Source organism: Mytilus galloprovincialis, chromosome 1, assembly GCF_965363235.1.
Source record: "Mytilus galloprovincialis chromosome 1, xbMytGall1.hap1.1, whole genome shotgun sequence".
NCBI lineage: Eukaryota > Metazoa > Mollusca > Bivalvia > Mytilida > Mytilidae > Mytilus > Mytilus galloprovincialis.
Genome location: NC_134838.1, coordinates 113,860,636 through 114,004,814, shown reverse-complemented (window position 1 = coordinate 114,004,814; position 144,179 = coordinate 113,860,636). Strand labels below are relative to the sequence as shown.

Here is a 144,179-nt window from a genome sequence, read left to right as displayed (position 1 = left end):
GAAAAACACACTATTTAATATAATAAAATCTATGACAGATGAAGGTCGGTATACAGGGCCGTAAGGTCAATCATAGTGCCCGAAAAACAGGCATTACAACACTAATCAATGCAGGTGTTCAGAACACTTAACACTTAACAACATTCAGGCCATAAAAGCCTTCGTTCTATAAACAATTACTCAAGTGCTTCGTTTCAACAACAAAAAGATATGTCAAAGGTGCTATGTACATTCACTTCAAACCAAGATAGTACTACAGATATTAATGAGAATACTATTCAACCAGGTGATAAAACTGCTAACTTGAATAATGTTGATACAATTCCTGATGGTGATGACGACATGGTTTTAGTAAGAGCGTCGCAAGAAATGATAGAAAACACACTGCTTGACATAGAAAACTTCGAAAATTATGAAGTACTTGATATTTATAATGATATACATGTAGATAATTGCAAGAAATCTAGCAACTATGTCAGAAAAAACACTGATATGTCTGTCCGTATGTCTGAATTATCCCGTGCCGTCCATTTTCCAAGGTGCTACTGTAAAGGGGTATGTTATAATTAACTATGGAAATCCCATTGAAGAAAAAGAAGATTATCAGAGACAAATTCTGAAAAAAGAAAGTGGGTCATTTATGACAGTAGTGATTCTGACTAAATTGTTTAAATTCTATATTCTTGTTATTAAATTGTTCTTGTTATTAAATTGTTGATTTATTGTAGCTTTTTTTATTATTTATTTACAGGTTTTTTCAAAATGTGTTTTATACAGTACAACCATATTACTAAAGGTGGATAAAAAGAACTCATTGAAATACAAATGTAGTATCATACAAAACTCAAACAAATAACAAAAATATACAATAAACAAAATATTTCTATGGGCAACAGGACCTATTAAATTGTAAGGTAACCAATGTGCCTCGGATGGATAAGTAATTCCTATTTATGATAAAGCTTATACAACATGGCAAACAAAAAAAAAAAAAACAAAAAAATCCAAAGTTAATTTCTGTCCAGGTGCTCTGGATCAGTAAGCAATTCCTTTATACTCTCCTGTTTAAACATATGATAAAGCGTATAATACATGGCAAAATCCGTATCACATGCCGTTTCACCCTCGACCAATATCAGCCCTTGGGCACTATGATTGCTCGCCGATTGCTAATCATGAGTTGTTGTTTTGACAAATACAGGAAATAAACAAGATTAATTTTATTAGTCAGTCGAAAGCTTGCTATAAACAATAATATCAAATAAGCTTTTTATGTCCGAAATAATCTAACATAGCCTTCTTTTCTTCGGATGAACTTTATTATTTAAGATGAATCATATGGTTTCGTGAAAATTAGCTTTCGGAGCGGATTTTATAAGACTCGTCTTGATATCAAATCGTATAGTTCATATGTACTTGCTTTTATTATTATGATTTATGTCTAATTGTATAAGTGCATTTGTCACTTTGATTAATAAAATAAGTGTTACAACAAGATAAAGAAAGGTTATTGTATTGTAAACCATTTTCATCAGTCAGATTTGATTTTAACTAAAAGGAATCAATTATTCTAAATTAAGTATATTTACTTTTTTGATACGTGTCTCCAATACAGTTTTTTTTTTATATATATAAGTGTTATGTCGTTATTATATAATGGTTAGCAGGAAAACAACTTATATAATATGAGGCAACATCAGATACAGCTTTCTCCATCTCCTTTTTATACATTTACCTCCAGATTGACAACAGCTGTTCATCTCAGTACCAGACTCTATGACATATGATACGATTTCGATTTAAAAAAAAACAAGAATGTGTCCTCAGTACACGAATGCCCCACTCACACTATCATTTTCTATGTTCAGTGGACCGTGAAATTGGGGTAAAATCTCTAATTTGGCATTAAAATTAGAAAGATCATATCATAGGGAACATGTGTACCAAGTTTGAAGTCGATTGGACTTCAACTTCATCAAAAACTACCTCGACCAAAAACTTTAACCTGAAGCGGGACAGACGGACGAACGAACGGACGCACAGACCAGAAAACATAATGCCCCTCTACTATCGTAGGTGGGGCATAAAAATTAACGTTAGCAGAAATAAACCAAATTCACCCGTGTATGGATTACACATTCCTAACTCATACTATATTCAAGAGATTGCAGTTGCTACTCAAACGTTATCGGTTTAGGAGAGAAAAAAAAACGGGTCAGGATTTTGTCAAATAACGTCACGTCCCTATCCTGAAAAAAACATCATCGGAGAGTACCAAGACCGAATAGATATATATTCTGTGTCTTCTTCATAAATAATACAATATGGCCTTGGATTACAGATTCTAAATTCTAACTAATGCATCTGTTATTTACGTTACTGTTTCCCTTCGTTATTTGTCTCCGTGATTCTTTTGGTCGTATTTGATTCGGTATTTATGCTTTCAAAATGCAAATGTGCCATTTCGATCTGACAACAATTTTTACGAAGCGGTTCTGATTATAATTTACGAGTTGCGTACGTTTGTTAAAGGGGACGACATATATATATACACGAGTCTAAATTGAAAACTACGTTTAAACCTATGATTGCGTTGGATAAAAACCGCAATTTTTATACGTGTGCGTGTAAAACAAATTTCGTTGTAGAAGGGTCTAAAAACAGCACAAACAACATTTTCCAAAAGACCAAAAAAAGTAAAGTATGATGATATTTTTTGTTCAATCATTAATGAAAATGAAATAGTGAATTAATAATTCACCTTTAGCAGCCAGTATGGTTCAATTTTGTCCAATAAACCTAAGAAACATTGATAAGGAATATATTCCAGTGCAATTAAATACTCCGACCTCATTGCATCCGTATTCATGTGAACTTCAATTTAACCTTTTAACTAGAGATAGGTAACGCATGCATTGTGTGTGTTCGGTTATTTAAAGAAAAAAGAATGTCAATATTGAACGTGAAACAAAGGTAAATCACTTGATTGACGGATTTGATCCAAAACAAATTTATTTTTAAACAATGATTAACATTTTTCTTTAATCTACATATATAATATGAAATTGAAATAAACGAAACACGTACGATTTCTATACTAAATTGTTTTAATTGCTTTCGATGCAAATTAAAGAATTACAAAATATATAATCTTCATCATGATAATTCAACAAATTCAGTACGACTTTTGTCATTACAACAGAACATGTCGTCACAGTACTTGACATAGTCATACCATTGTTACTGGACAAACTAAAGGCAGTTTGGCATTTTTAGCCATGGCGTTGTCAGTTTGTTTTAGATTTATGAGTTTGACTGTCCCTTTGGTATCTTTCGTCCCTCTTTTACAACCGCCGTTTAAAAGTTAATAATTGTTAGATCTTACAATATTGCGGTTGCAAATATGTACTTTAATAACACTGACAATGTTGATAAACAAAACATCTCAAAATGTGTAAATGGCATCTTTTTATTCAAAGAGGCAAAAAAAAAAAAAAAAAAAAAAAAAAAAAAAACCACAAAAAACAACCACGAGGTGTAAATAAACCCATCACAGATACTAGGATTAAAATTTGTATTTACGCCAGACGCGCGATTCGTCTACAAAAGACTCATCAGTAATGCCCGAATCCAAACAAGTTTTATAAAGGCCAATTAAAGAAATAAGTTGAAGAGCATTGAGGAAAAAAGACTGGAACAACATATCTGTTTATCTGAGATGAAGTTCTTGTCACAAAACTGAATGGCTGATGGAGATATAATTGATTTGATTAAACGCAAGCTATTAGCAAGTTTGCAAGGCAAAGACTTTGATTGTTGGCCGATGAATCTACTGACATAGCCCACAGCAGCCAGCTGAGCATCATGGCCAGATTTCAGGTGAATGTTGAAGGAGGTTAAGACCCACTTTCCGGGATTTCCCTAATTAAGCAAAATGACTGCAGAAGCCATCATGAATACAATAGAAATATTCTAGCTTGCAAAGGGAGTTGCAATGGAAATAAACCAATCATAAATACCAGAATCAAAATTTTATCTATACGCCAGACGCGCGTTTCGTCTACAAAAGAATCATCAGTGACGCTCGAACTAAAAAATGTTTAAAAGGCTAAATAAAGTACGAAGTTGAAGAGCATTGAGGACCAAAAATTCCTAAACGTTTTGCAAATACAGCTAAGTAATCTATTCCTGAAGTAATAAAAGCCTAAATCATAAAAATTCAAAGTTTTGTTTACAGGTAATTTATTATTATGAAAATATCAATGATAACTCAAGTCAAAACAAACGTGCTGACTACTGGGCTTGTGATACCCTTGGGGAAATAAATCTCCACCAGCAGTGGCATCGACCCAGTGAAGATCCGCGTTATGGGATTTGACGGATGCAATACAATGAGTGGGGGAAAGAACAGAAGGCTTTGTAATGACACGGGTGCCGCGTGTTGAGCTGCATCTGCTAACCCTTCCGGGGCACCTGAGATCACCCACAGTTTTTGGTGGGGTTTGTGTTGCTGTTTGTGACATTTTTGTGTGTTTGTTTTGTTCACACATTGGTGTCAAAATAATTGAATTTGATGCGACTGTCAAACAAGTGAGAGGTTTAGCGCTTTAAACCCAGGTTTAATCCACGATTTTCTACATAAAAAATACCTTTACCAAGTTAGCAATATAATAGGACAGTGGTTAACCATTCGTTTTACGTGTTTGAGCTTTTATTTTGCCATTTGATATATAGGGAGACTGATTAAGATACAAAATAACAAAGCACTGAAAGTCCTGCCAGCCACACATTACATTTATTCTATCCTTTACTTTTGGAATATTTTTTCAAAAACGTACATGATTATGAATGATTATAATATGTTACAAGTCTGCAAAGGAGCATGCGCAATTTCAGCTCTTTTGATGTGTTCATCAACCGGAGGAATCACCGGTTGGCTATATATCTTGCCCATCTCATAAAGCAGTTTGCAATACCTATGTGATTCAGCACTTTTGGCTTATTGTTAGATGTCTAAGCATTCAACTTAGAAGATGCCAATGTTTAAAAACATGATTATTTATGGAAATGAATCTCGTATTGTAGTAAAAGCAGTTGTAATTTGGTGGTTGTCCCATTTGCATGCTTATGCTAGATTTATTATGTAATTTTTATTTAGATATCCTACTTTTGTTATTTTATATTCATATAAGGCTAAGCTGTATAAAGCTAAGGATACTAACTCCTAATCATATGATTGACAATAACACTGCTACCTTTAGGGATCAAAAGAAATTGAATTATATTATTTTTAATGACCATAATGCCATTTTACAAATGATTTAAAAGGCATGTTGTTTACAAAACGGATTCTTGTTCTTTCAGATATGCATGTATTTTGGACATGTAAATATACAAACTAAGGTATGACTACGGTGAATCACAAATAAGGAAGTCATACTGTGATGCTTAAAAAAGGACGAAAGATACCAAAGGGACGGTCAAACTCATAAATCGAAAATAAACTGACAACGCCATGGCTAAAAATGAAAAAGACAAACAGACAAACAATAGTACACATAACACAACATAGAAAACTAAAGAATAAAAAAACACGAATCCCACCAAAAACTAGGGGTGATCTTAAATTGCTCACATGACGGGGGGAAATGTCAGCAATGTTGGTAACAGTTCATGTCCAGAAGACACGAGAAAAGCCGTGGATAAAGGAAAGGATATGCCAGGATTTCACATTGTCCATGTTGAGATTCCTCAACCAGCTGATCAAATCACGCTCCAGCGAAAAGTAAGGGACATAACAGTGTTTTCTAATGTACAATTTGAAAATTATGGTCACCTAAAATAATAAAGAAATTGCAACGTCGTTGATGGTCGTATTAAAGTTGTCAATTTTTCCTATTTTTCTATTAACCTGGAGTCGACCTTAAATATATTTTTAGATTTTAAAGAATATTCAGTCTGATGTTAATCTTACATGTCCTGAACCCAATTTCAGTATAGTATTGCATTCTTTTTCCGAGCCGAATGACCACTGCTTTATTTGTATCCATCACTACATGTCAACATTCGAAAATATCATAATGAAAGGGAAAGACATTTGTTTAGATATTGATTCTACCACATCCAAAATCAAACAAAATATGTTTTCGTCCGGCAGAAATGAAATGTTCCTTGGATGGGCACTGAAAAAGGACAGAAAAAAAATCTCTTTTTTTTAGAAGGTAAAAGTTTACCTTAAAGTTGCGTTTAATGAGGGCGAAGAGTGGCAAAAAAGCCATCTCGGTCTATGTTTCTAAGAACACGAGTGTTTGCCATGATGGTGATGGATCGAAAATGTTTATGAAAAGAAAATTGAGGTTTTGTGTAAAAACTATGTTACGCTTTAAGTATGAACAACACTCACTTTTTTGAAGAAGAGAAGTTATTTTGTTACAATATTTTGTGTTGTCGCTATTCATGCAAATGAAGGTTTGTTTGTCCAAAGCCCTGCTATGTGGTAATGGGACCATACATTTTTACCCTTGTCCATCTGTACAATACGTCCCAACATCATTTGTTTTTTACCGACATTCAGAGGTTATGAAACTTGAAACACAATGCTAAACATGCTTATAACCACCAAACACAGGTCATGTACGAAATTATTGTCATCTATTTTATCCATGATTATCCAGTTATGCCCCTTAATCAATGAAATAGCAGCTCATAAAAAGGACAAAAAAAAAAAAAAAAAAAAAAACCCAAAACAGATAAGACATAAACAAAAGACACTGAAAACAAGGTGAACACGACTAATTCGTATAGTTTTAAGGAGAAAATCTTTAGCTACTTGCTAGTCGAATTGTCAGAACAATTGAAAGCGCTGTTTTGGTTTGTTCATGTGGCCATGACATTACCACTATGAGCAATGATTTGCTTTGGTCTTGACATTTATAGTGGATAGATAAAAGGAATAGATTGAATGACAGGATTACCAAGATCTATATATACTCTGACAGGATTACCAAGATCTATATATACTCTCTGAATTTCAGACCAATTGGATGAACTGATTTTGAGTAATGAGCTCTAAACTGGCATTTTTTTTGTTGTAAATTTTGCAAATACTTCTTAAAGGCAAATTTTGGTCTGTTGGTTACTATGGCATCTGAGGTCCTTACAAATACCGATAAATATAATCGTCATTACATTTCAAAAATAAAGGAATGTTCGAAATTTTAAAATGAACTTTGTTAATTTTAAAGTCATTTTGGGCTCTTGCGGAGTGTTGTCTAATTGGTAATCATACATCATCTTTTTTTTTTATATATTTGATCGGTATTTGATTGTAATGTACAGTAAGAATATTTGCTGATTGGACAAAAATAAAAGAACGCAACAATTAGCTTTTTAAGTATAAAGCCGCCAGTTAAATGCATTCATTAAAATTCTAGTCGTAATTATGCTTGATATCACTGAAATTATTTTTAAATAGTTTATCTTTGTATTTGTTACAGAATAAGGAAACTAATTGAGCGGAATATTATAACAGGATGATGATTTTTTTTTTATTGAAAATACAACTTTTTATAGTTGCCAAACTATTTATACATCCTAGTCATAAGCTGTACACAAACGATTTCAATATTACAAGCACATATAGTCACACTCCATACATACCTTTATTGTATTATAATATGCTATTTATATGGTGGAGGGATTTTAAAGATTTTATTTAATTTCAGAAAGAGGCCATCATCACAAGTGGAGGCGAAGTGCTGGTTATGTCCTATGACATTCAGGATCTGAAGATACCTCATGAAAAATCTGGCAACTGCCCAACACAAACGGCTATCGGTCATATTCCATGATCTAAGGAAAAGACATAGAAATGTGGATCTCAAGGAACACATCATGGCAAACCACCGAAAGAAGATCGGGCTAATGCCATACAGCTTCTTGAGTGAAAATAATGGATTTTGGATGGCAAAATGTCCGTAAACATACGTATACGTCAAAGTAATTTCGCAATCCAATTAAAATTTTCAAGAGGCCACGAAGGCCAGGACTTAAATGGTGTTATTAAAAAATACACATGAATAAGAGGTTGGCCAAGATCCAACCAATAAATCGTCTTGGCCAACAAGACCTGCAATCTATGAGGGACTTGGTTTGCAGCAACTGACCATAGGACTTTGAGACGCTACTGCAATCTACAAATTAGATCTTGAAGTATCAATAAAATACTACCAAATCTTCTTGACAGACAAACATGAAAGGCAATAACACATTAGCGGGATGTATAAATACTGAGAAACGCCAAATGAATGTTGCATCTCTATGAATTAAATTTCCTGCTTTACTTTTTAAACTAGTTCTTCGTTTTTATTACTGCAGCTTAATTAGTAAAGAGCTAACCAAATAAGCAAGGCTCCTAGTTAATTTGCATTTTGTTAATAAACAGACCTGCTTTTCCTTTTCATATTGTTTTCATCCAGAAATTATCATTACAAGGCATTTTCTATTCTTTGTGTTTTTATCCATCCATAGGCTATCATTATTTTCTAAGATTTCCATTCAGTATGCATGAAATTGTCTAAGACGGAGTTTTAAATGCAATAAAGATATTACAATAAACCACGAAAAATTGAAAAAAATAGTTAAAACGTCGATTTTTTAGCCGATTGATTTTGCGGACTTTTTAACGTCACCGACGACTGTTGCTCCACCTTATATATTCCCCTTATTGTTTCGAAGGGCTTGCTTTCCAACTGTAAACTAGACGAACGTGAGTTCACGATTTAAAGTGCTGACGTTGAATGTCAATGCGTTTACTTTACAATGTAACTTATAAACAGTAGTCACGCGATTATAAAACACTTATGACTCTGGAAAGCTTGATTGAGCACTTGAGATCACCCCTAGTTTTTGGTGCGGTTCGTGTTGCTTATTCATCAGTTTTCTGTGTTGTGTAGTGTGTACTATTGTTTGTCTTTTTCATTTTTAGTCATGTCTTTGTCAGTTTATTTTCGATTTATGAGTTTGGCTGTCCCCCTGGTATCTTTCGTTTATTCTTTGACAAACACGAACACTTTTAAGTTTTAGAAAAAATAGTGTCCTATTATATTATTTTTTTTATAACAAAACAGTGCATAAGGACACAACTCTTGAACAATAAACATTATAAATGGAAATATTTAAGTAAAATAATTGCAGCTTTAAATAAGAAAAATATTTAGGCGGCTAATAACGTAGTTCAGAGCTTATTTTAGTTTACGTTGATAGTTTTTAAATGCTTGCAAATAATTTATAATAGAAAAATCAGTATGAACGCAATGCTTTGATAAATTTCTATGATGCCGTCCGAAGTAGAATGTTTGTGTACAAGGATAATTATGGCATTCAAAAGACTTCATTCAGATATAGTGGAACTGTGGATGGAGATGCTTAAATGTCCTGTTTGACGAGGGTACAGAGAAGGAAATAGCATGTGGATAACATTGTATATATATGGCCAGCATTGGTTATGAATATCTCGGAATTGATGGTATTTATCTTGCAACCAACTTATTTATGATGATGGGCAAAAACACCACAGGAAAACAGATTGAGTAATAAATGATATTCCCTTTTGAAAAGATGACAAAAAAATCTGACAATGAGTAAGCTTCAGAAAACGTCGATGCAGAAGGATACTTACCGTACTTAACATACCACACTTAAAAAAATGTTATTGTATAGCCTTCAGTCTGTTACATCTCCAAGGTATTAAAAAAGATAAAAGGCAAAGAAATATTGAACTCCGAGGAAAATTCAAACCGGAAAGTCTCTAATCAGATGGCAAAATCCAAAGCTCAAACGAATGGATGACAACTGTCATGTTCCTAACTAAGTACAGGCATTTTCTTATGTAGAAAATGGTGGATTGAACCTGGTTTTGAAGCTAGCTAAACCCCTCACTTGAATGCGTTAACGAAACAAACAGACATAATAGGTAAAAAAATGTAAAAATTCATCAGTCAACATTGTTTTATAATCTTTATCAATAATAATAATAAAAAAAAGAAATACAACAATGTAACAAAGAAGCTCAAATTGTATATAGGCCAAGCATTATATCAAAAATTGAAGACAAGAATACAGAAATTTACCATAGTACAATAACGGAGTACAGGCATTTTCTTATGTAGAAAATGGTGGATTGAACCTGGTTTTGAAGCTAGCTAAACCCCTCACTTGAATGCGTTAACAAAACAAACAGACATAACAGGTAAAAAAATGTAAAAATACATCAGTCAACATTGTTTTATAATCTTTAGCAATAATAAAAAAAGAAATACAACAATGTAACAATGAAGCTCAAATTGTATATAGGTCAAGCATAGTTTTTTTTATCAAAAATTCAAGACAAGACAAGAATACAGAAATTTACCATAGTACAATAACGGGATGTATAAGTACAGAGCCACGTCATATAATATCAGATTTTAAATTGAACCTTACCATACTTAACATAACACTATTCAAAAAATGCATGATATTATTTTGAAGCCTTCAGTCTGTTAAATCTCCAAGGTATTAAAAAAAGTAAAAATAAAAAAAAAAAATACTCCGAGGAAAATTCCATATTACTTTTTAATTGGTGCTGGCAATAATGTTCAACCCTATTACAGATTTCAATGTGTATAAATTGAAATGAAGCTCTTCTAATTGATTGGATGTTTGAGAAAGTGACTTATTAGAAACTTACCTAGAAAAGCAATTCCTAAAGTGTTTCTCATGATAAATCTGGGAATCCTCTATTGATATTGTTTGATGATCAACGCTCTCATGTGAATAAATTTAAGATTGAGCTGAATCTTACTTTTAACTTCAACCACTAGATACAGGGTGTGTGTGAATACTTAAGACTTGTTACAACAAGGAGATACACATGTTAATGCGTAGAAACCCGGGATGTAAATTGTATTTAATTGGAAATAATGTATGCTCACCATACCAGTAAGGGTTTCTCAGCACAAAATCTGCCGTGTGACTTTTCAGGAAAAGTGAAATATATAATTTGAATGAGTCCCAAAGCTGTTGACACTATTTATCTTGTTCCAGCTACTATATATACTTACCACGCACCGTAATCTAATAGTTTTTTCGTCTTATAGTTGATGTGTTTCACTTGGTTTTAGTTTGTAGCCCGGATTTGTTTTCTCTCAATCGATTTATGACTTTTGAACTGCAGTATACTACTGTTGCCTTTGAAAAAGTCAGGATTATGACAGCTGTTGGCTGATCATATCGGGAATTCGATTTTGTCAGGATTAACGGACATTCCCCTTTTTGTATTAACTTTAGTGTTCAGTATTTTTGTAAAAATGTGTTCTGCCATAAGGGAGGAAACCAGAAATCATTGTATTCCTGTACCAAAGTAACAAATTGAAATATCCTTCCTTACAAGACAACAGTAGTATACCGCTGTTTGAAACTCATTAATCGATAGAGAAAAAAAACCAAACTAAAACTGAGGGAAACGCATCAAATATAAGAGAACAACGAAACAACATTAAAATGTAACACACACAGAAACGAACTATAATATAACAATGGCCATTTTCCTGACTTGGTAAAGGACATTTTCAGAAAAAAAATGGTGGATTGAAACTGGTTCCGTGGCATGCCAAGCCTCCCGCTTTTAAGGCAATGTCAAATATAAATATTAAAATGACAACATCACTTGACAGGACTACATTACATATAAATGGGAGAACATACAGGACAGAGAAACACACGAATAAAAGCTAACAAAATGTACCAGTTTAAAATTTAATACGTGCGTTTCGTCCACACAAGACTAACCAGTGACGCTCAGATGAAAAAAGTTGGAAAGCCAAAACAAGTTCAAATTTGAAGAGCACTTAGGACCAAAAGTTCTAAAAAGTTGTGCCCAATACGGCTAGTGTTTACTTCCTGGGATAAAAACATCCTTATTATTTAGAATAATTCATACTTTTGCAAACAGTAAATTTGATAAAATGACTATATAAAAGATATACATGTCCCAGGTTAGGGGGAGGGTTGGTATCCCGCTAACATGTTTAACCCCGCCACATTATTTATGTATGTGTCTGTCCCAAGTCGGGAGCCTGTAATTCAGTGGTTGTCGTTTGTTTAAGTGTTACTTATTTTTTTTGTTCATTTTTTTTTTACATAAATAAGGCCGTTAGTTTTCTCGTTTGAATTGTTTTACATTATCTTATCGGTGCCTTTTATAGCTCACTATGCGGTATGGGCTTTGCTCATTATTGAAGGCCGTACGGTGACCTATAGTTGTTAATGTCTGTGTCATTTTGGTCTTTCGTGGATAGTTGTCTCATCGGCAATCATACCACATCTTCTTTTTTTATATGAAAAACTACAGAATAAAAACGGATACATTACATAAAACAACCTAATCCAGCACATACAAATACACAGGCGAGTAAGCCAAAGCCTCAACGCACAAATGACGTCACATTTGAATTTTTTTTTAAATGTTTCCCAAACATAAGATAGAATTAGGATTGATTCAAGATTAGGTTTATAATACTGATACTACTTTTATTAATAACAATGAAAATTACAATTCTTATTAATATCAAATTATGGTAGTTATTAGATAATTAATAGTATTATCTAGCTATGTCGGTGTTACTTCTGAATCAAACTGTAAACCTAATGTATCGTATAAATTTCGTTCACCGAACTAAAATCTAATAAATGAAGGGGTGATTAATTATCTTTACCATAACTCACGAATATAACAGAAAAGACGTTAAGACATTTGACAAAATCCGATGAGAATAACAAATATAACATCAAAACTATATACATGAATTTGGGATAGAAAAGTACCGTGACACGTCTTATAGTAATGCGAATGTACACTCAGCAAAACAGTCACAAATAAGTCACGTTCGGTAATTAAAAGACCAGACGACGTAATGACAAACCACAATCTAACACGTGGTAAAAATGTCCTTAGTTAATTTGACACATCATATGGATCAACCAATTCGTAATGGTATCCGTAAAATTATCGAAGTGTAATTTTGAATCCGTCCTCCTCATAACTTTGTTGGAGCAGTTTCTGCGTAAGGAGCACATGTACACTTCTGTACATGAAGTCCGTATAGTGTGAACAAGCACGAGAATAACGTATCAATTGAGATATAAATAAATTTGGTGTATTTACTGTCTTCTGATTGGTTAAAATTATTAGTTTTATTTTCAATGTTGTCAATTTTGATGGTGACACGCCCACTCTGACGGTTGAGTATTCATACGCCAACATGTGTGTACGTTGTTTTTGTTAAAACAAAAAGTTCTTTGAGCCTTATTTTTGATAGAAATTTATTTATAATGAATGGCAATAATTTATTTTGATTTTATTGAACCATAAAACTAATTTTTGACTTCACATTTTACATAATCCGCTTCGCGAATTATTCAATGTGAACAGTTAAAAATTAGTTTTATGGTTCAATAAATTCAAAATAGATAATAGCCATTCATTAAATGTAAACACCATACGAAGGGACAGAGGGTATGTTACTGCTGAGAAGTGATGATTGGGAAGTTGAAAGCGTCCCGTTTATCATACATTTTCGTGTGAAGTCGTCCATCTGTCAATATTGAGGAAAGAATCAAGGTATGAAGCAGTCCTTCTAGTAGTATTCTTAATTTCAAGTTCACTGGAATATATGCGATGTAAGTATTGGCTAACATATGGGTTGTTCAATGATAGAACATCATTAATATATCGGAAAGTAAAATTAAAGACAATTATTTTGCATTTAAAAAATAAGAATTTATAAACTGTGTGGGCTTTGCTCATTGTTTAAGGCCGTACGGTGACCTTTAGTTGTTAATGTCTGTCATTTTGGTCTCTTGTGGACAGTTGTCTCATTGGCAATCATACCATATCTTCTTTTTTATATTTATTACTTCTTGCAAGAAAAAAATTGCCCGAACTGTTCAAATTTAAAAAAGAACTTTGATCGGTATTCGATTGTTCTACACTGTCAGAATATTTGCCGATCGGAAAAAAAATATGAAGGAACGAAACAATAAGCTTTCTAATGATAAAGCCGCGAGTAATACGCATTTATTAAAATTCAAAGCACATGCCTGATATCACTTGAATTATTTTTAAATAGTGCATCATTGTATTTGTTACAGAATAAGAAACTAATCGAGTGTAATGTCATAAGATAATGGTGTGCTAGGCGTTGTCAACACTTTGAACAACGGTTATTTCTAATTCATAAAAACAAATAATTTATTAATAGTAATACGGATGCCCATTACGAATTCAAATGATTGAAACGTGAATGAAATTATCAAGCAGGTGGCATCTATCCTAATATATCTGACAATTGACACAACCAAGGGCAGTTTTGTTTTCATCAAGAATGAATTTTGTAAAAGATGAACAATAATGTTCAGAAATGTTTAGATTAACGTCAATAACTAAGCTAACAACTGTATTTACATCACCGATATCTTTACAATAATCAACGTTTTATTTATTTAAAATTTTGACACCAAAATTTTAAAACTCATTTAGCAAAATCAAGCTGACATTGCTCATTATTCTAAAAATTAACAGGAAACCAAGCAAGTAGTTTTCTAGTTTTTCCGTTGGCTTCTACTGTTTCATTAATATAAAGGTGTTTTGATTTGAAGATAAAATTGTTGTGCATACACTTAATATGGTTACAGAGGCAAATATTTTTATTATCGAGAATTTTTCGAATTTTGTCTAGGAATTAAGTAAATGATAGATCTCAGAGTGCACGAAGGCTTTGGCAAAACCTTTTTGGAATTTTGGATCCTCAATGCTCTCCAACTTTGTACTTGATTGGCTTTATAAATATTTTGATATGAGCGTCACTGATGAGTCTTATGAAGACGAAACGCGCGTCCGGCGTGCTAAATTATAATCCTGGTACCTTTGATAACTATTTCATTAGCGAGAGAAAAAACTGCCCTTGCAATTTCTTGAATATCCATTAACACATAGCTAAATAAAATATTCAAACACATCAAGCAAAAGAAAATTATTATTATAACTGTCATACATTCCTGATTAGGTACGGGCATTTTCTAATGTAGAAAATGGTGGATTAAACCTGGATATATTACTAGCTAAACCACATTATTTATATCGACAACAATGTATAAACAAAATAAAACAAAGAGACATAAAATTGTAATAGGTACAAAATGTATGTCAAAAAATAGGAAACTGCAGTCAACATTCCGTTATAATCTTAATCACTTAAACAAAGTGACATAACACATAGCAAAAATGAAAGACAAGAATACAAACAATGTACATAACCGAATAACACAATGGCGGGATGTATAAGTACTAAACCACGCCAATAGAATATTACCTAAAATGAACTAAATAATTCGGTAAAGGTTTTTTTTTTCACAAGGACACATGAAGAACCCTATAACGATAACCAACGTCACAAGCTATAATCTACAATTCAAAGGGCCAGTTCCTGGATTCGGTTTTCAGACGAATCTGTCATGTAACTTCCATCACCACGTGACAAAAATGCATACATAGAAATTTCCATCACATGTTGAGCCAACGGATCAAAAAGTTTTATTTTATAATGCACAAAATATTTGGGAAATTAAAATCTAAAACGATGGACACCCTCCCTCAGTCATACGGCAATCACGGTTATGTACTTGCGGAACATTAATTATTTTTTTACTACCCTACAGAATGACGATTATGAAAGTACTGGAAACTTTTCATGGAACAGGGGTACAAGCGCGCCTTCCATCTGGTAAATGACGTCATAAAGGCGTGCGAAATTGACGATTTTTTCCAAGGAAAAACATGATTCCAGAAATGACCTTAATATGATAGCTTTTGCATATGTGTATTCAACGGAAGTACAGAAGCCATAAGGCAGCAACCATTTGATTTTCTGGGGGCTATGGATTTTTTTTCCAGATAAACATTTTTTTCGCCTGCGGCGAAATACAATATATTTTTGTGGCGAAAAGTCGAAAATATTTTTTTTCTTTCCTTTTTAGCATTATATAGTGGCAGCTGAGGGTGAATCAAACAGTTTTTTTTCTCAGGGTCAAACTGGAAACTTTTTTTTTCTCCAAAAAATGCATGCTACGCTACCTCCCCCCCCCCCCCCGGAAAATCAAATGGTTGCTGCCTAACTTTCCATCTAGGCTGATAACCTATATCATCAGGGGCGTCACGTGCAAAAAAACCCATAGCAGTGCTTCTCGTGCGTTACTTCCGTTATTTCCGGTATCATCTATACTATTAAACGAGAAGACCTCATTTTGTGTGTCGCTTCTCTTCCTTCCACGATTTATTAATCACCATGCTTCTGTGTTCTATAGGTAACATGGATAGTCGCATTTGTCATCCATTGTTATGATTATTCAGATTGAGTTATTTTTGGAGAAAAACGACAAAAAAGGAGTCCGGATATTGATTCCGTCATCAGACTGACTTTTAGTCATAGATAAGATTTCCGGTTTTAAACAACCAATCGCATGATAGATAACGAAAATCGAAAAATAAATAAGCCAATCAGAGCGTTCTCCATACCATGGTGTTTAGATCGCAAAAACCACAACTATTATACCTCCTTAGAGAGGCCAACTATTTTACGTGTTTTATCTACATGTAAACTACGATTATGCTACTTTAATATATAGATCCTCTCTGTATACTGTCTACTGTTTTCTTTTAAATGTTTACTATTTAAGGGGTCATACTAGTTGCATATATATTAAGGTAAATATGTGGAAACAAGAATGTGTCCATAGTACACTGATGCCACCTCGGCACTATTTTTACTTAGTTTCGAGTTCATTGGACTTCAACTTCATCAAAAACTACCTCGACCAAAAACTTTAACCTGAAGCGGGACAGACGGACGGACGTCACGAACGAACGCACAGATGTACAGACTAGAAAACATAATGCACATAAATGGGGCATACAAATTTATTGTTGAAAGTGAAAGTAGTCATTTTGCAAAAATGAAAGTAGGATAGAGACTAGAGGGAGACAAGACCTTTTTCGGGACTTCGGGATCGGTTGTTTTTAAGCTCGGAATCTTGGGATTGATCAATACGGGATCCGGGAATATATTTTTCGATTTCGGTATCTCGGGATATGAATTTCTTTAAATTCTGCATCTCGGGATTTCATGTTTTTAAGACCCGGATTTCGGGATCAGGACCCCTCCGACCATCCCTCAAATTAGCCTTAGTCGGCCTTAGGTAGCAATAAACAGTTAGGAATAAATACTAAAATTTGCCCTTATGAATTTTACCATCCCCTTTTCATTGCTTTCTTGCAATATCTAGCTTACTGTTTGTGTCATATATGGACATATGTATGTAATCAGAATCTTCCATATATTTTATATCCAGTATATAAAATGGTAAAATATAATTTCTTTTTGGTGTATCCATGGCAACAATCTGCACTTATTTGTTATAAAATATTGCAAAAAGGGGGAAAGATGTCACATATTTCCCCCAAATTTGGCTAAAAGTAGAATTTCAATCGCTTGAAGTAATACCTTTTCTGAAACTGTGTACATATATCATTCAGCAAATCCAATGAAAATCATGTCTTTCGTTTCATTTTTTTTTGTAAAATTGCGTCAAAAACGTGTAGAAAAAGAGTTTTTGTAAACGGTACATTAATTTCTGGACCCATGGCCGGGCTAGCCATGAAAATACGGATTGTCAAACAGAAAACAGCCCATAAAACATGTAAAATGTCATCTTGATGCACTTATAAACCATCTTTGAAGGCTAAATTAGCACTTATCTGTCTAAAAATGAATTTTATTACACAATAACTTTCCTATTTGAAAAATCCAAGGGGCCAAAATGCGAAACTAAACTCCTAACTGTGTATTGCTACCTTAGTCATTTATACAAGATTCGGTATCCTACCATTGGCATGTTAATAAGGCTCTCAAAAGAAAAATCACTGATGGATCCGATCACTGTCCTAGAAGCATATTTTATTAGACTAATAATGGTCTATATATAAGTACAGTGGAGATCACTTCTAACCTCTCATTAGAACTGTCAGAATATTCTGTCATAGAACTGTTCTAACCTGTCCTAGAACAGTTCTACCCTAGAACTGTCAGAATCAGTTCTAGGAAGAACTGATTTATCAGTTCTAGGGCAGAACTGTCTAAATCAGTGGCAGAACTGTCTAAATCAGTTCTAGGTAGAACTGTCCAAATCACTTCTAACCGTAGAACTGTCAGCAGAACTGACCAAATCAGTCAGGACTGTAGAACAGTTCTAAATGACGTCACTGCAGTAAGGGCACTTTAGAATTTAGAAGAAATAAATCACTTCCAATTACTTTGCTATATATTAAACAGCAGATTTTCTGTATTTTTTACTGATCAAACGACTTTTATTACGTTACATGTACAAATATCGAAGTGAATAGAAGGTTATCCAACTCATCGGAGATATTTTTATAAGATTGCATACGGAAACATCATTGTTTACGTTTCTTCGTTCCCCGTTTTTAACAGTCTCTTCCTAAATAAAACTCTACATTTAATTCATGGAATTTTAATCGTAATTTAACTTGTTTGCCTTGGATTTACATTCATATAAGACTCTGTTTTGACAAATGTTCTAACGAAAATTGTACAGTAGATGCATTATGGGATATTAATGAAAAAAGTGTTGTGTAACGTAAAAAAACTATATATACATTTGCACCATCTCGTCAATTTAGCCAGACTTATCCATAACGATTATAAATGATATCTGGGAGTCTGGAACTCAGAAAAATATACTGGATCTGAACATGAATGAAACATTAGCCCCTGGACGTTCGGCTACAAACAAAATCATGCATTTTTCTTTGCCTTCTTCAAATTATATTAACAGTATACTATTCCAAGAAGAGAACTTCCCATACATGTACTTTTTATTTTATTTTTAAAATAAAGTATATGAATCAGTCATGTGTGTGTTGGATGATGCCATTAAATAGTTTTGTTTTAAAAAAAAAACATCACAAAGTCAAACTACTGACTTAAACCTGTTAAAAAGTCACTTTAGCATGTTTAATGACGGTTCATTATTATGGATACAGAGAGGAAATAACGACGCGCTAAATTCTTAGATATGGTATAAATACACCTTGTCGCTATTTGTCTGCCATTACTGGATATCACACAGGTTCCCGTAAAATTTTGACGTCATAAAACAAAATATCTGACGCCACAATGGAAAAGTCATTGTTGTATGCTTCAAAAGTTCAAGAGGCCGGGTCAGCCAGGATTAGCGATAAGGTGTATTGTGTTTCAAAGTTGGTGTCATTTTTATCATACGATCCATAGAAATAATATTGGTTTACCATGTTTACAATGAGGCCATATACATGTATATTTACATGATAAAGTGTAAATAAGTTCAGTATTGGTTGATGCGGTCAAATAATTTTGTTAAAACAACTCTCACTCAGTCTGATATATCGAAACCACTGAAATTTGTTTACAATTCAATATTTTGAATAAAAAGAGGACTTGCTGATATTCTAAATTGATGTGGAAATTTTTTAGTAGCCAATGTGTTCCAATATTCATTGATATTGCTGTCATTTGAATTATAAAATCCATCGTAATATGTATTACTATAAGTGATTTAGTATGCGGCTATATATATATTAAGATTTACATAACAAAGTGTAATTATGGTCAGTTTTGGTTGATGCTGTCACATATGGTCAGTTATGGTTGATGCTGTCAAATATGGTCAGTTTTGGTTGATGCGACAAATAATTTTGTTATATTCATGAGTCAGTCTGAGATATCAAAACTACTGAAATTAGTTTACGATTCAAAATTTTGATGAAAAAGAGGACATGCTGGCACTATAAACTGATGTGAGCATAATTTTATTTTCCAATATTGCTTTCATTTATATTAAACAATCCATCTTGATATAAAAATATATGTGATTTACTTTGCGGCTATTAAGATTGACATCATGTTCATAATAAAGTGCAAATATGGTCAGTTTTGGTTGATGAAGACAAATTATTTTGTTATACCAGTCAGTCTGAGGTATGAAAACTACTGATATTTGTTTATGATGCAATAAAAAGAGTACATGCTGGCATTCTAAATTGATGCAAATGAAATTAGGTAGCATTGTGTTCCCATATTTCTATCATTTGTATTTTCATGATTTTACAATCCATCCTTACATAAAAATATTACAGATTTACTATGCGACTATAAGAGTTCCATAAAAAAGAGCAAATATGGTCAGTTTTGGTTGATGCAGACAAATAATTTTGTTACATGATTACATGTTACTGTCAGTCTGAGGTATGAAAACTACTGACATGACTGATATTTGTTTCTGATGCGATATTTTGAATAAAAATATGAACTGCTGTCACTCGCAATTGATGCGAGAAAAAAAATTGAGGTCATTGATTTCCAATATTGTAGTTATTTATATACTACAGTCCCTTTTGACCTAAAATTATAACTGAATTACTGTGCAGCTATTTTGATTTACATAAAAAAAAAAAGCAAATATGGTAAGTTTCGGTTGATGCGGTCAAAAGGTTTTATTATACGACTCAGTCTGAAGTATGAAAACTACAATGATTCAATATTTTGAATAAAAAGAGGACATGCTCATTGGCTGATCAAGGGGGGGGGGGGGGTTCAGGAGTTGGAACCCCCTTTTTTTTGACGATCAATGCTTTTGAATTTGAACATATAGTTGGAACCCCCCCCCCTCCCTTTTTTAAATGGCTGGATCTGCCCCTGCATGCTGGCACTATAAATTGATGCGAACAAAATTGTTTTCCAATATTGCTGTAACTTGTATGGTACAGTCCCTCTTGACCTAAAATTAAAACTGAAGTACTGTGCAGCTATATAGATTTGCAGAAAGAAAGAGCAAATAATGTCAGTTTAGATTGATGTGGTCAAAAGATTTTTGTTAAACAGGTCCGTCCGAGGTATGAAAACTACTCGTAAACAGATATTACATTTGGTTAATGAGGATAATTTTGTTAAGTGATAACGGGCCATCCTGACTCCCAGAATAACAAATGTAAAACAATTCAAATAATAACCCTCCCCCCATACTACTAATTAACGGCCTAATTTATGTACAAAAAATGAAAGAAAAACAAATATTTTATACTACACATCAACAAAAGAAAATCACTAAATTACGGGCTCCTGACTTGGAATAGGCACTGACATACATGCAGAATATGACGGGTTAAACATGTTCTCTTGACGATTATAAATCTGAAATAAAACCGGCAAAATAGCAAAACTCTATATAATATTAATCGCTATTTTGACGAAGCCTTTATATTAAGACAAATATTTCTTGAAACTTATAAATCAATTCTAGCCGTAGAATTTATAAATCAATTTTAGTCGTAGAATTTATAAATTAATTCTGGCCGTAGAATTTATAAATCAATTCTAGCCGTAGAATTTGAAATCAATTCTAACCGTAGAACTGTTCTAGAAGTAGAACTGACCAAAGATTTGGTCAGTTCTAGCTAGAACTGTCTAAAACTGTTCTAGGGTAGAACTGTCTAAAACTGTTCTAGGGTAGAACTGTCTAAAACTGTTCTAGGGTAGAACTGTCAGGATCAGTTCTAGCTAGAACTGTCCAAATCAGTTCTGGGTAGAACTGACCAAATCAGTTCTAGCTAGAACAGTTCTAACCTAGAACTGACTAAAAGGTGTCAGGCTGACAGTTCTACATACTGTTCTAGAACAGCTCTCCTGACAGATTCTGACAGTATTTATGAGAGGTTAGAACTGATCTCCACTGTAGTTACATTTATTTCATTTTTTACAGCGGTGCAAATTTTTAACTTATTTGACTTTTACCAAAAGATGCATTGTAGCCACAGGCACTTGTTTCTGTCAATGTGGGGTTTACTATCCATACCAGTACAAAAAAACACAAGGTAGCTAACGGAAATTTTCAATGTGTTCGCTTCAACCAATATTTTTTTACTTTCCCTTGATTTTTTCACAAATAAAAGTACACCAGTCTGTCGGTAATTGATTTATCTTTACAATGAAACAACTTTCACGTACCTTGAGAATACCCCTCAAACAGAATAATACACTTCAGATGAGAATTATTGACCTTTTTCCAGACCATTGAATTTGTAAGGACTTAACTTCCGGTTAACTTAGGAAGTTAATATAACTGTGTAATCCCATTGGTTACATTTTTCTGGTTACTGGTAACTAGTATAAATAAATAGGTAACCAGATGAATTAAACCAATGGGATTGCACAGTTATATTAACTTCCTACGTTTACCGGAAGTTAAGTCCTTACAAATTCAATGGTCTGGAAAAAGGTCAATAATTCTCATCTGAAGTGTGTTATTCTGTTTGAGGGGTATTCTCAAGGTACGTGAAAGTTGTTTCATTGTAAAGATAAATCAATTACCGACAGACTGGTGTACTTTTATTTGTGAAAAAATCAAGGGAAATTAAAAAAATATTGGTTGAAGCGAACACATTGAAAATTTCCGTTAGCTACCTTGTGTTTTTTTTGTACTGGTATGGATAGTAAACCCCACATTGACAGAAACAAGTGCCTGTGATTGTAGCAAAGGAGAAGAATAATTTTGGTCTGAGGCCAGAAACGCGAAAATAGTTGAATTTAACAGAAAGGAAACAAATATCGAACTTTGGAAAAAGGGAGAGCGCTTTTGATACCTTTTCTGAAATTCTCCAGTTTACATAATTATCTTTTACAAACATCATCCTACAACAGTTCACAAGCTGTATATGCTCGCGATTTTGCAGGTGTGTTCTAGTATTATTTATCCATTGAGGCGTCGGATATTTTTTATTATGACGTCAAAATTTTACGTGAACTTTTGCGTTGTCCTGTAATTGCGGACTAAAAGCGATATGCTGTATTGGATCCAGTTGTAAATGTGTTTGTACAGAACCAGCTGTTATTAATAAACAGATGTTAACATGGCTAAATTCAATGAAAAAGAGGGACGAAAGATACCAGAGGGACAATCAAAACTCATAAATCGAAAATCAACTGAAAACGCCATGGCTAAAAATGAAAAAGACCAACAGACAAACAATAGTACACATGACATAACATAGAAAACTAAAGAATAAACAACACAAACCCAATCAAAGGCTAGGGGTGATCTCGGGTGTTAATAGTTAAGTACTTGCTAACAAATGTCCTTGACAAATATGAATCATCTCATAGTTCAACATGTAGTAAAAATGATTATAAAACTGTAAATACTTCTATGCTACCAGCTTCCAAAGTTTTAAATTCCTGAATAGGAAATGGTACAATTACTATGTATGTAGGTAGTGGTGCTTTAGTTGGACAATTATAGTGTATTAGTTGGATTCATAAATTAACTTCTTTATGCAGTTTTTGACTATTTAGTTCATTTTTTTAATTGTCGTATACATACAACAATTGTCGGAGTCTATCATAAAGAGATTAATACATGGCATTTTCCATATTTGCTCGGGTTGGTATGGGGGTCTCGGATGATACCCGAGAGCCGATATAGAAAATGCCATCTTTTGATCTCTATGTATTGTTTGTGAGGTTTATACAGACTGTTATCACCAAGGTCTCGGAATCTTTCGATGAACTTTATTTTTAGAAACAGGACGATACGTTCTGTGACATAACCTTGGTTCATCAACAACAATAAAACTCAGCTTACCTGCAGATTATAACAACTGTTTGTGTTGACTACACTTTATTTTAATAAAACACTATTACTTGAATGCTTAGACATTGTTAACCTGTATTTCGTCGGCAGATCTTAAGGATAAACCCTTTGTTTAGAACAGAAACTTAGCGTGATTTTCCCTTCAAGACATTTTTGACATAAAATAAATTGAGTAATAAAAAAAATTAGTCTTTGATGTTTTTAATTATTTTTTTAATCAAGAATTTGTTTATTTCGTTTATGATAATACTGTAGCAATGAGGAAATATGCTACTCATATTTCTATTATTTTCATAAATGCTGGTAACATCTTCTCTTTACAATATACTTTATATAAATTGGTATTTATCCCTCAATGGACCTTTTTTTTTTTAATTTAATACAATGAAGACACAATTAATAGTAGGACATCATAATAGTACCCTATGAAATCAACTGACCCCCGGGTATGTAAATGTAATCTTAGGTAGTAAAAGGATTTCTTGAAAATTTAACCTTGCCAAATTTGGATGGCGTACATGTACATTTTTTAATATGATAGAAATTCTGTGGATTGGATTTAATGCAAGATTACAGATGCGTTTCATAAAGAAGGTTTCTGATATATACATTTTAAGGTGGTACCCAACACTTTGACTAATATTAATTTGGCTCGTTTAATTTTTCATAAAATGTTGACAAAATGTTTACTTTGACCCTTTGACAAAAATATGAAAAATTCTAAAACTTTGAACCAACCACTTTATCAGAAAAAAAATCATTGGTTATATAGCAGTTTGACTAACACTTATTTTGATCTCTGAGGAGCTTAATATTTCTTTAACAATACAACGTAATTAAAACGTGTACCTGAGTTATCTCCTTGTAGTGTAGGTACCACCTTAACAATGTCATTTACATGTACTTGATTTTAGTATCCAGGAGTGTGCTTGCAGCTCCTACTCAAGACTTTGTAAAACGTCACAAGTGTCTGAGCAGGAGGTTGATGAACCAGGGGTATGTCAAAGAACATCTCGTCCATTTTTCTAAAAAAGTTCATCGTAAGGTATCAAGACCTTGTTGATAAATATTCCGTATCAACTTCACAAATAATACATTATGGCCTTGATGTATAGATTCTTCTTGCTGACGTTGTTTATAATCTTAACTATGTGTATATTGTTCTTTCATTTGTCTTATTTCAATTATTATTATTAATTTTACTGTTTTGTCGGTTTTATGTGATATCTATATGACGTGGCTCGGTACTTAAACATCCCGTTAATGTGTTTGTATTATCTTTCATTTGGGCTGGTGTGTTTTGTATTTGCGACTTTTTGTTGTGTTTCCTTGTTTCTTATAACGTGACTCTTTACTTTTTAAAATCCCGCCAATATGTTATTGTTCTTTTAAAAATTTGATAATACTTTGAACGACAAACGACACAATTATTACATTCTCGAAGTAGTATTAACCATATATGGATTCTTAAAAATTCTCAATAACTGCTGGATAATTATTAATCTCGGTCTGTTTCATTTCGTTTTTGTGACGTTTGCATTTTCTGACGCCCAACACGTCAAAAAAGGAATGTGTTTTTCCATTTGATAGATGCTTTTTTGTTTTTTGTATATGTTTGCTTGTCATGAGATTGTAACACTGTGATAACTGCTGTAACCATATTTTGACTATATTACAGATTATGTCTTTTTACACGCATTGTTGTAAAAATAATGGAATTTGATGCGACTGTCATAAAACCGAGAGGTTTAGCGCTTTAAAACCAGGTTCAATCCACCGTTTTCTACATTTAAAAATGTCTGTACTAAGACAGAAATAGGACCGTTGTTCATTCGTTTGATGTGTTTTATCCTTTGATTTTGCTATTTGATTAGGGACGTTCCGTTTTGAATTTTCCTCGGTATATAGTATTTTTGTGATTTTACTTTTTCTTATATTAATCTCAAGTTGCATGAAGTCGACAGCAGTTACATACCCACTGCCTCTTCGTATTGTGTTTACATATTCAGTTGATTAGTTGTGCTCGTGCTTCACACTATACGGACTTCATATACAAGGAGTGTGCTCCCTATGCAGAAACTGCTCCTACAAAGTTATGTTTATGCACACCATCGCAAGTTGGTTGATTCATACATGTGTCTCGGTCTAAACTAATTATTAACGTCGTCTTGTCTTTTAAGTACCAAACCTGACCTGTTTCCGAATTAGACTGTTTTGCTGAGTGTGACTTCGCATTACTTTAAGACGTGGCCGGGTACTTTGCTATCCAAAACTAATGTATTTAGAGATGATGTTGTAATAATATTGTAATTTTGATCGAATATTGTTAAATGTGTTGTTGATTTTTTTTGATTTTTTTTAAATATTCTAATCGTATTTAAAAGTGAAGATAATTAATCACCCAGTTCATTCATAAGATTTTTGTTTCAGGCAACGTTACGTATACGATTGATATGTTTTATAGTTTTATTTATTAGATTAATGCCTGCATAGCTAGATATTACAATTAATTATCTGGATGCTAACAATTCTTTATTAATTAAATTGTAATTGTTGTTTTATACATTAGATGCAACAATCACAAAACTTATTTTTGAACTATATCAAACTTTTCGAAAATGATCATGACGTCACGTTTACATTTTTTGTTTTACGTGTATGTGTTTATTCTTCGGCGTTTACTTGACAATCAATTGTATGGTCATTTTTATAATCCTGGTACCTTTGATAACTATTATAAATTTACTGTTTTCAAAATTAAAAATTATTTTATTTAAATACTAAAGATTTTCTTATCCAAGACATAGTTAACCTTTGGGGACGACCATTTGATATTCTAGGGGGGAGGGCAGGAGGATTTTTTTATCGGTTATTTATTTTTGTAAACAAAGAGGACAGATTATTCATTTTCTGTACTATTGAAGCAAGATTTTTCATTTTCATTAAAGCAACAACTATATTCATTATATTCGAAAACACAATTTTTCAATGATTTGTTTATTATAAATAATACATATATAGTCAAGTCATTATGTACCATTTATTCAGAGTTAATCATCATCCTCTACAGAAATGAATCTTTTATATTCCCAACTGCTTTCATACATAGTATTAAAGTTTAATTGTAACTAGCTTGTTTTAAAAGTATTGGCAAAGATATATTGCCGAGCGGAGCGAGGCAAACATTTTTTTTGAAGACACTGAAGGCCCAAGCAGCTATAGAACAAATGATGCAAAATCGTGCTTTCTGGGTGTTCCGAAAAGACCCTTTCTTAATCTGAAAATGCAAGTTTTGTTTTAATAATTTTTTGACAATATTTTGGTCTCAAAGCAGTGTTAGAATTAAGTTTCTAGGGACAACATCAAAAGACCAATGTGCATGATAAAGCAAAAATGGAATTCACATAGTTAAGTCTGTGACTGCTGTTTTTTTTTTTAAACTCATGATCAAGTCAAACAAAATTACTTGATTACAAAAGGAATGCAACACTAACAGAATACAGAAGGGTAATCAAGGAACAAAAGACAAATAAATAAGAAACATTGATCCCGGAAAATCAGGGCTACGTCTGAGGAAAAACTGAACTTGGTTCTTGCATGGTACTCGCCGTGAACACTGTAATTTGATATAGAGACAAGCGTTTAGTTTTGAAATTCCCCCCTCTGAGGCATTTGCTTTTATGTAGATACGGCCCTGCATGTTAAAATAAAAGTGAGGTAAGATTTCCTGAGACATTATACCTAAAGTTAAATGAAACCAATTTTCAGACATTTCAAGTATATTTAAATAATATTTATACTTTTATTATTAAAAAACTTGGGAAGTGTTTCCCGATTTTTTGGGGGAAAAAAGATGAATTTATGAAGAATCTGGTGCCATCTCATACTTTCGATCAGACCTGCTGAGTTATTTATTTTCAATACATTGCAAGTCAAGTGATTTATTTTCAAACCACCACAGAACAAACCCTTTATTTTTGTGATTATCAAGGCTGAGTTATTTATTTTCCCCAGAATATCTAGTGGTCGTCCCCTTATCCTCCTGCACCCCTCCACCAGAATATCAAAATTGTCGTCCCCTTAGGGACCATTAGATATTCTGGAGGGAGGATGATTTTGAAAATAAATAACCTCAGCCTTGATAATCACAATAATAAATGGTTTGTTCTGTGGTAGTTTGAAAATAAATTACCTGACTTGCAATGTATTGAAAATAAATAACACAGCAAGTCTAATCGAAAGTATGAGATGGCACCAGATTCTTCATAAATTCATCTTTTTTCAAAAAAAAAAAAAAAAATAATCGGGAAACACTTACCAAATCTTTTAATAATAAAAAAAATAAATATTATTCAAATAGACTTGGAATGTCTGCAAAATGGTTTCATTTGACTAGAGGTATATATTTTTCAGGAACACTTAGGCAGCAACCATTTGACTTTTTAGGGAGGGGGCTATGGATTTCTTTTCTGGACAAACTATCTATTTTTTTGGCGACAAGTCGAAAACATTTTTTTTTCTTTCAATTTTAGCATTACATATAGTGACAGCTGAGGGTGAAACAAACCAATTTTTTTTTTCTCAGTGTCAAGAACAATTTTTTTCTCCAAAAAATGGAAACAAACTTTTTTTCCAAATTTTATTATAGGGCCGTAACAGCATGTACATTGAGGTAAAAGCCTCAAGTAGGAAATTTTAAAATCAAACGCTTGTCTCCATATCAAATTGTATTCACGGCAAGTGCCTTGAAAAGAAGCAAGTTCTGTTCTCCCTCAGACGATGATTAATTGTCATCAAATGGTGCATAATGACTTGACTATACATGTATTATTTATAATAAACAAATAATTTTAAAATTGTATGTTTTCAAATATTATAAATATAGTTGTGAGAATAATTAATCAGTCCCTTGCTTTAATGAAAATGACTCCCCCACCCCCCCCCCCCCCAGAATATCAAATGGTCGTCCCCTAACCACTTTTTAGAATTTTGGGTCAACAATGATCTTTAAGTGTGTACTTGTTTGGCTTTCTTTACTTTTTTTGATCTGAGCGTCACTGGTGAGTCGTATGTAGACGAAACGCACGTATAATGTATTAAATTTTAAAACTGATATCTTTGATAACTATTAACATGTCGAAATGTCTTATTGTAGTGTGTATTTGTCTGGAATGTTCTTGCATTTATTTAAACTGTATTCCTGTCATGTAATGTTGTGATTTTAATGTTAAATTAGGTATCAACCCTTTGATTTTCGGGGGAGGAGGGTGGCAATGAATTTTTTCCACGGAATTCATAAATCGATTCAGAAAAAAAACCAAATCCGGGTTACAAACTATACCCGAGGGAAATACATCAAATATAAGAGAACTACGACACCACAGAAACACAACACTATAAAGTAACACACACATAAAAGAATCATAATATAACAATGGCCATTTTCCCGACTTGGTACAGGACATTTTAAGAAAAAAAAATGGTGGATTGAATCTGGTTTTTAGGCTAGCCAAACCTCCCGCTTTAATGTCAATGTTAAATATAATTAATTTGACATTACATGACAGGACTACAATGCAATTAAATGGGAGAACATAAAGGACAGAAAAACACACAAATAATAGTTATCAAAAGGTACCAGGTTTATAATTCAATACGCCAGACGCCCGTTTCGTCTATACAAGACTAATCAGTGACGTTCAGATAAAAAACGTTCGAAGGCAAAACAAGTACAAAGTTGAAGAGCATTGAGGACCAAAAGTTTCAAAAAGTTGTGCCAAATATGGCTAAGGTCATCTTCCTGGGATAAGAACATCCTTAGTACTTAGAATAATTCATACTTTTGCAAACAGTAAATTCATACTATACTTATCAAAGGTACCAGGATTATAATTTAGTACGCCAGACGCGCGTTTCATCTACATAAGACTCATCAGTGTCGCTCAAATCAAAATATTCATGAAGCCAAACAAGTACAAAGTTGAAGAGCATTGAGGATACAAAATTTCAAAAAGTTGTGCCAAATACGGCTAAGGTAATCTATGCCTGGGATAAGAAAATCATTAGTTTTTCAAAAAGTTCAAAGTTATGTATACAGGAAATTTATAAAAATGACCACATTATTGATATTCATGTCAACACCGAAGTGTTGACTACTGGACTGGTGATACCCTCGGGGACGAAACCAGCAGTGGCATCGACCCAGTGGTGTAAATACTTATCTAAGGTACCAGGATTATAATTTAGTACGCCAGACGTACAAATGACTATATAATACATAAACATGATAACACCGAACTGGTGATTAACTACAGAATAAATACGTATACATAAAACAATCTAAACCAGCACATAAAAAATCACAGCCGAGTTAGCCGAAGAGATCGCCGCACAAAGTGACGTCACATTTGAATTTCTAAAAATTTCCCCCAAAAAGGATAGAATTTGGATAGAAATGAAGGTTAGGGTTGTAATACTGATATAACTTTTTTTAATAATAAAGAATAATACAATACTTATTAATATAACATTGTCCCTAGTGAGTCGATAATTAATTGTATTATCTAGCTATGTCCGTTTTTCTTCTAAATCAAACTGTAAAATACCCAAACTAAAATCTAATAATTGAACTGGGCGATTAATTATCTTTACCATAACGCACGAATACAACAAATAAAAAAAAAAATAATTTACAAATACAAACGATAAGACATTTCACCGAATCCGATGAGAATTACAAATATTACACTAAAACTAAATGCATGAACTTTGGATAGAAAAGTACCGGGACACGTCTTATAGCAATGCGAAAAACAGTGACAATCGGGAACAAGTCACGTTCGGTAATAAAAAGATCAGAGGTAATGTCAAACCACATTTTGACACGTGGTAAAAATGTCCTCAGCTAGTGTGGACAAAGACACATCGGATGGATTACCTAATTCGTGGTGGTGCGGTGAAATTTACGGAGTGTCATTTTTAATCTGTCCTCCAAATAACTGTTGCAGCGCTTAGCCTTTTTGTGCTTCTTCGTAAAGTATTTTTTTGTGTTATAGTGATTAAGATTATAACAAAAAACCTCTTTTTTTACATTTTAACCTATTATGTCTTTGTTTTGTTCACGCATCGTTGTCAATATAATGGAATTTGATGCTACCGTCATACAAGTGAGAGGTTTAGCTAGCTATAAAACCAGATTTAATCCACCATTTCCGACATAAGAAAATGCATGTACCAAGTCGGGAATACGACCGTTTTCATCCATTCGTTTGATGTGTTTGAGCTTTTCATTTTTACATTTGATTAGGGACTTTCCGTTTTGAATTTTCCTCGAATTAAGTATTTTTGTGATTTCACTTTTCTCGAATGGCCAATTAACCACTACAATTACACGTTAAAAGTACATCTAGTCCCGACGATTTGATGTTATTGTCTCACCGTTTGCTGTAGTATGTACGAGGTGAAGTAGTTATTGGAAAGTTAGCTACACAATGTTCCATCGTACAGATTGACAGTTATGACACTGTATATGACCCTTTCTCTTGAACAGCTACATTGTATGACAAGTATTGAGGAAAATAAGTGCTGTATATGTCAGAAAAAAAAAAATAGAAATGTGGTTTAGACCATTATATTGTAAACATTAAAAGGCAGCCATAAAAATATAACTAATAACAAACAAGTCAGAAAGATGTTAATTAAATGATAGATTTCCCTTAAATCGACGAATATGCTGTAAAAGTACTGATTCGCATCCGATCCAAAAGTACGACCATATTACAACTTTTTAATTGTTTTTTTTTTTTATATTTTTGATTGTGCTACTATACCTTGACTAATTAAACTAGGCTTTACGTAATTCGGTTTGGTTTGACTATCAAAAATACGTGGTATGGGTTAAAATTTGATTTGAACTGACTTTTAATATGTATCATTCAGCGTTGGTACACGTATATTATTTATCTAAATATTGTGTTATCTTATTTGTCGAGTATCATTGCATCATATGATAATTTTATAATTCAAAAGCCACATACAGAGTTGTTTAAGTCTTATTTCTCGTACAGTGGACCAAAAGTTTGGAATCTTCTTCCTTGTATAATTTTAAAAAATCAAATAAAACAGAACTAGAAATCTATGTACTTTTACACTGCCATGATGTTTGTACTTTAAATCTCATAGAATACTTGTTTATCGAATTTAAATTGTATTAAATATGTGATAATCATTACTATTGGATTTTTCTTGTTTAATTTTCAATGTAATTATTATAAATTGTATTTAGAGAGCCTTACTGAAAATTGAAGTACTCCAAGTGAATTACTCTCAGACTGTTATTATTGTTAAAGAATAGAAAACGACCGCACGTGTCATCTTCTGCTATTGTAATATCGTATGGATAGGATCAGTAACACATTAATAAATAACTTTTAATGATTCGAAATATTTTAGAAAAAAGTAAACCAAAACAAAAACCGAACTCGAAAGAAAATTCAAAACTCAAGTCCTTTACCTTCCGGAGCACCTGAGATCACCCCTAGTTTTTTGGTGGGGTTCGTGTTGTTTATTCTTTAGTTTTCTATGTTGTGTCGTGTGTGCTGTTGTTTGTTTGTCTTTTTCATTTTTAGCCATGGCGTTGTCAGTTTGTTTTAGATTTATGAGTTTGACTGTCCCTTTGGTATCTTTCGTCCCTCTTTTACCAAATGGTAAAATCTAAAGATCAAACGATTTGAAAACAACTAGCACATTCATGACTTGGTACAGACATTTAATTATGTAGAAAATGGCGAATTTAACCTGGTTCCACAGGTTGCTAAACCTTACCTTTGTATGACAGTGGTATATAATTTCGTTTAATTGACCACAAATGTTTGAGCAAAACAAACAGATATACTAGGTACAAAGTTAAAAATTAGGGATAAAGCAGTATACATTGTGTTATAATCTTAATCACCTTAAAAACAAACAATTATGTAAAAAGGAAACACAAAAAAGCATATATACAAAGCCCAGTTAAAAAGTAAAATATCAAAAGTACCGAACTCCGAGGAAAATCATCACATAAATTCCCTTATCTTAAAAGAAAATCAAAAGATCCAACACATTAAACAAATGGAATACAACATTGTGTTATAATAATCTTAATTAATCACTCTAAAACAAATAAAAATTTCAACAAGAACAAACAGAATGGCATAAAGATACTCTCTAAACAAAGTACATAATAAGAAAAAAAAAATAAGTATACAAAAAATACATAGCATGCTAACACAATGGCGGGATGTATAAATACCGAGTCACGTCAAAAGCTATTTACCAAATATGCATTATCAACACCAATATATAATAATAAAAATAAACAATTTAACAGAAATTTTGGAATAAACTGAAAACAAATTTTAACAAAGATCTTTGATTTGACGAATATACTTAGGTAAAACTTATTAAAAAGTCATCTCTTCATATCTATAAAAAGAAATAAAAGTGGAGATTATGATTTTTTTTCCATTTATTAATTCCCTCTATTTGATATACAATATCATAAATGTTCACAAGTTGTCCTAAAAAATGCCCATAAACTCGTATAACATGTCACTCAAAAACGTTTTTTTAATATGTAGAGTATTAATATCGCAATTAGTTTATGGTTTATAGTCTGAAAAATTGCACAGCCATTCTAGCTGGTCATTTTAAATATAAAATCAATATCGACTGAATTTTCGTTTTGATACTTGACAATTTCTCTGGAGTAAGAAGTGAAGCAAATTGTATGACGAAAGCAGTCGGACGTGTGTGTGATAGAAGGGTTTTTCGGAGCAATTTTGATCTTCGACTGCAAATAATTGTTACAATAATAGTGTCTTTTGTTTACGCATCTTTGTTTTTCTGTTTAAATTTGTCATTTTCCTGTTGAATTGAAAGCAGGTGCAGATTAATCATGTTGAGAGAAAAACAATGTATGTTATGGAGTGTATCTCACTCCATTTATAGAAGAGGGCACAAGCTAGACTTACTCAATACTTCTCTTGTATTGATATCATATTTTTTTTATTTCCTGACAGTTACTTCCTCGTGTCGATATCTGTATTTAGAAACAAATGAATCTTCCCCGCAAGCGTTGCATCCAACAACAAGTTCTGCTGTTGCACCGTGTTGGATTTCTCCAACAATGTTTTGCAAGATTTCCTTAGAAAGTACAAAACGACTTAGATAGCAAATAAAATCTATGTCTTTTAGTCAAGCACCAACTGTTTTTCCGATCACGTTTTTCTCTATTTCGTTTTTATCTGTTGCCGCGAGGGACCACTTTTGTTTTAACTTTGTACAAAACGTCAATTGAGACGACCCCTGTCAGCCATGATTTCTGAATTTAATTGCACGTGCTCTGCGTTAAAATGTGCACATTGTTTAAGGGCCGAGTCACCTTAAATGAAAAAAAAAAAAAAAAAAACACGAACTGAACTATGTACATAGTAATTAGATCTCTGAATATAGTTTACATTGGCACTAATATCGATTAGCAAATTAAAACATAACTAAATTGTATCTTCTTTTGGGGCGGGATGTATAGAGACACAGACACGTTAATTTTTATCTTTATAGAAGTCGCTCCTCACTATCCTACTACCTGTTTTTACTTTTTTTATTATTATTAATTGTTTTTGGCTTTTAACTAGCTGTCAGTAACTGCGAGTACTCTCAAAGCGTATTTGCTTGCTAATTCGACCTGTTGATACTGTTTATAATGCTTTTTTGTTATTTTATATTTGTATGGATCCTTTGATTATTTGGAATATATTCTAAGTTTCACTTCTTCTTACTACATTTGTATAAACTCAAGATTTACCTGTATTTTTTAAAACCGTTTTATTTTCTAAAGAGAATATTTTCGAAGGGTTAAATATTTCGCAGTGGTGACTTGCCATATCTTTGTTTGGACTTGTTTGGTTGCTTTTTGGTCTTGAATGTTTGTAATTGAATATTTTATTAACTGTGCACTTGCATTCAGATATCGCAGATCAAATCTATTCGTTTATAGTGTATTATTGTACGTTTTTTGATTGAGTTAAGCATGCCAATTGATATTTTACCGTGTGTTTTTCTATGTTGTGATGTTATGCTATTGTTTCAGAAAAAGGGAAAAGGTTTTGATCCATTAAAACGTTTAATCCCGCTGCAAATGTTTGCACCTGTCCTAAGTCAGGAATCTGATGTACAGTAGTTGTCGTTTGTTTATGTAATTTATACGCCTTTCTCGTTTCTCGTTTTTTTTTATTTTATATAGATTAGACCGTTGGTTTTCCAGTTTGAATGGTTTTACACTAGTAATTTTAGGGCCCTTTATAGCTTGTTGTTCGTTGTGAGCCAAGGCTCCGTGTTGAAGGCCGTACATTGACTTATGGTTTACTTTTTTGAGAGTAGTCTCATTGGCACTCCCACCACATCTTCCTATATCTATGTATGTCTATATTTTCATTTCCCATTTTTTGTTATCCTCAATGAACATTGAAGCTGAAATAAAACAACAAATTTAAAATATAAATATTGAAATCTAAATTAATATCAAGAATGAAGAAAATTAAATAAATAAAAAAGTCATTTTACTTATCTTAAGGATGTACTTATGTGAGGTTCAGGAATATGTGTCAAATGTTCGGACTCCTTGGTGTTTTTCCATACAATACAATGTAAAATATTTTGCCCCATAACACCCATTTTTTTTTCATATAAGACTTTTAAATAGTTGATGAAAGGTCATTTACCAAAGATTCTTGATTTTATTTCTTTTGTTTTGAGACCCAAATAATACAATGCAATTATAAGGTAAAAGTCCGAGTCAGCCTTTTCCCGCCATACTTTAAATCTGTGATATCTCGAAGAGGAGGTCCATTTATTAATTTTCACCTAAACTCACCCAAGTACATCCGTAATAGATCAAACTTCTTTAACTTGCCGCATCTGAGATAATTTCCAGATAACCATTTCTGAGGGTCTGGATGGGGGAAAAGGGGGGATCTGTTATTCTGTAAACATTTAATTTTCACACCTATTTTCTCTAATCTTTAAAAAAAATTAACTCCTTTTTTCTCTAATCTTCAATAATTTAACCCCTTTTTTCTCCAATCTTCATTTTTTAAGGGCATTATTCTTTAATCATTTAACCCCATCCAAACCCTCATTTCTATATTAACTAGGTTAAACCAACAATTTGTTTCTTACTATATCCTTTACCAAGTCATAAGGCAGCTGTTATCTAATAGTTCGTTTCTATGTATGTTGCATTTGCGTTTGTTTCTGTTGTTTCGTTGTTTTCCTCTTTTATTTGGTGTGATTCTCTCAGTTTTAGTTTGTAACAAGGATGCGTTTTTCTTAATCGATTTTTTACTTTTGAACAGCGATATACTACAATTGCCTTTATCTTCGTCATATATGATATCATACTGTTAAAGTCAGTCAATCCTTTAACAACACTCACTACTCGACCATTACATTTACGTCTTGAAAAATATGCACAACTCATTTTTCAACAAACAATGGTACATTTTAATATTTTCTTTAAGAACCCACACCTTCACTCTTTTGATGTCTCTTAAACTGGAGCCTCATTCCCCTTTGAGAATATCAAATGGTTGTCCAATAATTCAACTCAGTAATATTAAAAACAAATTAGATCTGCTGTGTGACATGAAATGTTGTCCTTTCCCCTACAATGGTTACATAAAATACAATTATATTAAACAACTTCAAAGATGCAAAATTTATAAGATACAAAGGTGTAGCACCCTCTTTTGCTGTAAAGGTTGAGTTTTACAGGGTGTTTTACATTTGTACATCCTTCCCCTTCTAATATAAAAATAATTTGACTTGTGCATGCTGGTAGAACACCGTCAGTCGTTCTGAATAAGTTAGTTAGATCATCAAACTCTCAGGCACTTGTCTCAATTGCTACGGATGATTCCGACAACAAATGTAGACATGTTATACACAATTGTAAAGATAAATCAATTTAAATTTACGCTATAACAAGTTTTAGTTGGGTTGACAGCCTAGAAAGCGGCATACAACGAAATTTTGTCACCGTCTGACATTTTTCGAAAATGCAAGTTATTAAGTACCTTGTGTTATATTAAGGTATATAGGAATTTGTTTTGCTGAGACAAGTGCCTGTGATCAAACTGCAGACATTTACTTTTTCTTTTCTTTTCACTGTGCCCTACAAACTCACATGGGTAAGTATGGTTCTTATGTGGGATGGAACAAGACAGAGAGGCCTATTTCTTTAGTTTTAGAAGTTGTTAAAATGTGATGAACAAATAGAGTATGTATTAGATAAAACAACTTGTGGTAAAATATCAACTTCAATAAGTGCAACAATATTGTGATCACAGGAAAATGTTTTTAAATGAATTTTTTTTTTATGAACATTATAAATATTGATGTTAGCATTAGCTGTATCTATATAGACAGTTAAATGAATTCAATAAAACAGTTTCATCATCAGTTTGTAAACAAAACAAAAGAAAAAACCGTCTGTTTAAATATGTTGAGTTACATGTACCATGGCAAAACATATTTTTGTTATATATTTTTATCATATTTATAAATTAAATGTTTAATTCTAATAATTTACATTTGAGCAAGGTTTTGACTGAATTTATGACCATTTCCATGTATTTTTATTGTTTTTTCCACCTGTGGTAATGTTTCTTCCCATTCAGAAGACTTGTGAAAATACAAACATGAATAATGCTTTGTTAAAAATCATTGAAAAAATAAGACTCATCATAGATACCAGAATGACATTTTATATAAGCGCCAAACGCGCATTTCGTCTACAAAAGACGCGCTATAAAACAAATGTCAAAAAAAATCTTGTAGTGGCTAAAAAAACTTTCCACTTAGCAGTTGCTCCTTAAATGCCCTTGTCATCATTTGAAGGCCATATGTGCAATAGCACACGCACTTACATTAATGTCATTTTCTGGTTGAATAAGTTTATAAAAAGTGTAGTTCCTTTTCGTGAAATGGTCAGATAATTAATACTCTTTTCTACTGAAATGAAGTTACATCTACTTTACCCATTCTCTCAAAGTTTTCAAGGAGTTCGATAATCAGTTTCAATCTTTTAATAACACTAGTATATATTGAAAGGGGATTTATAAAGGAATCAAAAGAGCACTAAACATATATAGGTCAATGTGATTGTTTTCGAAATATTAGCCATTGAAATTTCGGCGGGAAAATGTTCTCTCTTGACCTTACTTAGCTCTGTCATTGACAAGTTTTATGTTCTTTTAAAAAAATTACTATTAAAATATAATTACACACAATTTTAAAAGACTCTTAAAGATGGCTTATCATCATACACGTGAATGATTTATAGAAAAAATGGGGGGTCAATGGGCAAAAATTGTTTAGGCATTTAAATGGATAAGACCAGAGGATTCCGAAAAAATCCCCCAAAATGACAAGCGAACAACCTTAAAAACTACACAATAGTTTTCATTCCAGTGTAACGCGTTTTCTTTGATGTACCTCAAAAAATCTAGAGGGCACTAAATTTATTAATTTAAAAATAAGTCGCAAAAGTTTGCAGCATGAAATTATGAAAAAATTTTTTTTCTCACAAGTTGCTATGTAAGGTTGTGAAGTTTGTTATTGGCGCCATATACACTTTTGAAAACAAAAACAAATGACCATGATAGTTAAAAAATGGTTATTCGAATTCCATGAAAATCTTCAAACACGACTTTCTCATTTTCGTTCTCGCAACGGTTTGAGAAAGAGCTGTAATACACACCTTTTCATCTACCTCACAGCCAAAACATTGGCCATACAAACGCAATAATCATTGGAGAAAACTTTAATTTCCGATCTCATCTGAAATATTATCTTAGGTTGTATTAGATATAAAGTCCCGAATATTACATGAAACACCATGCCCTGGTGATGTTATAATATGCTGTCTGTTTTGTTCACATATGTCATCAGGTATATTTTGTAATACGTCTAATTTTGTACATTGTACTGGTCGCCTATTTAACCAATAGTTAAAGCGAGCGAGGCTTCAAGACTACTTGGAATGTTTATGGTGATGCACAGTGCCATGGAAGCGATCATTTGAATTAAATTAATTTCATATTGAGACCTACTCTGGTCAAATATTTTTAATGCAGTCTTCATATTTATATTATGATGAGTCCATATGATATCTTAAAACTAAAAAAAAAATAACTACATATGTACATATCCAGTAGGAATGTTTATTTTCCTATCTAGTTCACATAACTGTTACGATGAATAGTATAGGTCATAGTATAACATTAACCATATGATATTGAAGAGCGGTCAATTTGCTGTCCTCAATTGCATTTATCAATTATACCTTGTTTATTTTGTAGGTAAAATAATCAGCAAGATGTTTGGTTATAGTTTGTGTTTTTAATTGAATCTTTCCTGTCTGGTTTAAGTACAATAACAGTTCATTTTACAGATTAAAAAAAATGTTTGGGAAATCGGAGGAAAAATAACTCCAGACATCTCTTGAATCTCTATTTCGTAAAAGGAGTAGGTCCGGTAAAGGCCGATTCAGGCTTCAAATTTCAGGTTCGTCTGATTAAAGATTTTGGACACTTTTTAAACACTAAAATCTCTACTTGAGTCGATTCAATTAGTTTATGTACATGTAATATATTAAGAATGAACACAAATGCGGCCACTTCCATTGAATATGAAACCCGTCTAAAATTTAACGCAAATGCTAAATTAAAACTGTGAAGCTTTCAGTAATTTAGGTTGACTGAATGATGCTTGTAGCCTATATTGTGCATTGTATTGTCGAAAACAACCCATATTTATGTAGCAGAAGTATTCTACTTTCCAATAAATAGCTAAAAGTTTACATTTTAACAAAGGGGTTTTACTGGAAATACTCCATTCTTAATCTATGTTATCAACGAGACTTGCGCTTTACTGAAGATTTGAAAAAAAAACGCGTAATTTAAATCAGACTGATATTCCCATATAATTGCATTTGACTTGTTAAAAAGGGAGTTATACTGTCCAATGCACGTACCTCTTTGTCACACGCACATTTTGCCGGGTTCCACGATTGCGATAAGTTAAAATGTCTACAAACACTTCTGCATAGTTACGTCAACAGATCTTACAAAAATAAGTCTTTTTCACCAGGCACCGCAATATTAAATCGAAAACGAGGCCTAGAAAACGGAAGTTTCCTTGAAGTGGAAAAAATTATCACAAAGACGCAGGACTCGGTCATAATAAATGCATTATTAATAAATATTTTAAAAAGATAAGTATTATTTGCGTAACAGATGAATTTCAACTATTTTAAAACAACAATTTGTTACCCTTAAAATATTGTATTTTTCTTCTTTTCTTTAAGGGGCACTAGCTACGAGACATAAAAAAGTATTTTGTTTGGTTCAACATAAAAAAGTATTTTGTTTGGTTCAATCATGAATATAAGTGAAAAGGTGAAATAATATAATTCGTTTTTAGTAACCAATTTGGTTCAATTTTTTCAAAATAAGCAAAGAAACATTTGAAATGAATTAGTCACTTGAAAGTGGTTTATTCGACCTCAATGAATCGCCAAACCTTCAATTTAACCCAATATAACCCTTGTATAAATCGTGGTCAGCCATCTAAAGGAACCAAAGATGAACCATTTCGTTGACTGATTCGATCCTCAAAATATCATTCTTATAGAGATACATAAAGTCGAACAGAGTTCTTCACTATTTTACGTCGTTTCATACATTGCCTGGCATAATATAGTTTTATTTGCACAGGCATAAAAACAATTAGCCTGTTACTTCATTCGATTGATGTGTGCAATTTCGGGATTGCCCTTACTGTAATCTTAGGCAAAATTTCATTGCAAATCTCCTGTTTTCTAATGAGACAATTTAAATTAATTAATTTTAATAAAGTCTTTCGATTGATTTCCCAAGTGCTTTTTCCTTATTACAATTGATTGCTTAACGTCCAGTGACAAATATTTGTGCATGTTCAGGAAAAAAACCTTAACAATAAATTCAATAGGTAGGTCCTGTAATAGAGGCCGTCTGGGGCAATTTGAACTCCTCTAGAAAATGAGGGTAAACTGGATAGCGAAACAAGTTGTAACAGGCCTACATACCTTTCAAAGTTTTGTTAAAAGGGTTCTCCACATGCAAGAAGCATAATACTCTTCTTTATAAGAGGCATATAATTTAACGTCTCCATTCTGACTGGACGTGACTGCGAACTTGTGTGCATCCCTTACAGCCAAACGGACGGTAAGGGTTTGTTTAAATGTCGATTGTAAGAAGACCACACTGACTATATAACCCCACTTATCATTGAGATGTTGATTTAAGACAGTCATAGTATCGATGACCTTGAAATCTATTGCTAGACTCTTTATTTGTATTGGTGTTTTTCAATAATTGGGGGACCTCGATGTAAAACTGGTTCTTTAAACCTGCGAAAAAAAAGTTTTGGTCTCCACTCAAAATGTTCCTTTAAATCCTTTACATCCAAAAGCGCATATTATATGTTCTTGAGAAATACATTTATCTTACCTCCTATACATTTCAAGGAATATGATTGGTTAAAAGCGTCCGCGTGTAGACCGTGTATATTCAATATTAGGTAAGGTATTAGTGGGGATTATTTCCATACACGGTTATGTATTGAAAGTTCTATTAATGTTGTTATATCAAGGTTGTTGATAATAAATTGTTATTGTTGACATTAATTATTTTTGTGCAGACCAATAGAAGCAGGTTATTAAAATCAAACACTTCTACACTTTTAACATAAAAAAATAAGATGTGATATAATTGCAAATTAGACAACTCTAGTCTAAATTCAACAAACAGAAGAGGGACGAAAAATACCAGAGGGACAGTCAAACTCATAAATCGAAAATAAACTGACAACGCCATGGCTAAACATGAAAAGGACAAACAGACAAACAATAGTAGACATGACACAACATAGAAACCTATAGAATAAACAACACGAACCCCACCACAACCTAGGGGTGATCTCAGGTGCTCCGGAAGGGTATGCAGATCCTGCTCCACATGTGGCACCCGACGTGTTGCTTATGAAATAACAAATCCGGTAAATAGTCTTATTCGGAAGGTCACATTTATGAAAGGGAAGGGGATTGTAGTTACGACGTAAGGAAGATATCCGATATTATTTGTGAAACGGTTATACCATAACGGTCAGCCAACTCGTGATGGCGTCCGTTAAATTTACGAAGAGATGATTTCAACTTCACCTTTTGGAACTCTTGATTTGAGAGCTTCCTTGTGAGCAAAAACCCTCTCTCAAGAAAATCATGATAGGAAATGCAAGCACGGGAATATCGTATCAATTGGGAGATATATACACCGTATGCAGGTGCTGCTGGAATGTTGCTACTTAGAAATGGAAAGTTCACAATTGGAAAGCTGAAATCATCTCTTTTGTCGTAAAGTTTTGTTTTCAATCGACCCTCATTGTCAATTTCTAGATGTAAGTCAAAATATGAGGCCGACTTAACTGTAAGATAGTCAGTAGGATAAATTCGTTACATTGTGTTCGCTCTCACTCCATATGGAATTTACTGACCCCGTGTATATCGTATTAGGTCACTAACAAACTATGTAACTAATAATACACGAACACAATTATTGTGTCGTAGATAGTTAATCAGTGTATGTAAAAAAGACAATAACAATCAAAACCAAGGAGTAAACAAAGACTCACAAAACCAAAGGACATTTACATCAACAGTTATAAATAATAATTAAGAAACAACATGAACTCCTTTAAAAACTGGGAGTGAAATCAGGTGCTCCGGAAGGGTAATCATTTCCTGCACCGTATACGGCACCCGTCGTGTTATTTCTTTGTTCAGTTTGGTAATGATGGAAGGTTATTATAACTGAGGAAGAATATCAGATATGAATTCTGATACACTTTTGTCATAATGGCCAATCAGCTCATGATGGCGACCGTAAAATTTCTTGAGTGATGACCTTAATTTGATTGATTCATAGCCATGTCTTGGCAACTTTTGAGAAAACAGTATTCCTCGTTCAACAAAATCAACTTTAAGCTAGCTTCAGAGTAAAGTATCAATTGAGACACATATACTCCATATGCTGGTGCCGCTGGGATGTTGCTACACAGAAATGGAAAGTTGACTATAGGAAAATTAAAATCATCGCGTTTGTCATAAATTTTGATATTCAACCTACCATCAGTAGTCATTTCGAGAAAAAGGTCTAAATATGAAGCAGATTTATCTGTGTTGGTAATATCTTTAATTTCAAGTTCACTAAATAAATAAATTTGAATTCTATTCTGTTTGAAATACGGGAAAAACGACAACTACTGACCATCAGATTCTTGAATTAGGACAGGTGTTATGCCCGCGTCACACTGTCCCGATTTTTATATACGATGGACACCCGAATGCGAAAATTGTAAGTTCGTATGAAGTTGGTCCCGATCTCGTTAAATACCAAAAAGTGACCGAAGCAAGTACGATGAATAACGAAGTCTATACGAGGGTGCCGAAAGTATATACGATAGCAAAAGATGGACATACGAAGGTTAACCGAAGACGGTATTTAAGCTTCATATCTCAGCCGAAGCCTACAAGATGGATCACGAAGGCTACACGATGGATTACGATGATGGCGCGATGGCCATACGATGTCTGTACAGCTTATGATGCATTAAAATTACATGCCGAAGGCATCACGCGTTTTAAATTGTTTGATCAATATTGAATATATATTATATTGTACATTTAATTTTTGGTTTAATCATAAGACGGAAGACCGTGGGTATTTCCAGTTACTGAATAATTTGGTTGATTTCTAAAAAAATAGTTTATGTATCAAAATGCGTATTCAATTTACCATTTTCTGCATGTGTCATATACAAATATAGTGTCCATATTTGTCCCCAATATGTTACATACGAGGGCATGCCACGCTCGGCATTGCCTTGTTTGAACTGTAAAATGTGTGCACTAGTCTGAATAATCACCCATAATTATGCCCATGTTTACTGATCTATCTTAAAGGTAAGGTAATGGGTTCGTTGATCCCTTTTATTCAAAAAGAGCTCTTTCCAGGAGAATATCATAATAATATAGACTAAAGGAAGGATGTGGGGAAAACAACAAATGCGGCAAAATATGACATATAGAAAACAAAATGTTTATGGAGTAAACATTCGTGTGACAACATCTCAGACGATACATAAAAAATCAGAATAATGAAGAAAAAGTTGGTTTCCCTATATACGTGTACCTGCAGTGTTGGTATACGAGGCGCGTTTATGATTTTCATTATGTTATTTGATATGAAAAATTGACAAAAAATAATATTTTATTTGTAAAAGTAAATCATGAGCCTGTAATACCTGCTCTTCTTGTTCCATTTGAATTAATAGAAACAACGCTGTCGCCTTTCTTGTTCTCATAGAATCATATGATATGGGCTCTATGTTTTGTGAACGTCTTTCTTAAGTGTCGTATTAGACTGACCAGTGCATATCGCTCATGGCACTTTAAATGTATTTAAGCGCGAAAATTAACTTACATTTAGCTGGATTTATTGCCGTCGAAGTTCCATCTTGTCACCTTCGTACTTTTATTCGATGGCATCACGACGGGATTACGAGGTCTTCACGAAGTCGTGTTGCCATCGTAAGACCTTTGGGTAGCTTCGTGATTCATTCGTGTAAACATCATAATGTCAAAACTGCCCGATGGAAACACGAATGCAATACGATGTTCAAAGATGCATTCCCGGTGACATTACGATGGTGAGGATGTTGATACGAACTCAATACGAACCCTCAACATCGGACGCACCTTCGGGGATTTTTTAACATGTTAAAAAATTTAGAACCCTTCCCGAAGTTGTGCCCGAAGGCTAGAAAAAGTGGCCGATGGTTCTACGATGGTGAAAGATGGCACTACGAATAGCCCGATCTGGATACGATCAGTCCCGATTTTGAAAATTTCTATTATCGTGTTGCCATCGGCGTAAAAATCGGGACAGTGTGACGCGGGCATTAAGAATTGCAGCGGGTTTAAACGTTTTACTGTTACAAACCTTCACCTTTCTGAAACCAGGGTATAACACCACAACTTGAAAGGTCTCATTATAAAATATTAGTTGCAAATGGCTTAACTCAATCAAACATATGTACGAATCCACACCCTGCAGATTGACTACACGACAGTACTTGAAAAGTCATTTCAATAACTTTACAACATGCGGTGCTTTACAATTGAAGGAAGACATTTTATCTCATGACGTGTCAGTGATGATTGAATTTAACACATTTTACCGTGGTGCTACTCCCTCTTTCCAAATTTTATAAGGATGGGTTCAAAGAGTACTAAAGAATGTAAGAGAATGAGTTTTATAACCAGCTAGATTTTATTTCAATATAAAAGAATCGACTTAAAACAAAAACCAAAGTTAACATAGAAGTCAACTTAAAAGCCCAGATGTTATACCACATGTCGTCCAATAGTGGTGATACACTGACACTTTATCTACATCTTTAATTTATTTTTGTTCCAGGAAATTTAAATTCAAATATTAAAAAAAAAAAGATTTGTTGATTTTCAGTTCAAAGGTCCCAGTCATAAGTTGACTATGTTAGCATAATTCGAAGACGGATCTGCAAAAAAATAAAATAAAGAAATTTAGGGGAAATACTAATGCAAACGAATGGAACTAGCAAGACTGTTATCATAAGCTTAACACTGTAAGGAGAGTGGGAAAGTCTATTCTTGTTAATCGTTATTTCATAAGAAATCACTAGTCACAATCGATCAACAACAATTATAATTAAAAACCAATTGTTCAGAGAACAATTGAAGGTCTTTCCACTAGTAAAGATCTATTTTGATATTGAAATATGAAAAATCAGTTTAAAATGTTAGTTCCTATGGCTTTATGATGTATTTATATGAATTTAAAGCAAAGGTCAAAATCTAGAACGTCTTATTAACCTATGACCTTGACCTCAATTTCAAGGTCACAAACCAAGGACCTTAAATCAAAAGACCCTAGGTCTTTAATATGTTTGGTTAATAAGTAATACCACTTTACGCGTAATTCTAAATGTAAGATGGACAAAAACTCCCATTTATTGTATGCGCACCCTTTCAACCAAAATATACAAGTAAGGACATGTCGCAACTAACAATTTATGAAAAATTATTTGTCGATATGTCATAAGGTATTTGAAAATAAATGAAAATAAGCCAAAATCAAAATTTAGAATATGACCTTGACCTTTGACCTTGACCTCATTTTTATTTTTTTGGACCAAGGACCTCAAATCTAAAGACCCTATGTCTTTATCACTTATGGTTTACCATTTAGAAATGCATATCACTTAATTAAATGGAAAAGGGGGAATAACTCTCATATGGAGTCTCTGTAAAGCTTCGGTCCAAATAAATATCCTAATCCTGAAGATGTAACAAGCAATTTGGTAAAATAAATTTGTCGTAATCTTTAACGGTTGCGAAGGAGTAGTGGCCACAAGAAAAACAGTGTTTGGGGAGATAACTCTTACAACGTAAAGTATTTTGTTACGCAGTTGTAAATTTTTAAAGCGTATAAACTATACGATATCATATTCCAAATATCTAAGCGACATCTTTTGAAACATCAACAATACGCAAGAAAAAAATTAGGCGGAAGAAAAAAAAAAAAAAAAATAATAATAATTAAAAACCAATTGTTCAGAGAACAATTGTAGGTCTTTCCACTAGAAAAGATCTTTTTTGATATTGAAATATTAAAAATCAGTTTAAAATGTTAGTTTCTATGGCTGTATGATGTATTTATATGAATTTAAAGCAAAGGTCAAAATCTAGAACGTCATATTAACCTATGACCTTGACCTCAATTTCAAGTTCACAAACCAAGGACCTTAAATCAAAAGACCCAAGGTCTTTAATATGTTTGGTTTATTAGTAATATCACTTTACGCGTAATTCTAAATGTAAGATGGGCAAAAACTCCTATTTATTGTCTGCGCACCCTTTCAATCAAAATATACAAGTAAGGACATGTCGCAACTAACAATTTATGAAAAATTATTTGTCGATATGTCATAAGGTATTTGAAAATAAATGAAAATAAGCCAAAATCAAAATTTAGAATATGACCTTGACCTTTGACCTTGACCTCATTTTTATTATTTTCGACCAAGGACCCCAAATCTAAAGACCCTATGTCTTTATCACTTATGGTTTACCATTTAGAAATGCATATCACTTAATTTAAGGGAAAAGGGGGAATAACTCTCATATGGAGTCTCCGTAAAGCTTCGGTCCAAATGAATATCCTAATCCTGAAGATGTAACGAGCAATTTGGTAAAATAAATTTGTCGTAATCTTTAACGGTTGCGAAGGAGTAGTGGCCACAAGAAAAACAGTGTTTGGGGAGATAACTCTTACAACGTAAATATTTTGTTACACAGTTGTAAATTTTTAAAGCGTATAAACTATACGATACCATATTCCAAATATCTAAGCGACATCTTTTGAAACATCAATAATACGCAAGAAAAAAAATTAGGCGGAAGAAAAAAAAAAAAAAAAATAATAATAATAATAATAATAATCAGAACAAATTCAATAGGTCTTTCCACGGAAAGGTGGAAAGACCTAATAATCAGAAGAAAAGCAATAGGTCTTTCCACGGAAAGGTGGAAAGACCTAATTAAACTATATCTACAAAATAGCAACATGTAATAGGAGGTCATCTTAGAAGTTCATAATATAACATTTTTATATTTTTCATTCGGTAAGCAATCTATAATAATGTTTAACTTCTAACTTAACTTGTCCCGTGTTAGTTTTTATTTATTACAAATATTAGAACATTGGATAAATACAACTTGCACGGCAATGCGCCTATTGTTTTATCTAATTAAATACGTGAAGCGATCATCAATAAAAACCAACATCGAAACTGATCAGTTCTGATTCGTCATTGGTTTCTGGATACCGTTTATAATTCATTAAATATAAATATATGGACGAACAGGATCTCCACAGAATATTCAATAATGGATGAAAACAAACACTAACATTTCTAATAATTAATATTTAAACATTATCAGATGTAGAATAGATCTGAAGACTGAACAAAAATGGATAATAATTCAACAGCAAATTATACTGCTCAAAATTTGAGTTCAGAAATAAATTGGTGTTATAATAACTGTAAACTTCAACCATGTGAAGGTGTGGTGCAGGAAGTTTGTAGAAAAGTAATCGCCGACTATATTTTTCCATCTTTGAGTGAATGGTTTTTTATTGTGATAAATTTGGTACTGTTCACGAGTGGACTTGTAGGCAATGCTTTAGTTTGCTTTGTAATATGGCGTAGTCTGCAGATGCACACAGTGGTTAATACATTTATATTTAACTTGGCCTTTTCTGACTTTTTGGTGATTCTGTTCTGTCTTCCTGCTACCTTGTTACAAGATGTGACAGAAACATGGTACCTTGGAGATACAATGTGTAAAATCATACCGTTTATACAGGTAAGAACTACTTCTACACAATTGTATTATTTTGATATTCGGCTAAAACTAGCAAAAATAAGATAAAACGTAACATTTTGATATTCGAATTAAACTAGCAAAATCGAAATAAAACGTTTCATTTTGATATTCGGCTAAAACTAGCAAAATCGAAATAAAAGGCATTTTTTTTTAAATTTGAAATGTACAAAAATGTACTCTATATTTCTCAAATCTTTTAATTTCCGAAATCAACCCTCCTCCCATTTTTTTTGTATATATAAATATGTGTATAAATATATCATAAATTGTAAAAACCTTACGGTTTTATATTAGTTATAACTGCTAACATGCATGAATTACTTGATTTACATTATCTGAATCATGTGCGTCCATTTGTTTTATTAATTAAGTTTTGGTTGCATATATGAACAGTAAAAGCATGAACATGAGATGTTGTGACATGAACTCTTTTAGCGCACAAATGTAGTTTGTTAATGATTGCTAAAATGTGTCATTTACTTTTATAAACGGCATGCAGTAAGATAACTAGCAACAAACATTACTCTAATTCAAATAGAAATCTTTAACACTTGACACATTTCCCAAAGGTCGTTAAAAGGACGATTAAAAGTTAATTTAAGAACACGTTCCGGTAAACAGCAGTAATTAATACGAATACTAACACCGTTCTCATATAATGTAACCATTTTACTCTCAGTATAACAAATGAAGAGCAACATCCTTCTGTTTTGATGATACGTGGGTATATCAGGAAACGAAAATAGTCTGCAAGTGAATGTTTATTTTCTAGATTATACATCCCAAGTCAGGAGCCTCTGGCTTTTGTTAGTCTTGTATGATCTTTAATTTTAGTTTTGAACAAGTATACAAATTTGGTTAGGGGTCAGCTGCAGGACACCTCCGGGTGCGGAAGTTTTCGCTACATTGAATACCTATTCGTGGCCTTCTGCTGTTGTCTTCCCTATGTTCGGGTTGTTTTCTCTTTGAAACATTTCCCATTATCATTCCAATTCTCAATTTTAATAAAGGTAATACTGTTAACTTGTAGCGGATCACGCTTCTTATTACTTTTCTCGATATATAAGTGGTGGTCTGTTCTTCTGTAAACATTTGATTTTCACCCCTTTTTTCTCTAATCTTCAAAACATTAACCCCTTTTTTTCTCTAATCTTCAAAAAATTAGAACACTTTTCTCTAATCTTCATTTTTTTTGTCCGTTGATGTAAATCAAATTGTCTGTTTAGACACATTTGGATTTAACAGTTTTGTTATGCCCTTTGATAATATGACTGTTGTTAGGTTTGCAAATGACAGTTGAGGCATCGCTTCATCAAATCAGTTAAGAAGTATTTATTGTAATGTGTCGTGTAAAAGTAAACGTTAATTTCGTGTTTTGCTGATATGACATTGACAGTTCAAGAGTTATGCTATGAACCGAGGTATCACTGATCACTTGTTCCCCTTATTGTATGTTATTGTAACTACATTAAACAGGAAAGAAAGTTAATGGATTTTGCAGGTCAACAGTAAGAATAATTCGTAACATCTTCTTGATATAACCAGCTGTTTTACTCGATAAATGTTTATTGTTTTCTGTGGTTCTTACATTCTTAATGTTTGAGCGGTGACTAAATACCTCTTACTTTCTTTTCAATAAAAAATGCAACGCTCATAATAAACTTCCATTAGAAAGGCATGATAATATTATAGTTGGCAGTCATTATGCTTCTATCTACATCACAATTGAAATAGGTAAGAATAAAAACATCCTTAGTACTGCAGTTTGTTTATATGTTAGATACATATCTATATTATAATAACATCTTTCCGGGCTAAATACATTGTTATTTGTCTGTCTGTATTATGCCCTGAAACTTTTGCAATTCAATGAAGACGTTAAAATTGTCTTTTTGATATTAAAATTTGGTTTTGTTGAAATTACATTCAAACCAGTATCAATTATTTCATCTTAATTACTCAGAAACGGCTTCCAGTACTACTTTAACTTTCTCATTATTACGTTTGAATTGCCGTTATATGAACGTTCAGCGTTTAGTTAATCAATTATTGTGGTAAATATAAGCTCTGGTGTGTAGATCTTAACTATAAAATCTCAATGGTTGGCTATGGTGTAAAAATGCGGTCACCTTGAAGGGGGACGAACGATACCAGAGGGATAGTCAAACTCATAAATCGAAAATAAACGCCTGGTTAAAAATGAAAGAATACAAACACAACAGAACACATGACACAAAAAGGGTCCTGCCCGACAGTAAGATTCAAGTCAAAAGAGTGCCATTCCCTTTTCTTTTAAAAGTTTTTTGTCTTTCCACATCCATCTTATGAAATATGCAGAAATAGTTTTTCTTGTCTTCAATTTATGTTAATCAAACACTTGCATGTTCTACTGACATGAGTAATAACATGTTCGTGTTGCTTAGTCTTTTGTTTTCTATGGTGTGTATTGTGGACTATTATGTGTCTGTTTGTCCTTTTCCTTTTAAGCCATGGCGTTGTCAGTTTATTTTCGATCTATGAGTTTTACTGTCCTTCTAGTATCTTTTGCCCCTCCTTTACTTAAATTGTTCGTTTGTACATTTAGAAGTAATTAGGAAACTAAGCTTTCAACTCCTTCAGTCAATGTACACCTTATTGGAGATTTGCTATCATTTTTAGGTCCTTCTTGTTTTATAGTTTTTCAGCTGTTTCGGTTCTTAAACATCCTTGGGTTACAAATGATTTGTTCAGAGAGTTCCTAATGAGGTAAATCAAGACAAAAGCTTCGGACGCATTAAATGACATAGTGTTGTTTTCTTTTTTTCTCTCAAACATTTACTATTGAAACAGACTTCCTTTAAGTGTCTTGTTTATTTTAAATATGTTGTTTATAATTAAACACTAGGTTTCAACAAATACTGCACAGCCTAGTGTTTAATCAATTACAACTATAGAAGAACAAACGTTGCAACCAAGCGAAAACCAATAGAACAAAGCTAGTAACATTATTAGACATAAAACAAGTTATTCAGGTACTTCAAAACATAATGCATGGCATATTGTTTAATCACGAACAACTGCAAGTGTTTAAATAAAGGGTACAACAGATACAGTTAAAGCTTCATACTTGACTCCCATTTAGAAATTGAAAATGCGGGGCGGTTGAGAACACAACTATTCTATTAAGTTTTTTGTCTGGATAGAAGAGAGCTGCAACTAACAAGGGAGCTATTAAGCTGGGAGTTACAAGTGGTAAAGTTGAAATTATCCCTTTATGAAAGTTTACGGATTCCATCACTGACCGTTAAATTTCACAGATGACGCCAAAAATGCTCCAATTGTAACTAAATTTTCGTCCTCTTTTAAATCGAATGTAACTTACCGAATAAGACTTATTATCGGATTTGTTCTTACGAGTAACACAACGGGTGCAACTTGTGGAACAGTTAACTGACACATTTTAATGACTTGAGATCACCCCCGGTTGATGATGGGGGTCGTGTTGCTATATGTCTAGGTTTTCGATGTTGTGTTTCGAATATTGTTATTGGTCTGGTTTTTCGAATATAATGCCTACCCATGTTAAAACTAAAATAAAGTGTAGCTTGCATCAATAGACAACTTTCGAGTTCGATGCATTTCCGTCAAAAACTTTGGTTTTAGTGAACGTCACTCGTGCGTTCAAGTGCGTCGTCACTTCCGTTTCCATGTTGAGCGAGTGGTTGAAAAACTATAAAAGCTATATTGCACGAATTTTTCGGCAAATTAAATTCGTATAATTGACAATCTGCACAGCTGTCATTAGGGAATTGTGATTAAGTACCTACTGAACAAACTTTATTTCTAGTTTATCCTGCACAATGACGATCACTAAGACTCTTGATGAACGTTTATAGTGCAGGGATACAGGCGAGCCTCTCTATCTGGTAAATGACGTCACAAAGGCGCGTATAATTGACGAGTTTTTTCCGGTGACGGATGAACTCGAAAGTGGTCTATTATTTCGATTCTGATGAGGACAATTAAGGCAACCTTTATGTCCGATGTGTATAAGTGTAGACTCTTCCATGAACCTCTCTTCTTTGTAGGTAAACAAACAAACGACTGGCAACGTGATTTTTCAGAGGTAGGAGCCTTGAACAGCTAGCGTGAACGGTTGTCGAATCTATGTCAAATATGTCAATTTCGAAATGCAACACATTATAGTCATGATAAATGAATTGGTTACAACAAGTGCATTTAAGAATTTGGAAGTGTTTTAATTTACTGAAATATATTAAATGCATGCCAATTTGATCAAATTCATCATTCTGCAGTAGTCAATATACGCATGTGCAATCAATTTTTATTGGATTTAGAGCATGGGTTTATTCACAAAGCAAAGAAGCACGTCATATAAGAATTTCGATTTATGAGTTTGACTGTCCCTCTGGTCTTTTTCGCCCCTTTTTCATACATGAATTTTGGTATCAGATATTTTTTGCCAAAATTGATAAAGTCTATTTTCCTCCCACACATTAGTTCAATAGCAGTAAATTTCTTGATAAAATTTGGATGATATAAATGTTTTTCAAATTTAAATTGCATATGCATGTACACCCTATGTTTACGTTGATTTTTTGTGTGTGTGTCCCTTTTGAGCATATTGCTCCTAAAATGATTAATTATTTATACATCGTTAGTTTTCAAATGAGTGGGTTTGCACGTTCCTGATGATGGAAAATCCTAAAAAGTGTTCAGACACGAAAACAATTTTTTTAATTTTTTATTCCCTCGACACCATGCAAGATACATCGATCCAGTCTTATTTCAGCAGATTAATATTTTGATACACTTTAAAAAGGAACGCCAACTTGGTGATATGTTCTAATATTTATTTAAATTTGTTTAAATTATAAATAATTACTTGTAGAAATGTACTTGAATTATTTATACGATGTAGAATGATAATATAAATAAATGGAAAACAAGGTATTTGGTCAATTATGTCATCGAAATACACAACAAAATAGTAATCTTTCAAAAAACAAATCTCGATTAAGAAGTAGTTCGATGAACTGGATCCTTTAATGCATTTAGGTGATTTAATGCTGTATCCAACCTCTGACAGACTAAAGTTCAAATGAAGTATGGTATTAAACATGGAAATAATCTTTGTTGGTTAATTGAAATGAATGGGAGTGGTTATTGCAACGGGAGTATTCGATATCAACAATTTACACAGTAAAAGATTTTACATGAAATTTGGCTCTTGGCTGGTGCATTCTGTTAAATGTCAATGAGTTGGTGAAAATATATAAAACTTATTGAGCTATAACATACATTTTATATCTGAGGCTAAAGTTTTAAGTATGAACAACAGCATTCATGTATTCATTGAAGTGCTGTGGAGCTACTTTTTTCCTTCTAAATATTCCCGTTTGATGGAATATTTAAACGATACCATGCATTTCATCAATGGACGCAACGGATTATGTTTTAGGGACGACAACAAAAAATCAATGAAAGAAAAAAAAAAAAAAAAAAAACTTAATTCAAATAGTTTGGGGGTGAGGGTCAAAATTGCTGCAAGTTTTGTTTAATTGACATCGATTATCTATATTCTTGTTGGTCAATCATTTTTCCCAAATTAATGTAAGAAAGGGGGGGGTTAGTGAAAAAACAGTATGAACTTAATTTTTTTTATCTTACATTTAACTTGTCGGGTGATGCTCCCTTAATTACAAAATCTCATCTTAATTGTTTATAACAAATTCAAATGTTACATATGTATTATATTTTAATGGTTTGTAAGAATTCCATTGCTAGGCGAATATTTATTCCCATGGACCATGGAATAGTAGCGTTACTTGGAAAAATTATCTGTATTCATCTGGAGATTGCAATTAAACATGAAATGTAAACCCGGTTGTATTGTTCTGATGACTTTTCATCGTAGGGTTATTTTAAACAGAATATAGTAGTCTGTAAAAGATATGTATATCTATAAACACTCCTATATTGAAGACATTTGCTGAGTTTTGAAACTCATTTTTAATATAAAAGCATATATCTCCGTGATAACTGCGTTACTTGGAAAAATTATCTGTATTCATCTGGAGATTGTAATGAAACATGAAATGTAAACCCGGTTGTATTGTTCTGATGACTTTTCATCGTAGGGTTATTGTAAACAGAATAGAGTAGTCTGTAAAAGATATGTATATCTATAAACACTCCTATATTGAAGACCATTTGCTGAGTTTTGAAACTCATTTTTAATATAAAAGCATATATCTCCGTGATTACTGCATTGGCACGTACTGTTGTAAACAGTAATTTCTAAAGTACCCTGTCTGGTTGAAATTCTACAAAGCAATAAATAGTTCATTGCATACTGAATCCGAAAATATTTGTCTTGTTTGGTACGTTTCAAAATCTGGAAGTAAGATTCCTTTTAGAATTAGGTGACCTTTTTTAAACTAAAAAAGTATCAGGTTTTTCAATGATGGTATGAAATGCTCTATTCTAACCCATCAAATATGGTTGTTGGTAACATCTAGATCTGACAACGGTAGTTGGGTTTATTGTGAATTCAGGAAAGGTATTGTTTCAATTGGTTGGAAAATGTACCGATTGATAGTACATGATATCCCATATGCTGCACATTTTGTTGTGGGGTTATTATGTAAAGAAAATATGTACTTCCATTTAGACAGAAGTGACAGATGGTGAGTAACGGCTTGATTTTGAAAACATTTTACATGATATATTTCCTCACTAAAAGGTTTCTGAGTGCATCCTATAATTCGTTTCACGATGGAACGGTTACTGGAGCAGTGACCGTTTGACTTTTGTGAAGTTCTGGTGTCAAAAGACAGAATGCTGAATGTTGTAGGTCTCGACGACTTACAGTTTTCGAATTAGCGTGTGACGGACTTTGTTACTTCAACACTTCTCTCCAATAACGATGGGTCAAATAATAAAAAAAAAGTTAACCAAGTACCGCCATGGGCCAAAGTTTTTTTTATCCGTTACCTTTTTGTGTATAAACAATAACAAAAGCTTAAGGGCTGATAGTTCGAAAGGAAAAGGATAGATACTTCGGTCTGTCAGAGTATAGATCATGTCTATCCGATACTTTACACCAAAGCTGATTTTGATATATAACGTATTTTATTCTTCAAGTGTTTGCAAAATAAACAATAACACTCACAAGAAACACTGGAAAGGTTTCCCGTTGATAATTAGACATTACTTAACCGTTACACAACCTTAACGATATAAACCTCAATCTGTCAGCTCAATCCGAATTGAGAGCCTATGAAATACAAAAATGAGGTTATATTCCATTCATGTATAAAAATCAGTCAATTAGCTAATTCAAACATTCAAATACATGAAATGCATTTCAACACATTTAGACTCAATTTCAGCGAGAGTTATAAAATTTAGAAATAAGATCTTGGTTAATGAATAGGTTGACGTCATAGGTAGCTTTTTTAACACTTTCCATTTCATTTCCCACTATTACGTTGTCCATTCCAATTAAACATATATTCCTATTGAGGCTGTAGTATCGTTTTTGTTACATATTACACAATGCCGTTTCCATCCGAATTTGTAGCGATTATCCCCCTTTTCAATCCGATTTGCATCTTCTCATCGTCAAAAAAGACCAAATCTATCCCGACAACGGCCAAATTCAACTGATTATGATCCGACAGAGATCAGACAGTGACCAGTCTAAGAACCAAAGCAGACGGAAGATATACGTTAGAAAACTCTCGCCATATTCGTGATGATCAGGTACAGAATCTATCACGACATACTATCGATTGTAATCCGACTAGACAAAATTGGACGAGTTTTCCCGAATGTTTCGGGATGCACTTAACTGTCGGGGGTGCTTGGCCGACCTCTCCGATCCGTAGGAATCTGTTACGAACGTTTACTACAGCGTTCAGTCAATAATAGGACACTCCAGATCATTGAGGATAGTAATCCGACTTTTTTAGTTTTCGTGTCTTAGGGCTGTCTGGTCTCAAACGGGAGCAATTATCGGCACTTTGTGAACCGCGCATTACAAAAGTTTTTTTTCTGGACACAATTGTATTGTATTCTGTAATTGTCGAGTTTCAGACGTGGGTATCATTGCAGAATTTCTTATTAATAACGTAACTGTTCCGGAACGGTTTCGATAAAGATGGTGTTCATTCGGAAAGGAATAGTGCAATCTGGAATCAATCTGCAGAATACAAATTTTTCTAGGTCGTTCCCGTTCTACAGGACACAATTCAGAAAACACAGAACATTGCTGCGATTTTGATCCGATATAGCAGAATCTGTGGACATAGCCGATTTGGTAAGTTCCCCGAATTTTACGGAACGCACCTACATGTAACTGTCAGAGTGTTTGATCGAACTCTCCGGACCACTCTTGATCCATAGGAATCTGTTACGAACGTATTCGGTTGCGTTCAGACAATAATAGGACATTCCAGAACATGCAGTATAAAAATCCGACTTTTTTACTTTTCGTGTCATATAGCAATGTCTGATCTCAAACGGGAGCCATAATCAACATAGATTATAATGTGAAGACTAAGGTGTAATTTCGCTACAGCAAATAAAAATTTCAACGTGTTGTAAAATTTTGCTTTTGAGTTTATTGCATTAATTAAAAATTAGTCTATTCAAGTTTAAAATTAAACAATGAAAGTGAGCAATCGAACTAATTCAGTGACTTTTTCGGCGATCTATTTAAGTATCGTTGATTGAAGAAAAAGTTTTATTTAAAGGCTGACAGCACAGACGACGATGTATATATTGGTTTCAGAGTGAAAGCTAGTATTATCCTCAAATATCACGTTCTGAAAGTAGATATTTTTTTTAATTATTAAAATATAAATAAAATTAAATGAAGGTAATACTTCAATGAGACAACAAACAAGATAACATTAAAAGCCAATAACGCAAAATGATTTGGGATTATGTTCTGGCTTTTAATCTATTAAATGTAGACATTATCATTTTTCCATATATATTTTCAAGTTCCAATAAAAAAGAAACTATTAATAAAGAGATCACTTTGAAGTCTTTTATCTCAACCGAAGGGTATAATACCATTACATTAACGGTACCAATTTTATTGCACTAGATGCAGAATTGTTTAATTAATCTCTCCTCAGTGATGCTCGGTGCCAATATAGAAAAACATTTTTAGTATTAAATGCTTTTTTTTTTATCTTGATGTACATGTATGTTATTATGTATTCAAACGTGCGAGTATTAAGTCATTGCATTGTTTTGTTTTATAACGATGAATTGAATTATTACAATTTCTTACTCTTGTTTGAATAATGTTCTCAGTTTTCCATAGATATTTCAACTGCTGTCTCGGGTAATTGTTTTTATCTTGATCAGCTAATTTTGTTTATACCAAAAAGTAAAATAACAAAAATACCGAACTCACAGGAAGATTCTAAACGGAAGGTCCCTACTCAAATGGTAAAATCAAAAGCTCAAACACACCAAAACGAACGGACAACAACTGTCATACTCCTGACTTGGTTCAGGCATCCTGTTATGTACCCAGAATCTATATTTCAAAAGTTAGACCATCGTGTATTATTTGTGAAGTTGATATGAAATATACAAATGAAATGGCAATGCAAAACAGAAACTCTTATCAGATAAGAGCTATAATGGGCAGATAAGAGCTGTAATGGGCTTCTTTTAAAGATTATCTAAGAAATATCTTGATCCAGTTTGAATAACATTTCTTTTTTAAAAGCAACACACTTCACTGACAAACTAATATTATTGGTTTAATAATGGTTTATTTGAAACAATAACGAAAAGTACAATGAAACAATGTGTTTTTATGTGATTTGCTGAAACATAGATTTTCAGTTCAGTGATATTTAGAAAGAACTGTTAATTAAGTAAGATAAATTGAAGAATTATATTAAATATCTAAAACCCAGCCTTATTTTGATTAAATAATGAAAAAACCTTTTTATAAACAATATTTTGTAGATGAATATCAGTTTTCTACTGTGATCAGTGAACTTTAAACCTTTCCTCAAGACAATCAATTTAACTAATTGATGTCCGCTCTATGGCTCAAAGCTATATAAACACGATGGTAATGAGTAACCTGAAGTTCATATAAAAGTTACTCAATACTAAACATTGATTAAATCGGAAGCATTTGTTTCATTCAGTAATTAACCTACAATTTCAGACAAAATGAGAATTAAATATCTTGAAACAACGCTTACAACTACTGAATTCTTTTTTAAAAGCTTATTAAGGGTAATTGTTCAATCTCACTCACCAATACTGTTTGAGCGTCAATGACCTGTCTTCTATAGACCAACAAACTCATCACAGATACCAGACTTTTAATGTTGTACGCAAAACGACGCCCCTTTTATCTAACAAGAGTCAGCCTTGATGCTCTTATAAAAAGGTTGCAAGGCTGAAAACCACGCACGAAGTTGAAAAGCACTGATGTCCTAGTTTCGAAAGGTCTTGCCTAATACAGAAACGTTAATTTAGGTATAATTCTAGGGTAGAAAACCCTACGATTGTTGGACAACTTTCAGTTTTAGTAACATTTAATTTATAAATATGACCATATCAATGACAATTCATCTCAACAGGCACTGCTGACATGCAGAAATATAAGCCCGGCATCTTCAGCTAGTGTCGTTGTCTATAAACAACGTTTGTATATGTACTTTTTACAATTTTAAAGTACTAAAAATGTTCAAACATATAAAAGTGATGTAATGCCCCCAAACTAGTGATCTACAGTACTGGATGAGTACTAAACATTTGTGTACCTCGGTATTACCAATGTTATTTCAACTGATCGGGCGAAGCTTACGTTTTAATTTGCATTAGGACAGTCTATTTGAAGATGTGTGTGATAAGGATGATTGCCGTTATAATAATTATTGATTTATAATCACCTATCAGTGTCATCAAAGGAATTTACAAAAGAATGACTGGACACTTCTTTGATGAATTTATCCTAAAACACCTATCTATAGATGGACTGGTTTATTATGAGCGAACCGGTTAAACCCCGCCCAGTCAAGTGAAATAAATTGAGTAATAGTGTGGAACTATAAAGGTAATATAAATAATTCTTTTTTACACTAATTTGATAGAAAAATGTACTGAAAGTATATAATAATGGAAGTACTGGACTGGCACGAATTATTTTCAGTAAAAAGAACAATTCACTATTTCTAAACGAATTAGTTAGAACGTACACTATAATGATATTTACGTTTATAGTCTCATGGACAAACAACATACAATTTTACCGCCAATTGATACAAATGTAACCATATGGCAAGCAAGAAAACACGATGCTATGTATTTCAGGATCAGAACAAGCTTATAGTTTATAGTTTATAGATATAGTTTTGAGATTACCATGAATTTAAATTACGTAATTTCTTATGAAGTTCTTGAGAGGAACTTGAGGTTACTCCACTTTGCATTTGACTGTCAAATCTAAGAATTAAATGCTGTCTGTTTGTTTTGTTTACACATCGTTGTCAATATAATGTAATTTGATGCGACTGTCATACAGGTGAGAGGTATGTATGTTGTTTGTCCACGAGACTATCTGATACACAAATTTAATAATACTTTTAGATATTTGGATGATATTTTAGCTTTCAATAATGACGACTTCAGTATGTATACTAAAGAAATTTATCCTGTTGAACTTAAATAAAGCTAATACTAACAATGACCACTGCCCTTTCCTCGATCTTGATATATATATATATATATATATCATAAACGGAAAGCTTAATACTAAAATTTATGATAAAAGAGATGATTTCTCATTTCCTATCGTTAATTATCCATTTTTAGATGGTGACGTTCCCTTGTCACCATCTTACGGAGTTTATATATCTCAACTTGTACGATTCGCTCGTGTATGTAACAATGTTTTAGATTTTAACGAGAGAAATTTATGTATTACTGAAAAATTATTACACCAGGGTTTTCGATATCACAAACTAGTCAAAACATTTACTAAATTTTATCATCGGTATAAGGACATCATTCGTAAATTTAGCTCAACATGCAGACTTCTTATACGTTCAGGTATTTCACATCCAATATTTTATGGAAATATTCTTTATAAAGCACAAAAATGTCAGTATTCACCTCAGAAGCTAACAAAACCTTTAAATAGACTTATTAAGAAGGGATATAGTTACGATACTGTTGTCAGGTAGTTAAAGATTGCATATTTTGGCGTTAATATTGATTCACTTATAGGGTCTTTGCATCGGAACTAAACACATTTATTCTTAATAAACCAGTTGTTGGCATGACACGGGTAATGTTCTTCTCATATATGTTATGGTGGTATGATACTAAACCCCTCACGGGGAGGATTGTGCCTGATATTCATATGATGAAGACATAATTTTTCAATCAGTTTAATTGAGGTCCGGAGCTAGCATGTCAGTTAACTGCTAGTAGTCTGATGTTATTTTTATGTATTATTGTCATTTCGTTTATTTTCTTTGGTTACATCTTTTGACATCAGACTCGGACTTCTCTTGAACTCAATTTTAATGTGCGTATTGTTATGCGTTTACTTTTCTGCATTGGCTAGAGGTATAGGGGGAGGGTTGAGATCTCACAAACATGTTTAACCCCGCCGATTTTTTTCGCCTGTCCTAAGTCAGGAGCCGCCTTTGTTAGTCTTGTATCATTTTAACTTTTAGTTTCTTGTGTACAATTTGGAGTTTAGTATGGTGTTCATTATCACTGAACCAGTATATATTTGTTTAGGGGCCAGCTGAAGGACGCCTCCGGGTGCGAGAATTTCTCGTTGCATTGAAGACCTGTTGGTGACCTTCTGCTGTTGTCTCTTTGGCACATTCCCCATTTCCATTCTCAATTTTATTATTTTTTTTTTAACAAAATTAAGAGTAAAACGCTAAAAACTTTCAATTTTCATTTTGGAATATCTTGTTAGAATAAAAAGTAAAGAATATAATGTCAGTAATGATTCGAAGTCGGTTCAAATCAAATATGAGACAACAGTGATCAGTCTACTGATGTTTAAATCAAGGCAACAGTAGATTGTCGATGTTAAAATCTAAAAACTAGAGGCTCTTAAGAGTCTGTGTCGCTCACCTTGTTCTATGTGCATATTATATTAAGGACACAGATGGATTCATGACAAAATTGTGTTTTGGTGATGGTGATGTGTTTGTTGATCTTACTTTACTGAACATTCTAACTACTTTCAATTTTCTCTATCTATAATAAACTTGGCCCTTTAGTTACAGAGGGAAATATTTTGTAAAAATTTACCAAAAAATTCTTAATTAATGAAAATATTTAAACATTGACTATAAAGGGCAATAACTCCTGAAGTTAAACTGACAATTTTTGTCATGTTGTCTTATTTGTAGATCCTACTTTGCTAAACATTATTGCTGTTTTCAGTTTATCTCTATAATAATAATATTCAAGATAATAACAAAAAAACGGCAAAATTTCCTTAAAATTACCAATTTAGGGGGAGCAACCCAACAACCTGCAGTTGTCCGATTCATCTGAAAATTTCATGGCAGATAGATCTTGACCTGATAAACACTTTTACCCCTAGCAGATTTTCTCTAAATGCTTTGGTTTCAGAGTTATAAGCCAAAACCTACATTTTACCCCTATGTTGGTTGGCCGGATCACCGGACACATTTTATAAACTAGATACCCAAATGATGATTGTGTTGGTTAAATGTTGCCCAGTAATTTCAGAGGAGAAGATTTTGGTAATAGTTAACGACGACGACGGACGCCTAGTGAAGAGAAAAGCTCACGTGGCCCTTAGAACATAACCCGTGTCAACCAACAACTGGTTTTAGAATAAATGTGTTTAATTCCAATGCAAATGAATCAATATTAAAGCCACATATGCAATCTTTAATGACCTGACAACAGTATCGTAACTATGTCCCTTCTTAAGTCTGTTTAAAGGTTTTGTAAGCATTTGAGGTGACTACATGCATGTGTAGGTTTTCCTTTTATGAATTTGAAAGAAACCTTTTCATTCACAATGCACTTTAAACTCCTACATCATTACTAAAAATAGATGTTTTCATGTGATAATGAAATGTAAAAATGTAACACCAGGAGGCTAAATGAATGGCAATGCAGATCATACTCTACAATTCCAAATTAACTGAGAGATGTTTCTATTTAAAATCTCAAAATTATACTCATTCATCAACTTGAATCAAATTTTACGAGAATATATAAAAGTGAGTTCGATTGAATAGCAATATTTGAGCGGTAACACTACAAATTCTAGTGAACGGTCATAATTGTTTTGAAACTGTTTATAACACTTCAAAAAACGTATGATTTTCTACCACAGAAATAAACAACACTGTCAGTATTTGTCAATAAAACATTATAAGATTCTCTCATAGTTTTACAGTAATCCTTCAAAATTAAAAATAAGGCAGACTAAATCCAAAATATGGACGAGAAACACATATCGATATTGCGAGGATTAAATCATATGTTATTGCTTAATCGAGTGACTTGTTTTATCTTAAAATGCCCTGGACCAAGTCAGGAACATGGCCATTGTTATATTAATAAAATTAACAGTACCAATTTTCTTGTACCAGATGCGCATTTCGACAATACATGTCTCTTCAGTGATGCTCGTGGCCAAAATATTTGAAATCCAAAACTTATATAAAAGATGAAGAGCTATAATTCAAAAGGTCCAAAAAGTGTAGCCAAATCCGTGAAAGGAATCAGAGCTTTGCATGAGGGAGATACATTCCTTAATTTATAATAATTTCTATCATTTTGTAACAGCAAATTTTAATAACACAAACAAATCCGTATTTTCATGCCAGTACCGAAGTATTGGCTACTGGGCTTGTGATACCTTCGGGGACAAATAGTCCACCAACAGAGGCATCGACCCAGTGGTAGTAATAAAATTAACGGTACCAATTTTCTTGCACCAGATGCGCATTTCAAGTTCGTTTCTGTGTGTGGTACATTTTAATGTTGTGTTTCTGTTGTGTAGTAGTTCTCTTATATTTAATGCGTTTCCCTGAGTTTTAGTTGGTAACCCGGATTTGTTTTTTTTTTCTCTATCGATTTATGAATTTTTGACAAGCGTTATACTACTGTTGCCTGTATATACCGGGAATCATTTTCGGTTACATGAATGTTAATGTTATGTATCATGCTATAAAAATATCATTGGTTTCATTGTAATTGACATATCGGTACATAAAAGTTACCCTCGGTAATGTAATGTTTGATTCAATCTACCGATTTCAAAGGTAGCCAATCTCTCGATTAAGAAATCATCGTCTATGTATAAGAAGATAATCAGGTCTACTGATTAATTGAAATTATCGTTGATTCCATAATATATGTTATGTTAAATTATCGACAACGTTGCAATGAATGAAATAAGATACAACAGTTTATTTATGTTATTACCAATGTCGTAATGATTTATCAGACAGAGTAAAAAGACAGAACGAACTCAACTTTGGAGATCGTTACATTCTCAATACTGTAAATTCAGAATATATTGCATGCATTTATTATTGCGATTTTGTCAATATATACTAAAATGCGATTTTGATCTTTGCAATATTGAGAAAAATCCTGTTTAATTAATATAAAGAATTTCGAAATGCGAGTTTAAATTATTGCGATTAAAATCCTGTCACAAAATAAAAACCTGGCAAAATTTCTGCAATTACAGTATTTTAACCCTTTTCAAAGATGTTAACTCTGATAAAGAACCCACGCTTCCAGTTTTGTCTTTAATTAGATTCGTATACTATCGGATATGGTCTATATAGCCGGTTGATGAATGCCTATCAGGATACTGTTACTCTGTCCACTTATCTTGTCGCACCTCTTTGGAGTGACTTTTCATTCTTTACTTTAGTATCATTGTGAAAACAAACATTTTGTGTGATTTATAAAGATGGCAGAACACCCTAAAAGTGTCGCACTGATTGCAAACATGTGATTATTTCCTTCCTGAAATAAACGATATTAAAAATCGGTTATAAGAGTTGGGATCCCGCTAACATGCTTAACCCCGCCACATTATTTATGTATGTGCCTGTCCAAAGTCAGGAGCCAGTAATTCAGTGATTGTCGTTTGTTTATGTGTTACATATTTGTTTTTCGTTCATTTTTTTTTTACATACACAAGGCCGTTAGTTTTCTCGTTTAAATTGTTTTACATTGTCTTATCGGGGCTTTTTATAGTTGACTATGCGGTATGGGCTTTGCTCATTGTTGAAGACCGTATAGTGACCTATAGTTGATAATGTCTGTTTCATTTTGGTCTTTTGTGGATAGTTGTCTCATTGGCAATCATACCACATCTTCTTTTTTATATAACGTTTGAGTATATTTGTTTACATTTTGAGGATATATGCTACGGGAGTTTCTCGCTACATTGAAGACCCATTGGTAGCCTTCGGCTGTTGTCTGCTCTATGGCCGGGTTGTTGTCGCTTTGACACATTCCCCATTTCCTTTCTGAATTTTATTTTATTAGATATAATGTATCAATGTGAATTCAGGAAAGGATATTGCATTTTGTCAGCAAGTACTCAAAATGTGTTTAATGCTGTGAAGTATTTCGTCCTTCTTGAATTGAAATGAGTTAACTGCAGTATGACTAAACACATGATACAATAGACTAATGACATACCATATGGATGCAAATGGTATATCTGGTTTAAATGATCTCTGAACATTCTAGACATTGTAGATAAAAACTAATTAACATCTTAGAATTGGCTTCAACTGGGAATAATAACAGCTGTATATTATACATCAGTAACATAAAATGCATGTGAATGAAATGTATATTTCTAAATCAAAACGATAGATGATTATTGTTCAAGTATGGTACTTGTAATTTGTCTTTCTATTAAAAGAAGTTAGTTCTTTATGAAATGCCTATTAATATACATCTAAAAAAAAAAACTTAAATACAAATCATATGTTCAAAAATATCATCACTGATCATGTACATCAATTTTTTGTTTAGCGTAAAATAACCATCAATGAATTGTACATTATATAACGTTTTACCAGTTGTTTAACAAATGTTTGTTCCTATACCTCTTTTGAATAATTCTATTTTCAACTTTTCTCTCAGAGTCCATTCAAATATATCACCATCATACAGATATGCAAGTAAATGTTAAAAGAAGATGATGATTATCTTTTTTCTGAATAAAACAAACGTTTATTGGGCTAGATCTGCTTACCCTTTTGGAGCACCTTATATCTCTCCCAGGTTTCAGTTGGGTTCGTGTTGCTTAGTCTTTAGTTTTGTATGTTGTGTTTTGTGTACTATCATTTGTGTGCTCGTCTTTTATTTTTTAGCCATGGCGTTGTCAGTTTATTTTCAAACTATGAGTTTGATTGTTCCTCTGGTATCTTTCACCCCTCTTTTATTGAGCTGTCCAGTATAAAATATTTGATTATGAAATAATGAAGTAATTGTTTTAGTTATTACTACCACAGTAATAAATAAGATTAAGATGTCACAAGGAAATTGCAGTTTTTAGCATGTGATTGGCATATATTTCATTCACATCTTCATAGATAGAAATGGAAAGTCAATTTAACCCAGTTTTAGATTTCATAAAAGAAATTGCACAAGACTAGTGTAAAATATCAAATATTTGTAGAGTTGCATTTGGTGAAAAACTCATTGAAAAGCAGGATTATGATTAAATATACAAAAGCCGCTACAGTGATCTTTGAACAAGTTCAAGGATAAAAAATTTACAAAGTAGAAGAGTATTGCGGACCCAGAATTCCGAAACGAGTTTGCATGTAAGAGAGACTTTAAAATGCCCATAATATTCCAGAATGACCTTCTGACTTAATTTTTTTAAATTTTCTAACAATGTATCCATCTTCATCATAATCATATAAAGACATGTGGTTCAGAACACACTCTCTATGATACATCTTTATTAGAATTTCTCGATATTCCGAACATTCCCTAATCTAATTAAATAGCAATATTTGAAGTAACTTTTGATCTAACATCTTCTTACTAAAGCCGAATTCACGCAACTAGTAATTTTAGCTCGGCAGGGGGACTACAGATGTCAAAGTCTGGCTTAAGGAAATAAATGCCAGCAATGGAAGAGTTTGAAAGCTTCTATTACACTTCTATTACACTTGTATACGAAAAATATAATTTAGAAAGGTTCATGCATTCCTAGCTAGTTGGTACAAAATAGTCATTCCAACTAAACACTTTACAACAGAACTTCATCAGGTGAGTTACTGAAAAGAATGACCGACTTGCTTTTGAAGCAATTATTTTTGAACAAAATCATTCGAAGTCCAAAGGATTATATTTACCGATTCTGGACATCCTACCTCTCCGAAAAGATTATAAAGCATTTTAACATTTGTACGAAAGAACATATCGGAGACAGTTTTAATTAATGGAGGGTTTGTTTTAATTTTTGAATGCTTGTAATTTAACAGTAAAGGATTAAACGGCATCTCTAACGCTCAAAGAGAAGAGGGAGATTTAGTCAAATTTGCTACCATGCGTTTGTGACATCATGGAAACTGCATGACCAGTGCTTATAGTGACTTCAACAGACTGCAAACTAGGTTTTGTAAAATATAGCTTTCAATCACCGAGTGGTTTTTGTCCATTTATATCATTGTATTCTATACACCTAAATAATTATTTGATATCACACGGTCTACAGTTCATACATACGACAAATCATAAAACCTTCGTGTGAACCCTTTGCGGTTCAGTTGGTTTTGAAAGATCTATCCTTGACATTTATCTAGACGTTCTAGATAGTTATCAATGGTACCAGGATTATAATTCAATAAGCCAGACGCGCGTTTCGTCTACATACGACTCATCAGTGACGTTCAGATCAACATCTAGACCCTCACAAAAACAAACAAATGAGTGCACATTATTTGATAGGAATACTATTATTGAAATTTGTCGGAAGATTCAACGAACGTCGCTAATCTTCTTTCTGAAACATGATACGAAAACTCGTAGTGAGATTAGTCAAGTGATTATTTAAACATCGCTAACTATACTATATGTAAAAGCTTCACGCTGTCAAATGCAAAACTTTCCAGCATGTTATTGTAGTTGTTGAAGATTCGAATAAGGATTAACGCGTCATTAGCAATGAAGTAATTTTAAATTCAATGTTTGATTCTTCATGAATTATAAATTAACTAAGGATTCCCTAATATTTAACACAAGTTGGAAGATTAGATAGAATAAACCTGAATTGTAAACTATCTTGAAAGACTAATGAATAGTAGAACCCAAAATAAATTATTTACATTTGTTTGAAACATCGACTGCAGTCTCAAAAATGCTTCAAATTTGTAAACAGTTTATTACGACTTCCTTATTTGTTAGTTTAATATTTTTATAATTAACCATTTCATAAACAGCAAAACCAACTTGGTAATAGGTTATTAAGTAAATTTTCCGGATGCAAATTATAAAAAAAGAAACGAAGAATTGAGTTCAGATCAATATTTCATAAAATTGTACTGAATGAATTTTTTTAACTATTAAAACAGTGTTAAAAGCAATCTATGATATTTAAATGTTTAAACGAAACAAGATCGTCAGTAATGAGTTTTTATTTAAAACAAGGGTTCACCACGTGTTCTTTCATCTTTACACGTCAATGTGAGTAAACGAATATAAGCAATTTACGGAACTAAACGATTTATAATTTATAATGATACGCGAGAAATATCATATGGAATAGATATTTATTTAAAATCAAATTCATTGATCAGATTTAATTTGTTATTTGAACGAGGTTTAAAGACAAAGATAAAAGCGCGGTTGGGTATCATATATATTCTGGTGCTTGTCATATGCAAAGCATATATGCCTAGCCGGACGGCTACAGTGCAGGCGATTTGGTGTCATGATATCTCAGGAGCATGGGTTCAAATCCCGGCGAGGGAAGAACAAACAATTTGCGAAAGCAAATTTACAGATCTAACATTGTTGGGTCGATGTTTAGACGAGTTGTATATACATAATGTACACAGCCATGTATCACCATCATTGCTGGTGATACGATGGATACATCTGTTGTAGAGTTGTCACTGACTCAGACGTTCTTATAAATATAATTATTTTCTGTGACTGTATCTTGCATTGGTTTGTAGGATCCTTTACTATAGATAATTGAGCTCATCTTTGACAATATATAACATCTCCATGCCTTATATATCATGTACTGTAGTATGACGCTAGATTAAAACTGACGGGGAAAGGTAACACACGGCCACCGAAAGCTTTATTATTTGTGAAGCCCAGGTGGTCGTGTGGTCTAGCGGGACAGCTACAGTACAGGAGATTTGGTGTCATGATATCTCAGTAGCATGGGTTTGAATCCCGGCGAGGGAAGAACAAAAAATGTGCGGAAGCAAATTTACAGATCTAACATTGTTGGGTTGATGTTTAGACGAGTTGTATATATATATTCATATAAATGTGTGTATACAATATTTGTACATTGTAGGAAACTATAAAAATTATTTGTACGAGATTGTGAAACAAGAAATTTTCCCGTAGTGAGTAATATAGTAAAATATTCCTATGCTGTCTCAGATACCAGTTGTATTTCTAAACTGACAGCGAATATGATGGTAGTATACCTAGGTATTTCAAAAATCTTAAAATCATTTCCAACTATTTCGTGGCAATTTAACCCTATCCGAACCCATTAAAAAATTAATTAATCAATGTGTGGTTGCAAATGATCTGAGAAGATGATGTGATGAGTTTAAGAGTCATAACTTTTATCAGCTCACTGAATGAATCTAGTTATACTAACAGGTGTTAATGAAATTGACAATTTTGTAGAATGAGGAAGGTACATAAGACAAAACAGATGATTATTACAAAGGTACCCGTGGATTATCGGATTTATCAAAATTTGATGGTTGATATATCAATTAAGTCCGAGCACCTCGCCGACATATAAAACAAGTCGGTATAACAAGAATAATCACAAAAATACTGAACTCTGCGGAAAATTCAAAACGGAAAGTCCTTAATCAAATGGCAAAATCAAAAGTGCAAAAACATCAAACGTATTCCTGATTTGGTATAGGCATTGTCTCTATGTAGAAAATGGTTGATTGGATTTAGTTTGTTTTATAGCTAGCTTAACCTCTCACTTGTATCACAGTCGCATCAAATTCCGTTATAATGATAACGATGCATCTGTCAGGTATCTCAGGTGTGTTTTATGGCAACCCGAATCGACATTTTAACCATTTCACTTACCTTATAAGCAAATAAAAATTGATTCAAAAGATTAAACAAATACTTGTCTTGCTTATTTCTAAATTTGCTTAACTCATTGAAAGAAATGAAAGCAGTCATAAATATTTAAAAATATATATATCTAGTAGTATTGAAGTATTATACAAGATGCATTTTCTGATCGCATTGTCTTGGAGATAACCGGATATGTTTCATCAACGGATTAATCCTCAGAGTAGCGAGTTTACTGCAGGTTATTGAAAGGGTCCCTATTAATCAATTTAATTTTCTCTGTGGTGTTTTATGTACCGATGCTTGTAAGTCATTACGTTTATTGAAAATACTCAAAATATACCGGACATTATGTTAAGTCATGGATTGCAATCATAATATTATCATACGTAACCCAGCACAAACTTTTATATTTGTTTATAAGCAATAAGCCAATATAGGGGTTCCTTATATATAGTACTAGAGGATATACCTGTTGATTAAAAGAACTACAGGTAGGACAATACCTTTGAAAATATACACTGTGTTTGTACTGTGTCATCTAAAAAATAATAAAGTATAGGCAATATCATATATCTATGGTATTTGTTTTTCTGGCAGTAATGACAATCAATTTGATGTGGTTAATAAATAAGCTTTTATAACTCATATATTATGTTTGCATTGTGTTATTTCTTTTTGGTACACCATTATTATACTGTTATGATTTATCACGTTTTAATATGGCTCGTCATTTATTTTTCGCTTTCAACCGTAAACACAGTATTAACTTTTTGACACTGTCTGGACCGGAATTAAAATGCGGAATATTGGCATCGCTAACGACAAAGCTAATATGATGTATGTTTAGATATATGAAAGCACTGTCTTAGATATAAATTGAGGACGGAACATAAAATAATTGATATAAAAAACAAATAAGAAACAACAAAACAAATAATATAATGGCGGCGTTACGCAAGTGCAATAAATCCACTTTTTGGTTAGACAATACACAGATTACATGGACTTTCTTTAAATTGTTAATTGAGCAATCTAGTAGTCTTGATATATGGTAAAACAAAGAATTCAAAATAGTATTCATATATAAAATCAACACGCGGTATATACACAAGTATGGATATGAAGCATCTGTCATATTTCAGTTTGTTAGTTCTGAAGAGCACAATCAATAATTCTATTTTAGACTATATATATATATATAAAAGAAGATGTGGTATGATTGCCAATGAGACAACTGTCCTCAAGAGACCAAAATGACACAGACATTAACAACTATGGGTCACCGTACGGCCTTAAACAATAAGCAAAGTCCATACCGCATAGTCAGCTATAGAAGGCCCCGATATGACAACGTAAAACAATTCAAACGTGAAAACTAACGGCCTTATTTAAATAAAAATATGACTACAATTTTCATAAGTCAATCGCAGCATCAGTTTGTTGAAATATCCTTACAAACACGTACATCATGTTAAATGTTCAAATTACCGTTTGAACGAAAACACCAAAAATACCACGTTAATTGTGACTATGAAGATAAAAAGTTAATATGCCTTCCACATTTTCTAGTCAAAGTACCTATACACGTATTAAGACAATGCATGTTAGGAAGACAAACAATTAAAAAATAATGAGAAGGGCAATGAAACGCGAAAGAATAAATAAGTTTTAAATCGAAATTTAATCAGAAAAGTGAACTGTGTTTTAATAACGAGAGTTTATAATATTGTTAAAGTACACACCCATCATCAATCTGAAGATAGCTTGAACAAATCAGTCAACTGTGCTACTAATTAGTACTGAAATAAGCTCTGAAATCTGACATTTACATGGAAATGATTGGAATTTATCGACTTAGTCACTACATCACCTTGACCAGGCATTTGAAATTCAAATGCAGATGAGAAAATGTTCCCTTGACATTCAAGTATTATACAACATGTCAAAGTTAGGCAGAGGAGTATTTATATGGTAAACTATCAAGTTGTACTAGCCTAAAACTACTGATCTGAAACATTGGGCTTACACGAATTTATCAACATTGTTTTCCAAATGTCAATCTTGTAAAAAGTCATCTGCCAATCAAAGTATGATTGTTATGGAGAGTTAGCACAACAATTGTGTCTTAAAGCTTAAAATTATTAATTGCGGTTTATATAATTTTTAACATTTATAGAGAAACATTATGGTAAAACAAACTCATCCTTAGGGCATATGATTAGTACGCCTGATGAGTTTCTTCTTCCTAAAACTCACAATTGGCCTTTCATCCAATAGAATATGAAGATAAATGACGACGAGGAAGAGAATTGAAAACCCATAATTTCAAATATGTCCATGTTTCTATCAATTACATTCTTTTTAGATTTGAACTTTTTTCTAATTCATTTTTATACTGTCTATAGGTACGTATCTTGTTACCATTTGGTATGTTGGAATATTGGCTATCAATAATATCATGTACATCAAGTTTATGTGCTATTTCATAACATGTCTTGTCCCACGATCGGAAAATATTCATACTGAACATATGGACTTGTGTGTAATTCTATAGTCATACGTATATCGCACTCTCAAAAATATATTTTACGTTTCTAAAAGTTCGGCTGATTTTGTTGTTTTAAACCCAGATGTTAGCAACTATAGGTAACCAAACTTGTTTTGTCTATGTACTCTTTTCCATAAATATAGAAAACACAGAAGAAATAGTAAACTATGAATGTTGTGGTGCAAGTGGTTTAACTCATTGAAAACTTCGGTGTTGTTGTCAGACTCTATTTTTTGTATAGCTATGTAATATATGTACAAGATTCTGGCGGCCAAATAGTTTGATATTTTTGGAAACTTATCTATCAATGACAACCGATTGCGATACATTGTGTTTTTTTTTTGATTGGCCATTATATGACAAAAGTGTGTCAGAAATCATATCTGATATTCTTCCTCAGTCATAATTACTTTCCATCATTACCGAACTGAACAAAGAAATAACATGACGGGTGCCGTATACGGTGCAGGACATGCTTACCCTTCCGGAGCACCTGATTTCACTCCCAGTTTTTATTGGAGTTCGTGTTGTCTCTTATTATTATTTATAACTGTTGATGTAAATGTCCTTTGGTTTTGTGAGTCTTTGTTTACTCCTTGGTTTTGATTGTTATTGTCTACTGTTCGTCACACATTACACAATAATGGACAATTCTAAAGGGCATGATATACTACAAACTACATCATATGTTGCAAAAGCTGTAATAATAAGTTCTGTTCGTTGGTTATTGATTTTTTAATTCGGATTGTTGTATGATCCGTCTAATTCTTTTTGTGCTCTGGCCACGTGGGTTTTTATTATTAATCTGTTATGTAAGTCGGTTATTTCCTGCATGTATTTACATCCAATTCAATACTAACGAATATTTCCTGATAATAATCAGACAACGCAGGTAAATTGATACAAAAGAAAAAAAATCTTATATGGGTTAATACTATTATAACGTTTGCAATATTGCAGTTTAATCAAAGGTGATCCTCTTAAAGTCATCGATTGTCCGAAGAATTATTTCACGTCTAGATACATTACAAACTTTTTATCATAGCTTGAGGTATTTTTATTTAAAAATAATGATAAGGCAACAATATGTAGGTTATGTACTTTCTGATTTTTTAAATGAAATGCAAATACGGAAATCACTCAAAAAAGTAAAATAAAATAAAAACTCACAAGAAAATAGTAAACAATAAGTCCCTAAGCAAATGGAAACATGAACAAAAAAATTTCATGTTTTTTGTGATCTGCAATTCCTGTGCTATGCCCATAAAGTTAATGATTTATGGAGGTTCGTTTGGGTGCAAACATTGACATATAAGCTAGTCTTAGAGAAACATGTCACATTCTGTTCGCATACCATTTATTCCACGTAGCTGAGAATACTGTGTTACAGTTCTTTTGCGTTAATTACAGCAAAGCATTATCACCATTGTACGTTAGAAGTTGGATCTGGTATGCAGTGGACAAATATCATACCAAACATAACTAGAAATGACCAAACAGTTTATTTTCCTGTCATGGAAATTGATCTTAAAGTTACTTTTTAATGCAGAGAAATGGTATGTTAGCATGTTTACGGTTTAATTTGTTCGGCTCCTGTTAAGTTTCAATGTGCATGTGAAACAAATACGCCATAAATTTAGTAAATAACACAACAAGTAATAAAAATTATATTTCATTAGAATATTTCATAAAATAACATTCATATAAAACTTATTTTATCCGGATACCAAGTGCATACAGTTGACAATGTAATCTTTATTGTCATTCACACTTTAATTTGTTCGGCTCCTGGTAAGTTTCAATATGCATGTGAAACAAATAAGCCATAAATTTAGTAAATAACACAACAAGTAATAAAAATTATATTTCATCAGAATATTTCATAAAATAACATTCATATAAAACTTATTTTATCCAGATACCAAGTGCATACAGTTGACAATGTAATCTTAATTGTCATTCACAACGCTGTATCAAAGATATGGTAATAAGACAAGTATCTACTGCAAAGAATGCTTCAGACTCCTTGTCTGGTATCTTTATTAGGCTAATTCAATTATTTACTTATTAATTATTTCCATAAGACTAATATTACATTGGTATGGAAATTTAATAGACGGAATAAGTTTGCTTTCGTGTTTACAAACCATAATGTCGTTGGACTCTGGTTATTAGAAGCATTATTTTTTTTTCAAATGCAGTGTTTGTTACAAGGAAATTATCAAATTAAAGCCAAATTTTTTCTATATTAGGTAAACAAATATTACGTGTCGCATACCCTAACTATAAAAAGTAAATGTGTTTATTACAAGACTGCCAAGTTAATTACCGGAAAAGATTCAGTTATAGTACAAATGTTTATTACATATAGTTCAGTGACCAAATCAACTGAAGGAAATGTGAACAACTGATGAATGTTCTTGGCCATTAAGTCATTGTTAAGACTACGATAGTTATAAACTACATTTTGACACGACGAGGTTGATAGTTAATTCTAATTACACATGATAGCCATGCTTTTATCAAAAGAGCAAAACGTCCTTTCAAACAGACAGCGAAAAACTTTTTAAATGTACAAAGGCATTGCTCTGTAAGTACGTACAAACGTCAATGTAGAAAGCTATCCCTATGCTTTCCAAAGTTGCAGAAATTGCGCCGAACAGTTGTTATCCATTCATTTGATGTGTTCGAGCTTTGACGTCTGCCATTTTTCCTCTGAAATTAAAATGTCAGCATTTATATTCCAATGTTCAATATCTTTTGTAATGTTGATCCTTGACATGTTCAACCAACAAACCATAAAAACCACATTCTTAGAAGTGCATGAATTACATCGCAATTGTTCTAAGAAACTTTATATTTACCAAAACATTATCTATAATGCATACTTATGGAATTGTTCATTCAAATCGTGTAATGATGTCATTCTTTTTATTGAGGTTGCATTGTAGTTTCGAAAACAAATGTAGCCTAAGAGTGTAACATGAATCGATTATACGAATTCTACGACTTACTCAACCTAATAAAAATGGAACAATTTTTTTCTATATATTTGCAAAAGACAATAACCATGCTCTCGTGGATACACATTTTTTCAATTAGCTTAAACTTGAAGCATAATAGCGTACTTGTCTTTTGATTATTTTAATTTTATTTGTTTATTACTTCCTCATTCTTAGTAATAAGAGCAGTGATATTGGTTGGCTGTTAACAAATGTATTAAGTTTTCTTAATATTTGCAGTACATACAGAGCATTGTTCTCATTAAAAGCGAGAATTATACATTGTCAACTGTTTCATGGCAACTAGTCTATGTGCCGCTTCTCTAGATGTACCTTCATCCGGAACGCTCAAAACCGAATATGTGAAAGCCAGGGATGTATGACTTCAGAAACTTGGAAACAATATACATTTTAAATAATCCTAGTTCAATGTGAAGACTGATTTATTATTCAACCGCAAGAAAGAGGCGAAATGCACAAAATAGACATTTGTTTATTTCTCAGCTTGCCATCATTAAAAAGACATATGTCCTGCCATATGGTTTTGAATATTGATTTACGTGTGTGACCGTATTTCGTTTCATTATTCCCAGATGGTGTTTTGGGATTGTGGTCACATATTCCCGTTTCTTACTTATAATAGTATTTACAATATATAACTACATGTGTACTAAATCTCCCCGGTCAAACAAGGAAGTTAACAAAAAATCTTTAGCTATTATTGCGGTTTTTTTATGGCTTCTAAAATTTGAAAGCTTTTTGTACAGATAATATATATGGCGCTTTTGGAATTAAAACAAACTACCACTCGATGCAAATAAATACGTTTGCCATGATATTAAGCCAATAACGGGAGGGACTGTGTTTGATGTCCTTATGACGACGACTTTACCGTTCGATAAGTTTAATTGATGTCTGTCATGTCAGTATAAACCACTAGTAGTCCTTAGTGAATTTTCGTATAATTTATCATAGTTTCTTCTGTTACCCATTTTATCGCATTGAAATGGTCCTATTTATAAATTTATGGTTTACAAAACTTTAATTTCTAGAAAAACTGAGGCCATTCTTTTCTAAACAATGATTCAATAGATTACTTTTGCTGTGTTTGGCACAAATTCCAGAAATTTTAGTCCTTAAGGCTCTTCACCATCGTGCTTTATTTGCCCTTTTGAACTTTCTTTGTCCAGCGTAAGTTATAAGTCTTTTGTAGACGAAACGTGTCACACGTCTTGGGTACCAATTTTTAAGCCTGGTATCTATGATGAGTTATTCGATCTTTTAACTAGTTTAATAACGATTTTAAAAAGCTTAAATTGTGTTATGGACGTTTTTCCAAAATGATGACCATTTAAATGATCATGTATATTTGGGTTTTTAACAACCTTTCTGTTGAAAGCCACATACACATGTTTATCTTTGTCAAAAGTTATTTTTAGGTAAATGCAGTTTGATAAAAGCAACTCAATTGTTCAATTGTTCTATGCAAATAACAATCTAGAAACGATATTTTTTCGAAATTTATAGCATTTTCACTTGACAGGGTAATCAACTTATTAATATGGTCATGGCACATTAAGGCAAACTTAATTTCTTTTTCTTCACATCAGTCCCAACATAAAAAAAACCCAATATTATGTAACTCCAACATAAAATGAATAACTTCAAATTTACAATACATTTACATGCAACTAATGTGAAACAAATTAGAAACACAAACAATTGTTTATGCATATCTTTGACTGTTTTAGAGCATTGTGAAAATTCGTTGAACTAAATAAAATATTTTTTCTTTTCATAATATTGCATACTTAGGATTTAACATTTTAGCGTTTCTCAGCATACCAAGTTTATTTGATTTGAGTTATTTGGGTGTGGTTTCTTTGACATTTATTGAAACATTACATCTTCATAATACTTTTGAGAAGATAAAAGATTGATTGAGTTGACGTTAGCCTTTTGTACTTTTGTCATAACTATAAGCGGCTACATTCTACATTCAACCAGCTGACAAATTATACCGACTTTAGCATTTAGTCTTTGTCTTGCAAGCGATAGACTGATCAACTGTATTGTTTACCTTTTAACCATATTGTTTCTCAACTGTTCCAAACACAAATCCGAAAAGACCACTAGCGTTTTTAATCATCTGTCGTAAGAAATTTTAATATTATTCTTAGATATTTAGACTCGATTTTTACTATGTTTAATTGTTATCACAATCAGGATAAAAAACTGTTATTTTAAATGAAATTGGCTCAAAGCACTACAACGATTGTATGGCTTCATTGTTATAGACTGTTCACGGTGGAACGAACAAGGTTGTTTTTGACATTTAATCGATGATGATACAAGGCGACACATGCTCTTAAATTCTAAATTTCATCCTTGTATAATGTTTAACATTTCAAACTTAATTTTAGCAGTTAAAAATATGTTGTTGCATTATTTTTTTTATTAAACGATATCGTATTATCACTATAGAATCTGTTGCAACATTTTGACAAGAAGGTTAAAAAACCCAATGTTTTTATTATGGATTTTCGCTTTTAGATTTTCTTCGGAGTTCTGTATTTTTGTTATTTTACTTTTGAATATATATTGGATGGCGAGTCCCGACGGATTTGATCTCGCCATGAAGTCTATTACTCTTGCCCCGTGCACATTACTGATATTTTTTTATTGGTAACATACGTCTTATTAATTGTTTATTTATGCAATTGTTTTGATAAAAATAGAGTATTTTCAGACTGTCAATATCTTTGTTGTTATTTTGATTTAACATTAAATCAGGCTGCCGACATAGTCAGAGTGACTTGTCAATTTTTGAATTAAAAGTTAGGAGTGATTGACAATTGTAAACAGTTTGGTATTAAAAACGAGAAAACTATCTTTCTTATTTTGATTAACTTTGTATTTTCAAATTGTATGAATCTTCTGACGTTAATGAACTTGCTTGTCCTCAATATCAGTCCACTGAAAACAATTTAGTACGATAAAGACTGTTGTCAGAATGTGTCATAAATGTAACTCGTCTATGCCGACAGAGGGAGGTAATCACGTTAGGTTCAGGTGGACGTAAAAGCAAATCTTTTACTTTTTAACCTTACATTTATTTACTGTAACGATTTATAAAATGCGGTGTGGACATCGAATTGCAGTAATGAGCTAACAGAATATTCGTGTTAACTATGTAACGGATTTTGTCTTACACTGTACCACAGTAAAACTACACAAGGGAATAAAGTATCACCAAAATTGGGAAACTAATGAAGTTATTACTACAAGCTTTCCTACTAATAATAAGGCATAACTCATTTATCAGAATAATATCAACAAGTCCATTCCATACAAAATAGGAAATGTCACTTCAATTCTTCCATAATATGTCTTGATTGAATAAAAGTATAAGTAACCAACGATTCATTATATACTGTAAATAATTGAAAAATGTGTCTGATCATAAAAAAACACACATTGTCTATGGTATTATTTTACCTTACGTTTAAAATAAAGGTTAAAAATAAATTAAAGCAAACAACCTTATTAGTCTGAAAAGGAAAATGGATTGGTTCCTTGTTCATAAGTTCAAATTCTGCACGTCGGCTCCGATCTTAATTGACTAGGATTGTAAGTTTTCCTACCAAAGTACGGCGATTCTCGGCTGCATTTCGGCTCCAACCACCATTTAAAGCTGACTTTGTTTTTTCGTAGTGCCCATTGTTTAATGTTTTGTTAAAAGTAAGTCTTGATCGGAAGCTTCAAGTTATATAAATTCTATAAATATGGCTATATTATATAACGGTTGCAGCTAAGGTGACTCTCTATTGCTGGTTTGTAATTTTTCCTACCTTTTTTCTTGTTTATGATCCCTCTTTATCTTGTATGAGTATTTTATTTGTTGATCGGTCATCTTTGAATCTGCCCGTCTCATATTTGCCTCAAATACTAAGACACATGTTTAAAGGACTAGGTCACAAAGGAGAAGGACGATAATAATTCGAAAATAAAAACAAAAGTATTATCAATCTTTGAAAAACTATCATGTATATGTTTACCCGGAACCATGTATAAGTCTCATCTGATTTCAGTTTAAACACTTTCGATTATTTTGAAATATGACCGGTTTTATCTCATCAGTTATTAAAAATATAAATAGTTTATGTTCGTGTTTTTTCTTTGTACCCTAGCAACTATTTCTGAGACAAGAAAATAAAAAAGGTGCCCGAAACAAATTAAATATTTTACTAGAATAATAAAAACTATGCCAACAAAAAACTAGTGCATTTCTGTAATGTCACTTCCATGATTATCAGTGTTATCTATAAGAAGTGTCAATCAAAACTCATTAAACATATGCTTTAATAAAACATATTGTAATCCTAAGTTCTTGTAGTTAACTTTTACATGACATCGATACACCAGTAACAAACACTCCTACAGATCGCATAATGTCCATTTAGCTGAAATAACATAAAGACACTAATATAAAAAAGAAGATGTGGTATGATTGCCAATGAGAAATCTGTTGTACTGATTTGTTTATAATACCTGTTACCACAAATGATTTGTCTGAAGAAAGATTCATTACCGCAGAGTAATTGTTGGTCAAGTAGTTTATTATCATTCGTTCTTGACCGAATCAATACAGATTCTACAGATAACGGTAATTAATGTGTGTAACATATAAAATGCAGACCTAAATCCGAAATTCACTTTCTTCTCGATCACTGTTAGATTACCGTTTCACAAAATATTTTAGTTTACCTATTTACAAATGCATTTTCAATTCTATTTTCCATTCTCAATTTTATTTATAAGAACATAAAGCAAATTGACAATGTTAATATGTTACCCTATATAATTTTATCGACTATCATGTACATTAACATTCATTATTCATACATACAAGATAGTTCTGCGGTTAACAATTGTACTACAGGAGTATGATCTAAAATACATTTAATTTTGTTTAATTGAATTTGAATTCTATATCAACACCTTCATGGATGACATTACTCGATCAACTGAAGATAAGTTTTTATGTATCTATGCTGTCAAATGTGTAAAACAGTTACTCGTACTTTTGTTCAGGCACTGATAGAGTTCCATCCATTATTCAATATTGTAATAAGAGTTGTTACCGTTAAAATTGTTTTTCGTGTAGAGTAAATGTTTCCATTTTAATGACTATTCCTTTATTTATTAATTAATACATGCACTGTTTTATTTCTCATAATTTTTTGCAAGATATCATTTAGTTTGCTAGCACTAAATTGGTGACGTTTTGAAATTATTTGTTATGTTAAACTTAGTTTCAAATTGTATAAACATGGACTATTTGACATACGTACCTTAATGATCGATTATGTTGAGGTAATTTAAAGTTGTTGATTGAAATTTATCTTAATCTCCAAGTTACTTCTTTTTTGTTTTTCTTATCAGAATCAAGAACCCTAATTTATGGTTCGCCAGTTGTAATAAAAATTTTCACTGTTGTGGCCTTCATATACTTAATGTGATAATTATCCTTACAGTTGCCACGGTGTATGAATATACATTGTGAATATACTACATCTGAGTACATGTATCATGACCTATAAATGTCGAATCACTTGCCCTTTAAGCCTCGGTCACACCTTACCGGATAGTTCGAATGGACGCCTAACGGATAACTTTTTTTCAATCCGTTCATGTCCGTTAGACGTACGTTCTTAACCGTTAGACGTCCGTCCATATCCGTTGCATTCCGTTAATATAAAAAAGAAGATGTGGTTTGATTGCCAATGAGAAAACTATCCACAAAAGACCAAAATGACACAGACATTAGCAACTATAGGTCACATTACGGCCTTCAACAATGACCAAAGCCCATAGGCAAAGTCAGCTATAAAAGGCCCCGATAAGACAATGTAAAACAATTCAAACCAGAAAACTAACGGTCTTATTTATATAAAAAAAATGAACGAAAAACAAATATGTAACACATAAACAAACGACAACCAAAGCGTACGTTTTATCCGTCGACGTCCGTTCTGTCCGGTGGAAACTTTTGAGCATGTTCAAAACTTTGAAGGGACGTCAAACGGATTAAATATCCGTTGAACGTCTGTTTTGTACGGTACTCGTCCGTTTAGTATCCGTTTTGTATCCGTAACGTGTCCGTTATAAATCCGTTGAAGGTCTGGAGGATAAATTCACCAACGGACTTCTACCGGACATTTAACGGATAAAACGGATGTTGAACGAATGAGAAACGGACTTCTACCGGACGTATAACGGATAAAACGGATGATGAACGGATTTGAAACGGCTAAATGCTAATTTTGCGTCAGAAATGCCAATTATTGGTATGTCAGATTTCTTAAGGTTCGTGAATTCTTATTATTCATAATCAATCTTATAGAGTAAAAGGCACGTCTTCACAATCAATCAGCTCTTATTCAGGCCAGAAACTGCCCTTTGGTGGCATTTTGAAGAAAGAACCAAACCAGTTACACAGAATCATTTGAATATTTATGCGATTTACATGTATTATTATTGAAACCTTTAATTTTTCCGTATATCTTGTTCATCCGTTTTATCCGGCACTCTTCCGTAAGGTGTCCGTTTTATGCGGTACTCGTCCGTTGGATGTACGTTCGACATCCGTTTTGTCCGGTACGTTTCCGTTTCTCGTACGTCGCATATCTGGTGTGTGTCCGTTGTGCATTCGTTTTATTCGGTCAGTACATCAACGGACTCCCAACGGACAACTTTTATTTTCATCCGTTCGTGCTATCCGGTAAGGTGTGACCGAGGCTTTACATTTTACACTGCATTATTTTTAGATGACTATGCAAATATTGTGTCTGTTTGTTTTGTTCACGCATCGGTGACAATATAATGGAATTTGATGCGACTGTCATACAAGTGAGAGGTTTAGCTAGCTATAAAACCAGGTTCAATTCACCATTTTCTACATTTGAAAATGCCTGTACCAAGTCAGGAATATGACAGTTCCTGTCCTTTCGTTTTTGATGCGTTTTGTTATTTGATTTTGCCATGTGATTATGGACTTTCCGAATTGATTTTCCTCTGAGTTCAGTATTTTTGTTATTTTACTTTTTACATATAATGAAAAGTTTTCAAACTATGTTCCTATAATAACTAACATTATGATTTATTTTATAATTTTCAGACTACATCTGTTTCTGTATCCGTATTAACACTAAGTGCTATATCTGTGGAGAGATACTTCGCTATATGTCAGTTCTGGAAAGTAAAACCTGCTTCAAAGACTATAAGTTGTATCTTAGTTATTATATGGTGTGTAAGTTGTCTGATATCAATACCTCATATTGTATATATGGCCGAATTCATTACATTTCCGGAGTCTTTGACGTCGTTATTGACATATTGTAAAATTGAAATGGACGAGGACCACTATTTGGGCTATAATATGTTGAAGATAACAATGTTATATGTATTACCGGTACTGATCATGACGTTCACATACTCTGTCATTTCCCGACATTTGTGGAAAAATGAATTACCTGGAGTCTCAGAAGAAGGTAATGTTTTATATACTTTAATTAGCAGTATCCAATTTATAAGTTATTACCCCCCTATATGTCCAAATTCTTTTAAATTATTGATTCAATATTACTTTTATAATTGCGCAAAAGCAAATACACGGTTTGGTGGTCACCTGACAGAGGCAAGACGTACAGATAAGGTAACAAATTACACATACTACTGATAATGGTATCGAATTCAACACGGAACTTGGTAGTTATTGGTTATATTAATTATGTGGAAAACAAAGGGGCATGAAATAGTATCATTTCTAAATACACCATTGGTTTATATTAGTTATATATATAAAAACAAAGTTAGATTCTTTAATTCGTCATGCCGGCTAACACATTTGACCTCGTTATTTAAGTAATATAGATGTAACTGATCACTAATTAAAACATTATTGCGGTTCACACATTATTTGTTTATCTTCAAACATATTCCTCATTTAAGCATAAAGTTTTAACACTTAAACATGCAAGATGGAGGCACATTTGAAAAAAAAGTATTTCAAATACAAAAAAATCTACCTTTAATGAAAATATGGATTTAATGAATTCACTTTTCATATTAATGAAAATACAGTTTAGATAGAGGCAACAGTAGTACACTGCTTTTTGAAAGTTATTAATCGATAGAAACAAAACAAATCCAGATCGCAAACTATAAACCAGGTAAACACAAAAACTATAAGAGAAAAACAATGAAACAACAGAAACACTGAAATGAACAAATAGTTATCAAAAGTACCAGGATTATAATTAAGTACCCAAGACGCGCGTTTCGTTTACACAAGACTCATCATTGACGCTCAAATCAAAATAGCAATAAAGCAAAACAAGTACAAGGTTGAAGAGTATTGAGGACCCTAAACTCCAAAATAGTTGTGCCAAATACAGCTAAGGTTATCTTTTCCTGGGATAAAACAATCTTTAGTTTTCCAAAAATTCAAAGTTTTGTTACAGGATATTTATTAAAATGACCATTAAATTGATATTCATGTCAACACGAAAATGGTGACTACTGGGCTGGTGATACCTCGGGGACGAAACGTCCACCAACAGTGACATCGACCAAGTGGTGTAAATTGTTATCAAAAGTGCCTAGACTATAATTTAGTACGCCAGACGCGCGTTTCGTCTACATAAGACTCATCAGTGACGATCAAATCAAAACAAAAAACATTGCAACATACAAAGAAACGAGCAAGGCGATAACAATGCCATTTCCGGACTTGGTACAGGACATTTTAAGGAAAATGGTGGGTTCATGCTGGTTTTGTGGCTAGTCAAATCTTGCGCTTTTATGGCAAGGTTAACAATAACACTAAAATGACAATATTACTTGGCAGGAATACAGTACAAATAAATCCAAGAACATTCAGGATAGAGAAATACACAAATATACAATAGTACATTTCGACATGTATTCTAAAGAAAAAAGTAAAATCACTAAAAAACTTAAAATTCAAAACCGCAAGTCCCTAATCACATGGCGAAATCAAATGATAAAACACATTAAACGAATATACAACTGTCACAATCCTGCACTTGCTAACCACAGAATAAAAACAAACACGTTAAACACCATAGGACAGCACACAAAAATAGCACAACAAAACGTGATCAACTGATGAACGACTGGATCAACGCTACGAAAGTGACGTCATAGGTAAATTTCTAAAAATTTGAAACAGTTAAAGATCAGGTTTGTAACTATGTCATTAGATTATTTTATAACAATTACAAGAATAAGCACATAGAATTCTCTAGCTATATATATATGAAAAAAGTAGATGATGATTGCCAATGAGACAACTTTCTACAAGAGATCATATGACACAGAAATTAACAAATTATAGGTCACCATACGGCCTTCAAAAATTAGCAAAGCCCATACCACTATAGTCAGCTATAAAAGGCCCTAAAATGATAAATGCAAAATAATTCAAACGAGAAAACTATCGACCAAATTTGTTAAAACAATGAACGAAAAACAAATATGTAACACATCTACCAACGACAACCACTGAATAACGGGCTCCCGACTTCGGACAGGAACATACATACACAATGTGGTGGGGTTAAACGATTTAGCGGGATCCAAACTCTCCCCTAACCTAGTTGTAACAATACAACATAAGAAAGAAATATAAAAATCAGTCGAAAAAGGCTCAACTCATTAGATTGATACACATATAAATAGAATTTAGAATTACAACTACACTACTAGACGCGTGGATGAAAGCGGACTACTTTCTATCACCCGCAAAAAGGTATTTCTTATTGACACTAATGTTTAAAAGCTAGTGACATATTCAAATAGGGAAAGCAAATACCGGTTGTCTCACATTTCAATAAAATATTGATGCCATAATGTAACCTTTTGGGAAGTAACAAAATCCATTGTTTGTTGATTCTAATATTACTCTTTATTATTGTTCAGAAATAGGATGGGCATGGGGTATTAATAAAGCATTATAGCATGCGCATTTGCAATCTCTCGTTAGTCTGAAATTCGATACCATAATACCGGTATACTCATGTTTGTGCCTCTCATTGTAATGCTTTTAAATGTATACCCACGTTAGAAATGAATCCACTCATGAATATTTGTCTGGTTTGACTTTACTTTGTGCCATGTATTGAATAAACAGCTGTTCAATATGCTTCGAGTTTGCATATAACTTGTCCCCAACATCTAGGCGGATACACTAGTTGCCGGAAGGTGCATCAGGTGCAGTACCAGTAATGCCAATTCAAACCTAGATCTGTTAATCATAACCGTCAAAACAATATGTTTTACAATTGTATAAAATCAATCATAAATGAATGTATCGTTTATTCATCGACCTAGTTACCGACATTTTAAAGCTTTCGTCATAAAAAATATAATGAATGATAAAAAATACGTGTGTCGCGGAATTAGGTTCTATAATTGATATTCTGATTTATCTTCATCAACTACAATAGAAGTAAAGAGGATGGGAACGCAAAAGAATTGTAAATCTCTTCTACGAATGAAAACATAACATGTTTTATGCGTTTATTTAGTGTATTTTGAATTTTCTCCAAATAGTTGTTTCTGTTTTGACAAACGCGAATGCTTGCACTTTAAAAATGTAATCTTAAATTAGTCTGATAGGCTGGCGTATTTCAGCTCAATATTGCATATCCAATGAACTCTTCATCATTTCACTTTTAATCTTTTCCAACCACACATCAAACAATTTTTAATATTAACATTATCTTTAAAATAATCATTTGGATTGACCTTTTTATAGCCCATTTAAAACGAACATTTACTTTGAACTAAAATAACTGATATTTGATTTCGAACTGTTACAATAAATGATTAAAAAAGTACCGCATATGAAAAGAAACTGAGACATCTTATGGTGCTGAAATGGAAATTAAATCCTCGTCTAATACAGCTATTAACTCAAAATGTCATTAATATGCGATACGTACTTCTGAAGACTGTCAATGTAATTTTGCACAAATAAAGAAAATAAACTTTCATTTTGGATACAGTGACAGTTTAATCTTTTTTCCCCACAATCTTGAATACTGTTAAACCATATTGATTCTAGTTAATGCCAATTTATATATTTATACAGATCAACGACCAGGAAAATTCGCCACAAAATCTGGACCCGAGTCGCAGATGAGGTCGAGAAGAAGAGCAGCCAAAATGTTAATTACCATTGTGGCAGTATTTGTTATCTGCTTCTTTGTTGTTCATCTCATACATGTTTTGAGGTAAGCACATAAACAAAAGCAATAGAAGGACCCTAAAATCTATCACGATCAATACCGTTATAAACTTTAATCGTAACTTGGTATTGTTCCTTAATTGTTTAGTTTTGTTTTGTTTCTTTTATCTAAAATTAGTTTCATTAAATGGAAACTAAAACTATTTCATATATAAAAATTATTGTACTTTTTCTATATTCTGCTAAAACTTGATAATTTCGTGTGCTAAAGCTCTTTTCGGGATTAACTTTCATCAGGAATGCGTCAACGTAAACATTTACAAGCCAGATATGCATAAATACGTAAAAAAAAACTTACGTAGCTTAGTGCTAAAAAAAAGAAATAAACAGAACATCCTAAATCAACTGAGAATATTTTTCAGATGGATTTTAACCATTGGTTTCATATTTTTTGTTAATTCTTTAGCAGGATACAAATCATGTCAGTACTAAAGCCAAAATAACAAATATACATTACAACACGAAAAAAAAAAATGAAAAAATAGTTTTAAAATCGGGAAGATATGTCGATGACAGGGATAAAATATACCATTAGAGACGAAAACTTATACCCACTGAGTCTGACAAAGGATATCAATAAACCAACGTTTTCCTGAACAGACATTATCATATTCCTAGGTAACAATTACGCCCATCCACTCCTTCAGAAGATGCAATTATAGATACTAACCATAGACCCATTTATCACTAATCATATGCTTCCATTCTGCGACAAGTTAATTTTGTTCATTTATCAACCTGACATTTCTCTCATTGTGTCTCTTTGAGAGACAGAACAAGAATGAAACTTATTTCATTCATGCAAACAAGTGGAAATGCAAGGTTATACAATTACGATGTACCGTAAGGGTCAAGTATATTGATTATTATTACTGTGAACAGAAAGTGGTTTTTCTTACATTTGTAATCTTTGTAGTTAAGACTGTATTAAATACACTATAGGATGCTATAATATAGCAAAGTATTTTATAATACATTAAAATATTTCTATATTCTTTATACAGTGTATGTTGTCATATCGAACATAGTAATCTTATATAATTATCACAAACAGTAAATTGCATACAGAAAGATAAATGCAATTCAAGTATTTGATTGCATAAAGCAAATACGATTAATTGCGTAATCCAAGTGTACAAAAAACATGACATATACAATATGACAAATATTGTTAATTAAACATGAACATTGCAGGAAAAACTTGTCTATTTATATTGTGTGTAGTATAGCAATAACTTATAGTAGATCAACTGACACTAAAAGTTATTGTGAACTTCAAAAGCTATATTAGTTTGGCATTAGTCAATTGTTTAGATTAGGAAAATCAATTACTGATTATAAATCATCATCGTTAATCAAATTTTGGAAAATATTAAACTTCTCTCGAAGGATTTTATATTGGGAACAATATAAAAAGAAGTGTTTTTTTTTATCCCTGCAAGATTTGCAAAATCATTCCATTGCTAAAAGTTTTGTTTTTTTATATTTCTCTGTTTCAATGGAAAGTGAATGTGCACTTATTCTATTTTTTTGTTAGTAGTGATATCTCATATTTTGGTATCAAAGCCTACATAAAAAATGTATGTAAGGTTTTAAGTCAAAAGATGAGCAATACTTTTACTATAACATCTGAGTTAATATGTGTTATAAAATCTAATGTGCTCAAGTTGATTATTTTCTTGCATTTATAAAAGTTTCTATAATTAATCCTCAAACATAGTATATTGTGATACTTGAACTGCGTGTACGAAAGAAGTAACATTTTAGCTGATATGATTGATACTATGCTTGTTTATTTTTTATTGTTGGTTCAAAATGATATGATTAAAATGACTTGGCTTTACAATCTGTCGAGGGTTATTCCACACATCTTTAGTACAATGATATTTATAAGTAAAATTCATAGCTTAAACTTTGGACGAGATTCACGTTAGGTCCAAATAAAGGCAACAGTAGTATACCGTTGTTCGAAATTCATAAACCGATTGGAAAAAAAAAAACAAATCCAGGTTACAAACTTAAACTGAAGGAAACATATCAAATATAAGATGAGAACTACGACACAACACTAAAATGTAACACACACAGAAACGAACTATAATAAAACAATGGCCATGTTCCTGACTTGTAACAAGACATTTTAAGAAAAAAAAGTGGGTTGAATCTGGTTTTGGGACTAGCAAAACCTCCCGCGTTTATGGCAATGTTAAATTTAAAATTAAAATGACAACATTACATGACAGGACTACAATGCAAATAAATGGGAAAACATATAGGACAGATAAAAACACGAATAAATAAAGGCAACAGTAGTATACCGCTGTTCAAACTCATAAATCCATGGACAAAAAACAAAATCGGGGTAACAAACTAAAACTGAGGGAAACGCATAAAAACGAATAATTGCTATCAAAAGGTACCAGGTTTATAATTTACAGTGACTTGACTGTTAGTGGATAGTGTTGCTATCCCCCAATTGCAACTTATTCAAAATTCTGACCAATTTGCAATTAGTTTTATAAAATCAAATTGTTCAACTGGTCAGAAATTTGAACTAACTGCTGTAGAAAACCAAGTCAAGTAGTGAAAGTGCAAGGTGATAAAATAAAACATACTTACAATCCTTTAAGACTTTAACTCCACTTTAATGATGTTGTGACTTAATCAGTCTATCAGTTTGTATAGGTATATTATAGTCATTTCCATGCTGAGGGAACTGTTATTATTTTGAATTGCTATAAAAATGCTCAAACTAAGCTGTCATATAGTTTTTTCTTTCTAAAAGTATTCTATATTCATAAGAATCAGACATTATGTGATTTAAAACATGTCATATTCAGTAAGATATGTGTAAAATTGCAATATGTTTGTAAGAAGTGTCCGTGGGGAGATAATCATTTTTTCTTTCAAAAAGTCTTTATTCAAAAGAATTATATTTTAGGTTATCTCCCCATGGAAACTTATCAATAGCATATTGTTATTTCACACATATTTTACTGAATATATGATGTTTTATTTAAATGATATCTGATTCGTATGAATATAGAATACTTGTTCAATATTCTGACCAGTTGAACAATAATAATGGTCATGAATTTCAACTTTATCATAAAATTCCACAATGGCCATAAATTGGTTCTTTTATAAGGTCTATTTATTACGCCTCACTTTTATGTTAAACAAATCTTTTCATTAAAGAATAGAATAAGCCTCATTGTGAGCATATTATAGGTATGTTGTAAAAAACGATTCTCTGCTCTTTAAAAACCCTATACCATACAGGCACTCGATGCCGTTACTTATAATTCAAAATGTTTGTAGTCCAAAACATTTGCCAATGATGCAACTCAATCCACAGACAAGCTAAACACAAAATACGCAATGAATCAGTAGTGGCTGCTTGGAGAATACGTTACCAAGTTGAAAAATCTTGTATCTAATCCATTTGTCATTTTTAAACAATAAAATATGTTTAAACTAGTAGCTGCTAAAGTAAAATAATTGAATAGCTGTTTTAAATTATTGAAAAATTTACCAAATATGACTGTACAAAACACATAACACATACATGTGGGGTCATTACTTCGCAATTTTAAACCGATATTCCAAAAAGAACTATTCTATATTAATATTTTCTCATTGAATTCTCGTTCTTGAATTATTTACAAAACATGTGATACAAGTGGAAAATATCAATGAATTCTAAAAATATTATAATTAAACATAACTCTGTGAAAGAATTGTGTATTTACAATAAATGTTTTTTGAGTAATCCAGTTTTCAAATTTTACGACCAATCAAGTCAGTATTTTTAGCCAAAATTTTGAGAAAATGGGTTAGGGATACAAAAAATGATTTTACAAGAATCATGTACATCCCATATCATTTTGGTCGTTTCAAATTTCTTACATATGTATTTTTTCTATCATTTATAACAAAAAAATTGAAATAATATTCATTTCGTTCTTAAAAACTGAGAAAAATCACAAAAATACAAAATTGACAGCATGGTAAATTTTGCACAAAAAAGCGTCAAAATATGATAAAACTTTCTTATATTAACACCTACCTATAGTTTTTTTTTAAGTAAAATTTATTCAGATTGGTCCACTTCATCTTCATAGAAAGTATGAAAAAAAGTTTAATTTTTTTCACGATAATAGCCCCAAAATAGGTAAAAATCGATGAAAAATGGAAAAATCATCAAAATTGGGCATTTTCATAAGGCCGTAGCAAAAAAAAAGTGCACCACCATATGATTTTTTCTTTACCAATAATTTTGTTACAGTCTTATAAACCCAAAAAATCAGGTTAAGAAAAAAAGTTTAATTCTAGAAATTTTTGGCTCCTCAGGGGTGTACATCCTTAATCATTAATATTTATATGTGAAATTTGTAGTATTTGACATGGTTGAAAAGCATAAAAATGTCTGGGCCAAAAAATAACAAAACTGTACTGAACTCTGAGGAAATTTAAAACGGAAAGTCCCTTATCTAATGGCAAAATCTAAGGCTCAAACACTTCAAACGAATGAACAATTAAACCTTTTGAAACCTACTCCCTTTTCCGGCATGATAGGTTAATATGAATCTAGATAACTAAAAGGCAATGTCACCTAACCCGAATCTATATTTTGATGGAGTGTTAAAATGTGGTCTGAATTCATTGTTACGCTACTGTTATTAAATCTGGCAATTGATCCGTGTTACGACAATCAACTCTAACATATAAAAACAATAGTATAGAATTTTCTATATTCCCAAAATGTCTATTTCTAAAGAAATAAATCCTTTTATAAGTTTTTTTCGATTGAGAATTATTTTAATACTTTTCGTTTTGAAAGAAATCTACATTGTGAATTCATGTTTTGTTTTACATCAAGGCTTATTTAATTGCTAATTTTAAATAAATCAATTTGATATCAAATAACAATATATTCTTGATCTTACGAACTACGGACTTTCAAAATACTATATATGCAATATATGCAATGTACATTAATATAAATTGAATGTGTTTATACATGCGTTTCATATAATGTTCTTCTAAAAGAGATAATATACGCACAGAACTGAAATGAATACTAGTATACAAAACGAGTTTAAGGAAAGCAAAATATATCATTATTATGAAAATGAAACTCACGTTTTGTTCGTACTAAACGTTTGTCAGTCTTTATCTTCTCATAAAGACCTTCTTTTTCCACAAGAACATTAAAATTGAGAAAGGAAATGGGGAATGTGTCAAAGCGACAACAACCCGACCATAGAGCAGACAACAGCCGAAGGCCACAAATGAGTCGTCAATTAGCGAGAGACTCCCGCACCCAGAGGCGTCCTTCAGCTGGTTTGATTACAAGTGAAAATTAAAAAAACAACCTGATAACTTTCGAACAGAGAGAACTTTATAACATCTTGCAATAGTTTTAAAACAATTGACTTTTCAACACTTTACACAAGTGTTCCACATTCCACACTAAAAGAAAGAGTTGGTATTGTTTTGTTTCATAAAAAAGAACGTAGATACAAATACAAGTATCTTGTCTTAGAGAGGGATAAATCCTACTCTGTAAAGGATCACTCTGAAACAAACAAAAAATTCTCTGAAACTGACAGTATCACGATGCTTGATTTCTTGATTGACAACATACTTGTTACGTTCGGAGGACGTGTTTTTCAATAGACTGCCGGCATTTCAATGGGAACCAATTATGCCACTCTTCTTGCCGATTTGTTTCTTTATTATTATGAGGCTGACTTCATACAGGAAATTCTTAGGAAGAAAGATAAGAAGTAAGCAATATCCTTTAACTCTACGTTCCGCTATATAGATGATGTTCTTTCACTAACTAATTCACAATTTGGTGACTATGTTGAACGCCTCTATCCAATCGAACAAGAGATAAAAGAGGGACGAAAGATACCAAAGGGACAGTCAAACTCATAAATCTAAAACAAACTGACAACGCCATGGCTAAAATGAAAAAGACAAACAAACAACAGCGCACACGACACAACATAGAAAACTAAAGAATAAACAACACGAACCCCACCAAAAAACTAGGGGTGATCTCAGGTGCTCCGGAAGGGTAAGCAGATCCTGCTCCACATGCGGCACCCGTCGTGTTGCTTATGTGATAACAAATCCGGTAAATAGTCTAATTTGGTAGGTCACATTAAAAAAAGGGGGGAGGGGATTGTAGTTACGACATAAGGAACATATCCGATATCATATGTGAAACGGTTATTCCATAACGGTCAACCAACTCGTGATGGCGTCCGTAAAATTTACGAAGGGATGATTTCAACTTCACCATTTGGAACTCTTGGTTTAATAGCTTCCTTGTGAGCAGCAACCCTCTATCAAGAAAATCTTGATAGGAAATGCAAGGATAAGGATAAAGGATACAACAGATTCAGTTAAGTCGGCCTCATATCTTAACTTTTATCTAGAAATTGACAATGAGTGTCGGTTGAAAACAAAACTTTACGACAAAAGTGATTATTTCAGCTTTCCACTTGAGAACTTTCCATTTTAAGTAGCAACATTCCATCAGCACCTTAATGCGAGGTATATATCTCCCAATTGATACCCTTCCCTTGATTGCATTTCCTATCGTGATTTTCTTGATGAAGGGTTGCTGCTCACAAGGAAGCTATTAAACCAAGAGTTCCAAATGGTGAAGTTTAAATCATCTTTTCGTAAATGTTACGGACGCCATCACGAGTTTGTTGACCGTTATTTAATAACTATTTCACAAATGATTTCGGATATGTTCCTTACGTCGTAACTACAATCCCCTTCCCTTTCATGAATGTGACCTACCTAGTACGATTATTTACCGGATTTGTTATTACATGAGCAACACGGCGGATGCCAAATGTGGAGCAGGATGCTTACCCTTCCGGGGCACCTAAGACAACCCCTAGTTTGTTTTGTGTTGTTTTTTTTTTTGGGGGGGGGGTGTTGCTTATTCTTACGTTTTCTATGTTGTGTCATGTGTATTATTGTTTGTCTGTTTGTCTTTGTCATTTTCAGCCTTTGTGTTGTCAGTTTATTTTCGATTTATAAGTTTGATTGTCCCTCTGGTATCTTTCGTCCCTTTTTGTAAAGTGTTACTACGGTTCTTTCCTCCTAAATTAGTTCACTTGATAACTGAAAAGGATTTCTGAAGATTAACTCATATATAAAAGATTAAAATAGAGAAGCATGACAGTAGAACCCCATTTCTGATGTTGATAAAGTTTGATATGCACATATGTATACATTATTGTGTGCATCTTAATATGTACAATTTAAACCTAATAAAATGGGAAAATGAACATCATAAAAAAAAAAAACAATTACACGTGAATTAGTTTTGGTTTAACTTGAAAAAAGTAGGTCCCAAGGCTTTATTTCCATATGTTCATTTCCCTCGCCACCTTTCATTTAAAAACGAAAATAACGGACTAATTAGTCATACTCTTTAGTACTACGTTAGCTCCATAATCAATTGAATTTTATGTATATTAGAATTAGTCATTAAATTCCTATAACGAGACTGTCAACAAATATATTTTAAACACTATGTAAATGTAATTTCAATACAACAACACGTTTTGTAAAGTTATTATAAGGAAGATAATACTTATTGATAGGATGTATTTAAAAATGCAAAAAATACAACAAATAGTGAAATCAGCATAATTGCAACATAAATTAAAATAACAAAAAACAAAAATAGACTAGTATCTCAATTGTTTGTAAAACAATTGAAAGGTCTTTCCTGTAAAAGTGATGTTTTCGTAATGTACTTTGTACGACCTTTCGTTTGATATACAACAAGCGTACCTTCTGAAACTTTTCGCTTTTTACACTTAATAACCTCATCCGCCTACATTTTTAAGATCGGAAGTATGATATATGTAACACAGGGTAGATGAGCTTTCATTTAATATGCGACAACGCCATGTTCTAGAAAGTTTGATTTTTTGCACTTAATAACCCCATCTAACTAATGTTTGGAGGTCGGGAATTTGATATTTCAAATGTACACATCATGACCTTTCATTTGATATACAACAACCCTATCGTAAAAGAAAATTTATTTTTTGCACTCAATGACCCCATTCAACCAATTTTTGGGGGACGTCAATTTGAAATTTGAAATGTACGCTTTATGTTATTTCATTTGATATGCGACAACCTTACCATCTGAGAAATTTGAATTTTGGCACTAAATGACCCCACCCTTCCACCTGGGATGAAAAGGAGGTTTAAAATTTTCATTTTTAAGTAAAGTTTATTGAGACCTTCAATCTGATATATCAGATGACTCCATTTGACAAAGTGCCAAAAATGATGCAATATCAACGATATAAATAGAAGTTATGAAACTTACAAAGTCAATGCAAAATATGAAAATTTCAAATTGATTTTTTGGTGTTTTTTTCCATGAATTTTTTTTTTGGTATTTGGTTCAATATATAACTATGTTAACCTCTTCAATTTCTTAAACATTTTAAGTGGTAAGCTGTTGTTGATTCAGAAATACATGCCGCCGCTCGCAAAATTTCAAACTGCATTATCTCTAAAACGACAATAGATATCTCAAATCTGTTAAATGGTAAATGATCTACAGTTAAAGGACAACATTATAGAAAAAGAATTGGGACAATTTCAAAGTTCACCAAGGTAACAATTAATCATCAAATATATGATGCAATACCAAACTTGAGAACCGGAAGTCGTAGAGACATGGGACTATCACCATTCAACTCAGGACCACTTGACCTTTCAAATATCACAAGGTCAAGGTCATAGTATAATGTGAAGGTCAAGCTGAACTTTCATCATGACCTGACATTGACCTCAAATTGAAGGTCTTGAATTACTGATCATCTTTGCAGTTTATAGTAGGTTGATATCTGTTACCTTTAAAAAGATATACACACAATACTATACTTTTAAGAATCATCCCGTCGTAACTTTTGAAAAGACAGTCGGACTCTTTTGAGCTCAGTGTATAAAATGTAGAGCTCATCGAGAGGAACATTTTATATGCTGTAAGTATGCAGCAAACTCTTATCGTTTTTTTAATATGCAAGCTTGAAATTGCAGCGTTGTTTTTGCACTTGGTGACCTTTGACCTTGGGTGCAAATTAAAGGTCACATGAACTTAAGATTATTGGTGTAGGTCCCAAGTCTTTACGACTTCCGGTTCTCGAGATAAAATTTTTCAAAAATTGTGTATATTTTTTCAAGGGGAATAATTCCTTATAAGGGTTAACAACAAAATGATTATATGTGTTTATTAACATTGCCATCTGGTTTTGTACATGTTGCCGTTTTCAAATCGATTCTATCTTAAATACTTTTTGAGAAAAATGTAAAAGAAAGAAATTGCTTCAAGGGGACATAATTCTCATAGGGAATGATGAAATCCTTAGCAGCCTCATCTGGTAATACTTCATGATGAGGTCTACCGATGGTCCATATTTGGTCTTGATAACTCCAATAGAAACGAGGGGAGGCCATGTCAAACAAATGCTGGATGAAAAAAAAACATGAGAAAAACAATAAGGTCTTTCCTCGCGGAGAGGAAAGACCTTAAAAAATAACCTATGCAACAATCATGGCAATCCCCTCAATAACCAGGCGTTGTATCCTTGAAAGGCACCATCAAATTTAAAGTGATCATCACACCAGTGTCGCGTGTTTGAGCGTAAAGTCTGCTATAACTATAGTGCGACCTTGGCTAATCATGAGGGTCTCAAACGGTATCAAACTAACAAATTATAAATTACTATGCTTTAAACTAACTCTCACGCTGGGATTTTAAACGTAAAACCAAATCACAAGAAGACAGTCTATCATTTTCTGGCAGTTAATTGGCATTTCTTTGCTCTTACTTCTAAATGAAACGAGGAGGCATCAAAGTCAAATCGGTTAAAAATAAAACAAATATGTACATCATTGATATGAAACGGTGTTTCCAGTTTCAGTATCCTGATGATAATACAGTAATCTAAAATATTTCTGTTTAAATATACATTATCTATATTGCATATTTTGGAATTAAAACAAGACAAAACTCTTGTATTGTCAATTGTGGTTTTATTGACATTTTGACTATTGAAAATGTAAAGATATAATCTAAACTCTTTTTTATGAAACCATTATTGAATTAGAATATCCTAATGATCATGGTAATCACTAAATAAATATCTGAACAAATAAAAAAGATATAGTTCATAAGATTTTAAACATTATGTGCCAATGAAGAATTCAAACAGTGTATTGTTTGTATTGTCCTCAATGCTCTTCAACTTTGTAGTTGTTTGGCTTTTCAACTGTTTTGATATGAGCGTCACGGATGAGTCTTATGTAGACGAAACGCGCGTCTTACGTACTAAATTATAATCTTGATACCTTTGATAACTATTGTATAGTGTAGCAGCAATATATCTGAACGGCTGTGTGAAGAAAGAGATTCTGCCACAAACAAACCTCTATTTGGTAGTGATTCCGAGATGTTGGAGACTAATTTATTCCATCATTAATATTTTTCTTGACCGTTTTTTCGCCATATACCTTACAAACTATTAACGTCTGGTAGATAATTGTGTTTCTAGGTGAAGTGTATTGTTTTCAGACATTTGTATGTTAAAACATAACAGTTTTAATCTTGTTAGATTAACGGATAATATCTATGGGAAAGTAACTGTTATTACTAACAGATAACGGATATTGTTTACTGTTCTTTCCTCCTGAATCAGATCACTTGATAACTGAAAAAGGATTTCTGAAGATTAACTCATATATAAAAGATTAAAATAGAGAAGCATGACAGTAGAACCCCATTTCAAGGCTTATAAGATTGAGTTTGTTGAGTTCTTTTAAGTTCTTTTGAAGTATGATGACATATTTAGAAAGTTTATCTAAAAACTTTTCTGTGAATTCTGCTCCTAGTCATATTTAATTGTTCATTTTGTTTATATAAGGAGATATATTCAAATTCTCCAGTTTACATCACATGTTGTTTTGTAGATTATTATTGATATTTTGCCATAAGCGTTGAATATCAGTTTTGTTTGGTTATGAAAATCAATAATAAAATTATTGTTTGCTTTATAAAAGAAATAAACATTTAGGTATTACGTTTTATTAGTGAAACATATGGACTTACAGAACTTTAATTAAAGAATCAACAGACACGGCGTCCTCTGCCTCTGCTTTATTCCTCGAATTTGACATAAGCGGTCATTTCAAAACCAGAATCCGTGACAAACGAGACGATTTTATTTTAAAAATATCAATTTCCCTCTCCTAAGTAACAATATAGCTACTTCACCTGCATATGGGATATACAACTCCGATGTCATTCGGTATTCAAGTGCTTGCGACTGCTACTCGGACTTTGTTCAACGTCATCAGTGTTTAAGCAGAAATTTGATGTCTAAGGACATATCATCCTTTTTCTAAAATAAAGATAATATTCCGTATCAACTTCATAAATAATACACTATGGTCTTGAAATATAGATACTAGTTACTGACGTTATTAATTATTTTAATAATGTGTTATATTATTCTTTTATTTTTCATTGTGAATTATTACTTTTACTGTTAAGTCTTTTTGGTAATAAGAACAAATCAGGGCTGTAACCGAAACAACCTGACGTTACTGTACCACTTCCAGCATTGTGCGACACCTGTATTGTAAGGTGTCCCTTGTTAAAAAATAAGACACATGTAAACGAAAAAACCGACAACCCGGAATTAACCTTATAACATTTTATGACAACCAATTATAGCAGTATACACTGAACCGACTGCATCCCCAGGAAAAGAAGACTAATAGCTTAGCATTTCATACTTATAACTTTAAGAATGTACCAGTTGATGCACACAACAAAAAATCATCCATTTATTTATTATCAGGCAAATGTCTTTTTACATTTTCAAAGCACTTTTGTTGTACATTTTCATTGGTAAAAACATATATTGGAATTTATGTTTAATCGCCTACGTGATTACGATAAGACAGTGGTATTAAAATCATTTATCATTTAAATTGCCTATTATGATATTATTTTTCATCTTGCGTGAATTTTGTCTATTTATTATTGGAACCACAAGTCAGTTATTTCCGGATTTACGGTTTCTATCCGATTTGAAAATTATTGTTTTCTACATAAGTGAACTATTATACTTGATAATTTGAGTGCGCTCTCTACATTTTGACAAACATCTTTTGACAATGTCTTTCATTAGTAATGATTGACTTATTACAATGCTATTTTAACATAATTCTTATAAGGTATTGTGGTTTCATGTTTAGGAAATTAATTTAGTACCTACGAATCGTTTGTATTCCAAATGCATTAAATCTTCCTGGAAGTTAAATTCAGTTCAGTGTTTGTCTGGCAGACATTATGCATTTATAAGAGACCTGTAATCATGTACACTCATAATGTTCTTTGTTGACATATATCACTGTATTCTGAAAATGTTTGTTTTTGAAGATTTATTTAAAAAACGTGCAGAAAGTTTAAAGAGACCCTTAAAAGAAAGAAGCCATGACGTCCTAGTAATCTATATCACGCCCTTGCTTATATTTGTCTGACTTTTATCTAGCCAGGTAGGTTAACAAGGTATCTTTTGGAAGGTTTTGCTAAAGTTTATATCGCATTTACCTTCGTAAGACAAGCATTATGCCAACGTGTTGACAGCAATAGTTAATCCAGATTTTGTATGACAAAAGCTGCTCACTCTGTTGCCGCAAATATTCTTTATTTGGTTTGTAATTTTGATATAATTTAGGAGAAAGCTTACCAATAGGATCAATTAACTATTTTTGCGATTTTTCCCTTTCAGGTCTTTTGAACTAGTGAATAAGATATCAGATGAAAATGTTCATATTATGATAATGCTGTCTCATGCATTGGTTTATCTCAGCAGTGCTGTCAATCCGATTATCTACAATTTTATGAGTGGTGAGTTATGGAATTATATATTTAATATAGATATATGATCATTAACAGAATTCGAAACCAAGCACGTTTTAAGCATTATAATTTCATTAGAATCCATTGTATGCAGTTTTTCACGGCTAATATGTATGAACTAACTTTCTAAGCGTTCATTACACTATACAGTCAATATAAAAGTGTCTGGTCTGATGTTAATACATGCTTTATATTTAACACAATAAAACGAACAAAGATGAACTGAGAAACTTCTTATCCTTTACTTAAATTGTTCTGAGCATTCTGAAATCCTATCCAGGTTGACATCCGACTATAGCACTATCTATATTTAATTTTTATTTTAGACTGAAGCCTCCCAAAATGTTAAAGAAACAGTTAAATTTTAATCAAGATTAACAAGTTCCCTAGAGGAATCCGTATAGTCTATTTTTTTTAAACTGGAATTATATAATTAAAAAAAATCATACTGGTTTTTGGAAAAGCAAAAAAGTTTTTAATGTTAATGACAAACAATCGAGTATTTCAGATCTGGCATCTAAAAGCATTGTTACATTTTGTACACCTCTGTGGATGTTCAGAATATCACATCCTGTGCCTGACTGGAAAGTGGTAATCATGACAAATGAGACATCAAAAATAGTATTTTCTGTTTAACCAGCTGGCAAAAAATACTGAAGCAATGTTTATCTTGATCAATGAATCAAAGTGCATTTCATATTTAATTGAAAATGTTGCATCAATGTTGAAATCTGGTATTGAATCAATGTTGAAATGTGATATAAGATTAATGTTAAAAGTCGATAAATAAAGCGGAAATAATGGTTGATTCCGTTTATATTAAATTATTAATACAAAATTTATCAATGAATACGAGAATATACAGCCGATTTAATGGTCCTAAAGTCTGAATCAGGTAAATAAATACTTCAATGCTGAAACGGGATCATATTTTAATATTTTTAATTCCGATAGCTTCGTGCTAATTACTTTCCCATTTACAACAAAAAAAAAAACTAGAGGCTCTAAAGAGCCTGTGTCGCTCACCTTGGTCTATGTGAATATTAAACAATGGACACAGATGAATTCATGACAAAATTGTGTTTTGGTGATGGTGATGTGTTTGTAGATCTTACTTTACTAAACATTCTTGCTGCTTACATTTATCTCTATCTATAACAGTACTTTCTGTGGAAAATGTTATTGAAAATCTTCAAATTTTAAGACAATTGTTAAAAATTGACTATGAAGGGCAATAACTCCTTAGGGGGTCAATTGACTATTTTGGTCATACTGACTTATTTTTAGTTCTTACTTTGTTGTACATTATTGCTGTTTACAGTTTATCTCTATCTATAATAATATTCAAGATAATAACAAAAAAACAGCAAAATTTCCTCAAAATTACCAATTCAGGGGCAGCAACCTAACAACCGATTATCCGATTCATCTGAAAATATCAGGGCAAATAGATCGTGACCTGATCAACAATTTTACCTCCTGTCAGATTTGCTCTTAATGCTTTGGTTTTTGAGTTATAAGCCAAAAACTGCATTTTACCCCCATGTTCTATTTTTAGCCATGGCGGCCATCTTGGTTTGTTGGCCGAGTTACCGGACACATTTTTCATTTTTTTTAACTAGATACCCCAATGATGATTATGGCTAAGTTTGGTTAAATTTGGCCCAGTAGTTTCAGAGGAGAAGATTTTTCTAAAAGATTACTAAGAGTTACGAAAAATGGTTAAAAATTGACTATAAAGGGCAATAACTCCTAAAGTGGTCAACTGACCATTTTGGTCATGTTGACTTATTTGTAGATCTTACTTTGCTGAACATTATTGCTGTTTACAGTTTATCTCTATCTATAATAATATTCAAGATAATAACCAAAAACAGCAAAATTTCCTTAAAATTACCATTTCAGGGGCAGCAACCCAACAACGGAATGTCCGATTCATCTGAAAATATCAGGGCAGATAGATCTTGACCTGATGAACAATTTCACCTCCTGTCAGATTTGCTCTAAATGCTTTGGTTTTTGAGTTATAAGCCAAAAACTGCATTTTACCCCTATGTTATATTTTTAGCCATGGCGGCCATCTTGGTTAGTTGGGCGGAGCATCGGACACATTTTTTTAACTAGATACCCCAATGATGATTATGGCCAAGTTTGGTTAAATTTGGCCCAGTAGTTTCAGAGGAGAAGATTTTTCTAAAAGATTACTAAGATTTACGAAAAATGGTTAAAAATTGACTATAAAGGGCAATAACTCCTAAAGTGGTCAACTGACCATTTTGGTCATGCTGACTTATTTGTAGATCTTACTTTGCTGAACATTATTGCTGTTTACAGTTTATCTCTATCGATAATAATATTCAAGATAATAACCAAAAACAGCAAAATTTCCTTAAAATTACCATTTCAGGGGCAGCAACCCAACAACGAAATGTCCGATTCATCTGAAAATTTCAGGGCAGATAGATATTGACCTGATGAACAATATTACCCCTGTCAGATTTCCCTAAATGCTTTGGTTTTTGAGTTATAAGCCAAAAACTGCATTTTACCCCTATGTTCTATTTTTAGCCATGGCGGCCATCTTGGTTGGTTGGCCGGGTCACCGGACACATTTTTTAAACTAGATACCCCAATGATGATTGTGGCCAAGTTTGGTTAAATTTGGCCCAGTAGTTTCAGAGGAGAAGATTTTTGTAAAAGTTAACGCAGGACGACGACGACGACGACGGACGACGACGGACGCCAAGTGATGAGAAAAGCTCACTTGGCCTTTCGGCCAGGTGAGCTAAAAAGGAAAGGGCAAATGTACCTGAATGTTCTTCACACAACAGTGATCAATGAATTTGTTACAAATGCCGTTTTGAAATTGAGAAAGGAAATGGGGAATGTGTCAAAGCGACAACAACCCGACTTTAGAGCAGACAACAGCCGAAGGCCACCAATTGGTCTTCAATGCAGCGAGAAACTCCCGGAGACGTCCTTCAGCTGACCCCTGAAAAATATGTATACTTGTTCAGTGATAATGGACGTCATACTAAACTCTGAATTATACACAAGAAACTAAAATTAAAAATTATACAAGACTAACAAAGGCCAGAGGCTCCTGACTTGGGACAGGCACAAAATTGCATGTTTATGATATCTCAACCCTTCCCTATAGTTCTAGCCAATGTAGAAAAGTCAACGCATGACAATACGCACATTAAATTCAGTTCAAGAGAAATTGGAGTCCGATGTCAGAAGATGTAACAAAAGAAAATAAACAAAATGAAAATAATACATAAATACGAACAGACTACTAGCAGTTAACTGACATGCCAGCATCAACCTTCAATTAAACTGATTAAAAGATTATGTCTCCATCATATGAATATCAGGCACAATCCCTCCCGTTATGCCCACGTCACACTGTCCCGATTTTTACGCCGATGGCAACACGATTATGGAAATTTTCAAAATCGGGACTGATCGTATTCAGATCGGGCTATTCGTAGTGCCATCTGTACCATCGTAGAACCATCGGCCACTTTTTGTAGCCTTCGGGGACAACTTCGGGAAGGGTTCTAATTTTTTTAACATGTTAAAAAATCCCCGAAGGTGCGTCCGATGTTGAGGATTCGTATTGAGTTCGTATCACCATCCTCACCATCGTAATGTCACCGGGAATGCATCTTTGAACATCGTATTGCATTCGTGTTTCCATCGTTTCCATCGGGCAGTTTTGACATTACGATGTCTACCCGAAGGTCTTACGATGGCAACACGACTTCGTGAAGACCTCGTAATCCCGTCGTGTTGCCATCGAATAAAAGTACGAAGGCGACAAGATGGAACTACGACGGCAATAAATCCAGCTAAATGTAAGTTAATTTTCGCGCTAAAATACATTTAAAGTGCCATGCGCGATATGCACTGGTCATTGAATACGACAGTTAAGAAAGACGTTCACAAAACATGAAGCTCATATCATATGATTCTATGAGAACAAGAAAGGCGACAGCGTTGTTTCTATTAATTCAAATGGAACAAGAAGAGCAGCTATTTCAGGCTCATGACTTACTTTTACAAGTAAAATATTATTTTTTATCAATTTTTCATATCAAGTAACATAATGAAAATCATAAACGCGCCTCGTACACCAACACTGCAGGTACACGTATATAGGGAACCCAACTTTTTCTTCATTATTCTGATTTTTTATGTATCGTCTGAGCTGTTGCCACACGAATGTGTACTCCATAACCGTTTTGATTTCTATATGTCATATTTTGCCGCATTTGTTGCTTTCCCCACATCCTTCCTTTTGTCTATATTATTATGATATTCTCCTGGAAAGAGCTTTTTTTGAATAAAAGGGATCAACGAACCCATTACCTTACCTTTAAGATAGATCAGTAAACATGGGCATAATTATGGGTGATTATTTAGACTAGTGCACACATTTTACAGTTCAAACAAGGCAATGCCGATCGTGGCATCCCCTCGTATGTAACATATTGGTGACAAATATGGACACTATATTTGTATATGACACATGCAGAAAATGGTAAATTGAATATGCATATTTGATACATAAACTATTTTTTTAGAAATCAAACAAAACATTCAGTAACTGGAAATACCTTTAATATTGTCTTTAGAACCAGCAGGTAAAAAAATGAGCAACCAATTTCCTGTGTATTATGCTATTTCAAGGAGAAAAAACAAGTCCATCTGCATGACCTTGGCCTTTGGCCTTGAACGTAAAAAATGTCAGATCATTACACGGAGGAACAATATACCAAATGTGGTTAAAATCTTTTGAAGCATATTGGTTTTAGAGTGTCCACAAGGGTGATATTGTCTTGTATTACAACTTCCACTGTGACCTTGACCTTTGAACTTTAAAGTCAATAGCGCTTAAGATATTCTTAACGAGTAACACCATACCAAGTTTTGAGCATTTTGGTTCTAGAGTGTCCATAACAATTTTATCTACACGCAACTTACATAAATGTACAATATAATATATATTCAATATTGATCAAACAATTTAAAACGCGGGATGCCTTCGGCATATAATTTAAATGCATCCTAAGCTGTACACGACGTCTTTTAGGCATCGTATGGCCATCGCGCCATCATCGTAATCCATCGTGTAGCCTTCGTAATCCATCGTGTAGCCTTCGTGATCCATCGTGTAGGCTTCGTCTGAGATATGAAGCTTAAATACCCGTCTTCGGTTAACCTTTTGTATGTCCATCTTTTGCTATCGTATATAATTTCGGCACCATCGTATAGACTTCGTTATTAATCGTACTTGCTTCGGTCACTTTTTGGTATTTTAACGAGATCGGGACCAACTTCGTACGAACTTACAATTTTCGCATTCGGGTGTCTATCGTATATAAAAATCGGGACAGTGTGACGCGGGCATTAGGGTTTTAGTATCATACTATCATTATATATATGAGCAGAATATAACCCTTGTCATGCCAACAACTGTTTTTTTTTTTAAATGTGTTCAGTTCCCATGCAAAGACCCTATAAGTGAATCAATATTAAAGTCGTTGACTGTATTTGTGGGTGATGTTGAGACCATCGCAAACCGAATAAAAAGGTCATTATTTTAAGATAATGTTTGTACCAAGCCATGAATAATACAGTTGTATCCATTCGTTTAATGTGTTCAAACTATAAATTTTGCCATTCGACTACGGAATTCCATTTTGAATTTCTTCGGAGTTCGGTATCTTTGGTTATTTTTGTTATTTTACTTTTTATATCAAAATGCAATTCAAGCAAAATTTAAAAAGGTTGATAGTTTTGATCTTTTTTTTGGGGGGGGGGGGGGGATTACTTATATTCTTTAATAGCAAATCATCAGACGATTTTAACAATTTCCTTTGGATCGATTCTTTTCAAGACATATGTTTGTTTATGTTATCTAGACAATCTGATTAAGATGTTTTTCTACAAACTATTCTTTAATCACAATACAATGTACAATTTTAAATGATTCTAATATCTCTGAACCGAACTTTAATTTGTATAAGATAAGCCGCACAACAAAAACCTTGTTCGTCTTGGAGGATTCATACAAAATAACACTTCATACTAATTTATTGTTTGTTTTTGTTTAGTTTGCTATTCAGATAGTGTTTTGAGGAACAAACAAATAACATAGATCTCTGCAAATGAACTGTAAAGCTAATATTAATCCTTATCATTATTTCAGCTAATGTAAAATATATTCCAATTAGCAGTCAATAAATGTATCATTCTATAAGTATTGAAAACAAGATAATTAAAAACTGAGATAAGACATAAAACTTGTAATACAAGCTGTTATTTTTTAATTTCAATCCTTTGAAAATCCATTAGAGAACAAATTGATTGCTAATTTAATAGCTCATTGTTTACATGGCACGTAAAAGGTTTGCATCACTCCTTTTGTAAAGGTGACTAGATGCATTTCATCATTAATAAACACTGCAAAATTCTTGTGATTTATCAAGAAATTATAGTTGTTTTCAATTTTGTATTGTGACTTAAACGAGTTCCTTCGACGAATTTGCGAAAGGTTAGATTTTGACAGTTCTTTTTCCTTTACCGTTCCCAATATATTTTGTTTTAAAAGGTTTTATTTCGAACCTTCACATATTGTTGATAAATCAAGCGATTTCTTAGCATTACAAAAGAGACATTCAAGAATTCTTTATTCTAATGTGATTTTTCACTATGGTTTTCGCTGGTGGAACATGAATTGCTATCTTTCTTGCGAACCTAAGTTTATCTTTAGTTTTTGGTTTGTGTTGTTTAGCAAATAGTTTACTAGTACGTAATCAGAATCGCTTTTCTGGATACCTTAATGTATGTAGCTTTGTGGTTTCTTCTAATGTGATGTTGCCTGTTCTTACTCAATATTTCTTTTCCCTTTACTTGTAAACGAAGGTAAACTGCCTTAGTATATAATATTGTTGGTTATGATATCTTGCGCAACGTTATATCTAGTTAGAAGATGTAACTTTAAATCAAAACATGGTAACTTGATTCGAGTAAGACATGAAAAATGTTATACCATTAGTAGAAATAATAACTAAATTGGTTAAGAAATCATTCGTCTACAAGTCGTCTGTCTGCATGAGACTGTCGTTAAAATTTGCCCCCATTATTTGTTCTCACATAAGCAACACGACGGGTGCCACATGTGGAGCAGGATCTGCTTACCCTTCCGGAGCACCTGAGATCACCCCTAGTTTTTTGTGGGGTTCGTGTTGTTTATTCTTTAGTTTTCTATGTTGTGTCATGTGTACAATTGATTGTCTGTTTGTCTTTTTCATTTTTAGCCATAGCGTTGTCAGTTTATTTTAAATTTATGAGTTTGACTGTCCCTTTGGTATCTTTCTTCCCTCTTTTTCATCGTCTGCAGTATTTGGCTAGAATATGGTATACAGTTGTGAAATCAGCATTTACACAAATTTTACGGACGCCATCACGAGTTGCTTGACCGTTACGGAATATCCGTTTCACAGATGGTATCGGATATTTTCAATATGTCGTAACTACACCCGTTCCCTTTCCAAGAATGTGACATACCGAATAGGACTACTTACCGGGTTTGTAATAAAATGAGCAATACGACTGGTGCTACATAGGGAGCAGGATCTGATTATCCTTCCGGGTTTTGGTTTTCTATGTTGTGTCTTGTGTACTATAATTTTTTGTCGGTCATCTGAGATCACCCTCAGGTTTTGGTGGGGTTCGTATTGCTTAGTCTTTAGTTTTCTATGTTGTGTCTTGTGTATTATAATTGTTTGTCTTTTTCGCCATGGTGTTGTCAGATTATATTCGATCTATGAGTTTGAATGTCCCTCTGGTATCTTTCATCCCTCTTTTAGCAATGTCATTAAAATGAGTTTCAACACCGAATGCAGTTATACTTGCTGATAACAGTAATACAAAACTATTAATGACAAAATACAAATCTCATATGAGTAATTGACCTACATTGTACTGAAAATGTAATTCAACTTAAGTTTCTTGAAATTAACTTATTCAGCTGTATACCCGCCATTTAAGTCGACATTACAATCGATATTTACGTGTGATTGTATTATGATTCCATGACCGATCTGACAAAAATGTCACTGTTTAAGCAGACCGCAAGCTATAATTTAAACATGCAAACCCTAAGGCTCTATGAAGTTTACTCTAAATGAGGTAAAATAAATGTCATTCTGTTACAATTTTAAGGCTCAAAGTATGCAAAACGTAGAATCACAAAAACACTAAACGCAAATGAAAATAAGTTAATTTACTGTTTGAACTAATTCCATCACTTTTGTTGCATAAATAACATCAACGATACTATCTTTCAATATTTATGGGGAATCCAAATTTCATTCTTTTCCCAAATAAGATAAAGATAATATACAACTTTATTTTCTTGGCTCAAATGATTGTTCCATTTTTCCTGAAAAAAGTGCCCAAAAGGAATTTTAATGGAATACCTTTTTTAAGTATTTTTAAGAAGCTCGTTCACGAAACCGGTCAAAATACCATATATTTTTTACAAGATTTCTTTTTTTCATTTATGCTAAAGTCAAATGAGCGATATGCTTTCTCTGTGATTATCTTTTTTAAACTTTTACATTTGCAATTATCTGGAAAATACAATGTCTGTACATGTTTAACATTAATAGCGATACAACGCTTGTAGGACAAAAAATTCAAACAGTGGCCTATTTATCTAACAAATAGCTAGAAGTAATTTTTGTACTAACACAATTAAGTTCCTAAATTCTTTTTTGTCACATTGTAGATGATCGGTAATTGTTACCATCAGCAGAAGCATTATACAGTCCAATTTATAGAACGTGTCAATAATGAAGCCTTAAGAAGTATTTGATTAAATTCCTTGTAATTTCTTGTAGTCAAATTAGGACATAATCATGATAATGTATCAACAAGTACAAACCATTACGTTGAAAATAGGCAATACAAAATGGATTAGGTAAACTGAGAACCACATTTAATAAAATGTTATACAGCGAGACGATCTGCAATAGACGGGAAACTGGTATGCTCTACTACAAAGATAAACATTTCTAGCAATAAAACAAATTAAACAGTTTATTGGAATTTAAGTTCGAAAAACTGAACACTGTTTTTGGTACACTTTTGTTTAGCCTTCATTTGAATACATCTATATTTAATTTTTTTTCTAATATTGTTAGTTTTATTTCACTTTTAGATTGTGTTTATCTAAAGTAATTATCACTTTTGGTCTTTTTGAAGTAGAGGAAATAAATTCGTTTATTGGAATTTAAATTACACTAGCAATGCAATACGTATTGATATAAGTACATCATTATTCAAGCGTGGTAAGTAACAAGCCAGAGCAGTCAGACTAAGTCGCTATATTGTTGATTAAATCGTAAGATAAACTTATTCATTCATAGTCTGGACATTTTACACACAATATATTAGTTTTAAAGTACATTTTTAAAACTACTCCAAGGGGACAAAGATTAAAATTGAGAATGGAAATCGGAAATGTGTCAAAGAGACAACAACCCGACCACAGAACAGACAACAGCAGAAGGTCACCAATAGGTCTTCAATGCAAATTCCCGCACCCAGAGGCGTCCCTCAGCTGGCCCCTAAACAAATATTTATACTAGTTCAGTGATAATGAACGACATACTAAACTCCAAATTAAAGATAATTGTCTATTTGTTGCTTTATATACCGACAAATGTAAGCTCGTAATTGCTTAAACAAGCAAACATTAGGGAAAGGGTTGTGTCATTATTAATATAAACGCGTTGCACCGCGGGAATGTCTTTTTTGGTAACAATGAAACGTGAATTACACATGTATATACAATACAGACAAGTAGAAGGTTAGCACGGGCAAACAAAAATTCCCGAAACGCATATTGGTGGATGGTTTCAGACATACTTAAAAATATTACGGGAAAATACAGAAAAATAAGTAACAGTAATTTAAGAAACACAATTGTTATAAATACTATCTAAAGACCCCTTATAAACAGGAAACCCCACTAATAAACACTGGAAAAAATGAAAACTATTCTGTTTCAGAGAAGTTTATCTAGAAAACAACTTTCTGATTAAATTTCAATCTTCAACTGCTAAGTGTTAAAATGCTTACTCGAAAAACATTTAAATACAGAAACCCCTTGAGAAATATGCTTGCTTCCTGTAACCCCGGATAACCCATTCTTTATGTCCAAGAATTATAAAGGACCACAGTTGAAAGGTTATATCTTGAAACAAACATTTTAGACAACCATGTAATTTGAAATGCATATAAACCTGTTTTTATTTTGAAGATGTAAACTATTGACAAAATGACTTGAACACAAACCCTTTCCTATTACTAGTATCTACCACTTTATATGCATCAAAATTATTTGTAGCTACTGATACCATGACCTGTGATGACTATCATTGCAGTCAAAGTGAATTAAGGAGTTACTGTATTCGGAAGCCACAATATATAGTTATTTTAATTTTTAATTTATTTTATTGTTATTTTAATTTTCTAGCAGTTGGTCGATACCTCTAAGTTGGGTTCTATTCTTGTTAGGTCCCCCTTTGCTCACATAGCTCTTCAAATAATCACGTTTTAAAAGCACAAAATTCATAAGACGTTATTTTGATTTTGGCACATAAACAATCAAAAGAGTCTCAACCTGTCCTGTATCTTTCAGCAGCATAAATTCCATTTTTAAACCAAGACCAAAACCTGAAGTAAATAGTATATTTTTCTAGTGTCGTCAGTCCAATAGTCAGTACATTGATAAGGTCACAATTAGAAATCACCTGTTTTCGAAATGTTTAATTTTTCAAATAAGTAAGGATTTTCTACCTCCGGAATATATGATCTAAGCTGTACTTGAAGAAACCTTTTGATAGCCCAAACGCGTGTCTGGCATATACAATTTTAATCCTGGTATTTATTGCTACATTTTTTATGAATTTGTTATATAAAATTTGAAGTCATTCTGTAAAAAACTTGTAAAAAGAGTTTCCATAACAAAATCGTCGACGACAATATTTTGTCCGTTATCAACTTAAGGACATTAGTTAAATACAGTCTAGATGGTAATATAAGACAATAAACTGGAAAAATAATACGACAGCTCCAATTTGCTATACAAGCGTACACACTGCTAAACTGGCTATTGCACAATTTAGTTAAATGAATCAATTGTATGAAATCGGTTGTCATAGAAATAGCGTCTTATAAACTACAATAGGAGTGTTTGGAAAGTCTACAATCAAATAATTTTGTCCTAACCATCTGTTATTAACGATAAATAACATAGTGCTCTACAGTACTAAATCACTTAAAGATAATTTTGTTTGTATATCTTTTAGTGCATTTATTTGTATGATGCAATTTTTAATATACTATTTCAGCCAAGTTTAGAAAGGAATTTAGAGTAGCACTTAGTTGTTGCAGGAAGGGACGAAGACTGGTGTTTAGACCTCCACAATACACTACATCGTCTACACGAAATCGAGGCTCCATTCCAAGAGGATCTATACCTAGATCAGAGAGATTTACAATGAACACATATACAAATAAACATGGTTGGTTTGTTGCTTCTGGGATTTTAAAGAAGGCAGTGATGCAACAGGATAAATATGATTAATTTATGCTTTAATATCTGAACTAGTCTATTGATTTTTCAATATATTAAGCACATATGTTAATACTTAAATTGTGAGAGAATTGACACAAGTTACTAAATTAACTACATAAATTACAACGCTTACATTTGACCAAACAAGAAGATCAAGAAGTCAAATTAAATGTGGCACGATATTGTTAAGAAATGAATGAAAGTTACATCTGTAGAGTGATAATGAACTACGGTAACTCTGTAATGGTATGTGGCAGTATTATCTTTCGAATGCTCAAAATCAGTTTTGGAGAGAAGTATAATGGGGAAAAAAAACTCGATATATTTACTTGATATTGTGATATTAAGTGAAAAACAAGTAAAGGATGCTTATCAAACTGAAGGAAAGCTGTAGATGAAAAGAAACCAGATGACATTTAAAATAGACGATTTTGAAGAAATGACATATTCTTACTATAATAATCTAAAATGAATTTTATTTTATTTGTATTGAAACGCCCAACAAGCTCCGTTTCATTTCCCTCAAAGTTCTACTTCCAATATATATGCATAATTATCCTGTTTCATGGATTTAGGTTTAAAACAGTAGGACTGGTATAAATGTGGGTCCATAAATGTGTATACCATCGCTGGGCTTGATTTATGCAGTAAATTTACTAATTCATCAACAATAAAAATCTCACAAACAGGATTCGACATTTGTGGTTCTAAAATGTCGCATGTAAACTTGAATATTTTGGTAAATGGCTGTGAAATAAACACATTTCTTTATGGATAACACAAAAAGTAATCACAGAAATATAAAAAAAAAAAAAAAACGTACACATTTTGGATTCCAAAGCAATTATATAATAATTGATAAAGTTACATGCAACATTTTAGAAGCAACCTTTACAAACAATTGAGATTGGCAATTTTGTCACATGTCCTATTTTTAATGTTTCGATTGGTGTACATGTATGACATTTTGGAATATGAGAGGTTTTCTCCCGCCAAATCAGTTGTATGTCCCGATATCAATAAACTAGAAGCTGGTTTTGGACTTTGACCTATTTCCGAGCGTTTGTCTATTATCTTGAAAACTAGAATATTTAAATCTAAGCAATTTTAAGGTATGCAAGATATCATTAAATAAATAAACAAGTCTTAGGAACGTAATGTCATACTCTACAAGTAATTTTTGCGAGTTAATGACAGTTTTATCACACTTCCCCAGTTAACATTCAGATCTCGACCTACCCCTCAAGGAGTCATATAAATAAACTCATCATAGATACCAGGACTAAATTTAGTATATACGCCAGACGCGCGTCTCGTCTACAAAAGACTCATCAGTGACGCTCGAATCCAAAGTTAAAAAGGAGCATACATTGTATGTAGCATTCATCGTAGGCATACAGCAACTATTGGTAACAAGGTTCAACGATTGTAGTTTTTCAGAAGACATATACACGACAATATAATATTCACAAAGCGAAGCACATATCAGACAGGGTGATATGCTGGATTTACCACAAGTGACTGGATACAGAGTAATGCAAGTTTCTAGATTGAAGGACATAAGTTTATCAAACTAATTTTTATCTGTCGCTGTCTCAACCTATTTGGAAAATGTATATAAACTTCTTACTGACACGAAGTACACTTTTCTATAAATTTTAGAATAGTTTTGTTTTGTAAGAACAGTTTATCATTTGTTTAGTGCAGAAACAATCACTAAATGAAGAAATTACGTTAGATTTCGTACATAACAGTTTTATTTATATATTCATTTGAACGCTAAAATAAGGACTAATACAAATACAGCATTTGAGAAGGTGATTTCTTAGTTATGTTAGAACAGAATTATATGTTGTTTTTTTTTTTTTTTTGGGGGGGGGGGGGGGTTAAAATAATCAAAATAGAGTATTACTATTTCAAAACAATTGCTAACAGATGTAAAGAAACTGAACTTAAATCTTACATTAAAACTGACTTACAAGTAAAAAAAAAAAGAATTTCACCTTCCAAACTTTGATTATTTAAACAATAATAAACTGTACAATTTGAAAATTGTTAATATTGATCTATATGACATATTTTGAACAAAAAAGGCAGATCTTTGTTAAAATGCAAGTGAATTGTTAAAGTCAGCCCGAGCATGTGCACTGCTTGCACCGATATTTTCGGGCACAGCGACTTTATTTGAAATCCTCAACAATACAACATGCAATTACATCAGGAAAATTGTAAGGCTTGAGGAAGCTCAGTAGATGCAAGCAAATATTACCATTTCTTGTTTCATTTGAATTATTGAGGGTCAAACTAATTATCTGATTAAAAGTGATTCCGTTTCAAAATGTTTCGTTAAATATGTTGCTTCTGTACACCAGTAGTCTTTTTATATAAGGTTTACATAGAAAAGACAAATAATAATCATATATAAACACTCATAATAAAAAAATATATAGGTCTGACTTGTTTTAATCCCCTTTTTGAAATGCACGCTTAAATTCCAACCGGTTTCTCACTACTCTAGTCGATAGACGAATATTAAGTAACCATTGCCTTTTGAGAATAGGGTTAGTCGCACATAACATTCGCCTAACTAGGTGATGAAGGTGGTCTACCTGATCTTGAGAAGTCTTTCACGGAGTTGTGGGTTTTTTCACATGCCGGCTGACTACAGTACAGTGATAATCCATCTGACATCCAACATCATTAATGGACAACCCTGCTATCCTCCGGACGATAATTTTTAATCGTTGAGCCACCGATAATCGTCTGAGAAACATACTCATATTGAAAGACTTCTACTGAAATTTGAAAAGGGGAACATACCTAGTGTTGGTTATTGCATATACGGCATGGTTCGCATGCATGAAACCTCAATACTCATTTAATGGAACAATGGTCTTGTTAAAATCAATATTTGTATTCAAAATTAATTCATGTTAACATGCTATAATTCAATATACCAGGCGGCGCTTAACATTTGTTTTAGATTTCTATGTATAAAACGGAAAGTGGATTGTAAGTCAATGATGCATCAATCCAGTGACATACAAAAAGATAAACAAATAATATATTGTCTAAACAACAGACGCATGTCTTGACAATATGTCAAGCACTAATATCTCATCGAGTTTATGTCATTGTTAGGCTAATACCTGCTTCGAATTGTGGGTTTTGATGATTAACATTACCAATGGTTTTAGTACGAGTTTCTGTTAATGATGTATTGTTTCTTGAACTAAATAAATTAACCAAATAGAAAAAAAAAATAATTGAATTATGTAAGAGATTTATTCAAGGATATTAATTTCGCAGTCACTCCTTAAAAATCTAAAGGCAGATCAATAATGCGTGACATTTTTCATGGAGACGACAGCAGCTCTCTCCTCCTCTCTAGCACTATATTGATTAGTTTTTCATAGGGATGTCATGAAGTTGTTTAAGGTGAGTACTGGTGGTGACAAAGTTCATTGGAAATAGTGTTAACAAAACAAGAATTCTGCACTCTAAAATAACCATCCCTCAATTATATCGCACTGTTAATCCAATAGTATTGAGATAATTATGAGGCTCCGTCTGGAGTATGCGTATAGGTAGATAATCTAGAACATTTTGGTTTCCATATATATAATCATCTGAATTGTAATTATAAATAAAAAGATGTGGTATGAGTTCCAATGAAACAACACTCCATCCAAGTCACAATTTTAAAAAGTAAACAATTAAAGGTCAAAGTACGGTCTTCATCACTGATCCTTGGCTCACACCGAACAGCAAGCTGTAATAGACCACACAATGACTAATGTAGAACTATTCAATCATAAAACTCAACGGTCTCATCTATATAAGAAACAAGAAACACTTATAAACCACATCTACAAACGACTGTCTCATCTAAATAAGAAACACTTATGAACCACATCCACAAACGACTGTCTCATCTAAATAAGAAACACTTATGAACCACACCTACAAACGACTATCTCATCTAAATAAGAAACACTTATGAACCACACCTACAAACCACTGTCTCATCTAAATAAGAAACACTTATGAACCACATCTACAAACGACTGTCTCATCTAAATAAGAAACACTTATGAACCGCACCTACAAACGACTGTCTCACCTAAATAAGAAACACTTATGAACCACACCTACAAACGACTGCCTCATCTAAATAAGAAACACTTATGAATCACACCTACAGACGACTGTCTCATCTAAATAAGAAACACTTATGAACCACACCTACAAACGACTGTCTCATCTAAATAAGAAACACTTATGAATCACATCTACAAACGACTGTCTCATCTAAATAAGAAACACTTATGAACCACACCTACAAACGACTGTCTCATCTAAATAAGAAACACTTAAGAACCACACCTACAAACGACTGTCTCATCTAAATAAGAAACACTTATGAATCACACCTACAAACGACTACCACTGAACATCAAGATCGTGACTTATAACAGTTGCAAAAAAATGCAGCGCAAACGTCTAAATAGGCGCCAACTATCACCCTAACCTAAAACAACAGTGTTACATGTATGCCTACATCGTATTTTAATGCTTAAGATTTTAATTTTGGTGCTTATTAAATGACACATTTAATGTGATATTTGTAATATTGTGAGTGGTTTGTTTAATGTTTGCTCGATTTACAATAGTATCTTATCCCATTTTGCTGGTAATTTCTGAATGCCACTATACATTTAAGTTTCTCATTATCACAGCAATGTGGCTTTCGTCAATAAACAGAAGCCTGCTGAAGATGAAACAACTCATAATAAATACACGGCTGATAATGGTGCGCCAAAAATGTGTTTTGTCTACATTAGACTCATCAGTTGCGCTTGAATAAAAACATTTGTTATGCCAATAAATTTCAAGGAGTTGAACAGCAATATTTTGCTTTCAACGACTATAGTCGCCGTCAGCTGATTTTCGTAGCGGTTATGGTAAAAATAATCTAAACTATAATTAATCGCGTTCACTCGAGATATAGTTTTTCACATTCCATTCATAAATCGCAAAAAGAAAAACCACTACTTACCTCTGTTGACGGCGACTATAAAGCAGAATATGTCATCATTTTATAGACAGCAATATTACAGAATGAACACTAAAGATTGATGACAGAATATTTACGTGTATTGTTGAGGCTTAAACCACCTATAAAATTAGTCACCACGACCTCTTACTGTTTTCAGTTTTTGAATGCCATATTTTGTTATTATTAGTTACTTTGGCTAGCTGTCAGTAGCTGTGAGTACTCTTAATTCTGTACTAAGTGATTTTTGTTGATGGGATGTACAAGTACCCGGCCACGTCCACTCCGGTGTTTTTGTCTGATTTTCTAGTTTGTCCTAATGTTGAAAGCATGCAAACAAACACAAATGTGATACACCGTACAATTTTAATGAATTAACGAAAGACAACTTGTTATGATTATAGGTCTCTTCGTAACAAAATTAGTTTATGTCTGTACTAGATCAGGAATATGACCGTTGATTTCATTCGATTTATATTTTTGATCGTTTGATTTTGCTATTTGTTATCGGAGTTTCCGTTTCCATTGGTTCGGTATTTTTTACTTTACCTCTTAAATGCATTTGGCAGTTCTCAATATCTCAAACTGCGTTCATCCTTAAATGGACATCTATGAGAAAACCATGCAGATGGTGCTCCATGCAAAGTTGTTTGATTTTGATAAAACTTTGCTAACATGTTCAGATTGACCTTATATGAAAGTCATGCAAGTTTGAAGCCCTTACACTGCTGGTAACCATGGCAACGATAGGGATTTAGGGTATTTCCCAGTTTATTTATAGATGCATTTACTGAAATACATAGATGTCATTGATTTCTCAAATAGAAATAAATACTATAATACTTCTGAGTGTTTAAATACTTTAATAGCACAGACAGGATGTGTATGAAGTATAAATCACATAATTTTATTAAACATAATGATATATATAGAAAATAAGGGCGTGGCAAAACACATAAAGTGATAAAAAATATGGCCTTTTCATCAAATCACACTAAAATAGACACTACAGCCCAAAAGTCGCTTTAATTTACCCTAAATTTCAGACATACATTGCATTTTCTTTGGTTCAAAATATTTTGAAGGGATTTCGGTTGCAAATTAATTTTATAGATTTTATTGATCATTTAGATAGCCTCCCCCCTTTTTTTGGGTATTTTCGCAATAAATTGAGGAAAGTCTCATATTTCAATTAAACCAAGCATTCAAAAATAAATGCTTGAATTATACAGATTGTATTATGCAAAATAGGTAATTCAAATAGAAAATTCAAAGTGAAATGGATTTTTGTGTCACAAACAATAGTAAGCATCAGGCTTAAAAACGAGGGGAGCTGCCAAAGACAAATTTTTTTTGGTATTTTTTTTATTCCAAATTCCTTCAGTACACTTGTCCTTATTACTTTAAAGAGTAAAATCCTTTCATTTCTTCCTAGTAATCCTATTTTGGTTATTGCAGCTTGCTAATTACTAAAGTTTTATTCTGGTTACTCAAAAATGATATGAAATTTAATGTCAAGTTCATCATATTGAAAAATCTTAAGTATTGACATTCAGAATATGTGTTCTACAGGTAAACAAAGATAAGACAGTTGCAACCTTTTACTTGTATGCTGGTAACAATATAAGTCATTTTGATCGTGAGTACCTGAGACAGTGATGATAAAATCTGAATTTCTATTGTACAAAGGGAGATAATCCAATAAAAATGTCGTTTTTTAAAACCTTAAAATTGCATGTACATATTTATTTAAACTAACATACGCTTCATCAATTTAATAAAATACAAATATATCTCTATTAGGTTATCTGGTGAGAAAGTTAATATTGCAGTTGAGCATATACTATTCGTTTGCTTTTGTTGTAGTACTGTCTTAAATTCTCCTCGAAAAATGTCTAAATTCCTTTTAGCATTGATATATTTATAAATATTTCAATCTGTTTAAATGATCAGAAATGTTATTTTATTTATACCATTAGTATTATATTTAACAATCAATGTAGATGATACAATAACACAAAATGATGCTTAAATGCAAGAATAAGATTACTATAAACATACATAAAAGTTAATTCAAATTGACTTAGCAGCACAAGACAATTGTTGCATTAGGTATGGAATTTAGGGACGTATTGAATTATTTAAATACTATCTGATAAAGATTTACATACATGTAACTACATGAACTACGAAAGGTAATTTACTAACAATTCAATCAATAAAACTAGTTAATCAATCTAAGTAACAATTTCTGACAAATGAAAATATTATAATGTTTATCAAATGGCCAAGTACAACCGTAATCTTCTTGATTGTCTTCAATATTGATGACCTTTTAATGCAGAAGTAATTTTTAGACTTCTTCTTTGCTGATGAGAAAGCCATTCTAATGGTGAGACAGTGAGAACACTCTTAGTCCTTGCAAATGTCTCTCTCTTCTCATTTGTGTTGCAACTGTGTGTTGACTTGGTTGTTGGTAAGACTTAGGCGAGATTCACATTGCTGTTTATTTCTTTTTTCAAAGCATATCCATGAGTTCCATTTCAATTTATTTTTATTTGAGCTTGCAATTTTACAACACCAACAAGAAAAATCAAAGACAGATCAGAGCCTTATTCAAGTGTCTGTAATACTATCCAAGTTTTTCTTCATCATAAACATGTTTATCAACAAAAATGTGTCCCAGCAATCAGTCTTGTTTCATGAACTCCAGTTATTTTTGGATCACCAAATATCTGTAAAAATTAATAAGAAAACAATTGTTATCCATTAAATGATTGAAATTTCCTAAAAAATAAATTAATTATTAACTTGGTCTTAGTGTAAATGTGTTTCGATTATCACAACTCTGACATTCCAGTACATAGAATAAGAAATAAAGTAAACTAGCTAAAAAGCTGCAGCAAACTTAATTTTAATGAAGTTAAATTTGCAGATTTCATCTTGTATTTAATTAATGACATTATGACAACACAAAAATAGGGAGATGAGTATTGATTACAAATGAGACATATATCCACAAAAGATCAAATGAAATGAATGTAAGTCCCCTGTACAACCTTCAACAATGAGATTTAAACAGCTCAAGTACATTCTATTACAACGCAGAGATTGCACCTTAATGAGGTTGGTGGTGTTTGTATACCAAATATAGTTGACTAATGCATAAAGTATTAGCCAAAATAGACCATAACTCAAAAACTTAACTTTGACCACTGAATCATAAAAATGAGGTCAAGGTCAGATGACACCTGTCAGCTAGACATGTACACCTTACAATCATTCCATACAACAAATATAGTAGACCTATTGCATATAGTATAAGAAAAACAGACCAAAACACAAAAACTTAACTATAACCACTGAACCATGAAAATGAGATCAAGGTCAGATGACACCTGCCAGTTGGACATATACACCTTACAGTCCTTCCATACACCGAATATACTAGCCCTATTGCTTATAGTATCTCAGATATGAACTTGACCACCAAAACTTAACCTTGTTCACTGACCATGAAATGAGGTTTGAGGTCAAGTGAAAACTGTATGATGGGCATGAGTACCTTGCAAGGTACGCACATACCAAATATAGTTATCCAATTACTTATGATAAGAGAGAATTAAACATTACAAAAATTCTTAACTTTTTTTTCAAGTGGTCTCTGAACCATGAAAATGAGGTCAAGGACATTGGACATGTGACCGATGGAAAGTTCGTAACATGAGGCATTTATATACAAAGTATGAAGCATCCAGGTCTTCTACCTTCTAAAATATAAAGCTTTTAAGAAGTTAGCTAACGCCGACGCCGGATCACTATCCCTACAAAATGTATGTCAAGCTTTCTGCAACAAAAGGTGCAGGCTTGACAAAAAAAAACTAAGTTTAGTTCTAAATCCCTTATACCTTGATGTGGTTCAATTTAAAGCTTTTAAGACATGCCCGAAATTAGAAAAATATGACTACAATGCACTGTTTAATTTTGCATAATATCAAAGAACACTAATTATTCCATTGTTTTATCAAATCAAGTTTAACTTTATTTAGATTTAAACATATTTTATTTGCTCAAAGCAAAAAAGCATCAGACACAAGTAAAACATACTTAAAGTTTAACTTTGGACTCTTTTGACCCTATAGCTGATATGAATCATTTAAAAACAAGCCAAAACATTTGAAATTTGTAAAAAAACAATAAGCATTGAAAACAAATATATAATTAATTTTACAGCTAAATTCCAAAGGCATGTAAATCTAAGACTTTGGTTAGCTTGCATGGTTTGTTTGTATATTGTACAATTACAATTGGCATAACGTCTAATCAAATTTAAAAGTACTCTACAAGAAGATATCAACATTAATTACAAAGCTTGAATTAATATATATACAACGGAGCAAGCAAACCTTCCAAAGTTTTACTCTACATGCAGTAGGAAAATAGCTGTAATAATGCTTAAATTGCTTTTTCAAAAATGAAAAATACAAATGTAGTCTTCAGGTTTACAATATACAAATGTATGCATGTATACTATAAATGAGGATCTGTCAAGCTGACAAGAACATATATATTTTTTTCTAGGTTTAATTCTAATAAAGAAAACAATTTCAATATGATGAGTAATGAAAATTTTGTTGTGTAAATTGTACTGATATGGCCCTTACATGCCTTAATTGATCATAAAATAAGAATTTGAGTGTTCTGTGTGTTATTTTTACTTTTTGTTTACCAGATTCAACTTTTAAAATTGAAGGGTTAATCTAATTTCTGAACATTTATCATGTTTTTACAATAATAAAGGTAACTGGTCAATTTCCAATTTCTATATATGATTATATTTCACAAATAATGCCACAACACAGGTCATATTTGCTGTCTATTTAGTAGTCTCTTGTTATGACTTGTTTGATTCATTTTTTTATCAATTATATCATATATTTACCTATATATACGATCTATCATACATGTATCTGCTTTCATTTTTATACTTTTTTTGTGATTTTCCATCTTCAACATTAACCTGTTGATAAGAAATAAAATATTGTATATTTGTGCATTTGCATGATCAGTACAGTGAGTTACATCTACATGTATATGTACATTGTAAATTGAGTTGGCTTTATAAAATAATGCATTGGATCATTGAAAAAAAAAGTTTTGTAGATATGATAATTAATCTGTGTAAATGTCATAAATGCTACGATATCAATCACACCATCAAGTAATTCATTTCTTCAGTATTGTCAATTTGAATTTGTTTTATCTGAGTAATCTGTATTGTTATGATCTCATGTTGCCCCTTCTGTGCCCTTTAATTTGGATTAGTTTGTAAGCATATTCTATTCTGATTCTATTTTATTTACTGATAGAGGTAAATACATGTACAAGTTCTTTTCCCATGTTTATAACTGTGATACATGACCTTCACTTCGGAAATATAAAGAAAAAGATTCACAGTAACAAATATTTAGAGAGAAAAAAAACAAGCTCATAGTCTGTAAAACATGTTTTTGAGTTTGAGAACCATATACAATGTATTGAATCAATCTAGTTGCATTGTACAATGTAGTATTGGTAAAGGAATGAATAATGACAGGAAATTCACAACTCTTCAGGAGCTATATTGTGACTTGAACAGTGTTTTATCAAAACCTTACAAAAATCTTTAGGTAAAGGATAAAAATAATTGGTAGGTAAGGGTAGTGCAGTTAACACACATACTTTTTAGTTGGTCTAAATGTACAGTAGTTTTCGTTATGTTTATGTACATTAATTTGTACGTGTTTCTTGTTATTCATTTTTAGACCATTGGTTTTCCTGTTCAAAGGGTTTTACACTAGTAATTTTGGGGTCCTTTATCATTTTTATAGCTTGTTGTTCCGTGTGAGGCAAGGCTCTGTATTGAAGGCCGTACATTGACCTATAATGGTTTACTTTTATAAATTGTTATTTGGATGAATACATGTAGGCACTCATACATGTACCACATCTTCCTATATCATCTACTGAATGTTTACTATTTCAATGGGTTATATTTAAAAACAGGGATTTGAAGCAACCATTAATTTTGAATTAGGAGGAAAAAACCTGAGTCAACGGACTCTTATTGACAATTTGGAAAACAAACTCAGGGCGAACTTTGTAATCGAATATATCTTTTATCATGATTATTATTAATTTCAGAAGAATTCTAAATCATTATAAATGTATGTCAATGAAAATTAAATCAGTGTTTGCTTCCAGAAAATTATGTAAATACCCCCCCCCCCCCCCTTGGCCACATGGTTTACTATGTTTTTGTTACACTCTTTCAATGAAAATAAGTTTTTGGCTACACCATATTCATCAAAAATACCATTATTTTCTATCCTTTTGCACATTTGTTGATAAACTGGACCCCTGTTGTGTTCACTTATCGCTACACGGTGCGAAGCTATAGATAGAATGGCGGACCAGTTTAATTTGTTGATTTCCCTCCTTCTGTTATTGACAGTAAATCTACCTTTTATTGTGAAGAGTTTTACAAAGGGAGATAATTTTAGGTATATTTTTCAGTTTTTCATCATTTATTTAAATAAGCTTATATCAATTTGCAACGAAAATCCCGTTAAGGAATAGTAGTTTGTAGTGAACCATAACGTTTAACAAAATATTGTTTCAATTTGAGTGACTTTTGAGGTTTTATGGACATTTTCAGTACAGGCTGGATTCAAATTCTAGAAAAACACATTTATGTCAATAAAAATAAAAACAAAAATGAAGGTTGAAATAAGATCAAAATTACAGTTTATTTTAGTAGAAAGTCTGAATTTTAAGGTAAAACTGTTTTTTTTGTCATATAATACTTTGAACTATTCAATAAAAAAAAACCAAAAATGTCCATTTTCAACAACATTTTTCAGCAAATTTGGTACTTTAATAGAATTGCCCTGTATTCACATATTTTGAGATAAATTGTCAATTTTTATACATAGAACTATTAGATGTACTTAATACTTTACTAGGAACCCAAAATCAGCTGAAAACTCCACAACCCCTTTCATAATTTTTTTTGGATTTTGCATGGTTTTCTCGTAGACATCCATTTAAAGAACACGTGTGTCTTTAATAAATGACGTCCACCAATTTCGTGAATTTATTATTGGGTTCCGTTAATACAGCTCCTTTACCAATATCAATACCGTTACGGATGTAATGTACATTAAAGGACTATTTCAGATGAACTAAACGTTAAACCAGATGATTCTGGCAGTTAATGGACAATAAATAGACATGATATAGCTATTTTCCCAATACCAACTTAACTAACAGTTTTTATATACGACAAAGCTTGATTTGTCTCCAATGTAGATAATATTGATAAAGGAAAATCATACATTCTTGCAAACTACAAAGTTATCCTTCAAATTTATGTCTTCCCTAGATTGTGTTCATTATAAGTTACGCTGAAGGGGTCGTTGTCGGCCTTGGGTACTCCATCAACGTACCCAGGGTACTTTTATAATAATATTTCGGGCCCTGGGTACCATGTTATAATGATTATGATGGTACCCTGGGTATCATATAAAATTATAAACGTACCCTGATGTATATATTCAGTCGAGACTTTGCGAGATTAAATTTATAAAATAATTGTATTATAAGCAAGATGGCGATGATTGAAAAGATTATGTTTTCTTTATTTCAACAAATATATATTATGCTGGGTTAACATACGTTATGTCATGCTGTTTATTCAACAATATTCTTCTGATGAAGAAAATCTTCTATACTATTAAACGAGAAGACCTCATTTTGTGTGTCGCTTCTCTTCCTTCCACAATAAATCAATCATCATGCCTCTGTGTCCTATAAGTAACATGCATAGTCGCATTTCTCATCCATTCTTATGATTATTCAGATTGAGTTGTTTTGGGAGAAAAACGACAAAAAAAAAAGGAGTCCGGATATGGTTCCGTCATCAGACTGAGTTTTAGTCATAGATAAGACTTCCGGTTTGAAACATGCACAAATACAACCAATCGTATGATAGATAAAAAAAAATGAAAAATAGATAAGCCAATCAGGTCGTTCTCCATATCATGGTGTTTAGATCACAAGAACCACAACTATTATACCTCTTTAGAGAGGACAATTTTATGTTTCGCGTTTATCTACATGTAAACTACGATTATACTACTTTAGTATATAGGGAGAACGGTACTATTTATTCTGCCATAGGCGACAATACTAACATTTTCTAACTTTACAACTTTTTATAATAAAAACCTGGATAAAACAGTTATGTGTAGTATAGTACTTTATTACTCTATTTTAAAAATTGAAGCCAAATAGTATCATGACCAATTTCCAACGGAGCTTGTTTATGTTATCCATGCCCACCATCATTTTTCAGCAAATTTATAAAATTTTGAAAGCCTTTTCGAATAATTCTCTAGAAAATATTTCAATAGGTTTTAAACTTTATATTGTAAATATAAACACTGCAGTTATTCATAGATAAATAAAAAAATATATTGTACCCTTACATCCAATCACGGCGCTCCTAAGTTGACTTCCTTCACCTGTCTTGGGTACACAAAAGGCCAACCTAATGCTGGGAAAATTAAATACTACCGTTTTCCCTATAGAGACTCTCTGTATTCTGTCTACTGTTTTTTTTTAAATGTTTACTATTTGAGGGGCCATACCAGTTGCATTTATATTAAAATAAGTAAAACATGTGACACTAGTACAACCAATCGTAGAACGTTCTCCATATCATGGTGTTTAGATCGCAAAAATCACAACTATTATACCTCCTTAAAGAGGACAAATATTTTTCGAGTTCATCTACATGTAAACTACGATTATACTACTTTAATATATAGAGACTCTCTGTATTCTGTCAGGGAATTTCTATGTTAGTATAGAAAGTCCCTGATTCTGTTTACTGTTTTCTTTGAAATGTTTACTATTTAAGGGGTCGTATATACCACTTGCATATATATTAAAATAAGTAAAACATGCTGAACTTCATCTAAAACAACCTCGACCAAAAACTTTTACCTAAAGTGGGACAGACGGACGACCGAACAAACGAACGCACGGATGCACAGACTACAAAACATAATGCCCATAATTGGGGCATAAACATTTATTGTTAAAAGGGAAAAATAGTGATTTGGCAAAAATGAAAGTAAGGTAGAGATTAGAGGGAGGCAAGACCTTTTTCGGGGCGTCGGGATCGGGTTTTTTTTAAGCTCGGGATTTGGGGTTTGATTCTTACGGGATCCGGAAATATATTTCTCGATTTCGGGATATGAATTTCTTTAAATTCTGCATCTCGGGATTCCATGGTTTTAAGCCCGGGATTTCGGGATCAGGACCCCTCCGATCGACAACCCCTCAAATTAGCCTTAGTCGGTATTAGTCATTTATACATGATTCAAATTCTACCTTTGGTATGTTAATAAGGCTCTCAAAAAAGCACTGATGGATTGTCATAGAAGCATATGTTTTAGACTAATAATGGTGTATATAGCAGTTACATTTGTTTCATGTTTGAAACGCCCGGTGCAAATTTTTAATTTGATTTGACTTTTACCAAAAGAAGCATTGTAGCAAAGGATAAAAATAATTGTGGTCGTAGGCCACAGACACGAATATAATTGAATTAAACAGAAAAGAAACAAATATCGAACTTATTATCGAAAAAGGGAGATCCTTTTATGTAATTCTCCATACATAATATCTTTTACAAAAATGATCATCCTACAACAGTTCACAAGCTGTATATGCCCGCGATTTCGCGGGTGTGTTCTAGTGACCAATTATATCAGGATACATGTAACATTGAACTCAACGTTGGTGGCGATGATTTTGAAAATTTTTTGACAAGACATCCAATAATAAAAAAAAATATTAATTTGCGAGACATAAAGACAAAATATATTTCCGCTATAGTGGACAATGGACACATAGAGCCGTTTTCTTATAGAATTGAAAGAAGAGATACAGTATTTACAGCAAAAAAGAAATCACTCTTCTGACCGATACGTCCTTACAGAAGATGGAACGGGAAAACAACAGTCTGTGCTTTCTCAGTGTGCTGCAGATTTAATTGCCGCGTATCTGTGACAAATATAAAATCAACCAATGAGCATACGAGATCTTGCAATCACGTGGAGGCGATTAGATAGAAATATTTGTTTGATAAAATACACATACTTATCTATCACACAGTGCAGGACCTACGTTAACGCTATAACATGGAAGTAAGGTCTTTTGTGTCAAGAACGCAACGTCAGATATTGCTACCATTTAGTGTAACAAAAAAAAAAGACGTTAAATTGGAAACGCGCACTATCTAATTATTCCTGCTTTCCTTTTTTTGGTAAATGCAAAGTATAACACACATTTATAAATGCCTTGAGAATCCTATCCAATATGATTTTATAATTAACATAGGATATTCAATTTTACTGCTAGTAATTATGTGTTTTTGGAGGACTATTAATGCATTATACATGTTATATATTCAACCCGAGTATGATTTTATTCAAGCAATGACATACAGTAGCTTATAGTTATGATACTGAAGTTTTCTTACTTTTTGATCGTCTTATAGATGTGTATTTTTGTAATGTGTGCATCATTTCGTTTTGTTGAAAGCAGGACATTTATATAATTTAGTGGAGGAAGGAACACGCGATTGCAGTTCATGGCGTCTCTAGCATATTTAAACGCTTGTGGCGACGTCAAATTATGATAACTTGCAAGACATTTTTATTAATCCGTATTTTTTATAGATAACCCTGTAATCTGAATGATATTTGGTGTACCAAATTCAACTTTAAAAGTACTTTTTATTGGTTTAGTTTCAAAGCCGAAAATTAATCTTCACGAAATCAAATCTCTGTATTTTGGGCCGTAAAAGTTTTGTGAAGGCATGACAGTTTAACTCGGACATTTCCGAAAGACATTGCAAATCTATTGTTTTGAATTGAATATGTAGCTCAATTTATTTTTCAATTCGAATTTTGGAAGCTTACACTTAGTACAAAACGATCGTGCTTACAATTTAATGACTTAATTATCTGTCAAAATTTTATTTTTGAACTGTAATGTTTCAAGTTTCCAAATTAAATTTCCGATGGGACATTTCCGTACATCATATTTTTCAGAAAATATGTATGCGAATTTTAAATGGAGACAGCCATGTAAACCAATACTGAAAAGATAGAATGTCCATGCAAAATTTCGAAGAGTTGCGTGAACATTTCGAGAATTGTTCGAGTTTTATGTTTCGAGTTTGTTACATGGGACAACGCTAAGTTAACGTTTTTCGGATAATCTGTGTCTTCATAAGCCTATGAATATTATATTTTTATTCTTTCTCTGTCATAATGTCATAGAATGTTCATGCAAAATTTCGAAGAGTTGCGTGAACATTTCGAGAGTTGTTCGAGTTTTGTGTTTCGAGTTTGTTACATGGGACAACGCTAAGTTAACGTTTTTCGGATAATCTGTGTCTTCATAAGCCTATGAATATTATATTTTTATTCTTTCTCTGTCATAATGTGAAAATTTAAGAATTAATCTTTATTTTCATGTATAATTTGAATTATTTATTTCACCATTTCTATAAAAATTTCCCCGTCAAATATTTACTTAACGCTATTTTTCGTGGTAGTAGTAATATCTAACGTTGCGTCCTTCTTGGTTTTAAACGAAAAAGTTATAATCATCTTTCAAATAGAGATTATAATACAAGTTATTCTCAAATAGAATAACAACATATAATAATCTCTCAAATAGAGAGACTGTTATTAATAGAATAGCAAAAATAAAGTAATCTCTCAAATAGAGACGGCTTTATATTTTTGTTAAAAAAACAGTAATATCATCTCTCAAATAGAGATTGATAATACAAGTTATTCGCGAAAAGAACATATAACAATCTCTCAAATAGAGACCGCTATTAATAGAATAGCAAAAATCAAGTAATCTCTCAAATAGAGACTGCTTTATAACTAAATTGTTCTCAAATAGAATAGCAAAAAAAATTTTTAATTTCTCAAATAGAGTTTTAAAAGCAATGAGAAAATGTGTTACATACAAAAAGACATAATATTCTAAAAAATGAAACGAATTCAAAAGAAGAAAAAGATACATAAACAGACGATGGCTTGTATTCATTTTAGGGCAATAACTCTTCAAATCAACATCATTTTTATGTAAATTTTGTCGCATTATTTTATTTCCTCTCCAAATTCAGAATCTATAATAAATCCTTTAAAAAAATCTGTAAAATTGTGTACCTTCCTTGAAATATTATACATTGCCCCTGCTGACAATAATTACACTGAATGTGAAACAAAATATTCCAAACAACAGACAATCTTTTTAAATGTAATAACTGGAGTGCTCCAACAGACGGAGGATCGAGTAGCCACTTCTTTATCTGACCTCCGTCATAGGTGAAAGTCTTACCACAGAAACAAACATCTTATTTATTCGACAAACAATAACAATTGACTGATTTAAAGATGTCCCTGCCTTAAATATTGAAACTGATATACTATATAAATCAAATTGAACGAAAAAACGTTGGGGAATATAATTTAATATATTTAATAAAATAAACTTGCCTTTCAAGCACTCGCCAAATCCGCCACAGGCTCTCTTGCAATTCCCCTTTCCATTACAAAGAATGGTCTCTCTAGCCACCCAGGTTTTGGCTGTAGGTAGGTTGACCTCTTGTCTAGCTCGGAAAGTGTCCGTAAGATAGCCGTTTTCTCTCTTTTCTACCGTGACATATTTTGACTTGGTGTCTCCCCTTCCTTATCATCTCCGCTAATTTAAAGGTCTGGATCGACTCCAGATATGTTTTTATGCAAATAAACTTGCCTTCCAAACACTCGCCAAATCCGCCAAAGGCTCTCTTACAATTCTCCTTTCCATTACAAAGAATGGTCTCTCTAGCCACCCAGGTTTTGGCTGTAGGTAGGTTGACCTCTTGTCTAGCTCGGAAAGTGTCCGTAAGATAGCCGTTTTCTCCCTTTTCTACCGTGACATATTTTGACTTGGTGTCTCCCCTTCCTTATCATCTCCGCTAATTTAAAGGTCTAGATCGACTCCAGGTATGTTTTTAATTCACTTTGGTTAATAATCATGGCCATTTTTTAAGATTGAAAATGGAAAGATGTCAAAGTCAGCATCAGCAACCTCACGTGACCCAAATGTCGAGATTTCAACATCTGGGTACGCTTATTAGTTTGGATACAAACCTGGGTACCTTCATTAATTTTGGGCATATCAAATTATTATTTCAATTCTTAAACGTACCCTGGGTACCTTGATGGAGTACCCAGGCCGACAACGACCCCTTCAGCATAAGTTGTATAGTTTCTACTGACCCCTACGAATCTAGAAAGGGATAGTAAATGGTTATCAAAGGTACCAGGCCTATAATTTAACACGGCAAACGAGCGTTTCGTCTACACAAGACTCACCAATGACGCTCAGATTGAAATAGTTAGAAAGCCAAACAAGTAAAGTAAAAGAGTATTGACCAAAAATTTAAAAAGGTTGTGCCAAATACGGCTAAGGTAATCTTTGCCTTGGATAAGAAACTCCTTAGAATATCGAATAATTCGAACTTTTGTAAACAGCGAATTTATAAAAATGACAATGTAATTCATATTCATGTTAACACCGAAGTGCTGACTACTGGGTTGGTAATATTCTCGGAGCGAAACGTCCAACAGCAGTGGCATCGACCCAGTGGTGTAAAAAGTTATCAAAGGTACCAGGCGCATAACTTTATAATACGCCAGACGCGGGTTTTGTCTACACAAGACTCATTAGTGACGCTCACATCAAAATAGTTAGAAAGCCAAAGAAGAAAAGTTATTGAGCAATGAGGACCCAAAATTTCAAAAAGTTATGCCAATACGGCTCAGGTTTTAGAATTTGCCTTATATAAGAACATCCTTAGTATAGGTCATTTCTGGATTCATGTCTTTCACCGGAAAAGATCGTCAATTTCGCACGCCTTTATGACGTCATTAACCAGATAGAAGGCGCGCCTGTATCCCTGCTCTATTAAAAGTTTCCAGCACTTTCATAATCGTCATTCTGTAGGGTAGTATAGAAATAATTTATGTTCCGTAAGTACATAATCGTGATTGCCGTATGACTGAGGGAGGTTGACCATTCTTTTACATTTAAATTTCCCAAATATTTTGTGCATATAAAATAAAACTTTTTTACCCGTTTGCTCAACATGTGAAAATTTCTATGCATACATTTTTGTCACGGGGTCATGGAAGTCACGTGACAGACTCGTCTGAAAACCGGCCTATTTTGATTAATTCTTACTTTTTTTGCAAAACAGTAAATTGATAAAAATGACCATTTATAAAGGCAACAGAAGTATACCGCTGTTCGAAACTCATAAATAGATTGAGAAAAAAACAAATCCGGGTTACAAACTAAAACTAAGGGAACACATCAAATAAGAGGAGAACTACGACACAACAGAAACATATAATTGATATTGATATCAAATATGTAGGGATGCAGCCGAGCCGAACCCTCTATGGATCCATAGGGGTCAGTTATGAAGTATACAACAAATAAATCGCACACTGATCGTTTCCTGTCAAAAGTTATGTTAAATAATGAGCAATGAAATAAAATCATTAATCGATGACATAACATTGATAGTAAATAGTTATCAAAGGTACCAGGATTATAATTTAGTACGCCAGACGCGCGTTTCGTCTACATAAGACTCGTCAGTGACGCTCGTATCAAAATATTTATAAAGCCAAACAAGTACAAAGTTGAAGAGCATTGGGGATCCAAAATTCCAAAAAGTTGTGCCAAATACGTCTAAGGTAATCTATGCCTGGGATAAGAAAATCCTTAGTTTTTCGAAAAATTCAACGATTTTGTAAACAGGAAATTTATTACAAAAAATGACCACATTATTGATATTCATGTCAACATGTCAACACCAAAGTGTTGACTACTGGGCTTGTGATACCCTCGGGGACGAAACGTCCACCAGCAGTGGCATCGACCCAGTGGTGTAAATAGTTATCAAAGGTACCAGGATTATAATTTAGTACGCCAGACGCGCGTTTCGTCTACGTATTTAGCACAACTTAAATGTGATGTCGTATTACCTATATGAAATCATGTTCCCTTCAAATCCATAGTAGGCTTCTTTTGACGGCGTTAAACCAATCACAACCATCAAAAATCTCTTTCAAGTGAAAAATGTACAGTCTTAAACAAATGTATTCGAAAAGCATTTGAAAACTAAGACAACACAAATAAATCACAGCAAGAAAAAGTAAGGCAAACTTCTTAGAATAGCCCAATGGTGAATAAAGAAGTTTAGGAAAAATGATAGTTTGCGATCCCTTGGTTGCACCTGTCGCGTTGCTTGTGTTAATCAAACAGAATGACGTCCTTAAAATTGTTATTTTGAGGAGAAACAACGTCTTCAGTGTTGTTTGGACTCGTGTTGCTCTAATTTTAGTCGTTTGTGCAGAATTTGTTATCGACTTTTTTTGTCGTTTCTTTTCATGTTGAGATTGACAGAACACTTTTTTTCAGTCACGTTGGATCAGTTGTGCATACTGTCTGTAGTAGTGGTCCATTTTAATCATCTCTCAAAAAAGAGGCGGAAGACCAAAAAAATATAAACCATTGACCGACTTCTGCTTCAATTAAACTCATCATAGATAGCAGGATTAAAATTGTGTAAATGCGCCAGACGCGCGTGTCGGCTACACAGATTCATCAGTGACACTCAAATAAAAAAAGTTAGAAAGGCCAAATAAATTACGAGGTTGAGGAGAATTGAGGACCAAAAATCCTATATGTTGTTATGCCATCAAATCAGTGCTGTATGTCACATCCGGTTGCATACGAAAATTGGTCGAAATGAAAATTCCCTTGATTTTGACGGTTGTAGGTAATTAAGCCTACATTATATTGCAGCAAAACATTTCTGAGTCATGAACATACATCTTTGGTTTTTCAAGGCACCATTATTTTTGGGGTTTTTATAGAATATATGAAAAACTTGATGTTACATGGTTACTACAGCTTGTACATCGGTTAAATAAGGGATTGATTACTGTAGATTTTTTTGTCTTTCTCGTTTTATACATTTGTACCAATTTTCGTGGCTTTACAGATGAACCACGAAATTAAATGTCAACGAATGACAATTTGTCTATTGACTTGTATGCAGACTTTAGCAAAACCACGAAATTAAATATCCACGAACATGCAAGTTTTCTTTTGGTACCTATGGAAATTAATTAAATCCATAGTAACTTCCAGTGATGGTTATTTTCTTATATGCAATAAAATGTTATGTGAATTATTTACTATAGTACTGGTCAGGGTAAAACTTTACTCACGCCAAGTATTTTCTTTTCAAAAAAATAATTCTGCAAAATTTTGAAAGGTGCATATTTAACAAAGACAGATAGGGGAAATCAATGGTGGTAATACACCTAAAGTAATAGTTATGCCAAATGCAGCTAATATAACCTGACGTAGAAAAATCTTTAAATTTCAAACATTCGAAGTTTTCTAAACTGTTTATTGACAATTATTACCACATCAATGATAATTCATATCAACACAAAAGTGCTGACTACTGAGCTGGTGATACAATGTACCCTCGGGGTACAAATACTCCACCAGCAGTGACATAGACCCAGTGGTTGTAAATAAACTCATCATAGAAATTGTGTAAGTGCGCCAGTCGCGCGTTTCATCTACAAAAACGCTCATCAGTGATCAGTTGACCAGTCAGTGCATTTTTTCCACTATTAATTCACAATATTTTAGAAACTGATAAAAGTTTAAGCAAATTACTTTTTTTTTGTCATTACATGTAAAACTCTAGTTTTTTAAATCATTTTGAAACTTTCAACATTAAAATTTAAACAACCAAAAACAAAAAATAAAACACCTAGTGACTCAACTATAAATTATGTGCCTTTCGGTCAAGGATCATTCCTTATTACATGTAATGCTCTTCTTTTTCCTCAGAATTTCCATTACTTGTATAGTCACTCGGGGTAAAGCTGATGACCATAACTCGATTCACGGTCATCCCAAGATGGCGGATGAAAAATCAGGTCAATATCTATATTGTCTGTTAAAGTGTTTCTATATCATTTTCTTTATAAAGCATACATTGGTACGATGTAAATGTATAAAAGATTTACACGGAAATCACAAATTACTACCGAGAAATGTGCATGAAACAGGAAATTCGATTTGAAATAATCGCTAAGATGACTGTAAATTATCATCAAAATATTTTCAAGATGACCGTTACATATACCAAGGATGACCGTGTTTAATAAAGGATGAGACCGTTACTTTTAAAGGATGACCGTCAATCCTAAGAAATATATTGTATTCATAGCTTTTTGTTGAGTTTGTCTCAATAGGGGCTTGGTTAGCAAATATACTTATGTTTCATCAATTTCTGTTTAACTATTTGCCGTATTATGAGTTCATGACAATGATAGTAAATTGCATATTTCTCGTAAACAATGAAATATTATTGATAACGACGTTAACATATACACCTGGAAAAAAGTATTGCAACACTAAATTAAAATTGAAATTAAAAAAACACTCTTTATTTTTTTGTAATGTTATTTGGTAAAATATAATTAGTTAAACATTATTGAAGTATCACCTGAGTTTAATAAATAAATATCGACTCGATAAGTTCTTATCTGCACATACAGCTACTGTACCCGTAAACGGCAAAACAGATGTTTTTATCCTCATTGTTTTCAACACTTTAAATAACCAAGTTTTTAAAGTTATGTGATTGACACCTTGTAATGGGTCCTCGACAACTCTTACCTGCAGCAAGATGGCAGATTATCAGCATGAGAAAAGCAGGGTTGTCGCTGTAACAACTGCACGTATTGTTGGTCATCACCATTCCTCTATAAGTCGTTTTTAGAATAAAACTCAGGCAATACACGATGTTAAAGACCTTCCGAGATAATGAAGACCCCCTATACCATTTGTTAGGGAAAATCAAGCATAATGAAGGTTGGTCAGAAGGAAACCCACTGCATACAATTCAATCCTAAGAAGAGAGTGGTGGGCATACAGGAGCCTTTTAACAAGAACTGTTCGACATCGACTCATCGCTACTGGTTATCGTGCGATAATACCATTTCGGAGACCTTTGCTTACGAACAGACACACAGTTTTCCGTATCCAATGTAGTGCACAGCTCGCTAAAGTTGAAAATTAGCATCGTGGAGGAAGATCCATTGTTCAAATAGAATTCGGTTCATCTTCCTTGGCCCGATCGTAGCTCGGATTTGAACCATATCGAGCATATATGGGACACTATTGGGCGGAAAGTGCGCAAAAGGACACCCCAGTTCAAACATATCATGAAATAAATAATGCCCTTCATCAGAAATGGTTTCTGCTACCTTAGCAACAAATTAGTCGATTTATGGCAGGAATCAGAAGACGTTATGATGCAGTTATTCGTTTGAAGTACTAATTCTTTCGCGTATAACGATCACCCATGATATGAACAGTCATCTGAAGATTAATTTTGAAATGTCTGACATTGTAAAGTTCGACTACAGTAAAAGTTGTGAAAAAAAATGCATTTTTCTGTATAAAAAACACTTCATTTTGTTATTAAAAATGTGGTTATATAAATCATATTTTTTCAAACATTTTTTGTTCGTTTAAATGCCAATGTTATCATAAACTATGTTTCAATAATATTATACAGATATTTTATTATATTTCATCCAAAAAAAAAGGCTGATTTTTCAAGTGTTAAAAAATCAAGATGTTGCAATACTTTTTTCCATGTGTATACATGTATATACAAATTTACAGCGATACGACGAAAAGTTGATGAAACAAGAATGTGTCCCTATTACACGGACGCCCCATCTATACTATTATTTCCTACGCTCAATGGACCGTGAAAATGGGATAAAAACTCTTATTTGACATTAAAATTAAAAAGATCATATCATAGGAAACATGTGAACTAAGTTTCAAGTTGATTGGACTTCAACGTTCGTCATCAAAAACTACCTCGACCAAAAACTTTAACCTCAAGCGGGACAGACGGACAAACTAACAGACGAACGGACACACAGACCAGAAAACATAATGCTCATAAATGGGACATACAAATCAATGATTAAACATATGAATATCCGTTAATCGAGCCCATGTGTATGGTTCCAGAGGAAGCAGATTAAAATCTTAATTTGTCTTGATACATGAATTATAGCATTTCTGTTTACAATTTGACAAGGTTTCCCCTTGTAATACGCTATTCATTCAATACTTTTTTAAAGTTCTATTTTGCTGGAGCTCACCTTCACTAGTTTGGTCGTAGTATTTTAAAAACATTTTCTGTTATTTTACTTGCAAGACAAAATGGAAACCAATCCAAGACGATATAATATCAATAGGTGTACATGCATTGATATTTTTTAAAAGGTATATTTATAATATGTCATTAAAAGGACTCCCTGAAATAAAAAAAAACTTTTGGCTTGTAGTTGGAGGCTGTGCACCGCATTGTTTTTTTTTATCATACTTGTAATGTGTCTTGTTGCGTGTTTTCACCACTTGTTCATGTGCATGTCTTGTTGTATGCTCAACTTAAGAATTATACCCACTACCGTAAAAAGGTACACATGGTGAACTATGTATTTGAAGCACGTCTTATTTTCTTCTACCTATAGGATAATTCTCTCTCATAAATACGTTTTATACCAACACGATTAATTATTTGATACAAAAAAATGAAGTAATATAATTACGGATATTTCTTAGAATTGACGGTCATCCTTTATAAATTACAGCCATCCTTTACAGATTACGATCGTCTTTTAACCAATTACGGTTACCCTTGTTATGAATCTCTGATTCTGTTACGGTCATCTCGATTGTGATTTACGGTCATCTTAGAAATTTTTCAAATCGAATTTCCTGTTTCATGCACATTTATCGGTAGTAATTTGTGATTTACGTGTGAATCTTTAAAAAAATTACATCGTATCAATGTATGCTTTGTAAAGAAAATGATATAGAACACTTAAACAGATACCATCTTGAGATGACCGTGAATCGAGTTACGGTCATTAGCTTTACCTCAGTGATAGTTGACTAAACTGATATATATACTTTTAAACACGGCTAATAAATCACCTTTTAATCTGAATTGATATCTCGACGAATTGGTAGATTTACTGGCTTTTTTGGACATGATATATATAAGCAGTCCGGCCTACTGGTACTAACTGTACCAAATGCATGTGTCATAATTTCCCCACAACTCTAAATAAAGGTTAGGTGATGCAAAACAAAATATCGGAATAAGCATAATCCCCCTGACAAGCAATAATCGCTCCTTCTATACAATTCTTCACAACTGAAGAAGCCAGGCTGCTCTCCGTGCGAACTGTTCTGCCTGGATAAACATCTATATATTGAATATAGCTGATGTTTTATTCTACCAGCATCCAAATATTTACGCCCCAATTATGGGGTGTACTTAGTATATATTGTTTTAGTAATGTTCTCCCTTTAAAAGGTACCATGCACTCATCAATTGTGACATTTTTTGGGGGGGATATATTCCAAACAAAATTTGTCATTAAAATGGTTCACCACAGGTTTTTTACTTTGTACCAAGTATCATAATTATGTTCACCTTGTAGTGGTTAAGAGAAGTGGTGGTATCGTAATATTTGAGTGTACCTGTTTCTGGTTATTGAAAAAGAAAATATTGGATCTGTAATACAACTTTGTAACAGGTTTAGGACGTGTTCCCATTTGGTATGTAAGGCCAAGAAATCCTTTATATCAGGTAATGTAGGGATGCACCAAGGCATTTTGTTGTCATTTGGCCTTTGCTGAAAGTAATAGTTAGCATAGTTATCTGTTTCGTTAATTATGAATTCAAGAAAGGGATTATCCAAATAGTTTCCCATAATCTACGACCTCCTTTTCAGTACCCATAACACGACTAGGCTCAGTATTGCTACGAGAGGTAAATAAATGTGGTAGACCTCTTTCAAAAATGTTAACACATTACCATCTATTACTCCCTCATTTCTCATCAATATCTCTGCCTGTAACCCTTCATCCTCGTTATTAGATCCATCATAATCCCCATCACTATTCATTCAGAATAATTCTTAATCTTTCCTCAGCGGTCAAGACCTTTTCTTCAGCATTGATTACATCTGATTCACTAAAACTTTCAAAAAAGCCGTCATGTTCGTCTTACGTTTTAAACTGCAATAGTTGCAGACGAACTTTTACTTCCTTAATTAAGTTCGTGCATGTCCCCAGTATATTCCAACCCAATTACCTTTCCCCCTCGAAATTGGGGACAATTGTTTTTTTTTTTTAACTAAATGAAAAACGTACCTGTCTTGTCCCTTCTTATGGGAAAAAAGGCTTCAAAATAATCTCTATCATTATTCTTAAATATAATTTTTTATATGGAATTGTTTATTACTGATATTTATTGAACACTACCTAAGAATGATTAAAGGCTTCATCAAAACACCGAAAACAGCTGTACTTCCTGTCTGTAATCGAGAGGAGTCATTTTGAAACATCACATGACCTCAAAACGTGTTTCCGGTTCGATTTGATTTATTTACCTTCACGATGATATTAAAGCTGTTGAATCTTCAGATCTAGTATATTTAATTGAAACTTTGATTTTTACTGTGTTGAACGGTAAATAGCGTAAATTCACGGTCTTGGGAAAATATTTATGTTTCCTGAAGGATACATTTCCCCTGTGCACCGTGTATCTTTCATGATACATCCGCCCTTCGCATTGTGTATCATCAAGGATACATTCGCCGTGAAATGGTTTACACAACCTGCATTAATTGAATATATATTAATTAAAATTATTGTGTTTCCTTGTCTAGTCTTTTTTATTAAGTTGCTTGCATTCAATGCTTTCTGTGATTAAGATAATTCATTAAACCACAATATTACTGTATTTGTAAACTGTTATTTAAAAAAATGATGCATATAGATAACAAAATTTACACAAGGATTTTATAGTTTGATCATCCTTGCGATTGTCATCAGATTCGAAAGCGTTAATGTATTTCGAAACAGTATTCAATTGAATGTTATATTCAATTTGAATGTTTGTTTATTTATTGTAAATAAAATCACTAAATGTGAGGGAAGCAAATACTTCGAGTTATGAAACAAATGTACTTACATGTATCTTGTATAAAGTCTTATTTTGACATGACATTTCGTAAAATTGAATAAGCGTGGAACAATATTTTGATTTAAATGTACTATTTTTTAAAATGAACGTTAAACTCAAGGAATCGGTATCGATAGCATGTTACTTTCATTTTCAACTTGTATAGTCACGTGGTGCAGAATCTGCTTACCCTACCGGAGATCCTGAGATCAACCCCAGTTGATGGTAGGAATTGTGTTGTTCTTGTTTTCTATGTGTTGTTTTATGTTGTCAGGTTATTTGGACTTATGAGTTTAAATGACCCTTGGTACTTTTCGCCTCTCTTTTACAGACTTTGGACAAGTAAGGGCTCGACATTGTATTAAATAAACATTACTATGTTGTTGACTTATAGTTGTTTTGTTTTTGTTTCTTTGGGTTGCTGTCTGTATTAACGTTTATCCTACATATATATATGCATTTGAAAAGGCGATGAAGTACTATTTTAGTTGAGTACTGTCAAAACTAACAACATTTGAATAAACTCATTATAGATACCAAGATTGCGTCAGACACGAGTTTCTTTAATAAGACTGACTATTGTCGCTCGAATAAAAAATATTAAAAAGGCGAAATAAAGTACGAAGTTGAAGAGCATTGATGACAAAATATTCCTCAAGGTTTTACTAAACACAGCTAAGGTAATCTATGCCTGAGGTAAAAAAAAAAGCCTTAGTCTTTTAAAATTTTAAAGTTTGGTCAATAGTTGACTTATCCTTAATACGGTTTTGATTTATGAATTTTGAACAGCGGTATACTACTGTTGCCTTTATTTATGACTATATCAAGGATAATTCATGTCAATACAGAAGAGCTGACTACTGGGCTAGTGATACCATGGGGGAATAAAAACTCCACCAAGTACGTTCCTGATATTGGCCGAATCATGTATTATATGATTGTCTACTTGAATTACATTGACCATGATGAATCGATGTCACGATTTAATAAGTGTGCTAGCTGGATCAGTGATCGTGTTATGCTGTTGAGCAATGATAATATGTTAAAAAGGGTTTCACATTGTCAGACACTGGATTTCTAAAATAAAGTTACACCTATGTATTCAAGAGGGCCTCATTGAGTACATTTATGTTTTAAATATACATACAAGTTAGTGCATATACTATTCCCAATTCCTGAGTCAAATTTGAAATTACAGTCGCTTATTCAAGAGGGTCGTATTCTATAAAAGTACACGCAATCGATACAACATGTGCAATTGAGCTTGTGTTTTTTAGAATCAGCAAAAACGTTATGCTGCATTGATACGGCCTCAACTAATTAGTTTTAAATGTCACAGTTAAATTCGAAATTAATTCTGTCACTTCCGTGATCACGCAAATTAACTCTTAACTGGTCGAAAATATGCATTCGGAAAAGTGCAGGCTTTAAACAAACCTTATACTGGTGACGATACAATGATTTAAAAGGATCTTTACTGATAGTAGAACACTGATAAAAGTATTCGAATAAACACACTTAATATGATTTTGACATCATTCTTGTTCTAATTGGTGTATACAAGTGTGTTATACTTCTACTTTAAGAAATAGCCCATTATGTAACTTTTTTTTAATGTGACCATCGAATACATGTATTAACGAAAAACTCAGCTGTTCTATGAGCGGACGATTCATCCACCGTTTGGACAATGAAATGGTGGCAGACAAAATTGATCATTTCGAAAGTTTTTCATCAAAATTAATAAACCCGTTGGAAAAAGTTGCATGAAGATAACGAGGAATATCAAAATGGGCTGAAATACCGTATTATACGACTGTTTGACAATCCAAGAACATTTAACTTATTGTTTTAATCTAAATGAAGCCAACACCAGTTTTAAGTTTGAATTTATTTGATCCAATCATAATAAGGCTAGATATGTAAAACAAATTACCTTAAAATCTTAATTTTGATTAACACAGGATTAAAAATAAGATAACAATAAAAAAAAAAGTAGTTTACTCTTAGCAGTAGTGTGTTATGGGACTGCCCTCCTCAAGTAAAAGTGAGGATCCTTTAATCCCCTCTAATCTTCTTAATCCAGCTTATGGTACGATTTAAAGCAGCTTATGATGCAACTTTAAGCAGCTTATTATGCAATCAATCGGATAAAGATAATCCTTATCTTTTAATCTAGATTAGTGCTCCTCAATGTTTTTGTTCCTTTAAGCACATCATTATGCAATCAATCGGATTAAGATAATCCTTATCTTTTAATCTAGATTAGTGCTCCTCAATGTTTTGTTCCTTTTTTGATCCCGATTAGAGTTAACAATTGCTAATTATAATCTATTTGTTTTCGGATTAGAGAACCGAGTATTAACCCTTTTAATCCTGATTAGGATAAACAAATGCTAATTATAATATATTTGTTTTCGGATTAGAGAAACGACTCTTAATTTATATCCTAGATTAGAGGAATCCCTTTTGATAATTAACCAATTGTTTCCAGACAATCAAAATCCAATTGTTTTCGAACTTAATTAGCGGATCCTTTGTTTGAATAAAGGGAATTAATTGTAACGGAAGGAGAGACAGGCTATTTTTATTTTTACAGGAAATACTCTACACAACAGATTGCAAGAGAGAAGAAATATTAACAAACCGCTAACTTTATTTTCTTACAAACTAGTTGAGATAATGATAGTTAAAAATGAAAAAAAGTTTTTCTTTCTTTCTCTTTGTAAATTCTTGATATTATTTTCTCTCTTTTCTCAATTAGTTTGTTTAAAAATAAACACCTCGTTGTCTCATTTATATATAGTTTCTTTAATAATAAAATTAAAATAATAACACATTTCATTTATTAATCATGTATTTAAAATATTCTAGATTGTATTTGTTTTTTAGTTAAAACATTTAAATTGTAACCATTTTTTTTTTTCTCTTCTTTTTTATTGTGAATATACTGTTTATGTCTCGTTGCACATACATTTTCTTTTGGGTTTCCAAATTAGTTTCTGTCTTTTTTGTCTTTTTATTTTGTTGGATGGATGTATTCATTGTCACTATCTTCACTGTATTCATCTGTTTCTTCTTTCTCCTTATTTTCTTCTGTTTTCTTTTCTTTATAAGAGGTAGACTCGAATCGTACTTTGTTTGTTTTTTCTACATTCCTAAACAAACGAAGTGGAATGTTAGTAGACTTCAAAAATTGGTAGAATTGATGTATACCAGCTGTTAGTTTTCTACGACCAATTGGAACTGTTGAATCACGTATCAAGTCAACGATATGAGTGTTTGAAATAACTTTTCCGTCAATGCAAACTTCACCTTGTTCGTCCCACTTAATAGATGGTTGTTTTTGTAAGTAAAGCAAAAGTCGCAAGGCTTTGTCTTTATATCTAGATGGAAAAGTGATATTGATTAACGATTGTAAATCATCATGTAACGGTTTCTGGTCATAAGACAGATTGTGTTGGTAATTGTCTCGAGGTGGAGTGTCATTTAACACCACTTCCGCTTTCGATTGATCTTCGTTTTGTTTTTGTAAGACAGCCTCGAATTTATGTTTAGGAATAAGAATCATTTCCTTCGTCATTTTAAGTGAGCAAGCACAATCTTTACTACTATAGGAATGATATTTGATCGATACTTTAAAAGAAGTCTCTTTCGATGTAAACGTTGGGTGTCCTCGGCAGTGATTTTACGAATAACCGTTTTGTACTCAAACAGTTTCTTTTTATTTAGCGGAGATAGTGTAACGACTCCATGTACAATGTTGTATATACATTCTAGTAGGATCTTAAATTGTTCGTTATTCATCGTTTTTATCATTGCGAGTCTTTGCTGATCTTCAGCGGAAGCCAATAAGGATAGAAAATTAACGTGACTAATCACTTGCTTACTCATAGCTTTTTAAGTATTATTTCGGAACAAAAACCACACAGTTCTCTCCAATGAATATATTTGTTCTAAGTAAATAAAGTTTGTCTGTGTGAGCGCTCTAATCAAGGTGTTTGGAAAGGTAAAAGTGAATGATCTCCCTTTGACATGGTTTGAGTTCTTCTTTTTTCACATATCGTTGAAATCAAAGTTTTAGTTCGAGTTTTATATGTTTGATACAAACGTATATTTTTTTATTTGGTTTGTTTTTGGTTTTGTTTAAGTTTTGATGAAAAACATTTTATTAAATGAATGTTTACCACTCTTGCACAAAATTTCCAAATTGGTTTTCAAACTTAATAAATTACATGAAAGCAGGTAAATGACCAGCAACAATGTAAAAAACAAACTTAAAGAAATGCACTAGTTCTATAGCGAAGAAATTTTAAAAGACGAACAGGAAGATAAAAAAACAAGTAAAAGAATTATATTTGAATATTTATTAGACAAATAGAAATATTTAACACAGAAAAAGTAATGTCATATAATGTGGTTGTGTCATAACATAATCAAAATACAACAAACAGTATTAGGTATGAATTTAGTGTTCTACTTTGATCTGACGATTTTCCGTTATTTCAAAATAGCCAGAGTTTTCGGCTACAATGAGTAAAGAGACAGTTTCTGGTAAGGGTGATGCAAAGTGACATTCAAGTCTTACTTTTCCTTGCTTTACCAGTGACAGATAGTTGGCATCTGAAAAATGAGGTTGTAAATCAAAACAGAATAAAGCATATCCATTGTTGAAGTCCGATCTAGTTATTTCATTCCCCGCATCTCCGCCCCACTTTCCACAGTTTTCAAACATTTTAACGTATGCTGCAACATTTGTTGCACCCCTGTCTTCGTTGAATTGTAGTTTCAGAGGAATTCCATCTACAGGAACTCCATCACAGTACAAAGTTATTTGTTGCAAGTCAAAATGTTGAAAATTCCACGGATTAAGTTGATAATCACCGTTCACGGCGTTTGTCAAAGTTAGACCCATGATGATTCGTTTTGGTTTCACGTCTTGGAAAATGTTCTCCAACACTGCATTCGTACTACCCATCATAAGAGTAATATGTTTCATTACTGTTTTTGTATAGGGATATTTAGCATTCGTTGATTTCAATGCTTCCGAATGTGCAAAAAAGATTGCTGGATTGACCTTAATTTTACACACTTTAACGACAATATCTTCAATGACAACATCATAGTCCGCATCGTCTTCGCTTGACATTAGACAGAAACTCGGTCTACTTCTGAAAAGTTTCAATTTTACGTCAACCATATTTAATAAGTAACGATCCATTTCAAAAAGATCGTGAAACAACATTCCTTCCATATCAAGGCTCTTAGAATTACCTATCAGTTTTTTCCTTTCGTAAAGACCCGTGTTAGTATCAAATGAGTCCATGTGTCCACTTCTGTCCTTATAAAACAACGCACTCGTTAGTTGTGATGCTTTTGCATCTTTTCCATAATCGAGTAGCGTTTTCATCATGCATTTGTACGAGTAGTTGGTATTACTTAATGATACCAGTGAACCTTGTAGGTAACAGTCGACCTGAGAAAAAAGTGCATAGAAAAATCCATTTACTGTTGCCACCTTTGAA

The 144,179-nt window shown here is 32.6% G+C and overlaps 1 protein-coding gene and 1 long non-coding RNA gene across 2 annotated transcripts in view; both read left to right on the top strand.

Moving 5' to 3' along the window:
* The window catches only part of LOC143055490 (uncharacterized), a 2,725-nt gene extending 2,135 nt beyond the window's left edge, over positions 1-590 (top strand). Inside the window, exon 3 of the long non-coding RNA XR_012972064.1 lies at positions 1-590. This exon is cut by the window's left edge and continues 141 nt beyond it. This is a non-coding gene — a long non-coding RNA (uncharacterized LOC143055490).
* A 47,254-nt stretch (positions 591-47,844) lies between these two features.
* On the top strand, positions 47,845-112,865 carry LOC143052305 (orexin receptor type 2-like). The gene is made up of 5 exons (XM_076225323.1): positions 47,845-48,403; positions 82,506-82,878; positions 86,505-86,646; positions 99,521-99,639; positions 111,084-112,865. Exons 1-5 carry the CDS (start codon positions 48,008-48,010, stop codon positions 111,317-111,319), a joined length of 1,266 nt encoding a protein of 421 aa, XP_076081438.1. The 5' UTR covers positions 47,845-48,007; the 3' UTR covers positions 111,320-112,865.
* The last annotated feature ends 31,314 nt before the right edge of the window (positions 112,866-144,179 follow it).

Excerpts from the sequence above, each read along its gene's own strand:
- LOC143052305 (XM_076225323.1), top strand. The coding sequence starts at position 48,008 with ATGGATAATAATTCAACAGCAAATTATACTGCTCAAAATTTGAGTTCA. Across the intron at positions 48,404-82,505 it reads AAATCATACCGTTTATACAG|ACTACATCTGTTTCTGTATC; the intron begins GTAAGAACTACT and ends TATAATTTTCAG. Across the intron at positions 82,879-86,504 it reads ACCTGGAGTCTCAGAAGAAG|ATCAACGACCAGGAAAATTC; the intron begins GTAATGTTTTAT and ends ATATTTATACAG.